This window comes from Melanerpes formicivorus, unplaced genomic scaffold, assembly GCF_026170545.1.
Source record: "Melanerpes formicivorus ecotype bairdi unplaced genomic scaffold, bMelFor1.0.p_v2 SCAF_22, whole genome shotgun sequence".
NCBI lineage: Eukaryota > Metazoa > Chordata > Aves > Piciformes > Picidae > Melanerpes > Melanerpes formicivorus.
Genome location: NW_027142374.1, coordinates 705,361 through 811,048, shown reverse-complemented (window position 1 = coordinate 811,048; position 105,688 = coordinate 705,361). Strand labels below are relative to the sequence as shown.

The following is a 105,688-nucleotide window of genomic DNA, read 5'->3' as shown; positions in this document are numbered from 1 at the left end:
ATTATGGAATAGGTCAGGCTGGGTGCAATCACACAGCACTTACAGGATGGCCAAGGGATCAGGCCCAGCCAACATGGATTTAGGAAGGGCAGGACCTGCCTTACCAACCTGATCTCCTTCCATGCCCAGGTGACTGCCTGGTGGATGTGGAGCAGGCTGTGGATGTGGTCTACCTGGACTTCAGCAAGGCCTTTGACACCATCCCCCACAGCAAACTGCTGGCTAAGCTGTCAGCCCCTGGCTTGGACAGCAGCTCTCTGAGCTGGGTTAGGAACTGGCTGGAGGCTGAGCCCAGAGAGTGGTGGTGAATGGTGCCACAGCCAGCTGGCAGCCAGGCACCAGTGGTGTGCCCCAGGGATCAGTGCTGGGCCCCATCCTGTTCAATATCTTTATTGATGATCTGGAGGAGGGGATTGAGTCCATGATCAGTAAGTTTGCAGGTCACACCAAGCTGGGGGCAGGAGTTATCTGTTGGAGGGTAGGAGAGCTCTGCAGAGGGACCTTGCCAGGCTGGACAGATGGGCAGAGGCCAAGGGATGAGATTGAACACATCTAAGTGCCAGTTCTACACTTTGGCCACAACCACCCCAGGCAGTGCTACAGGCTGGTGTCGGTGGCTGGAGAGCAGCCAGGCAGAAAGGGACCTGGGATTACTGGTTGTCAGCAGCTGAACATGAGCCTGCAGTGTGCCCAGGCAGCTAGGAGGGCCAATGGCATCCTGGCCTGCATCAGGAACAGTGTGGCCAGCAGGAGCAGGGAGGTCATTCTGCCCTGTGCTCAGCACTGGTTAGGCCACACCTTGAGTCCTGTGTCCAGTTCTGGACTCCTCAGTTTAGGAAAGATGTTGAGATGCTGGAAGGTGTCCAGAGAAGGGCAACAAAGCTGGGGAGGGGTCTGGAGCACAGCCCTGTGAGGAGAGGCTGAGGGAGCTGGGGTTGCTTAGCCTGGAGAAGAGGAGGCTCAGGGGAGACCTTCTTGCTCTCTACAACTACCTGAAGGGAGGTTGTAGCCAGGTAGGGTTGGTCTCTTCTCCCAGGCACCCAGCACCAGAACAAGAAGACACAGTCTCAAGCTGTGCCAGGGGAGGTTTAGGCTGGATGTTAGGAAGAAATTGGTCACAGAAAGAGAGATTGGCCATTGGAATGTGCTGCCCAGGGAGGTGGTGGAGTCACCATCACTGGAGGCGTTTAGGAAGAGACTGGATGGGTGCTTGGTGCCATGGCTCAGTTGATCAGATGGTGTTGGGTGATAGGTTTGACTTGATGATCTCAGAGTTCTTTTCCAACCTGGTTAATTCTATTCTAGTCTAGTCAGTCCAGTCTATTCTATTCTATTCTATTCTATTCTATTCTATTCTATTCTATTCTATTCTATTCTAATTCTATTCTATTCTGTTCTATTCTATTCTATTCTATTCTATTCTATTCTATTCTATTCTATTCTATTCTATTCTATTCTATTCTATTCTATTCTATTCTATTCTATTCTACTCTATTCCATTCCATTCCATTCCATTCCATTCCATTCCATTCCGTTCTCAGCACAAGTTGTTTCTCAGCTCTGCTAGGGATGATTGCAAAGGGTCTGAACCACCACGTGAGGGCATCTCCTCTCTAACCATGCCACAGGCTGATCTAATACCCAACATCCTAAATCCATTTCTGGCCAACATTTTCCTGGGATCGTTTGGAAGAGGACACTTAGGGCTGGGAGCAGGAGAACCACCTGCGACGAAGGAGCACCACGAAACAAAGAGAAGCAGAAAATGAAGGCAGATCACATCCAGGCTCCCTGGGGAGATTTGGGTAAAAAGGAATTTTGCCTTACTCTGGATGTGCAAAGAGGTTGGGTTTTTTTTTGCCAAGAGGTTGCTATGGTGACTTTGTAGCTCTCCCAAGCCTCCTCGTACTGTAATTACAGCTCGAAGCCTGTGAGCTGGGAATCTTTGGTTCTTTGGAGGAAGAATGTGGGTGGCTGACTCTTCAGGATGTTTCTCAGCCAGCCCTGGTTTTTTTTCCTGCTTAAACAAAACAAAGAAGATTCATTAACAGCTGGTCACAGTTTCAGTGAAACCTCCTGGCCTCACTGGCTGCCATCCTCCCAAGACTTTCTTGAGTAATGTGTAATTAAAAGGCTCTCCCTTCAGAGCACCTCAGCCCTGTGTTATGCATCAGTGAAGGTTATTTAGAGGATGGTTAGCTCCCAGCTGAACTGAGCTGGGCCTTTCCATCAGCAAGTTTGCAGATGACACCAAGTTGGAAGCAGATGTTGATCTGTTAGAGGGCAGAAGGGCTCTGTAGAGGGACCTTGCCAGGCTGGACAGATGGGCAGAGTCCAATGGGATGGCATTCAACAAGTCCAAGTGCCAGGTGCTGCACTTTGGTCACAACAACCCCATGCAGAGCTACAGGCTGGGGTCAGAGTGGCTGAGAGCTGCCAAACAGAGAGGGACCTGGGGGTACTGATTGACAGCTGACTGAACATGAGCCAGCAGTGTGCCCAGGTGGCCAAGAAGGCCAATGGCATCCTGGCCTGCATTAGGAATAGTGTGGCCAGCAGGAGCAGGGAAGTCATTCTGCCCTGTGCTCAGCACTGGTTAGGCCACACCTTGAGTCCTGTGTCCAATTCTGGGCTCCTCAGTTTAAGAAGGACATTGAGACTCTTGAACGTGTCCAGAGAAGGGCAACAAAGCTGGGGAGAGGCCTTGAGCACAGCCGTGTGAGGAGAGGCTGAGGGAGCTGGGGTTGCTTAGCCTGGAGAAGAGGAGGCTCAGGGGAGACCTTCTTGCTCTCTCCAACTCCCTGAAGGGAGGTTGTAGCCAGGTGGGGGTTGGTCTCTTCTCCCAGGCAAGCAGCACCAGAACAAGAGGACACAGTCTCAAGCTGTGCCAGGGGAAGTTGAGGCTGGAGATGAGGAGAAAGCTCTTCCCAGAGAGAGTTGTTAGCCATTGGAATGTGCTGCCCAGGGAGGTGGTGGAGTCCCCATCCCTGGAGGTGTTCAAGAGGGGATTGGATGTGGCACTTGGTGCCATGGTTTAGTCATGAGGTGTTGGGTGATAGGTTGGATTTGATGATCTTTGAGGTCTCTTCCAACCTTGGTGATTCTGTGATTCTGTGATTTGGTCCCTAACCTAAAACATGCAGAATGAGAGGAGGAGTTTTGCATCTCCTTGGCTTTTCTTTCCTTCAGTTGCCACTGACTGAGTGCTGAGAGCCCAGAGGCTGGGGAAATATTCTCCACATCTTCCAGCCTATGAATTAACCCAGCTCTGTATAGCTCCCCCAGGACAACACACCAGTAGAAAAGAGTGAAAACCCAAAATCCATGTCATAGAATTGTTTAGGTTGGGAAAGACCTCTAAGATCGTCAGCTCCACCTGTCAACCCAACACCACCGTGGCCACTACACCATGGCCCAAAGTGGCTTGTCCACATGTTTCATGAACACCTCCAAGGATGGGGACTCCACCACCTCCCTGGGCAGCCTGTGCCAGTCCCTGACCACTCTTGCAGCAAAGACATTTTTCCTAATCTCCAACTTGACCCTCCCCTGGCACAATTTCCTCTTGTTCTATCACCTGAGATTAGAGAGACCAACCCCCACCTCAGCCCAACCTCCTTTCAGGGCATTGCAGAGAGCAATGAGGTCTCCCCTCAGCCCCCTCCCTCTTTCTCCTAATGTCCAGTCTGCCCTGCTCTGGTATCAAACCATTGCCCCTTGTCCTACCACCACAGTCCTTTATGGATAGTCCCTCTCCAGCTCTCCTGTGCACTCCATTTGTTCACTCCTAGCAGCTCTCCATCTGCTTTAGCAGCCTTTAATCTTTCTTTCCCCTCCACGACTGCAAAAGGCACAGCTGTAAGAACTGCACCTGAACATCTGTTTTGCAGTTATCCTTGGGCTTGCTCCACCTCTCAAATCCTCCCATGTCCCCCAGCATAAGGCGTCTCCACCTGGCACCCAGGCACTGAGCTCAAGGCTATTCCTCTCCCCCCCACCCCCATCCAAACACCTTTGCAGACACTTGTGTCAGGGGCATGGCCACAGCACATTGCATCTCTTCTGAGGATCCTGATGGCTCCCTGTCAGCTGGAGTGGCCAGAAATATTGCACTACCCCCAAGGATCATGCCTCCCCAACCTTTCTGACAGCAAACTAAGTGGAGAAGCTCCTGTGCACCCCAGGAATGTCTCTGCAGCACCTAGCAGGTGGTTCATCGATCCAGCCTGGCACTTCTGTTGCAACCACAACCCCATAATTGCTGGGATGGAAAAGTGCTGCTTCCATTGCAGCACATCTCCCTTCCACTCACTGGCTTAATGGTCCCAGAGTGATGGAGACAAATTGCACTGTCAATCTCCTAACTGCTTTTATTGGCAGTGTCACCCTCTTAGTCCTCTGGAATTATGGATTATGAAAATTGCCTCGAAGGTAATTTGATGTAATGAGCCTTTGGAACAAGAGCTTTATGGCTTGAGTGGTTCCTACCTTGTCAGACTCACACTGTGGGAGGTTTAAGTAAGGAAAGAGGAGAGAAGGAAAGCTGAAGCAGAGCTGAGTGGCCGTGGTGGAAGTTCAAAAGACTGAGAGAGAGAGATTTGCAGCAAAACTTGCAGGAAATGAAAAGGCACAGCCAGATTCTAAGAGGACCTGTTTAAGCCTGGCTTGTCTCCACAACATGGTAGGGTTAAAGGCACCTGGCTTCCTCTGAAAGCAGCAGCTCAGCTGCACTGCCCTGCACAAGCTGATTCATCACACTTCTGTCTGGAGCACAGGACACGGCAGAAGTCACAAGCACATCCAAAAGAGTGAGGTGAGTCCCTAGCAAGGGCACTGATTAAATCCCCTCACCTCAGTCACTTCAGATTCTGTCAGTGTGGAGTGCTTGATAGCATTTAGCTGCCCTTGATGAATCACAGAATCATAGAATGGTCTGGGGTGGAAGGGACCTCCAGAGCTCATCTAGTCCAATCCCCTTTGCAGTTAGGAGGGGCATCCCCAACTACATCAGGCTGCCCAGAGCCCTCTCAAACCTCACCTGCAATATCTCCAGGGATGGGACCCCAACCACCTCTTTGGGCAAGCTGTTCAGTGTTCCACTCCCCCCACAGTGAAGAACCTGCTCCTAACACCCAACCTAAGCCTGCTCTTTTCTAATTTGAAGCCATTCCCCTTCCCTGTCACTACAGGCCTTTGTAAACAGCCAGCTTTGCTTTAGGTGCTTCCCCCACATAGAACCATAGAATCAATAAGGTTGGAAGAGACCTCAGAGATCATCAGGTCCAACCTATCACCCAACACCTCATGACTAGACCATGGCACCAAGTGCCACGTCCAATCCCCTCTTGAACACCTCCAGGGATGGGGACTCCACCACCTCCCTGGGCAGCACATTCCAATGACTAACAACTCTCTCTGGGAAGAACTTTCTCCTCACCTCCAGCCTAAACCTCCCCTGGCACAGCCTGAGACTGTGTCCTCTTGTTCTGGTGCTGATTGCCTGGGAGAAGAGCCCAACCCCCACCTGGCTACAACCTCCCTTCAGGGAGTTGGAGAGAGCAAGAAGGTCTCCCTTGAGCCTCCTCTTCTCCAGGCTAAGCAGCCCCAGCTCCCTCAGCCTCTCCTCACAGGGCTGTGCTCCAGACCGCTCCCCAGCCTTGTTGCCCTTCTCTGGACACCTTCAAGAGTCTCAATGTCCTTCTTAAACTGAGGGGCCCAGAACTGGACACAGAAGCAATAGTGCTGAGGCTTGCATTGTGCTCAGGTGGGATGAGCAGGCTGTCCCCAGGAGGAGGAGGAGATTGCTCATAGACGTAGAGAGAGATTGGCCTGGAGGGTGGATTGATGGACACAGGGCTTTGGACTTGGTGAGATGGAGGCCTTTTCCAACCGAACCAATTCTCTGCCCCCACGGCTGGCTGCTGCTTTGCTCAGCGCAGAGTCAGAGCTGAACCCTGGCGGGCAGGTGGATGCATGCAGATGTTTGCAGAGCCGGGGCTGACTCGGCACCACTGGGTGTCACTGTTGCCCTACACAGGATCTGCTGATGCTCCTCTCCCTGGGCACACAGCAGGTGGCTCTCGCAAAGAAAAATGCTGTCGCTGGAGCAAGAGGGAAAGCAGCAGCGAAAGAAAAAGCTATTAAAAGATAAATAAATAAATAAGAGAGCTGCTTGGTTTTGTTTTTCAAAAGCAGCACGAAAGAGAAGGGAATTGCAAGAAACAGGGAGTGGGTTCTGCTCAGGGTTCATTGCTGTCCCCCAAAGGTGATGGTGCAAGCTCAGCCCCCGGGGCTTGCAGCAGGGCGAGCTCAGAGCCCAGCCAGCCGCTCACCCACAGCCCTGCTGAAGGAAGCCTGTGCCAAGCTGACACGTGGTGGAACCAGACCCGGATTGTGGCCCTGTCAGCTCCACCTTCCTGCTGAGTGTGTGAGCCTGGGAGGCTGGAAAGGCTGCTGAGCACAGCTCACCCTGCGCTGTAATCCATCTGCAGAACAGGAGGGCTGCTCTGCAGCACCACTTAGTCCTCTGCCTCTCCTTCAGCTCCTTCTTAAACATGCTCCTGTCCAGATCCTGGGCACAGCTACAGTGCAGGAACTACACCAGAAAACCCAACAGCACAGGAACACTGACCAGGGGTTAGCAGTACACTGCTCTTCTTCCACAAGCCAGAAACATCTTCTGGAAGAAAAGCAGGAACCTTTTGAGGCCACACCTTGAATACTGGCTTCAGTTTTGGGGCCCTCAATACAAGATGGATATTGAGGTGCCAGAGCATGTCCAGAGAAGGGCAAGGAAGCTGGGGAAGGGTCTGGAGAACAGGGCTGGAGAGGAGCAGCTGAGGGAGCTGGGGGTGTTTACTGTGAAGAGGAGGTTGAGGGGAGACCTCATGGCTCTCTACAGCTCCCTGAAAGGAGGTTGGGGTAAGGTGGGGCTTGGTCTCCTCTCTCTAGTATCAGGTGACAGAATGTGAGGAAATGGCCTGAAATTGAGCCAGGGGAGGTTTAGGCTGGGAAAATGTCTTTGCTGCAAGAGTGGTCAGGGATTGGCACAGGCTGCCCAGGGAGGTGTTGGAGTCCCCATCCCTGGAGGTGTTCAAGAAGCCTGTGGGCATGGTGCATTGGGACATGGCTTAATGGCCGTGGTGGTGTTAGGTCCACAGTTGGACTCAGTGACCTTGGAGATCTTCCCCAACCCAAATGATCCAATTATTCTGTGATTCTCTAAGCTGAGCTCAGACATTTCTTAGAGTTAAAACTAATTAAAATGAATTTTTAGCAGTGAGACAGAGTCCCTCTTGCACAAAATTACAAACCAGAGGTTTGCCTCCCTGCCTTTAAGCTGTGCCAGGTTAACACTTCAAACCCTTCCTTCCTGGGTAAAAATCTGAGTGACATTCATGCCAATATCATCTAAGCTGAAGACCACTGGCCAGGCAGGAGTTCAGAAAGATGGGGACCTGCATAACAGTGTGTGGAAGGAGCTTCCTTCAAGTTACTAAGGCCTGATTCTTCCCTTTGACTGCTGCATGCCTGGTGGATGTGGCTTCAGGAAAAATGATCCCCTGCTCTGAATTTTGCATTGGTCTATTTGCATTGGAAACAAGTCCTGGAGAACCTTCCTGGCTGTTTCTTTCCCCTCTGCAACAGGACTTCCCTTCCTGCTCTCCTCAGGGTCTGCTCCATCAGCTGTGCAGAAGGACATGTCTGGTCAGTGCTATTTCCAAACAGGGTTCCTGATGGGATTCCTAAATTCTCTTACATGTGCAGCTTCCTTCCTTGCATGCAGGTGGAGGAAATCCCTGAGGACAAGTTTCTTCATGCATCCACCTACACTTAGAAGTTACCTCAAAGCTGGAAACTTACTGTCCATAACTCAAGGATTTCTGCATGGTTCTGGTGCCCCCAGCACAGGAAGGACATGGGGCTGTGGGAACTGGTCCCCAGGAAGCCACAAAGATGAGCAGAGGGTAGGAGAACCTCCCCACCGGGGACAGGCTGGGGCAGTTGGGGCTGTTCAGGCTGGAGAAGAGAATCACAGAATCACCAAGGTTGGAAGAGACCTCAAAGATCATCAAGTCCAACCTGTCACCCAACACCTCCTGACTAAACCATGGCACCAAGTGCCACATCCAATCCCCTCTTGAACACCTCCAGGGATGGTGACTCCACCACCTCCCTGGGCAGCACATTCCAATGGCTAACAACTTTCTCAGTGAAGAACTTTCTCCTCACACATTGAGCCTAAACTTCCCCTGGCACAGCTTGATACTGTGTCCTCTTGTTCTGGTGCTGCTTGCCTGGGAGAAGAGACCTCATGGCTACAACCCTCATGGCTACAACCTCCCTTCGGGGAGTTGTAGAGAGCAATGAGGTCTCCCCTGAGCCTCCTCTTCTCCAGGTTAGAATAAACCTTTATTAGAATAAACCAAACCAGGTTGGAAGAGACCTTCAAGATCATCGTGTCCAACCCATCAACCAATCCAACCCACCCAAACAGCTAACCCATGGCACCAAGCACCCTGTCAAGTCTCCTTCTGAACACCTTCAATGACGGCGACTCCACCACCTCCCCGGGCAACCCATTCCATAGCGCAGTCACTCTTTCTGTATAGAACTTCTTCCTAACATCCAACCTGAACCTCCCCTGGCACAGCTTGAGACTGTGTCCTCTTGTTCTGGTACTGGGTGCCTGGGAGAAGAGACCATCATCAGCCTGTCTACAACCTCCCTTCAGGTAGTTGTAGAGAGTGATAAGGTCACCCCTAAGTCTCCTCTTCTCCAGGCTAAGCAGCCCCAGCTCCCTCAGCCTCTCCTCATAGGGCTGTGCTCCAGACCCCTCCCCAGCCTTGTTGCCCTTCTCTGGGCACATTCAAATGTCTCAATGTCCTTAAACTGAGGAGCCCAGAACTGGACACAGGACTCAAGGAGTGGCCTGACCAGTGCTGAGCACAGGGCACAATGACTTCCCTGCCCCTGCTGGCCACACTGTTCTTGATGCATGCCAGGATGCCATTGGCCTTCTTGGGCCACTTGGGCACACTGCTGGCTCATGTTCAGGTGGCTGTCTATCAGCACCCCCAGGTCCCTTTCTGTTTGGCAGCTCTCCAGCCACTCCAACCCCAGCAGCCTTCCAGTACCTGAAGGGGGCTCCAGGAGAGCTGGGGAGGGACTTTTTATAAGGGCTTTTAGTGACAGGATGAGGGCAATGGCTTTGAGCTGGAAGAGGGGAGACTGAGACTGGAGATGAGGAAGAAAGTCTTGGGAGTGAGGGTGGGGAGACACTGGCACAGTTTGCCCAGGGAGGCTGTGGATGTCCCCTCCCTGGAGGTGTTCAAGGCCAGGTTGGATGAGCCCTTGAGCAATCTGGGCTAGTGGAAGGTGTCCCTGTCCATGGCAGGGGGGTGTGGAACTGAATGATCTTTAAGGTCCCTTCCAACTCAAACCATTCTGTGATTCTATGCTGCTGATGCTTCTCAGAAGCACAAAAGCTGCAGTCACTCTGAGAGCCACCAACAACTGGGCAGTTCAGCTGTGATAACAGACCAAATATTTCAGACAGTCAGCTGGGGCTGCAAGCAGACAAAGCAACAGGAAGCAGTCATGCTCCACAACAGCCCACAGGCACGGGGCTGCAGATGTGGAAGAGAGCAGCACATCAAGGCAGGATTTGCTCTGCAGCCACTGCATCCAGCTGGGGATTTGGAGCTGCCTGAACTATGTGAACTATTCTGCTGGGAAAGTACAGATGACACAGCAGCTCCAAGAGATCAAGTGTCATAGCCAAGATCTTTTTTTCCACAGCCTGAATTCAGTGTGTCACAGCAATGCTGCTGCTCTCATGCCCTGGGGCTGGGGAATTTCTTAAAGTGATAATCACCTCTCCACTGGGCATGAACCAAACCCCTGTTAAAGCTTCCTGGTGAAACACAACAGGGTGGGAATCATACAGAACACTGAATTAACCAGGTTGGAAAAGACCTCAGACATCATCAAGTCCAACCTATCACCCAACACCATCTAATCAACTAAACCATGGCACCAAGTTCCTCATCCAGGCTCTTTTTAAACACCTCCAGTGATGATGACTCCACCACCTCCCTGGGCAGCACATCCCAATGGCCAATCTCTCTTTCTGTGACCAATTTCTTCCTAACATCCAGCCTAAACCTCCCCTGGCACAGCTTGAGACTGTGTCCTCTTGTTCTGGTGCTGGGTGCCTGGGAGAAGAGACCAACCCTACCTGGCTACAACCTCCCTTCAGGTAGTTGTAGAGAGCAAGAAGGTCTCCCCTGAGCCTCCTCTTCTCCAGGCTAAGCAAGCCCAGCTCCCTCAGCCTCTCCTCACAGGGCTATGTTCCAAACCCCTCACCAATTTCTTGCCCTTTGCTGGACACCTTCCAGCATCTCAACATCCTTCCTAAACTGAGGGGCCCAGACCTGGACACAGGTGTTCAAGAGGGGATTGGATGTGGCACTTGGTGCCATGGTTTAGTAGTCATGAGGTGTTGGGTGACAGGTTGGACTTGATGATCTTTGAGGTCTTTTCCAACCATATTGATTCTATGATTCTGTGATCTCACAGAATCAGTCACCAGTGTGGCACTCTGCCAGGAGAACCCAGTGGCTCTCCATTTCACAAGCTCAAAATATTAGTTCCTCCAGGAAGGACTGCAAATGGTCTTTAAAGAGAGAAAAGGAAGATGGGACTCTGCTGTAGGATGGGTGGATGGGTAAGGCCAGAGTGGTTGAGTGTTCTCCCTCATCACCACAAAGGGGTGGTCAACAGAAGGGCTGAGGTCCTGGCTGTCAGAGAGCTTCCTCCTCTGCCTTCAAGATCCAGATCACAGCCACAACAGTGTCCACATCACCAGGGTTTGCTGAGGGTTGAAATAGGTTTGCCCTGTGGCTTCAGTGTGCACTTGCAGCCCAGAAAGCTAGTCACATCCCGGGCTGCAGCAAGAGAAGCAGAGCCAGCAGGGCAAGGGAGGGGATTCTCCCCCTCTGCTCCACTCTACTGAGACCCTACCTGGAGCACTGTGTCCAGTCCTGGAGCCCCTAGTACAGGAAGGATCTGGAGGTGCTGGAAGGTGTCCAGAGAAGAGCCACGAGGATGAGCAGAGGGCTGGAGCTGCTCTGCTATGAGGACAGACTGAGGGAGTTGGGGTTGTGCAGTCTGGAGAAGAGAAGGCTCCCAGGAGACCTTCTTGTGGGCTTTCAGTATCTGCAGGGGGCTCCAAGAAAGTTGGGGAGGGACTTTTGAGGGTGTCAGGGAGTGCTACATCTGGGGGGAGTGGAGCAAAACTAGAAATGGGTAGATTGAGATTGGGTGTTAGGAAGAAGTTGCTCCCCAGGAGGGTGGTGAGAGCCTGGCACAGGTTGCCCAGGGAGGTGGTGGAAGCCTCCTGCCTGGAGGTGTTTGCAGCCAGGCTGGATGTGGCTGTGAGCAACCTACTGTAGTGTGAGGTGTCCCTGGCCATGGCAGGGGGGTTGGGACTGGCTGATCCTTGAGGTCCCTTCCAACCCTGACAATTCTATGACTCTATGATTATGACTCCTGCAGAGACGGTGGCTGATCCCTGCTTTATCTTGGCTGGTACAGGGCAAACCTCAGGCAATTCAGTGGTTCCACCCAGATGTGTTTGTTCTAAGTGCTGCATCCTCACATCATCTGCACTCTGCTCAGAAAATTTAGCTTGGGAAATCCAGCAGGCACCCCTTTAACTCTTTGGCTTCCTCTGCATGCAGGCAGCTGCCTTTTCTTCGCAACTGCCTGACTCATTTCCTCCCCGAGCAATCCTCTGGGCTCACTCTGCAGCACTTCCTCTTCACATTTTCTACATCTTCTGATATTTTTCCTTTTTTAGCTGAGGCAGGCTGTTAAAAATAGCAGCAGGCTCACACTGTGTGTTTGTAAAATCAATACTACCAGATCTTTTCAAGACCTTTCCCAGAACCATTCTGTTTTCACTTGCATAAATATACTGTGAAGTCTTGGGGCAAAAGAAAAGGTGCATCTGAGGGGTCCTAAACCACCCCCACCCACCCCTAAACCATAGAATCATAGAATTGCCTGGTGGAAAAGACCTTAAGATCACAGAATCACAGAACCACCAAGGCTGGAAGAGACCTCAAAGATCATCAAGTCCAACCTGTCACCGTAGACCTCATGACTAGACCATGGCACCAAGTGCCACATCCAATCCCCTCTTGAACACCTCCAGGGATGGTGACTCCACCACCTCCCTGGGCAGCACATTCCAATGGCTAACAACTCTCTCTGGGAAGAATTTTCTCCTCACCTCCAGCCTAAAACTCCCCTGGTGCAGCTTGAGACTCCCCTGGCGCAGCTTGATTGACAGCCACCTAAACATGATCCATCAGTGTGCCCAGGTGGCCAAGAAGGCCAATGGCATCCTGGCCTGCATCAGGAACAGTGTGGCCAGCAGGAGCAGGGAAGTTACTGTGCCCCTGTACTCTGCATTGGTTAGGCCACACCTTGAGTCCTGTGTCCAGTTCTGGGCTCCTCAGTTTAAAAAGGACATTGAGACTCTTGAACATGTCCAGAGAAGGGCAACAAGGCTGGGGAGGGGTCTGGAGCACAGCCCTGTGAGGAGAGGCTGAGGGAGCTGGGGTTGCTTAGCCTGGAGAAGAGGAGGCTCAGAGGAGACCTCATTGCCCTCTACAACTACCTGAAGGGAGGTTGTAGCCAGGAAGGGGTTGGTCTCTTCTCCCAGGCAGCCAGCACCAGAACAAGAGGTCACAGTCTCAAGCTGCGCCAGGGGAAGTTTAGGCTGGAGGTGAGGAGAAAGTTCTTCACCAAGAGAGTCATTAGTCATTGGAATGTGTGGGAGGTGGTGGAGTCCCCATCCCTGGAGGTGTTCAAGAGGGGATTGGATGTGGCACTTGGTGCCATGGTCTAGTCATGAGGTCTGTGGTGACAGGTTGGACTCGATGATCCTCGAGATTTCTTCCAACCTTGGCACTACTGTGAGACTGTGAGACTGTGAGACTGTGAGACTGCGTGTCTGAAACCCCTGGAGCTCAGGGGATGCTTAAATCTAAACCTTGATCTGAACTCTGCTGAAGGGCAGCTCAGAACATTACACATTCAAAAAACATGTAGACTTGGCACTTTGGGTGGCCATGGTGGTGTTGGCTGACAGTTGGACTTGATGATCTCCAGCCTTAATGATTCCTGGTGGACAGCAAGTCCTGCATGGGACAGCAATGTGCCCTTGTGGCCAAGAGAGCCAATGGTGTCCTGGGGTACATCAAGGAAAGTGTGTCCAGCAGGTCTAGGGAGGTTCTTCTCCCCCTCTACTCTGCCCTGCTGAGGCCACACCTGCAATGCTGTGCCCAGTTTTGGGCTCCCCAGTTCAAGAGAGACAGAGAGCTGCTGGAGAGAGTCCAACAGAGAGCCATGAGGATGATTATGGGACTTGAGCCTCTGCCCTGTGAAGAGAGACCACGAGCCCTGGGGCTGTTTAGTCTGGAGAAGAGAAGGCTGAGAGGGGATCTGATCAATGTCTATCAATATCTGAGGGGTGGGTGTCAAGTAGAGGGGGCCAAGCTCTTTTGGGTGGTACACAATAATGATAAACTACAGGTTCAGGCTTGAACATAGAAGGTTTCAGCTCAACATGGGGAGAAACTTCTTTACAGTGAGGTTGAAAGAACCTTGGAGCAGGCTGCCCAGAGAGGTTGTGGAGTGTCCTTCTCTGGAGACTTTCAAGCCCCACCTGGATGCATTCCTGGATGCAAGACTACCCTAAGTGATGTTGCTCTGGCAGGGGGATTGAACTGGATGGTCTCTGGAGGCCCCTTCCAACCTCTAATGCACTGTGACACTGTGATTCCATGATTCTCTGACTGCTCTGGGCATCTTGGAGATGGAGCTAGCTTTTAATTGTGCACTCCCAGCTCACTTGTAATTGAATTGTGCTTTATTGTCTCTGCATGAGAAGGGCTGATAATTGAAAGGGAGGGAACCTTCCCTGAGTCAGAAGCATGTTCAGCTGATTTATAGCAGGTAATGACCAGAGCTGCACTGGAATGGTCCCATTGGGAAGAGAGGCTGAGAGGAAAGTGTAGATATTTACAATACCAAGCCTTGTTTCCTTGAACACAGAAGAGGAAAACCAAGCAGGGCTTCTCCTATTCACTGTTTCCAAATCAGGGTCACTAGGATGACCTACACCCAAGGCAGTCTATCCTCCTGTTATTTCAGGAGCCCATTAGATGATTCCTTTTCTCACTGACACAGAAAGCAGCCAGTTTGCCTCATAGGCTCCATCCTTTACCTTTGGCAAGTAGAAGCTCTGACATGCAACCCACTGCTTTGGCTGGGGAGCCAAATAGAAACATTCACCCTCAGCTGTCAACACAGAAATAGGAGGTAATTTGTCTTTCCCTTCAGTTTCCAAGAGCACAGTGGAAACTGAACCAGCAGCTTTAACCAAGGCTGAAGTTGAGGCACCCTCCACCACACATGAGGCATCCATAATTCCCATTTCATTCTGCTCTGCCACAGCCTGCTGGAGAGAATCACAGAGTGATAGAGTTGTTAGGGTCAGAAGGGACCTCAAGGATCAGCCAGTTCCAAGCCCCCTGCCATGGCCAGGGACACCTCACACTACAGCAGGTTGCTCACAGCCACAGCCAGCCTGGCTGCAAACACCTCCAGGCAGGAGGCTTCCACCACCTCCCTGGGCAACCTGTGCCAGGCTCTCACCACCCTCATGGGGAACAACTTCTTCCTAACATCCAATCTCAATCTACCCATTTCTAGTTTTGCTCCATCCCCCCCAGTCCTATCACTGCCTGACACCCTCAAAAGTCCCTCCCCAGCTCTCTTGGAGCCCCCTTCAGATACTGGAAGGCCACAATTAGGTCTCCTCTGAGCCTTCTCTTCTCCAGACTGAACAGCCCCAACTCCCTCAGTCTGTCCTCATAGCAGAGCAGCTCCAGCCCTCTGCTCATCCTCATGGCCCTTCTCTGGACACCTTCCAGCACCTCTAGATCCTTCCTGTACTAGGGGCTCCAGAACTGGACACAGTGCTCCAGGTGTGGACTCAGTAGAGTGGAGCAGAGAGGGAGAATCCCCTCCCTGGCCCTGCTGGCTCTGCTTCTCTTGCTGCAGCCCGGGATGTGACTGGCTTTCTGGGCTGCAAGTGCACACTGCTGGCTCCTGTTCCATATCAGATGCTTGCACAACATCCTTCTGTGCTGTATCCTACATTTAGTCTCTCCATCCAGGCATGCACCACATTTCATTTCTGGTGTTAAACCCTGCAGTGTGCTCAAGTGAATGGTTTCTTAAGGGCTGAGATGCATCAAAAGCTTGCAAGGAAAACGGTCCCATGAAAGCAGGGTGAAACCTGAATGCAGAGTACAGCTTTGGGCTTGTGCCATTCTCTCTGGAAAGAGCAGCAAAAGCAGCAAAGAGGCACGAGCAGTTCTCTCTTTATTTCTGCAGGTGGCACCAAGCATTTAGTTCTGAGGCAGATTTGTTCTAAAGCTATTTTGGGACAGCTGAAAGATGCTCTCTGTGCTATCCTCCCAGCCCTTCCCATATCACAGCCTGTGCTAGAATGACACACAGACAAAGCAGAGCATCATTTCAGTTTTTCAGAGGCCTCTGTTTGTGGTTGGTGGGGCTTTTTTCCCCCCTTATTTTTAGATCCTTATTCCTCTGCTCCACTCCCCTGGGCTGATCTCCACAAGAAGTGCTCCCTGAGTGATGAACACCACAGCCATGCACAGCTGGGATGATTCAGTCAGCCATAGAACCATAGAATCATAGAATCAATGAAGTTGGAAAAGACCTTCAAGATCATCAAGTCCAGCCTATCACCCAACACCATCTAATCAACTAAACCATGGCACCAAGTGCCTCATCCAGGCTCTTTTTAAACACTTCCAGTGATGGTGACTCCAACACTTCCCTGGGCAGCACATTCCAATGGCCAATCTCTCTTTCTGGGACCAATTTCTTTCTAGCATCCAGCCTAAACCTCCCCTGGCACAGCTTGAGTCTGTGTCCTCTTGTTCTGGTGCTGGGTGCCTGGGAGAAGAGACCATCCCCCACCTGGCTACAGCCACCCTTCAGAGGCAAGGAATGATGACTCTGTGCAGCCTTCCACACAACATAAGGCACCCAGAGGCAGGGCAATCACATTTATAAGGGCATTCAGAGGCAGGAGTGTTGTGCTGCACTGTGCAGAACTTCTTGCCTGGAAGCACCCTGCCCATCTGCAGACCCTCAGGGGCTGCACTGCTCATGGCCTCTCTCCAGCCCTGCAGTCCATGTACCAGGCCCAGCTGGTCAGTGGTTCACCCATCAATCCTTGCTGTCTCTGCAACCGTCGTGGGAGCTGAGGTGTGAGGCATAGATAGCCCCAGCCAAGGGGGAGAGTGGACAGATGCCAGTGGCATGAGTGAGTGTGGGGTTACAGCTGAGGCAAGCCAGGGAGGGGTATCACTAACCAAGCTCCCAGCCCTGCAGTGCTCCCCATGCCTCACACCACCCACCCAGCCTTGCCTGCAGGAAGCTGTGCCCTCAGACCCCCTCCCACAGGGTCACTCTTCTGCCCATTTAATCCCACAGAGGTACCGAGGGGCAGGTACCACAAGGCCTAGGGCACCCTTTCCTTTGAGCGGTGAGGTCTGTGCAGACAGGTGCTGACACCACAGCATCCTACTCCATGCCTAACCTGCATGCCCATCCTGATCTGGTGAACCAGGGAAAGATCTGGGGTTAGAAGTGGACCCTTACCAAGAAATAAACCCCAACTACCCTTATGCCTAACCCCTTGTCCTCACTGCAGAGCTTCAGTGCCACAGCTCTCAGGTTTGCCGGCTGTAAGCTCCCCCGCAGCTAGGCTGGGTGCTTTGAGTTTTGGAGGCTGTGCTGGGGATTGTCAGCCTTTGCCAGTTCCCTTTTTGGGTGCTCTTTCCCACAGCTGGCCTGGCTGGGTGCATTGTGTCGGAATCAGATTGCATTTCACTGCAGCCTTTTGGAGCTGTTACTCTATCCCCAGGCTAACATATCTCCCATACTCACGTGCAAAGCAGAGAGAGAGAGAGAGCTCCGTGGCCCAAGCCACTAAGTGACAAGCCTGGGGAAGGGACTGGAGGGAAAGTCTGATGAGGAGAGGCTGAGGGAGCTGGGGGTGTTTAGCCTGGAGAGGAGGAGGCTCAAGGGGGACCTTATCACACTACAACCACCTGAAAAGAAGTTGTAGTAAGGTGGGGGTCAGGCTCTTCTCCCAGGCAATTGTGACAAGCCCAGAGGGCATGGCCTGAAGCTGCACCTGGGGAGGGTTAGGCTGGATGTTAGGAAGCAATTCCTCATGGAAAGAGAGAGACTGGAAAGTGCTGCCCAGGGAGGTGGTAGAGTGGCCATCCCTGGAGGTGTTTAAGGCAAGACTGGATGTGACACTCAGTGCCATGGCCTGGTCAGTGTGGTGGTGTTAGGTCATAGGCTGGACTTGGTGATCTCAGAGGTCTATTCCAGCCTCCACAATACTGTGATTATGACTTGTTAATGTAGCAGTGCATTTTATTCACCACTAGCAGTGGCAGTTGAAGAGCAGCATGAGGAAGTCACGTTTTCCATGTGCCAAAAAAAAGGAACATCCATAGCCCTGCACAGTCATGCTCAGAGCATCCATGAGCTCCAGGGAGGGATGGTGAAGGAAATCACTGGAAATGGAGGATCACAGAATCACTAAGGTTGGAAGAGACCTCTAGGATCAAGTCCAACCTTCTACCCAACACTTCCATAAGCACTAGATGCTTTATTAGAATAGAATAAACTTTATTAGAATAAACCAAACCAGGTTGGAAGAGAGCTTCAAGATCATCGTGTCCAACCCATCAACATATCCAACCCACCCAAACAGCTAACCCATGGCACCAAGCACCCCATCAAGTCTCCTCCTGAACACCTCCAATGACGGCGACTCCACCACCTCCCCGGGCAACCCATTCCAAAGGGCAATCACTCTCTCTGTGTAGAACTTCTTCCTAACATCCAACCTGAACTTCCCCTGGCGCAGCCTGAGACTGTGTCCTCTTGTTCTGGTGCTGGCTGCCTGGGAGAAGAGACCATCATCTGCCTGTCTACAACCTCCCTTCAGGTAGTTGTAGAGAGTGATAAGGTCACCCCTGAGTCTCCTCTTCTCCAGGCTAAACAACCCCAGCTCCCTCAGTCTTTCCTCATAGGGCTTGTGTTCCAAACCCCTCACCAACTTCGTTGCCCTTCTCTGGACACTCTCCAGCAAGTCAACCTCCTTCCTAAACTGAGGGGCCCAGAACTGGACACAGTACTCGAGGTGTGGCCTAACCAGTGCAGTGTACAGGGGCAGAATGACCTCCCTGCTCCTGCTGGCCACACTGTTCTTGATGCAGGCCAGGATGCCATTGGCCCTCTTGGCTGCCTGGGCACACTGCAGGCTCATGTTCAGCCTACCATCGACCAGTACCCCCAGGTCCCTCTCTGCCTGGCTGCTCTCCAGCCACTCTAGCCTCCTCCTGATGCTACTCATCAAAACACTCTGCTGTTTACTGGATGAGAGGAAATGGCCTCAAGTTGCACCAGGAGAGGTTTAGGTTGGAAATCAGGAAAACTGTCTTTACTAGAAGAATGGTCAGGCATGGGAACAGGCTTCCCAGGGAGGTGGTGGAGTCCCCATCCCTGGAGGTGTTCAAAAACTATGTAGACATGGCACTTAGGGACATGGGTTAGTGGGCACGGTGCTGTTGGGTTGATGGTTGGACTTGATGATCTTGGAATCACTAAGGTTGGAAAAGATCTCTGTGATTCTACCTAGATTATAACTGAGAGCTGCTTGGACTGTGCTTCATTTTCTTAGCTGGGCTACCCATATAGTCAGGGTAGAGAGGCTGTAAATTTAGCACAGATGAAGATTTTCCTCCATTTCCTTGTGTCATGGTCTAGTAGTCATGAGGTCTTGGGTGACAGGTTGGACTTGATGATCTTTGAGGTCTTTTCCAACCTTGTGGATTCAATGATTCTATGATTAAGACCCAAAATCCCAGATTCTTGCTTCACTGAGGTGGCATTTCTGGCCTGCAGCTGGCTGTGCTTCTGTGCACTGAAGCATGTACTTGCTACAATACCTTACAGAAACATTATAATGCTTAAAAGGTGTCTTAGAACTTCAAAACCACAAACTAATTGAGGTTCCTGGCATCACCTTGAAGCAGATAAGGAACTTCCACTGACAAGCAGAGTAGCAGCCAACACTTACTACCCTGAGGTGTAGACTGCAGCAGTTCTTTTCCCAGGTGTGGAACAGCACAACAACTGAGTTGGCTCCCTGGGCAGTAATGACTGGCAAATGTCAGTACTGAAATGGAAACCCCCCACCCACATCAACCCTTCCACCCACACCCCAGCAAAAGTTGCTCAGCTAAAGCTCAGCCATCACAGGGCTTCCACTAGGGAGAGTGGGATGGAGGCATCCTCAGCAAGTGTGTGATGGCACCAGGCTGTGTGGTCTGGCTGACAGGCTGGAGGTGGGGGATGCAATCCAGAGGCACCCAGGCAAGCTGCAGAGGTGAGCCCATGCCCAGTTCAACAAGGCTAAGTGCGAGGTTCTACACCTGGCTTGGGGAAATTCCAACCACAAATATAGCCTGGGTGAGGAGTGGCTGGATAACAGTCTGGAGGAGAAGGACTTGGGGGTGTCAGGTGGTGACAAACTCCCCAGGAGCCAGCAATGGCTGCTGGCAGCCCAGCAGGCAGCTGTGTGCTGAGCTGCAGCCAGAGCAGGGAGAGCAGCAGCACAGGGAGGGGATTCTGCCCCTCTGCTCTGCTCTGTGAGACTCCACCTAGAGAGCTGCCTACAGTTCTGGGGCCTCCAGCACAAGAAGGACTGCTGCTGGAATGGGTCCAGAGGAGGCCACAAAGATGATCAGAGGGCTGCAGAACCTCCCCCATGGGGACAGGCTGAGGCAGTTGGGGCTGTTCAGCCTGGAGAAGAGAAGGCTCTGGGCAGACCTTATAGCAGCCTTCCAGTACCTGAAGGGGCTCCAAGGAGAGCTGGAGAGGGACTTTTTATAAGGGCTTATAGTGACAGGATGAGGGACAACAGCTTGGGCTGGAAGCAGGGAGATTGAGACTGGAGATTAAGAAGAAATTCTTGAGAGTGAGGGTGGTGAGGCTCTGGCACAGGTTGCCCAGGGAGGTGGTGGATGTTCCCTCCCTGGAGGTGTTCAAGGGCAGCTTGGACAAGACCTTGAGCAACCTGGGCTGGTGTGAGGTGTCCCTGCCCGTGGCAGGGGGGTTAGAACTCTATGATCTCTAAGGTCCCTTCCAACCCAACCCATTCTGTGATTCTAACTTCCTTTGACATGAGTTCTGCAGCCCCAACTCCTCTTTCAGTCAGTGGGGTGCAAGCTGGCTGAAAGTCTTGCCCCTGGGAATCCCCTGAGGAAAGACAAGGCTGCAGACCTAGTAGGCTTAGCAGGTTGTCATACTAAGAAGAAGAACCAGCACTGCTGGTGGAAAGTGAGCACCTCATCCTCAGACCTACTGAGGCACTCGGTGCTGCTTTCCTTTTCATTTTCTACAGCAGAGCAAGCTCCACAGGGCCTCAGTGTGAGCTGCCTGCTTTGATTCAGTGTTAAATCACCCTGCAATTAGGAATCACAGGTGTCAAAGCAGGAAGACAAAGGATCACATTCAGGGCTTTCCAAACTTCCCTCCCTTTTTCTTCTTCGCTGGATGAACCATGCAACCTCAACACTGCACTTGCAGCTGAGTTAGTACAGATATGGGGAGTATCAGACTGGGTTGGTGGCAATTCATACTGGGCCACTTACCACAGAATTTCAAACCACTTTGAGCTCACTGCCATTGACCTGAGCCAGAAACCTTCACACAGGAAAGCAGAAGTTGTGGCAAACCAACGAGGAGAAAGCCTATTAGCAATTCTATGACCTGTGCTACCAGCACTCAGACTGAAAGCCACCAACTCCCAGAAGACAAGAGCCGCAGAGGTTTCTGTTTCTGGTAAGAAGGTTGGAGAGCACCAAACCCAAAGGGTTCACCTTGAAAAGCTCCCCAGAGAATATGCTTAGTGCTTCACTGACTCTGTTTCACTGGGTGTTCAGGCGGCTGGTGTGCAGGGCTTGCTGGGCATGGCTATGGGAAGGAGTTACAGTGAGTGGTCTGGAGGGTTCTTCTGGAGTTGGCATCCTTTATGAGCTACAAAATGGATCTAAAGGATTCCTACAGGTTATGCCTACATCCCATTTATTTCAGAAATATCTGTCTTGGATATCTAGCTTGGAGAGGAGGAGCCTGAGAGGTGACCTCATTCATGTTGACACTAGAATCAGCCAGGTTGGAAAAGACCTCAGAGATCATCAAGTCCAACCTATTACCTAATACCTAACACCTCCTGACAGCTAAACCATGGCTCCAAGTACCACATCCAAGCCTTTTTTGAACACCTCCAGGGATGGGGACTCCACCACCTTCCTGGGCAGCACATTCCAATGGCCAATTACTCTCTCTGGGAAGAACTTCCTCCTCACCTCCAGTCTAAACTTCCCCTGGCACAGCTTGATACTGTGTCCTCTTGTTCTGGTGCTGCTTGCCTGGGAGAAGAGACCAACCCCCTCCTGGCTACAACCTCCCTTCAGGTAGTTGTAGAGAGCCAGAAGGTCTCCCCTGAGCCTCCTCTTCTCCAGGCTAAGCAACCCCAGCTCCCCCTCATAGGGCTGTGCTCAAGGCCTCTCCCCAGCCTCGTTGCCCTTCTCTGGACACCTTCAAGTGTCTTAATGTCCTTCTTAAACTGAGGGGCCCAGAACTGGACACAGGACTCAAGGTGTGGACTGGAAGACTTTCCAAAACTGACATGAAATCATAAAAAAGTGGTTTTTAAAAAGGTCAAGCCAAAGGAATTGTGGAATGGCTAAATTCTCCCTCCTTCAATGAGAAAAGGCTCAAGGAGAAACATCTGGTCTTTCTCTCCATGCTCCATGCTACTATTCTGATCTTTTCAAGAGTAATCCAAATGAGAAGGCATGAAACCTGCTTATGACAGATGCTGGTGATTTGTACTGGCTGTCCCTGCCAGGCAATCCACAGTTTCCAGAGTAAATGGCACTGTGTGAACCTGTGCCCAACAGCTTCACAAAACCACTCTACCAGGCAGAGAAAGAATAGAAAATAATAGAATAGAATAGAATAGAATAGAATAGAATAGAATAGAATAGAATAGAATAGAATAGAATAGAATAGAATAGAATAGAATGGAATAGGAATAGGAATAGGAATAGGAATAGGAATAGGAATAGGAATAGGAATAGGAATAGGAATAGGAATAGGAATAGGAATAGGAATAGGAATAGAATTAACCAGGCTGGAAGAGACCTTGGAGATCACCGAGTCCAACCTATCATCCAACACCACCTAATCAACTATACCATGCAACCAAGCACCCTATCAAGTCTCCTTCTAAACACCTCCAATGATGGCAACTCCACCACCTCCCTGGGCAGCACATTCCAATGGGAAATCACTCTGTGTAGAATTTCTTCCTAACATCCAATCTGAACCTCCCCTGGCTCATCTTGAGACTGCATCCTCTTGTTCTGGTGCTGGTTGCCTGGGAGAAGAGACCAACCCCTGCCTGTCTACAACCTCCCTTCAGGTAGTTGCAGAGAGCAAGAAGGTCTCCCCTGAGCCTCCTCTTCTCCAGGCTAAGCAACCCCAGCTCCCTCAGCCTCTCCTCATAGGGCTGTGCTCAAGGCCTCTCCCCAGCCTCATTGCCCTTCTCTGGACACATTCAAGAGTCTCAATGTCCTTCTTAAACTGAGGGGCCCAGAACTGAACACAGTACTCAAAGTGTGGCCTAACCAGTGCAGTGTACAGGGACAGAATGACCTCCCTGCTCCTGCTGACCACACTATTCCTGATACTGGCCATAGTAGGGCTGATGCTTGGGTTTTATGCTCTGAGTTCCAAATCTAGCCACTTTTCATTCCTTCCAGAGGCTGAGGTCCTCGGTAGCACAGCTCTCTGGGTTAGTGCTCACCAAGAGCTGTCTAAACAGCCCCATGTTGACATTTGGGTTAAACTCAGGGTGTAAAAAGAGAGTTCTGTTCACGTAAAATGAGCAGAAGTCTGATGAGAGTCGACCCCTGCATCCCTCAGTATGTGTCCCTGGATGTGTGGGTGCAGGGAGGCAGAGGAAATATGTGAGAGAAGTCATAAAAGCTCCTAGATAATGCCCCCAAAGTATTTCTAAGCCATTGCACAAGGAACAATATACAGAGAGTGAAATTCCAACACAAGGCAGCCATTCTACGTGGCCAGAAGAATACTCATGTGGAACACGCTTACAAAGAGGCTTCTTTAGGCAAAACAAACAAACAAACACTGCAGCCATTTATCTCCTTGCCCTCTTTCTGTGCTGGAACACAGGAGCTTCACAGTGTGCAGTTTCAAACTGCGGCAGGGGCCTCCCGCCGTCCCTGCCGAGTTCATCTGCAGAATCCCACTTCAGTTCCTTCAGCTGAGTCAGGAGCAGAGGGCCCATTTCATGGGAGGACAAGGTAGGGTCTATGGCAAAGCAGCCTGTGAGGCCAAGGTCTTTCCAAGCCCTGCAACAGGCCAGTGGGAATTGCCAAAGCAGCGATCTCCAGGCCAAGACAGGAAGGAACCCCGCAGACTTCAGTCACAACTCTATGGCCAAAGCCTCTTCTCTAAATATTTGCCTTTCAAAAAGGAACTGCTCTGTGTTTGCCCAAGCACCATTCCAGTTAGAAATTGGTCTTTAAAAACTCATTATGGCATCCAAGAGCCAAATAGTGCTGAGGTTTAGTTGATTAGATGGTGCTGGGTGATAGGTTGGACTCCATGATCTCAGAGGTCTTTTCCAACTTGGTTAATTCTGCATTCTGCATTCTGCAATCTGCAATCTGCATTCTGCTTTCTGCATTCTGTCTTCTGCATTCTGTATTCTGTATTCTCCATTCTGTATTCTGCATTCTGCATTCTGCACTCGGTGCCATGGTCTAGTCATGAGGTCTGTGGTGACAGGTTGGACTCGATGATCCTCGAGATCTCTTCCGACCTTAGTGATACTGTGATACTGTGACTCTTGAAGGTGTCCAGAGAAGGGCAACAAAGCTAGGGAGGGGTCTGGAGCACAGCCCTGTGAGGAGAGGCTGAGGGAGCTGGGGTTGTTTAGCCTGGAGAAGAGAAGGCTCAGGGGAGATCTTATTGCTCTCTACAACTACCTGAAGGGAGGTTGTAGCCAGGTGGGGGTTGGTCTCTTCTCCCAGGCAAGCAGCACCAGAACAGGAGAACACAGTCTGTATTCTGTATTCTCCATTCTGCATTCTGCATGCTGTATTCTGCATTCTGTAACAGGACCCATGTAGCTCTTATCCCATATGGAACTTGGTATGGGTGGACTCATTACATCATAGAATCTTTTAGGTTGGAAAAGACTTTCAAGATCATCAAGTCCTATGAGAGGCAGTTTCAGCAGCAGAATTAACAGACTGCAACTCCCTCAGAAGAAATGGAACCACAGCTTCTACAGACTGTGAATGCCACCAGAACCTATCTGTGCCAGACATGCATGCAGAACCACAGAAGTCATTGTGCCCCTGAACTCAGCACTGGTTAGGCCACACCCTGAGTACTGTGTCCAGTTCTGGGCCACTCAATTTAAGAAGGACATTGAGACTCTTGAATGTGTCCAGAGAAGGGCAATGAGGCTGGGGAGAGGCCTCGAGCACAGCCCTGTGAGGAGAGGCTGAGGGAGCTGGGGTTGCTTAGCCTGGAGAAGAGGAGGCTCAGGGGTGACCTGATTGCCCTCTACAACTACCTGAAAGGTGGTTGTAGCCACGAAGGGGTTGGTCTCTTCTCCCAGGCAAGCAGCACCAGAACAAGAGGACACAGTCTCAAGCTGTGCCAGGGGACATTTAGGCTTGAGGTGAGGAGAAAGTTCTTCCCAGAGAGAGTAATTGGCCATTGGAATGTGCTGCCCAGGGAGGGGATTGGATGTGGCACTTGGTGCCATGGTTCAGTAGTCATGAGGTCTTGGGTAACAGATTGGACTTGATGATCTTTGAGGTCTTTTCCAACCTTGTTGATTCTATGATTCTATTCTATGATTCTACTCTCAACACCCCTTGGAACACCACAGTATTCATAAAAAGCCACTGCTGGAATCTATTATCTCAGCAGCACATGGTGATGATGAGATCAAATTGTTTAGCACTTAGAAGTGATAAAGGATTACCATATCAGTGTTCAGCTTGCTGCAATTGTATTACTTAGTGCTATTGATAGGAAGCACATCAAAATTCTGGATCTTTTCAAATGAGTCACTTAATAATTACCAGACAGTGCTGGAGGCAAAGGGAAATGCTGGAATCTGCACAGCCAGCACAGTGTTTGTGCAATGACTCAGCCTGATGGAGTTTGCACCTCAAGAAAACTGACTGAGCTGATTCACCTTCGTCTTCTCTTTGGGTACATTTCCCTGCTCCAAATTGTGGTGGGTGTGAAATTCCCCCTCAACATTAGATTTTCCAGCCCAGCTCAGTTGGAAGCAAATGGAAGCTGTATTTACAAGCAAAACCACACTCTAAAATGGGGTGCCATGAACATGTACAAAGTACACAGGATTGACAATATTGACAGGGACTTACAATTAGTATCACAGTATCACAGTATAACTAAGATTGGAAGAGACCTCGAGGATCATCGAGTCCAACCTATCAACACAGACCCCATGACTAGACCATGGCACCAAGTGCCACATCCAATCCCCTCTTGAACACCTCCAGGGATGGGGACTCCACCACCTCCCTGGGCAGCACATTCCAATGCTGAACAACTCGCTCGGTGAAGAACTTTCTCCTCACCTCGAGTCTAAACCTCCCCTGGCGCAGTTTGTTACTGTGTCCTCTTGTTCTGGTGCTGGTTGCCTGGGAGAAGAGACCAACCCCTTCCTGGCTACAACCACCCTTCAGGTAGTTGTAGACAGCAATGAGGTCACCCCTGAGCCTCCTCTTCTCCAGGCTAAACAATCCCAGCTCCCTCAGCCTCTCCTCATAGGGCTTGTGCTCAAGGCCTCTCCTCAGCCTTGTTGCTCTTCTCTGGACACCTTCAAGTGTTTCAATGTCCTTCTTAAACTGAGGGGCCCAGAACTGGACACAGTAATTGATAAACAGCACAAGAAAACCCCTGGGTCAAGTACCTGGGGAAGCTACTAGCTTCTCCTTCCCTGCCTCCCCCTTTCCCCCTGTACAAAAGGGAGAAGAGAAAGGAGCAGAGGGACGTTAGACTTAGCCAAAACAATGCAGCCAAGGTCAAGCAGAAGCAAGTTAGTATCTCTCCCAAAGCAAAGAAGCAAGAAGAGGAAAAGGGTTGTTTGGGTCCAACTAGTTTTAGTCCCTTATCTCTGCTTAGAATTCCTTAGCCTTTGGGTTTTTTAGAACTCTGTTCAGTCCCATGGACTGTTCAGAACTAGCATTATTTTCCTTTTACACCCAACAGTGATTCATTTGCATTTCACTGCTTTTCTGCTCAAGATCTGTGAAAACTGCTCTCTACAACTGCCTGAAGGGTGGTTGTAGCCAGGAAGGGGTTGGTTTCTTCTCCCAGGCAACCAGCACCAGAACAAGAGGACACATTCTCAAGCTGTGCCAGGGGAGGCTTAGGCTGGAGGTGTGGAGAAAGTTCTTCCCAGAGAGAGTTGTTAGCCATTGGAACATGCTGCCCAGGGAGATAGTGGAGTCCCCATCCCTGGAGGGGTTCAAGAGGGGATTGGATGTGGCACTTGGTGTCATGGTTTAGTAGTCACAAGGTGTTGGGTGACAGGCTGGACTTGATGATCTCTGAGGACTCTTCCAACCTTATTGATTCTATGATTGTATGATTTTTAAAGGCACAGCCTAAAGCTACCACACAAATCAGGAGCAGGACAGGGGAAAATCAGGTCAGAAAACTCTTTTGAGCTGCTTGTGGTGGGCTACACCCATCCTGGAAAAAAAACAGGGGGGGAGGGCTTGTGAGAATTTTTTTTGCCCTCCCTGGAGGGTGTTTTCTCTCCTGGGAAACTGACTTGGTCTGTTCCACTTCCTCCCCTCCCTCCCCCTGCCTTGTCCACCAGGGGTATAAGAGGGAGGACATTGCAGCCATTGCCCTCTCTCTTCCTTCTGCTTCACGGGGATGAAAGAGTTGCTGCTGGCTTGCTGCTGGCTTGCTGCTCGCCTGCCACGTGGTCCTCCCTCTGCTTCCACCCTTTGCAAAGGACTGGTTCTCTAGCTCATATTTTTCTTTTGCTTTTCCCATCCATCCTTGTTTCTTACCCTTGTGAACCCTGCCTGTCTCTGTTACACAAATATATACATATATATTGTTTAAAGAACAATTCTTTGCCTCTCTCCTTCCCAGCTGAAGCCAAATTATTTCTTGGTGGATTTGCTCCCCTCCCTTTTTTTTTTGTCTCTCTATTGGGGAAGAGGAGGTGAGGAAATGGGGGAGGGATTCTCAGCCTTGCCCCCCTCTGAGCTTTTAAGCCCCAGTTAAGGCTCAAACCACCACACTGATGTACAGATCCTGCACCAAATTCCGTACCAGATCTGGGCTCTTTGGGGCAGAAAGTTGCCTGCTGCTGTCTCTTTTAGCTGCTATGCCTGCAGCCTCCCAGACACTGTGGCAGTAGAAATAACTAGCCAGTGATGACAGCAATAGGTGTTTACACATGCAGTGGGCACTTGAGCACAGAGCACCTCAGTTGAGGTGAACAGATGCAGCTTTTACACACAGTTTATACAGTCACTGCCACCAAATGGCCCAGGAGCTTAGCTTTTATTACTTACCATTATTTGTTTACTACCTTCAGTGTGCTCCACCTACCAGACACAAATAACTACAGTAGCTGTCAACCCTACTTGAGCCCTCTTACCTCAGCAGGGCAGGCTGGCTGCTGGGACCACTCTATTCTGTGCTGGTATCCTGAGCATGGACTGGCACATGGCTGAGATTCACAGAATGGTTTGGGTTGGAAGGGACCTTAAAGATCATTCAGTTCCAACATGTCCCTGCCATGAGCAAGGACACCTCCACTAGCCCAGGTTGCTCAAGGCCTCATCCAACCCGGCCTTGAACACCTCCAGGGAGGGAACATCCACACCTCCTGGGCAATCTGGTTCCAACATCTCACCACCATCACTGCGAAGAATTTCTCCCTAATCTCCAGTCTCAATCTCCCCTCTTCCAGTTCAAATCCATTGCCTCTCATCCTATCACTACAAGCACTTATAAAAAGTCCCTCCCCAGCTCTTCTGTAGCTCCCTTCAGGTACTGGAAGGCTGCTCTAAAGTCTCCTTGGAGCCTTCTCTTCTCCAGGCTGAACAGCCCCAACACTCTCAGCCTGTCCCCACAGGGGAGGTTCTGCAGCCCTCTGATCATCCCTGTGGCCTTCTCTGGACCTTATCCAGCAGCTCCAGGTCCTTCTTGTGTTGGGGGCACCAGAACTAGACTCAGTGTTGCAGGTGGGGTTTGAGCAGAGAATAGAGGGGCAGAATCCCCTCCCTGTGCTGCTGCTCTCCCTGCTCTGGATGCAGCTCAGCACTCAGCTGCCTGCTGGGCTGCCAGTGACCATTGCTGGCTCCTGGGGAGTTTGTCACCAGCTGACACCCCCAAGGCCTTCTCCTGCAGACTGCTCCCCAGCCACTCCTCACCCAGGCTATATTTGTGCTTGTCCATGGAGCTGAACATGGAAGACTATTCAAACAAGTTGCACCAGCAGCTGGAACAAGAGACAGGCAGGAGCACAGCTCCTGAAATCATGCAGTAATCTTTGAGAAACTGAATCAAGGCATGGACACTGAAATATGAATGTGATTTTACAGTGTGTTGAGCATTGGTGGTTCCTGCTCAGAAATGAAACATTTAGGCTGAATCAGATACAAAGGGCTGTAACTACTGTAAGCAATAGAGTAGGAGATGGTTAAACCCAAGGCAGACTGCTCCAAACTGTGACCATATTTCTTTACGCTGTCTGTAATGGGGGCAAATCCTAAATGGGTTTCCACAAGTAGGCTCTAAAGTGTATTGCAGTGCCTGGAGCAAATGGCCCATTTGTGGTTGGACTCAATGATCCTGAAGGTCTTTTCCAATCCATATGATTTCATGACAGTAGACCTCAGAGAGAGCTTCTGCTTGATGGAAAGCCATAGAATAAATTAGTGGATACATAAAGACTGAAAAGACAAGAGATAGTGAGAAGAGGCTTTCATAGTCCCATGCCTGACCCCAGTAAGAATGACAGTTGGGGTGGCAATGTGCATGCTAAGACAACACATAGGTGTGACTCCATGAACTGAGAGATGGGTTGGAGAGGAAAGGGGTGGTCTCCCTTTCCACATGTATTGTGCATCCTGGCCTGGATCAGCAATGGTGTGGCCAGCAGGACCAAGGAAATGATCATATCCCTGTATTCAGCACTGGTGAGGCCACATCTTGAGTCCTGGGTTCAGTTTGGGACCCCTCCCTCCAAGAAGGACACTGAGGGGCTGAAGTGTGTTCAGAGGAGGGCAAGGAAGCTGGGGAAGGGTCTGGAGAACAGGGCTGGGGAGGAGCAGCTGAGGGAATTGGGGTTGTTCAGTGTGGAGATGATGAGGGGAGACCTCATTGCTCTCTACAAATCGCTGAAAGGAGGTTGGTGTGAGGTGGGAGTTGGTCTCTTCTCCCTAGTATCAGGTGATAGAATGAGGGGAAATGGCTGAAACTGCACCAGGGGAGGGTTAGGTTGGGTATTACAAAAAACTTCTTCACTGCAAGAGCAGTCAGGGATTGGCACAGGCTGCCCAGGGAGGTGGTGGAGTCCCCATCAGTGGAGGTGGTCAAAAACACGTGGCCATGGCACTGGGGGACATGGTTTAATGGCCATGGTGGTGTTGGATTGATGGTTGGACTTGATGACCTTAGAGGTCTTTTTCAACCAAAGCAGTTCTGTGATTCTCTGAACACACTGGACCAAGGACAAACTAAGGGTTTGATTTACTGTGTAATAACCTTACAGCTAAGGGATTATTCACCCAGATAAATACAAGCCAGCTCGAGCCAGGACTGAGAAATGAGGTCTTTAGAGAAGAGATGCATTAGTAACACAGACTGTTGCAGGTTCTTGTCCCAGCAGGAGAGTAATAAACAAGAATGAGCAGTTAAAGCCCAACTGGAAACAAAAGGCTGGATGGCTGCAGTAATCTTTATGCCACCAATTCTCTTTCCATCAGCCAGGGCACTTACCTTCACCACAGGAAACCCACCATAATCTCTCACAATATATGCCTTGCACTTTCAGATTTAGAGCATTTGGAAAGGCTTCTTCCTGATGTTTCAAAGTCTTGTGCACAGACAGAAGGGTCCAGATACATCTCATTCCTCCAGGCTCTTCTTTGAGCTCTTACTCACTCAAATACTCTGACAGAGATGAAGTTGAATATGCAGCAATGTTTTGCTATTAGAGACTTCAGTGAGCAAAGCAATTAGGATCTACAGAATCACAGAAAACCTGGGGCTGTTTGTTTTTGCTGAAGTGAAAGATACAAACTGTTAGATCTGAGTGCAGTCTAAGACCACTCAGGCACAAGATTTAATACTGGGTAACACTGGACACTGTGGGAGACAGCATAAGAAGTACATTAATGTGTGGGTGCTATGGGCTTGGGGCAGAGTAGCTGAAAGGCTGCCCAGCAGAAAAAGACCTGTGGGTGCTGGTTGGCAGCTGGCTCAGGATGAACTACTGTGTGCCAAGTTGGCCAAGAAGGCCAACAGCATCCTGGTCTGGATCGGGAACAGTGTGCCCTGCAGGACCAGAGAAGTGACTGTCCCCCTGTACTCGGCACTGGTGAGGACACATCTTGAATACTAATTTCAGATTGGGGCCTTTCACTCCAAGAAGGACATTGAGGGGCTGGAGTGTGTCCAGAGAAGTGCAGCAAAGCTGGGAAAGGGTCAGGAGAACAGGGCTGGTGAGGAGCAGCTGAGGGAGCTGGGGGTGTTTTGTGTGGAGAAGAGATGAGGGGAGACCTCATTGCTTTCTACAGTTCCCTGAAAGGAGGCTGGAGTGAGGTGGGGGTTGAGCTCTTCTCCCTAGCATCAAATGATAGAACCACAGGAAATGGCCTGAAATGTGCCAGGGGAGGATTAGGTTGGAGATTACCAAAAAAATTCTTCACTGCAAGAGTGGCCAGGAACTGGAACAGGCTGCCCAGGGAGGTGGTGGAGTCCCCATCCCTGGAGGTGTTCAAGAAACCTGTGGCCATGGCACTGGGGAACAGAGTTTAATGACCATAGTGGTGTTAGGATAACAGTTGGACTCAAAGATCTTAGAGGTCCTTTCCAACCAAAACTGTTCTAGGAATTCTATTCTTCCTCTAACACCCTTCCCAGATCTACCAATGGCTGAAGTCTTTTCTGAGCTGACTTTCTGCATCTGGAGGGCTGAACCCAGAGAGTGATGGTGAATGGTGCCACATCCAGCTGGCAGCCAGGCACCAGTGGCATCCCCCAGGGGTCAGTGCTGGGCGCTGTGCTCTTTAATATCTTCATTGATGATCTGCATGAGGGGGTCGAGTCAGTCATCAGCAAGTTTGCAGATGACACCAAGTTAGGAGCAGATGTTGGTCAGTTAGAGGGCAGAAGGGCTCTGGAGAGGGACCTCGACCGACTGGACAGATGGGCAGAGTCCAACAGGATGGCATTCAACAAGTCCAAGTGCCAGGGGCTGCACTTTGGCCACAACAACCCCATGCAGTGCTACAGGCTGGGGGCAGAGTGGCTGAGAGCTGCCAGACAGAAAGGGACCTGGGGGTGCTGATTGACAGCTGCCTGAACATGAGCCAGCAGTGTGCCCAGGTGGCCAAGAAGGCCAATGGCATCCTGGCCTGTATTAGGAATAGTGTGGCCAGCAGGAGCAGGGAAGTCATTGTGCCCCTGTACACTGCACTGGTTAGGCCACACCTTGAGTCCTGTGACCAGTTCTGGGCCCCTCAGTTTAAGAAGGACATTGCGACTCTTGAACGTGTCCAGAGAAGGGCAACAAGGCTGGGGAGAGGCCTTGAGCACAGCCCTGTGAGGAGAGGCTGAGGGAGCTGGGGTTGCTTAGCCTGGAGAAGAGGAGGCTCAGGGGAGACCTCATTGCTGTCTCCAACTTCCTGAAAGGTGGTTGTAGCCAGGAAGGGGTTGGTCTCCTCTCTCTAGCACCCAGCACCAGAACAAGAGGACACAGTCTCAAGCTGTGCCAGGGGAAGTTTAGGCTGGAGGTGAGGAGAAAGTTCTTCCCTGAGAGAGTTGTTAGCCATTGGAATGTGCTGCCCAGGGAGGTGGTGGAGTCACCATCCCTGGAGGTGTTCAAGAGGGGATTGGATGTGGCACTTGGTGCCATGGTCTAGTCATGAGGTCTGTGGTGCCAGGTTGGACTGGATGATCTTTGAGGTCTCTTCCAACCTTTGTGATACTGTGAGACTGTGATCTGGGTCACTGTATATGCAAGCTTCTACTTGACTAATTTAAGCTCCTACTATTTTGACCAATTTTGGTATTTCTTAAACTGAAACAGACAGTCTAACACCTCCCCCCTGAAGTTTCATACTGCACACAGTGCCAGGCCTCTATTGATTTTCATCTCACAGTGCTCCCATCAGTGATTTGGCCTGAAACACTTTTGAAAGATGTGTCAGAGCCTATCACATGAAACCCAAAAGGACAGGAGAAATGGCTGTAAATTACTCACTTTTCCACAGGGACCATGGGAAGAGAAAAACAACCCAAAGGGCAGTCTTTAGAGGATGAAATCAGCTACTGCAATCAAATCTGCAAATGCTGCAAAAAAAAACTGAAAGATGATTGCAAGTGCTGCTGAAGGTCACAGTTTTAATGAAGTCCCACTAATAACGCCTGAGCAGTAATTACAGGGCTGACCTGAAGATCTGGGAAACAAAGTTAAGCAGGCAACAAGATGGAGGTTACAGCTCCTGATGCATTAGCTCAAAGATTCCTAAATTGCTCAGCAGAGGAAAAGAGAAGAGCTTTTCCACACTGGGGCAGATTTTCTCAGCTCAGTTGCTGTGTGCCTGAAGATCAAAGATATGCATATGGAGCAGTAGGGAGAGCAGGAAAGGATAAGGCTCCACTTCAAGAGTCCTTTTATCTCTCATGGATTTGTGTGTGCTTGGCCTTTTCAGTTTAGGTTGGCAACCTCCCCTGTCCCACCATAAATATCCTGAGTGTGCTGCACTGGGGTTTATTTCCCTTCCGGTAATGCATCCCTTCTACTCGGAAGCTTTGCATGTGTAGGATATCAGATGGATTAAATTGCAAGCACTGGGGCTACTCCTAGATGGAATCATAGAGTGTTAGAGGCTGGAAGGGACCTCCAGAGATCGTGTCCAACCTCCCTGCCAAAGCAGGATCACCAAGGGCAGTCTGCACAGGAATGCATCCAGCTGGGTTTTGAAAGTCTCCAGAGAAGGAGACTCCACAACCTCTCTGGGCAGCCAGCTCCAAGGCTCTGTCACCCTCACTGTAAAGAAGTTTCTCCTCACATTGAGGCAAAATTTTCTATGTTCAAGTTAGTATCTGCTGTTCCTGAGAAGAGATTGGCCCCATCCACTTGACACCCACCCCTCAGATATTGACAGACATTGTGCCTGTTGGAATGGAAGGAATAGAAAATACTCCCTCATTTGAAAACTCATTTTATCTCACCACTCCATGTGTCAGAGTTCCCTCCAGAACCTACAGAGTTCTCCCTACAGAGGCTCCTGTAATTTCATTCCTGACTGGCCTGACCAGTTCACCCTCATGTCCTCTCCTACAAAAGCAGGAACGCATGAAACGCAGGACTCGACTCCCAGCCCTGCTGCAAGCCCTTGAGTGCTCAGTTCTGCAGTGGGTGCAACTCAGCTGGGAGATTTGTGTCTGCTGCTTCCTTTAGTATCCACTCAACTGACATTTCCAGATGACCAATAAGCATGGGATGTTCTTCACCTTTAGACCATGGGCCACTCCAGCCCAGCAAACTGTCTGCAGCACCAAGCAGCATCAGCAGCTGAAACGCTCCTGAGCTCATCGAGCTCTGTGTGTTTCACAGCTTCAGGCCAACACTGCATTTGCCACAGCAAGATAACTCTGATGGTCTTCAACTCTCATCCATCCAAGCTGAGACTAAACCTTGGTGCATCATCTCAAAATTCAGCCTGCTTCCCTTTTGCTTGAGTCTCTTGGTTTAAAAGGTGAGTCGAGGATCACTTTCGGAACTCCCATTGTTGGAAAAGTGAGTTTATAGATGTACGGAGTGTTTGTAATTAGAAGAAACTTCTTCATTGAAAGGGCTCTCAAAGGCTGGACCAGGCTCCCCAGTGAAGTGTTTCAAAGAGGCTGAGAGGTGGTGCCGAGGGATCTGGTTCAGCAGCAGCCTTGGCAGAGTTAGGGAATGGTTGGATCTTAAAGGTCGTTTCCAAACTGAAGCCATTCTGTGATCCCACAATAATTGCCTACTACCCCACGTGTGACCTGGAGGTGTCTCAAGCTGCATCAGGGGAAGTTTAGGCTGGATGTTAGGAAGAAGTTCTTCATAGAGTGATTTGCCATTGGAATGGGCTGCCCAGGGAGGTGGTGGAGTCACCATCACTGGAGGTGTTTAGGAAGAGACTGGATGGGGTGCTTAGTGCCATGGTTGAGTTGATCAGACGGTGTTGGGTGATAGGTTGGACTTGATGATCTCCAAATCTTTTCCAACCTATTCTATTCTATTCTATTCTATTCTATTCTATTCTATTCTATTCTATTCTATTCTACTTGCCTATCAGGAGGAGATTCATCATCTTAGTGGTTGTCCATCATCATCATCTTAGTGATTCCCCATCTTGATGGACATTTGCAGTTGTTGTAGGGCCAAAATTTACAATCACAGCATCACAGAATTGTTAGAGTTGTAACAGTTTTTTACCTCTACGATCAGAGAATCAAACCATCAACCCAACACCACCATGGCCATTAAACCACCTCCCAAAGTGTCACGTCCACATGTTTCTCGAACACCTCCAGGCACAGATACTCCACTACCTCCCTGGGCAGCCTGTGCCAATGCCTGACCACTCATGCCTTACGTCTATGCACCTCTGTGGGGTAGTTGGAGAGCCGGCACTGCACGCCCTGCCAGCCCGGTGACGCCTGGGGCACTGGGTGCCCCTCGAGGGCCAGTGCCACGGGGGCCCGCGACGGCTCCCGCGGCGCGGCCGTTCATAACCGCTTCGATGCTCCCTACCCGCCGCCGCACCGGGCGGGATGGAGCAAGGCGGAGAAAGAGCTTTTCCCACCACCGCAGCCTGAGGCCTCCAACGTCGCCGGAGTAGGGGCGGGGGTTAGCCCCGGGTCTTCGAGGCAAGCCCCGCCCGGCCGTCGCCAGCGCCCTGCCCGGCCCAGTCCCCGGCCCCATCCGAGCGGCGGCCGCAAGGGGCCGGCGCCGGGCGGGTTGCGCGGCGCGGCGCTGCCCTGCCCTCCCCCGCGGCGGCGCTGGCGGGCGCTGTGGAGCCTGCGCACTGCGCTCCCGCGTCCCCTTTCTGCCCGGCCGGCAGTCGCGCGTCCCGGCGCTGAAGATGGCGGAGGGCGGCGGCGGCGCGGCCCCCCCCGTCCTGCTCTTCCTCCTCTTCCTCCTTGAAGGGGCTGCGGGAGCAGATGGGTGAGAGCGGGCAGCGCGGCCCCAGGCCGGGAGGGGAACGAAAGGAAAGGAAAGGGGTGGGAGGGGGCGTCGGTCCCGGCGGGGCGGTCTGGGGGACCCCCCGGCGCACCAGCGGCCCAAGGGCACGGCCCGCGGAGGTAGGGCCGGGTGCCCCCCGCTCGCCTTCCGCTCCGCAGTACGCCCGGCCTCCTCTGCGGGGGAAGGGGGCTCCGGTAGCGGGAGCCGGGGCCGCCGCAGGCCGCCGGGCTTTGTGTCCGGCTGGCGGCGGGCTGAGGGAGAGGTGCGGCTCCCGCCGGCCGGGCGCTCCGGCCCCTCTCCTCTCCCCGCTCCCCGGCCCGGCCGGGACCGCGCGGCTGCAGAGCCTCCTCTCCCTGTCCTGAGGCGTTAATTGCTGACTTGGGACCTCTGGCGGGCCGTAGGCAGCGGCGGAAGCGGCTGCGGGACCGCTTCGTGACACCAGCCGCCCATTTTTCCACCGCCTCTGACGCTCTGAACTTCTCGGCTCCTCGAAGCGGCTCTATGGTTCAGGCTGGCAGCTCCTGCAGATGGTTTGTCCCAGCGCTGACTGCTCCCAGCCCCGAGTGCAGGAAGGGACAGTCTGTGGCACGGATACCTAATCACAGATTGGATAATGCCTTGGGTTTTTTTTTTTGGGGGGGTTTAATTTTTCACTTCTTTACACTGATGTCTGAAGAGGGCTAAAGAAACCCTGCTGTGTTTCTTTCCCTTGGGTGTGTTTATGTATCTCCTCATCCTTAAGGTCCTTAATAGTGTCATACTCTGAGACGAGTGTCGTGCATGCCTGATGATTGTTCCAAGCATAATTTCGTGGCACATCTCCACAGATTAGCTTTGTGGGTGAGCCAGTAGTAAATATAAACAAGGAAAGAGAATTGTGGTTTGATCTAAATTAACTTGGACCATCTACAAATACTGCTGTGGCAGCCTCTGGCTTGGTTGTTTTCGATATGCCCGTGTACTTGCATGAAGAAGAGTGCTGGCAAAAAGTGCCTCGATGCACAAGCCTCATCTGGCAGTCTGTCTTCAGTGGGTTGTGTGTCAGAAATACCTTTTTATTACTTTTTTATTTCCCTTTCAAGCTTAAGGCCATCTAGTGCTCCAGGAGGATAACCATCTGCCTAAAGATAGCACTCCTCACCTGCACAGACCGTGTCTACCTGATCCTTATCCTCCCTGCTGCAGCTGCTGGATTTTGTATATTGGGGGCATTTGTAGTGTGGCTTCTAAGTTTTGTTTTCTCAGGGCAGGCACCTGCATTTGCTGGCAGCCTTCATGACCTGGGCTTAATCCCAAAACCAGAGGTGAAGTGTTGCTTAAACCAGGCAGCTCCATCTCCCTTTAGGTACACACTTGGTCTAATATGTACATCATGTTAAAGCAAAACCCATAATCCCTCACTAGATCCTGGAAGGGCTAGACCTTTATTTATTTATTTTCTTCTTTGCCCTGGGGGAGCAGAAGTCACTGAACGAGAATCTAAGCTTCAGTTTACATAGAAGGCATTTCTAGCAGTTCGGTGCTAGAAGGTGGACTCGTTGCTGGTGTGAATTGAAGCAGAGCTCTCTGGGAGCGTGCAGGCTGCTTGCTGCTCTGCTCTTCTTGTCAGCAGCGCTCCCTCAGCTCTCTGGGGAAAGCAAGAGATGTTTAGAAATCGCCCTTGCAGTCCAGTGGCTAACAGTGGAATTTGCAAGATAATTGCTGCTGTGTTTGCTGCTGTTTGGAGAGGCTGTGAGCAGCAACTCGGTCTGATACTGCAGCTGTTTGGATAAGGTGTAGGGGCAAAAAAGGGAAAAGCAGGAGAAACCTTGTTGAGTCCCCTGCTCCTGTTCTGCAAGGTCGGAAAGGGACATCATTTCCTGCCTTTATAAGCTCAGCTGGCTGTGTGGGAAGCTGCTTAGTTCCAGAGGGCTTGCTTAGCTAAAATATTTGCACCCAGTTTCTGCTAGTGAGTGGGCAGTTGTGTAGCTGGCTGTCTCCAGCTGGAAAACCAGAGCTCTGTACAAAACAAATGCAGTGCCATGCACCTTGACTCATTTGCCAGTAAACTTCTGCTTGGGAATCACACAATTAAAGGCAACAAATGAGCAGCATCTTGCTGGGAAACCATGGCTCTTTCTGGCAGTCTGGCTAAGAGCTGTATGCATAGTTTGTGCAGAGGGTCCCTTTGTGGGTCATTGCGACAAGATTGCTGGGTTCTTGTTCCCTGCCTGCCCTCTCTGTCACCAGCCTCTTAGTACTGGTTTGGTCTGTGGCTGGTGGGTGCTTTTAGGCATTGAAAGTGTAGAATCTGGTGCCACTTCTGTACCAATGTGGTAAGTTTAAAGAGGTGTTTTTTTGCCAGCTCAAGTCAGTATTGAGGTAAGGAAAAGGTGATTTTCTCTGAGTATCAACTGTAATTAAGATTCTGCAGGCCAAATCACGCCTGCTGTGTCAGTTCTGCTGTTCCTTTGCAATAACTTTCTTCCCTGACTGACTTGTCCAATCTTACTTCCTTCAGGGGGGATGACAGAAAGCAGAATTCATGACTGCAACTGGAAGCCAGTTAACATTTCTATCAGTGATGCATGAAGATCACTTAAAATGAGAAATGAGTTGTTGTCTTACACTGGGAAACAGCAGGGCATAAGTGGCAGTTGCTTACTTCATTCTGTGATCCGTGCTTGCTGCTGTCACCCTTCAGGGATGAAGAGGAATTTTTGCCCCTATTCTAATGCTATAAGCAGTGCTGAGCTTCTTAAGATTTGAGAAGAGGGCAATAGTCAGTTGCTTGTGGTTTACCCAGTAAAGTGAGGTTGTTCCTGAGTGGTATGGGTGATCAGGATAAAAAATACATGTAATTTAAGATGTTGGAGCCCACATTTATTTATTCATTGCTTTCACTGAAGTACTGAAATCTTCTCTCCTGTCTTTTGTAATATCAATGGTAGAGAACCTGGATATGCTTTTGCCAGAGCTTGACTGTGCTGTTGCTAGGCTTTCCATTAGAGCATTGAATCACTGTTGTGGAGGTTGTCCAAACAGTATATTAAAATGCTATATGGATTATTTCCTTCCTTTCCAAGACCTAAGTGGTCTTTTGGGAATCCTGTCTCAGGACATGGGACAGAAGTCACAGAATCACCAAGGTTGGAAGAGACCTCAAAGATCATCAAATCCAACCTGTCACCACAGACCTCATGACTAAACCATGGCACCAAGTGCCACATCCAATCCCCTCTTGAACACCTCCAGGGATGGGGACTCCACCACCTCCCTGGGCAGCACATTCCACTGGCTAACAACTCTCTCTGGGAAGAACTTTCTCCTCACCTCCAGCCTAAACTTCCCCTGGCACAGCTTGAGACTGTGTCCTGTTGTTCTAGTGTCCTCTTGTTCTAGTGTTGGTTGCCTGGGAGAAGAGACCAATCCCCTCCTGGCTACAACCTCCCTTCAGGGAGTTGGAGAGAGCAAGAAGGTCTCCCCTGAGCCTCCTCTTCTCCAGGCTAAGCAACCCCAGCTCCCTCAGCGTCTCCTCACAGGGCTGTGAGGAGACACAGCCCCTCCCCAGCTTTATTGCCCTTCTCTGGACACATTTGGGTGTCTCAATATCCTTCTTAAACTGAGGGGCCCAGAACTGGACAGTGAATTGCATTTTCCAACAAATGTGGCTGCAAGCATAGTTCCTGTGAGCTGTATGCTCAAGCCAGTTTGGTTAGAAGTTGTCTAACAGCTTCATTCCATCCAATGATTTTATATTTTCCCCCCTGTGTAAGTGACACTGTTGGAGCCTGGAGCACAGTCCTTGGTAGGTTCTTTACCACATGTGTGTACAGAGGACTCAAGGTGATGAAAGTTCTCCACAGAGAGAGGTGTTCACCATTGGAATGTGCTGCCCGGGGAGGTGGTGAAGTCCCCACCTCTGGAGGTGTGCAAGAGGGGATTGGAAGTGGCACTTGGTGGCATGATTTAGTAGTCATGAGGTGTTGGATGACAGGTTGGACTTGATGATCTTTGAGGTCTTTTCCAACCTTATTGATTCTATGATTCTGTGGTTCTGGAAAGAAGGCTGGATGGCAGCCAGTAGTGAAACTGCTTTGCTGAAGTAGTCAGAGATGTGTGCAGATTTGGCTGCTCTCTAGGTAATGGTTAGGGAAAACAGAACTATAGAACACAAGTTCATACCAGCACCCGTGGAAGTACCAGAGAACTCCTTGGTCATGATGGCAGAGTCCCACAACAGGAGCTAATGAGTGCAGTTTAGAGATGGTTACCTAGGCTCCAGAATCATAGAATCAATAAGGTTGGAAAAGACCTCAAAGATCATCAAGTCCAGCCTTTCACCTGTCACATAAAGATGACTTATCCTTTGCATCAGAGCTCCTTGCTGGAAGAGAGAAAGAATTATCTTTTGAATGTGGATCCTTTAAAGCCTTTTGAGTTTTAGAGAGTGGTTGTGAGTGGATGTGTCTGGGAAGCTGCAAGAGAAGGAAACTCTTCTTTTGCCAGGTTTCTGTGAGTAAAAGCATCGTCAGCATTCATTTGTTGGTCTTCCTTGAATGACTTGGACGTACTTCTGTGTAGCAAAGGTGGCCCAGTGACTGGGGCATTCAAGTGACATTCAGTAGGTCTGGCCTCAGTTTCTTGTTCTGGCTAATTCCTAATAACTTTGGAGTGGACCTTTAAGCTTTTTCGGTGCCTCTTCAACCAGATGGAAGTAGAATAGAATAGAATAGACCAGGGTGGAAGAGACCTTGGAGATCATCACGTCCAATCTATTATCCAACCCACCTAATCAACTAAACCATGGCACTAAGCACCCCATCAAGTCTCCTCCTCTCTTGAACACCTCCAGTGATGGTGACTCCACCACCTCCCCAGGCAGCCCATTCCAGTGGGCAATCACTCTCTCTGTGTAGAGTTTCTTCCTCACCTCCAGCCTAAACCTCCACTGGTACAGCTTGAGACTGTGTCCTCTTGTTCTGGTGCTGCTTGCCTGGGAGAAGAGACCAACCCCCACCTGGCTACAATCTCCCTTCAGGTAGTTGTAGAGAGCAAGAAGGTCTCCCCTGAGCCTCCTCCTCTCCAGGCTAGGCAACCCCAGCTCCCTCAGCCTCTCCTCAGAGGGCTGTGCTCCAAACCCCTCACCAACTTTGTTGCCCTTCTCTGGACACCTTCCAGCAACTCAGCCTCCTTCTTAAACTGAGTGGCCCAGAACTGGACACAGGACTCAAGGTGTGACCTAACCAGTGCAGTGTACAGGGGCAGAATGACCTCCCTGCTCCTGCTGGCCACACTCTTCCTGATGCAGGCCAGGATGCCATTGGCCCTCTTGGCTGCCTGGGCACACTGCAGGCTCATGTTCAGCCTACCATCATCTAGTACCCCCAGGTCCCTCTCTGCCTGGCTGCTCTCAGCCACTCTGACCCCAGCCTGTAGCACTGCATGGGGTTGCTGTGGCCAATGTGCAGAACCCGGCACTTGGATGTGTTCAATCTCATACTGTAGCATGCCAAGTAATCAGTAGTTGCACTGCTTTACAGAGTGCCAAGGCAAGGAACTGCACAGAATTTGAATCTCACACAGATCCCAGCAGTGAGGGAGAGCATTCCTAAGTCAGGCTGAGACCTTAATGTAACTGTAATGGCCGTGAGCTCTAACTTCATTTTCTTCTTGTTTGTGGCAATGCAGCAGTGCTGAGTAGGGATAAGCACACAGTATCACCAAGGTTGGAAGAGACCTCAAAGATCATCAAGTCCAACCTGTCACCACAGACCTCATGACTAGACTATGGCACCAAGTGCCACATCCAATCCCGTCTTGAACACCTCCAGGGGTGGGGACTCTACCACCTCCCTGGGCAGCCTGTTCCAATGGCTAACAACTCTCTCTGGGAAGAACTTTGTTAGGTATTAGGTGCTTAGCATTTTGAAGATTACTTCCAATTGGAAGTGGTTTATTAAAAAGATTTTATTTTAACTTCAAACTTGAAATTTTTGAGATTTCTCTATATGCATTGTGGTGGTTTGAGCCTTCGCTGGGAGTTGAAAGCCCAGTGGGGGGAAGGGGGTTTGCCCATTCCATGCATTCAAAAAGGATCCCCCTCCTTGCTGTAAAGCAGGACACCCCAGCTATCAAAACCATGTGCATGCACAGCATAGCTGAAGAAAAAAATCCGTGTAGGGAATGGAACATTTTGTGTATCTTTATTTCATGTTGCAGTTGCAGAAGATGAATTGAAGCATGGAACCCAAATTGAGATGGAAGCATTAAAATAATGGCTTGCAAGGATCATAACTCTAATGGTGAGAGCCCAGAGATACTGTGGCTTGTGCTGTCCCCTAGCTAGCCTGAAATTATGACTAGGGTTAAGGACTGCTGCTTCTTTTTATCCTTGTGTTTTCCAACACAAGCAAGCAGGCAGGAACAGTTAAAGCACTTCTATGCTATTAATAGTTCTCAGCTCTTAAAAGTGATCAGAGAGTTAAGAAGGAAAGCACCGGGTTTTATGGTGAGGGAAATGGAAGATAAATGGATTTGTCATAAGCATGGAGGTGTCAAATGCTGCTGGCTGCCTTTTGAACTTGATGAAATCATTGGAGATGCTTGCAGTCCTGTTGTGAAGGGCTTCCTGGGCAAATGAAATCCTGCACGTGCAATTCTGATGCCTTGTGTGAATATGACTCACCGGCTTCCTTGTGATACCGGCAGGCTCCTGGTTCCTGCTCAGTCACAAGTAAATTAGCAGCATTTAGCTTCCAGTCATGCTGCTTACAAGCAGGTGATTCTCAGTATGCTTTCCTGGCCAATATTAAAACTGCTCTACATGCTGGTGATGACCTTCTCTGGGGTGTGGGATTCGTGGAGGAAAAACCAAACGTCGCTCAAAGTGGGTTTTGTTTGACAGGGAAGCCTCAGCTGCCCTGCGTAGTGCCTCAGCCATCCACCCCTAGAGCCCTTGGCTGTTCATAAATGGACACAAGTGTTTGCTGGCCTGGTTGCTTGACATTTGTTTTCTTCTACATGATTTTTATTTTCTCCTCTGTTCAGACCTTTCTGGATACAGGATCCACAGCTGAAGCTGCTTTTGAAGCAGACAGTTATCATCAACCCTTTTCAGAACACCTCTGCCTTTCCTCATAGGCTTTATTTGCCATCATGATTCACAGGGAACTTCTACAACCCTGTTTTATGAGTACTTAACTGGCTCTTAACTTACAGACACCCTCTGCTATTTAAATGCACTGACCTGAATCTTGGAAGGGAGCAAAGATGCTGTGAATAGCCTTCTGTGGGCAAATGTTTTAATGCTTCCAAGTGTTCAAATTCCTCTCCCAAGGCAGAGAGAGGTTGGCTACAGGAATATAGAAATCCTGTAGTGAACTTGATATTTAAAAGAGCAGAACACATTTACTCATTTGAGAGTTTATCATCTGCTTAGATTGGCCAAGAGTCTTGATGAAAAGAGCATATTTTTACAGCAGGGGTGATCAGTGGCAGATCTGTAAGTTGTGTTCTTGATGTTAAAGACCAAGAATGGCTGTTGCCAGCCCAGCTCAGCAGGGTCACCTTAGTCACTTTCAGGTTTCTCTGAAAGGCTTTCTGCCACTAGGTAATGCATTAAGATAAAACACAGCCTCTTTGCTGGTCTCTCTTGCCCCTTTTATTTTTCTTACACCCATTTGTTACTTTTCCTTTGCCCATTCTTTGAGACAGGGACTGATTTCAAGAGGGGATTGGACGTGGCACTTGGTGCCATGGTCTAGTCATGGGTCTGTGGTGACAGGTTGGACTCGATGATCCTCGAGGTCTCTTCCAACCTTAGTTACACTGTGATCTACTGTGATTGGTGCTGGTTTTGCTGCAGTATTTCCTGACTTGTAGTGGAATGCCTCAGAGCTTTAATTTCTTTTTTTTAATGAGTTTGGTTAAGCATAGAGTTTTCTGGAAGCTGGCAGTTTAATTCCTTTCACATTTTGCACCACTGTGCTCTGCTTTAGCTGTTGGCTGCATGAGACGTGCTGCAGGCCTGTCAGTGTCTTACAGCACTATTCTGGTGCCCAGTGGTATTAAGTGATTTGCTTTGAGCCTGGAGGCTGGGCTCTTGGGTATAAATGCCAGTACAGCCTTCTTCCTCTGAAGCAGAGGTTTGAATGAGTTCTAAAGTTGCCATAAGTAATTCATCAAGTGTAAAGGGCAAAAGCAGTAGTGTGCACTGCTGTGGTGTAAAGGAGCTATTATCCTTCCATCTAAAGAAGGCTCCAAATGGTGTTTTCACAGGGTTTGTCTGTTAGTTGTGACTTGCAGTTCTAGGCTGTGTCGGTTGCTGGCATTGTTTGGGCTGAGTGTGTTAAACAATAGCCAGCCTGCAAATGAGAGGACAAAAGCATTTACAGGAACATGGCTTCCAGCAAGCCAAAGACACCAGGCTGCTCAGGAAAAGGGGGAAGTGTTGGATGGAAGTTAGCTGATCTCCAGTGTTGAGGATAGTGCAATACTAAAAGAAAAAGAAAGTACAATGGGTAAAACAGATGTGAAAGAGGAGGAGAGAGCAGAAATTTGTCTTAAAGTGGCTGTGCAAGGGGCTGGACAAGTGTCAATTTAAGGCAGGCTCCAGAGTTAGGAGAAAAGCAGAAGTAGCTCATTTGAGTCTGTCTAGCTTCAGCAGAAACTAAACTGCTCAGAGTAGCTTAGAAGTGGAACTGCTGTGACATCTCCTAAGCCAGTCCACTCTGAGGAGCAAAATAGGTTAAAGCTTGCTTTTGTCCAGTGCACTCCAGGAGCCTGAGGCATCAAGAAGTATTATTAAAGACAGTGTTCTGTACAGCAGAGTGAGTACTGATAACCTTTTTAGGCCTTCTGTAGCTGGTAAACCTGTCTGCAAGTCTGTCAGGTTTGGAGTGTTTGATCTGTACACACCTATATGCAAGCATTTGAGTCACACAACTGCTAAATTTCACAGTCTAAGGGCATATTTGTTACATCAACTGCTCTCATTTTAGTCCAGTGTATTAGGATACTTTGGAATTTCCATCATGCAGAACCAGGCAAACACTGATTCCTGTTACACCTGGGAAGGTTCACAAGGGACACTTAGTCACAGTTTCTTGCCATCAGCATTGCAGTCAGTGTCTAATGTAGCTTTAAAATACATCACTCAAGGTGGATGAAAGCAGTTTCTGGTTGTTTTGCAGTTGGCAAGAAAGGGTTTGTAGTTGCCAACCCCCAGAAACTTCAGAAATCCTCTCTTTACATCTAAAATGCAGCTTTGATGTACTCTGGGGGAGAATTCCACAGAGTACAAATACCTTCGTGCCTTGCTCTTTCACTGAGGAAAATAATGAGCACTCCAGCCTTTCCAAAGCCCTGGCTTGGCTTCCCTGTGGCTGTGTCTTACTTACTGTGCCTCTAGACAGCAAAGACAAGACAGCAGTGCAGGGCTGTTTGCTGAAGAACAGAGTTGGGATTGTAAGGCTTTTACATCCTTTATGCTGGAAGCATCAGCTCTGAAGAGAGGTCATTGTGCAGATAAGCTCAGTAAGCACAATGCAATGAACAGATTAATACCTAATGCCAGGTAGAACAGGGAAGTGATCTGAGCTGCATTAAAGCTTGCAGAGAGTTGGGAAGGTGTGAGTGGGAGAACAGAGGAATGATCTGAGCTGCATTAAAGCTTCCAGAGAGTTGGGAAAGTATGAGTTGGAGAACAGAGAAATGATCTGAGCTGCATTAAAGCTTGCAGAGAGTTGGGAAAGTATGAGTTGGAGAACAGAGAAATGATCTGAGTTGCATTAAAGCTTGCAGAGAGTTGGGAAGGTGTGAGTGGGAGAACAGAGAAATGATCTGAGCTGCATTAAAGCTTGCAGAGAGTTGGGAAGGTGTGAGTGGGAGAACAGAGAAATTATCTGAGTTGCATTAAAGCTTGCAGAGAGTTGGGAAAGTATGAGTTGGAGAACAGAGAAATGATCTGAGTTGCATTAAAGCTTGCAGAGAGTTGGGAAGGTGTGAGTGGGAGAACAGAGAAATGATCTGAGCTGCATTAAAGCTTGCAGAGAGTTGGGAAGGTGTGAGTGGGAGAAGTGTCCCCTTTGAAGAGCCCCTTTGTAGAAGTCATGTTACCATATCAAGAGACATGGTGAAGGATTTTGTTCTTTAAAGAAGAAGATGCCAAGGGGCTTGTGCAGAATGCAAAGCTTTTTCACTGTTCTTTGGGAAGGTGAGGAAGAGCTGTGGGGAAGAAGAGTATGGCAAAGGGGAAAGTGCAGGCAGCAGAAAGCAGGCACATCAGTGAGAGTATCTGCTGTGGTTCAGTTTCATTCTTTCAGGTGGTGAATAACAACATACCTTGCTAATACAGGATCCCAAATTGTGAAGCCAAATGTCTTTTTTCCAGAGAAGGGTGGCTTGAGCCTGTCAGCTCTGTGCTTCTTACCAACTGTTTGATGGCTTCTGCAAGAGTTGGGTCCTCCTTAAGCATTCTGCTGGCAGTTGCTTTTCCCATTAAGTAGAGAGAAGCAAAGCTGCTGGCTGGAGCAGTGTGAGCAAGGTTAGAATAAGGGAATGGAAGTGACAGCAGGGATCAGTAAGACTTGGTAGGAGACAGATTTGCAGCAGCTATGACTTGCATGTGGATCAAGGGTGGTAGGTGCCTGGTGTGGCTGTCAGACAATGGGGAAGCACCTCTGAGTGCGGAAAGTTGGTTCTTTTGGAGCTGGCTGCCAGTTCTTTTAAAGAGAAATTTTCATTCCTTGGTCTGTGCTTGTATTCAAACTTGATTTAGACAGGTCCTTCCCCTCAGGAAAAATGTGCAGAGATGAGCTCACAAATCAGCTAGCAACCTTCCTGGTGCCTCTGTGATCATGCCTGAGGCTGGATGAATACAGTACCACATCTTGGAGGTTGTTTCAGCCCTGTCTTTGTAGGTTTCCTGGTAAGAAATGGGTGGGATTTTGTTAATTATGTAAATTCATACTTCCTTTTTAATGTTTGCAGCTCTTAGTCAGAGCATGGATGTGTAAGATGTAAAAGCCAGGCATTACTGCAAGTATGGCTCACATACTTGTGGAGCTGCTAATTCATATCCTACAAAGGAATGCTTTTGTCAGGAGCTTTCCAGCGGGGTTTGAGACTTGTGATGAGCTGAAGAAATCCTCCTAAACTGCCTTGAGCATTGGGAAGAAAGTCAGGTTGTTGTACAGAATTAGCTGCAGAAATGGGCTTAGGGAGAGGAAAGCACATGAAGGTAATGAAATAGGTATCCTATGCAGGGAACAAATACAGAACAAAAGTGTGCAAATACAGTCTGGGACAAAGATAAGCAACAGGAAGCTCCTCCGGCCTGCTGAAGCTGAGAGGCGGCGTGCACAGCTTTCTGGAGATCTGTGTGCTTCCCATCTGCTGACTGCCCAGACTAACCATCTGCCTTCCAGCTGGTCTGTCAGAAGGTGCCTACTGGGAGGCTCATGTGTTTGGTTGTGGAGCCTGTCAGGCCTTGCAGCCCAGTGATGGGACATGAGGATCAACAGGGAAAGACAGTGAGGAGAGGGAAAGCAGGGGAAAGAGGAATGCATCCAGAGAGGGCTCATCAGAAACTGTTATCCACCTGTTTGTGTGAGGGTGCAGCCTTCTTCTGCTGTCCTTTAACCAATGCTATAAAGCCAATACCTGATTTTTAAAGCATCTAGCATAGGATCTTGCTAGGCTAGGATCCATTTGTCTTACCCTGTGCTAATTAACGAGGGGAAATCAGCTTAAAAAGCAGCGTGCAGAGATCTCAAACTTGGAGGGTGACTTCCCTTGAAAGCATGTACAGAAAATGATTTAAAGGATAAGGAGCTGAAGAGTGTTTCTGGAAAGGATTACAATCTGCTAGACAAAGAGTAACTGCCTGTAGTGGAGCAAGATAAAACTGACATCTTGCAGATTTGACACAGGTTGTTGTAAAATCAGAGCTGCTTCGCTGGGGAGTTCACTTTTGGGTTATGGCAGCTTGCTGGCTTCCTGGTAAACTTGGGTGAAAATACTTCGTGTTCATAACCATGGTTAACCTGCAGGAGACCTGCCAGCTTTGGTTTCAAAGGCTCAGTCTTGGATTGGTTTTTATTTATTTGCTGAGTTAATAAATCAGAAGAACCAGAAGGATAAGAATTGCCTCACTGCTCTCTCCAGCTGTCTGTAAGGAGGTCAGAGTGAGGTGGGGGGTTGTCTCTTCTCCCTAGTATGAAGTGAGAGGCAAGAGGAGATGGCCTCACGTTGCACCAAGGGAGGTTTAGGTTGGATACTAGGAAAAATGTCTTTGCTGCAGGAGTGGTCAGGGATTGGAACGTGCTGCTCTGGGAGGTGGTGGAGTCCCCATCCCTGCAGGTGTTCAGGAAACCTGTGGACGTGGCACTTTGGGCCATGGTTGAGTGGCCATGATGGTGTTGGGTTGAAGATTGGACTTGATGATCTTAGAGGTCTTTTCCAAATGAGATGATTCTACAATTGCTGCAAAAGTCAGCACATTCTGCTCTCCTTTCTGGTCTGGCACTGGAAGGGAAGAGTGCATGGGGCAGCCTCTGGCCAAGTCACAGATAGTGGCAGAGGCGATGGAATGGAAGCCCTGAACCTCACTAAGGTAAAGGGATGGAGCCAGTTCAGTCCCTAATGAGGTTTATTAAGAACAGCAACTGTATTGGTCCTTTGGCAGCCTTGGCTAGGGCCAAGGGTATTAACTCAGTGCAAGGACTGAAATAGAACTTAAGTTTTATTTTTAGCACTGGTCTCTTCAGGGCATGCTGGAAACCTGACCAGCAAAGGGAAGTACCATCCTGCTCCCTGGGAGCCCAGCACCACCGTACCCACACAGCTGGAAGGGGAAACTGGGAGAGTTGGCTTTGTCTGGCACCTTCCTGGAGCTTCCCTTGGCTTGGGTTATCCACAGTACAGACACATTGATGGAGGTGCAGAGGGAAAAGTGCTTCCCAGATCACCTCACAATTTGATGTTCCCAGTCACCCTGTTTTATTATGTATGAATGCAAATATTATTGGCCACATGTGTAGCTCGTACTTTGATTAAGTTTAGCTTTGAGTATTTAAAGGCAGACTGCTGTAAAATAAGCACACCCATTCTGCTGCTCACAAATTATAGCTGTGAAAGCCTTCAGTGTGCCTACTGTGGGAGGGGAAGCTCCAAATAGAAAGGAGATTTAATTTGCCTCTGAGGGAATTTGTCTTGCTGAACATGTCGATGAAGACAGCCCTCAGTGATCCCAGCACAGGGCACAGGTTATAGTGAAAGGGTTGACTAGTTTCCCATTCCAGGGTATACTGATTAATTCCTTACTTTACAGAGGTGGTTTTTGGGGAGAATTCATTCCAGTGAAGTTTTGCTCTGTGGCAGACTGCTGCCTGGGGGTACTGGTCGATGGTAGGCTGAACGTGAGCCTGCAGTGTGCCCAGGCAGCCAAGAGGGCCAATGGCATCCTGGCCTGTATCAGGAAGAGTGTGGCCCGCAGGAGCGGGGAGGTCATTCTGCCCCTGTACACTGCACTGGTTAGGCCACACCTCGAGTCCTGTGTCCAGTTCTGGGCTCCTCAGTTTAAGAAGGAGGTTGACTTGCTGGAAGGTGTCCAGAGAAGGGCAACAAAGCTGGGGAGGGGTTTGGAACACAGCCCTGTGAGGAGAGGCTGAGGGAACTGGGGTTACTTAGCCTGGAGAAGGGGAGACTCAGGGGTGACCTTCTTGCTGTCTACAACTACCTGAAGGGAAGTTGTAGACAGGCAGATGTTGGTCTCTTCTCCCAGGCAGCCAGCACCAGAACAAGAGGACACAGTCTCAAGCTGTGCCAGGGGAGGTTTAGGCTGGATGTTAGGAAGAAGTTCTACACAGAGAGAGTGGTTGCCCATTGGAATGGGCTGCCTGGGGAGGTGGTGGAGTTACCATCACTGCAGGTGTTCAGGAGGAGACTTGATGGGGTGCTTGGTGCCATGGGTTAGCTGTTTGGGTGGGTTGGATTGGTTGATGGGTTGGACACGATCTTGAAGGTCTCTTCCAACCTGGTCTATTCTATTCTATTCATTTTCTTTTACTGTAGTAGCATTTGGATTTGGGAAATCAGTTTCCCCTTGCAAATGTACCGTGCAGTTGACAAGGGCTGCTAAACCTGTCTGTTGACCTGAGACTTGGTGAAATTGAGCTCCCACATCTTCGGGGGTGCATCTGATGTGGTGGCTGTTCCCCTGTCAATAACCCCTTTGTTCAGATCCCTTGGTGCAGTCCTTGCCCTTAGTTAAATGGATGGCTTCGATGTAACACGGGGGTGCACCCCCAGAGCCCTGAAATCTGCTGCTGCCAATTTGTAAGCAGGAGGGTTCTGTGCAAACAAAAAAACAAAGCAGTGAGCAGTGAATATAAATATTTGAATTGGCATTAAAAAAACAATCCTTTGGCTAAGTATTTCTGGACTTTTTTTTCCCACCTCTGTGTCCTTTCAGGCTGAACTGTTTGCTGTAACCCACTTTCCCCCCCTTCTGTAGCACCTCCCAAGTAATTCTTTGCAACCCTTAATTAGTGAAGATGAACTGACTAATTGCTTTCCAGCTATGACTTTTTAATGAGTGCTTTCTAATCATGAGCATTCTTCAAGTGTTTGTTTGTTTTTAAATGAATAAAGCCATAATCCCCTGGCATGATTGTCTTGCTCAGCAAGATAGCTATTAATAAACTGCTTCTGCAAGTAAAAATAAGGTGAACATTGTGCCTGTCTGAGTTGCAGCTTGCTGTTTACTGTCACTCTGTTGCAGAAATTGGGGTGTTTGAACTTTGAGAGTTGAGGCAAAATGCCAGTGTTGGTCTTAACTAAGCCTGGTGTAGGGCAAAATTACTCTGGTGGGCTCATTTCTGAGTTGGCTCAGTCTGCCTCTCCTCCTGCCTCTTCTCCCTTTTGCTGGTGGAGGCTGGAGGAAAGATGCAGCTGGGCTTCTGTATTTCACTTAAATAGTGTTTGAAGAAGATTCTATTGCATAGTATCATAGTATCAGTCAGGGTTGGAAGGGACCACAAGGATCATCTAGTTCCAAACCCCCTGCCATGGCCAGTGGCACCCCACACTAGATCAGGCTGGCCAGAGCCTCAGCCAGCCTGGGCTTAAACACCTCCAGGGACAGGGCCTCAACCACCTCCCTGGACAGCCCATTCCAGGGCTTCACCACTCTCATGGGGAAGAACTTCCTCCTCACCTCCAGCCTGACTCTCCCCACCTCCAGCTTCATTCCATTCCCCCTAGTCCTGTCACTACCTGAGATCCTGAGCAGTCCCTCCCCAGCCTTCTTGTAGCCCCCTTCAGATCCTGGAAGGCCACAATGAGGTCACCTTGGAGCCTTCTCTTCTCCAGACTGAACAGCCCCAACTCCTTCAGTCTGTCCTCATAGCAGAGGTGCTTCAGCCCTCTGCTCATCCTCCTGGCCCTTCTCTGGACACCTTCCAGCACCTCCAGATCCCTCTTGTAATAGGGGCTCCAGAACTGGAGGCAGTACTCCAGGTGGGGTCTCAGCAGAGCTGAGCAGAGGGGGAGGATCACCTCCCTTGCCCTGCTGGCCACACTTCTCCTGATGCAGCCCAGGATCTGATTGGCTTTCTGGGCTGCAAGTGCACACTGAGAGCTCATGTTGAACTTCTCCACCAGCATCAGTCTTTGTGATCCACAAAGGCATCGCACAGTATCAGTGCCCTGCACCAGGGGAAGTTTAGGCTCGAGGTGAGGAGAAGGTTTTTCACCATTGGGATGTGCTGCCCAGGGGGGTGGTGGAGTCACCACCCCTGAAGGTGTTCAAAAGGGGATTGGATGTGGCACTTGGTGCCAGGTTTTAGTCATGAGGTCTGTGGTGACAGGTTGGACTTGATGATCCTTGAGGTCTCTTCCAACCTTGGTGATTCTGTGATGTTTGCTCTCAGAAGAACCTGTAGTGGATTGGTTTTCCTCAGGCTGTTTTCACATCTGATGGTTTTGAGGCCAGTTTTGCTGTTCTGCACTTAGTGAATTTGGAGGATGGATTCCCATCTGTGTGGCATGCAGCAGTGTAGAAAATCAGCTTCTTGACTGACTTTTGGTCTGCAGAGTAAGCCCCTTTGGAGCTTGCCCATCAGAGAGTGAGCCCCTTTGGAGCTGTTCTCTTTACCAGTTGGTCATCTTACCATGCCAGTGGGTATCTGGTCTCTGATTTGTTAGAAAAGCTCCTCAGAGATGCATGGGATGGAACTGAGGAAGACTTTTCTTTGGTGCTGCAATGAAGAATTAATTCAAGATGTGGCAACAGCTGGGGGTGACAATTTAGAGTTGCTGAATAAGTATTGTAATGGGCATTTATCACTGGCATCGCATGGGATTAAACACTTTGAGGTGATTGTTCTTGGGCACAGCCTTGGGGAGGGTTATTACCATAACACAACTAGTTGTCATGGCAATGCATGGAGAAGAGGGAGACTCTTCCTTCCTCCTTTGCATTCTGCACTCCTCTGTTGAAGGGAAGCCTGAGACCATTGACAAAGCTGTGGCCTTTTTTTCAAGTGTGGCACCAAATTGTACTCTTCCTGCCTGAAAGCAGGGCACAGTTGGGTGTTGCTTCTGTGGATTGCTTTCTCTGTGGGAGACAGGCATCTGCTTTCTCATGTCTGCTTGACTGCACGGTGTGCTCTCTTGCTTTGCTGCAAGATCCAGGTTGATCTCCCCCATATCTGCCAGCCAAGGTGAGAACAAGGTGTCACTTGTGTGAGGACACTCCTGATCAAAGCTGTGCAGGGAAATGGGGTAATGCTGTCCTACAGGTTACCCAGCCTGATTTCCCTGGAGCACTTCACACCCTAAAGGGTGATTAGTTAAAGTGAAAGCTGATACCAGAGTAAAGAACATCTGTGCAATGCCATACAGTACATTTACTCTCTCTGACTTCTTAATGGCTTCTGTTGTTTAGCATCATGAGTGTTGCTAGCATTTCATTTCTGTGTGAGTGGGGAGTCCTAGCCCAGCAGTTCACTGTGCTCACCTTGGTGAAACCTGAGTCAAGGTGAAGGAGTCTCTGCACAAATACTCAAATTGCCATTCTGGAGGCTAATCTATGATCAAAATGTCCTTTTAAAGATCCAGCTGTGTAAGTACACTGCAAGCAGCCCCCAAGAGTTTGGTTTATTCAGCAAATTCACTTTGTTTCATGTAATGAAATAATGAAATGTCTTCTTAAGCCTTTCCCTGCTTCGGTTTCACCTGAGTATGGCTCTTGCCAGTGCTGAGTGACTGCTGCCTGTATGTGCTCAGCCTGAAAATACATGTGTGGTAGCAAAGAGGTTTTACTATGAGGTGTAAGTCAGACTGATCACTTTGATAGATACTCCTTTTCTTCACAGGAAAGCTATTTCATAGATTTGTGAGTTCCAACTCTGTAGTCCATTTGCAACACAGACTGGTTTGGGTTGGAGAAGACCTTGAAGATAAGCCAGTTCCATCCCCCCTGCAGTGGGCAGGGACACCTTTCCCAACCAAGTTACTCAAGGTCCCATCCAGCCTGGCCTTGAACAACTGCAGGCTTGGAGCCTCCAGGACTTCTCTGGGCAATCTTTTCCAGTGCCTCAGCACCCTCGTGGGGAATTCTTCCTAATGTCTAATCTAAATCCAGCTTCTTCCATCTTGAGATTGAACACATCCAAGTGCCGGATTCTGCACATTGGCCACAGCAACCCCAGGCAGTGCTACAGGCTGGGGTCAGAGTGGCTGGAGAGCAGCCAGGCAGAGAGGGACCTGGGGGTGCTGGTTGATGGTAGGCTGAACATGAGCCTGCAGTGTGCCCAGGCAGCCAGGAGGGCCAATGGCATCCTGGCCTGCATCAGGAACAGTGTGGCCAGCAGGAGCAGGGAGGTCATTCTGCCCCTGTACACTGCACTGGTTAGGCCACACCTCGAGTCCTGTGTCCAGTTCTGGGCTCCTCAGTTTAGGAAGGAGGTTGAGTTGCTGGAAGGTGTCCAGAGAAGGGCAACAAAGTTGGTGAGGGGCTTGGAACACAGCCCTGTGAGGAGAGGCTGAGGGAGCTGGGGTTGCTTAGCCTGGAGAAGAGGAGACTCAGGGGTGACCTTATTGCTCTCTACAGCTACCTGAAGGGAGGTTGTAGCCAGGTGGGGGTTGGTCTCTTCTCCCAGGCAACCAGCACCAGAACAAGAGGACACAGTCTCAGGCTGCGCCAGGGGAGGTTTAGGCTGGAGGTCAGGAGGAAGTTTTACACAGAGAGAGTGATTGCCCACTGGAATGGGCTGCCTGGGGAGGTGGTGGAGTCGCCATCATTGGAGGTGTTCAGGAGGAGACTTGATAGGTTGCTTGGTGCCATGGTTTATTTGATTAGATGGTGTTGGATGATAGGTTGGACGTGATGATCTTGAAGGTCTCTTCCAACCTGGTCTGGTCTGGTCTGGTCTGGTCTGGTCTATTCTATTCTATTCGCTGCTGCTCCTCATCCTGTCTCTTCATGCCTGGGTCAAAAGTCCCTTTCTTGAGCTCTCCTTTAGTCCCCCTCAAATAATGGGAGGGTGCTCTAAGGTATCTCTGGAGCCTTCTCTTTTGCAGGCTGAACAAACCCAACTCTCTCAACCTGCAAATATCATTTTGTGAGTGTGTTTCTCACACAGAAAAGCTCTGCCATGTCTGAAGTCTCAGTCAGTGTTGGTTTTTTTCAGTCATTCTTACAAGTTGAGTAGTCCCAAGTTAGTTGTTTGATAAAAGGCTTTGCAACCTCAGATAGAATGTCATGTGTTTCTTTTCTGAGTTTGGGTTGCAGAGTTTTTGTTGATATGGAACCCTTCTTCCTCACAGTTGCTGCAGCCCAAGCCATAGCAGAAGAAAGAAGAATCCAAAGTGGCATTAGCCCTCATGCAGTCCAGACCTCAATAAACATAAAGACAGCAACTAAACCAGGTATAATTATTGATCCTTGTTTTCAATGAAGTACTGGGCTCACCAGGGAGAGTTAATAGGGAATGAATGAAACATCTTTTAAATCAAAGTTTGCTCCTCTTTGTTCATGGAGCATAAAGACCTGGTAGATGGTTCATAGGTTTGTTGCAGGTCTGCTTTTAATGACAGACTGTTGCTCCTAAGTCTCTCAGAGTTCAGTTGGTAAAGTTGTTCTAACTTCTCAGTGAGGCCTAACAACAAAGACACATTTTTGGTGCTCTGGTCAGGTTACCAGGTCATTGCTTGCTGAAATTCAGGTTTTTATAGCTGCAAGGACTTAAACAGTCTTGGTTCTGCTTAGCCTGCAAACTGGCTCTGCTGCTGCACTTTGGGTTTGTCATAATGGGTGAGCTATCTGTTCTCAGACTGAGTTCTCCCAGGTTGTTGTAATTCTTGATCAGAGGAGTTAATACATAGAAGAGTGAGGAGCAGAACTGAATATGCAATAAGGGTCTGTTCTCACACATGTGACTTCTGCTCAGGCTTGCATTTGACTCCAGGCCTTGGCCCTTTTAATCCTGTGTTTGCTTTTTGCTGCACCTGTTAAAAATAGGGGATTGGTTGCTGGGAGGGAATGGAAAGGGGGTGGGGGGAAAGGAAGGGATTCAGCTTCCTGTCTGGTAATGTGTATCTCTCAACAAGCTGCATTTGATTTTAAAGACTTTTGGCTTTGAATGTTCACAATAACTCACACTGATGGATCTCCACTTTTCCTTCTGACAGTGATAGATGGCTCCACTCTGAGAACAGAAGAAAGACAAAGGCTGGCCAGGGAGCGTAGAGAAGAGAGAGAAAAGCAACATGGTATTTTTGATTCTCTCTTTAAATAGCATTTCCTAACCTGGTTGTGAGAAAGGAATACCTCACTCCTTGCTCCTTGCTGACAAGAGGATGTCTGCTCTTGGCCTTGTATCACAGACCACCTGTGAACCTAAATGGAGGAGTATTAAAGAAAACTTGCCAGAAGGTTTGAGCTTGTTGAAGCTCCTTGGCACATCTGACCTTCCATTTCTTAGGGACCACCAAGCAAATTAAGCCAACTACTCATTGAAAGCCTTAGCAAAAAACACTCCTGAGAGTAAAACTTTCATGCTTAGAGTTGTTGCCTGTCTCCTTGAAGGCTGAAGTTTGGGGAATGCTGATTCAGAGAAAACCAGAAAAGGTTTAGCTAGCTGAATGGCTTTTCTTCTGTGAACACTGCTTCCCTTGTTTCCTAGCACTCTGACATGGGTCCTGACATGAAGTGTCAGCACTATACACTTTATCTCAGCAAGGAATCTGAGGCCTAGAGAAGAACATAGAACTCTTGCCCAGCTTTATGCTGTGATGTGAATCAGTGCATGTATGTGCAGCAGCAGGTGAAAGGGTAACAGTATGCCCTGCAGTCCTGCTGCTTGGTCTCCCAGATTGTGAGGAGTGGTGTCTCTCTGGCCTGTGTGTTTGTTTCTTAACATAAGAGAGCAAAGACACAGCAGCAGGAAGGATTCTGTCACCCTAACAGAAAGAGAGAATAGGACTAGGACACAGATCAGAAATATTTTAAGGGCCTTGTGTGTAGATGCCACAAAGGAGGGCTATGAAGATGACTGGAGGGGGGCTGGAGCCACCTCTCCTGAGAGGACAGGCTGGAGTTGTTCAGCCTGAAGAGAAGGCTCCAGGGAGACCTAACAGCAGCCTTCCAGTACCTGAACACTGCAGAGGGACTGTTTCCAAAGGCCTGCAGTGATAGGATGAGGGCCAAGGGTTTGAAATTAGAGAAGAGCAGATTTAGATTGGATGTTAAGAACAAATTCTGCAGCATGAGGGTGGTGTGACACTGGAACAGGTTGCCCAGGGAGGTAGTTGAGGTCCCATCCCTGGAGATATTGAAGGTAAGACTCAAAATGGCTTTGAGCAGCCTGGTCCCTGCAGGGGAGATAGGACTAGGTGACCTTTGGAAGTCCCTTCTGACCCAAACCATTGTAGGCTTCCGTACATCATCCAGAACAGCTGATGGTTGGTGAAATGCTCAGTTGGATGGGATTCACTTTCTAGAGCACACCATGCTCTGTGCTGCCTGTGAGTTGTTGCTGTAATTATCTGGCCTCTCAGCTCATTTTGTCTGCCTAGCCATGGAAAATGATTACCACTGTGGATTCAACCACCTGCTTTTGGTCACAGGACCTGAAGCTTCCTGTTAAACTGCACACAGCTTTTCCTAGGTGGAAGCTGTGGGGAGTAGTGACCTAACTATTTTGAACTCAGATGGAGTAACTGTGAGCTTTTCACAGCTTATTACTTGGTGCTTTAAACATTTTCATGAAATCTTGTTCTAAAAATAAACCAATCATAGAATTGTCAGGGTTGGAAGGGACCTCAAGGCTCAGCCAGTTCCAACCCCCCTGCCATGGCCAGGGACACCTCACACTACAGCAGGTTGCTCACAGCCACATCCAGCCTGGCCTTAAAAAACCTCCAGGGATGAGGCTTCTACCTGTTCCCTGGGCAACCTGTGCCAGTGTCTTCATGGGGAAGAACTTCCTAACATCCAATCTGAATCTACCCACTTCTAGTTTCTTTGCAATAAAAAATCACAACATGGAAAATTCTGCCTTCTGACAACTCAGCTTGCCATTGTGATGGCAAGCAAAGTATGTGCTTAACACAGGGTGTGTGCATATCCTGACATGCCTGTCTAGACAGTAAAAGTCTAATGGCAGGAAAGGTTCTAATTGCAGCCTAACCTGGGGCAGAATGAAAGACTCCTCTGTCATCATGTGCAATGTCATCCAGCTCTGCAAGCTACTCCTGCTGTAGGTTTTAACATCAAGTAGTGATGGTTTCCTTTCTAGTCTCTCACCTGTGACTTGTGTTTTAATGGCAACAAATAGTTTTACCTTCCTCATTTGCTTCACAATTTACAGCTGCCAAAGAGACCCAGATCCTGGAAAAGGAGAGAAAAGCAAAACTCCAGTATGAAAAACAGCTAGAAGAAAGGCAGAGGAAGCTGAAAGAACAGAAGCAGAAAGAGGAGCAACGGAGGGCAGCAGTAGAAGAAAAGAGAAAACAGAAAATAGAGGAGGAAAAGGTACCACATGTCAGAGTTCTGTAGTTTGAAAGAAACTCTTATGTTGCTTTCCTACATTACCATGCTTCCTATTACAGGAGGGATCTGGAGGTGCTGGAAGGTGTCCAGAGAAGGGCCACGGGCCACGAGGATGAGCAGAGGGCTGGAGCTGCTCTGCTGTGAGGACAGACTGAGGGAGTTGGGGTTGTGCAGTCTGGAGAAGAGATGGCTCCGAGGAGACCTTGTGGCCTTCCAGTATCTGCAGGGGGCTCCAAGAAAGCTGGGGAGGGACTTTTGAGGGTGTCAGGGAGTGATGGGACTGGGGGGGAATGGAACAAAACTAGAAATGGGTATGTTCAGATTGGGTGTTAGGAAGAAGTTGTTCCCATGAGGGTGGTGAGAGGCTGGCACAGGTTGCCCAGGGAGGTGGTGGAAGCCTCCTGCCTGGAAGTTTTGAAGGCCAGGCTGTCTGTGGCTGTGAGCAACCTGCTGTAGTGTGAGGTGTCCCTGCCCATGGCAGGGGGGTTGGAACTGGATGGTCCTGAGGTCCCTTCCAACTCTATAACAATTCCATGATTCTATGCTCTGAAATGGTGTGAAATAGAAAGTTACAGAAATGGTGAATCTATTAGAACATAAATATTGTCCATATCTGTACAGTGGCCTATGTAGACAAGTCCTCCTTCCCTGTCCCAGATCTGGCCTTAGCTATAGCTGAGGCACTAAGGGCTTCAGGAGCTGTGGCTGCTCTTTGGCCACTGGTTATTTTTCACATGAGCAGAAACATCACCCCACACTTCTAGATTCCTTTCAGTGCACTTTGTAGATCCTTTCTAAGTCAACATGGGTGACAGGTCTTAGACTTACCTTAAATCTGTGTCTGTCTTCCTGGGAGCCCCCTGTGGCCTAAGAGGCTCACATTCTCTCAGTTCTTCTAAATGACAGTTTGCCATCCTGTGATAAGCTGTTACAAAATTGTTACCATTTGCTGCTTTGAGCTGTGTTGAGTGTTCTTGCTCCACTCTTGGGCCTTGCATTGGGTGATGTTGGTCTTGGAGTGTTTGCTGCAGATTGATAAAGTAGAGACAAATACATGGAGTTAGGCCATCCTTTCTGAAGACTGTGTCTTCTAGGGCCTATGAAGGGTCATGCAAGTTTGCAAAGCGTTCATTGCCAAGATATCAGCAGTAAAGATGTGACAGAGAGGTGTGCTTTGATGCTGTGAATCATTAACAGAATCACCAAGGTTGGAAGAGACCTCAAAGGTCACCAAGTCCTACCTGTCACCACAGACCTCAGGACTAAACCATGGCACCAAGTGCCACATCCCATTGAGGAAGAGCTCGTAAACCTGGCTGGCTCTTCCCTTGGAGCCCAGCCATGGTTACATTGTTGTAGCAATACCTCTTTTTTACCCCTTTTGAGTGTCAGTATTGTATGCTAGTGTTTGGCTATCTATAGAATAGAATTATCCAGGTTGGAATAGACCTTTGAGATCATTGAGTCCAACCTATCACCCAGCACCATCTGATCAACTAAACCATGGCACCAAGTGCCTCATCCAGTCTCTTCCTAAACACCTCCAGTGATGGTGACTCCACCCCCTCCCTGGGCAGCACATCCCAATGGCCAGTCTCTCTTTCTATAGTCAGCTTCTGGGTGTGTTCAGATTGATATTCCATTGGAACTTCATGGGATAGTTTGCATTGCTGGAGGACAACCAGAAATGTTTGGGTGGGCCTTGACTGCTGTTCAGTGCAGTATCATCTCTTTAAGCAAAAAGCCATCCCTTACACTCCCAAGAGGTGTTAACTCTAAGCCTACAGCACATTTCTTCATGTACTTTTGAGGATGGTGGCTGTGTTTTAAGTGGCTACCAGGGTGAATAATTGAGGAATAGAATAGACCAGACCAGGTTGGAGGAGACCTTCAAGATCATTATGTCCAACCTATCATCCAACACCACCTAATAGTTTAATAGTTTCATTCAGGGTTGGAAGGGACCACAAGGATCATCTAGTTCCAACCCCCCTGCCATGGGCAGGGACACCCCACACTAGATCAGGCTGGACAGAGCCTCATCCAGCCTGCTCTTAAACACTAAACCATGCAACCAAGCACCCTATCACATCTCCTCTTGAACACCTCCAGTGATGGAAGACAAGACCTGGCCCAGGAGTGTTTGATTTGTGTTAGCCTTGTCTTTTATTTGGTCCCTGGAGGAAGATGACCTTGTGCATAGAGAGTTCTACATGAAGAATCTGGCAGGTGGGAAAACAGTGTGCACTTGATGTGTAAACCTTGCTTTCAACCAGGAGGTGAAAACAGCTCTTGACTGGTGCAGTAAAAAAGATTCACTTTCAAAGAAGCTAACTATCTTAGTTTGACAATATTTGCCAGCAAAATACCACCTACAGTCGTAGTAGATAGAAGGGTAGAGAAAAACACAAAGTCTCCAACTTTCTTCTTTGGTACTTCAGCCAAGTCTCACTTAATCAACTTCCTTAGATGAAAAAGAAGCAGCAGCAAATACTGTGGGGAAGAAAAATGGTTGTCTGCCTCACAGAGTCTTGAAGGCAAATAGCCATGGCTAGGATTAAGTTACCTGCCTTCTCCTAGTTCTTCTGCACAGCTGTGCAGCTTCCTGTGTTGATGTCTTGAGCTAATATCTTGAGCTCAAGATATTTTTTGTTGTTGTTTGTAAAGTGAAGCCTATGTCTCAACTGTGACTTTGAAGAATTACCTCACTGCAGCACCTTCTGAAATACCATCTACAGATTACATAATGTCTGGGTGCTCTGGCACCTTAGGTAAACTCTAGTTCAGGTTTCTTTAACAGAGGGGGAGCTCAGCCTTAGAATTCTAGCACAGACTCCTAATTTTATCTTTTGTCACTGCATGGAATCCTTCCTCCCTTCCTTCCAAGTTTACTTTGTCTGTTGTATGTTGTGACTTTCTTAGTTTGTGTTGTGAGAGGGTGTTGAAAGAAGGTGAAAGCCTTGTGCTCTCAAGGGAGAGACATGTTTGGATAACGAGTCCCCTTGGTATCTTTCTGCAGCCTACCAGCAGTAAACACTGCTTCAAAAGATCACTTGGGGTATGACTGTTCTAGAAGAGAAATCTGTGGTTGACACATGACCTGGCTGGGAAGAAGCAGTCTAGCAAGGTTGCAGTTCATCTTTATGCACAGGAGCTAAAGTTCTCCCCCACTCCTGTTAGCAGTTGCTAGTCCTAGAGATGGCTCCTGTTAGCAGTTGCTAGTCCTGGAGATGGCTTCTTTCAGTCTTCTTTGCTGTGGTCTGGAGTTGGTCTTTCCTGGAGTTGCATTCATGTCTTGCTATTTCTGCTTTCATCACACCTCTGTTGATGGCAGTATCTTGGCTCAGTGCTTGCACAGCCCCCTGAAAATACAAACAACCTTAGACTCCATCTTTTATAATGACGAATTGTTACCACCTTGTAGAAGGAGCTTCAGAATATCAATCATTTAGAGGTTAAGCAGTTCCTTTTGCTCAGTCTGGGGTTCAACCCTGTTTAGAGAGTAAGTAGTGTTGTTTACTGCATAGGGAATCTGGTGGCTATTTTAAGCAAAGAGTAGAAAAGATTATCTGTGCTTTAGCTCAACCTAAGAATGTTTGCAGTGCTTGAAACCATTCCTTGCCCATAACATTCGTGGTGTGATAGCTTTTGCAACAAAAGCCTGTTGTCAGACAGGGTAGGTGAAGCAGATTTAAACTGATACTGGGGTGGGGAATCTCTGCTTTGTGTTCTGTCATGGCTGTGCTGTACAGTTGAAAGCTTCATGGAGGTGTTGTTTGCTAGGAGCGATACGAAGCTGTTATGCATCGCACCTTGGAACGGAACCAGCGACTGGAGACGCGACAGAAGAGGTGGTCGTGGGGAGGCTCTGTAACTCCAGATTCTGAGAGCAAACCTGGTGAGTAGCACAGCTAAAGTCCCAGAATGCTGGGTGTCAGCACTGGCAGGTGCAGTGCTATCCATAGGGACCTGGGCATCCTTTCCCAGCTTGGGTCTTCCAACCAGATTTGTGGGTAGCTCCTGGGGAGAGAATCGTATCTATGCTTGCCCTGAAATGCTGCTCAGACTTAGAGCTGGTTTTTTGCTGTGGTAAGAGCTAGAGAAGAAGCCACATGGGCAATACAACACCTGGCATCATTGCATTGCCAGTCTGAAACCATCAGAGAAGGGGAACTGCAACATAGAGTAAAATAAATCTTGAGTCCTTCAAACACAATACATTTAACAGTGTGCTGAGACTGATAAACAACAAAAACCCCCAGCTGTGCTCTGTTCCTCTCCTCTATTACATCTACAGTGTTTACCCTTACAGTTGCAGAATTCCAACTAATATTTGAACAACCACTAATGGCTAAGGAGCTGCAGTGGGCAGTCTCTGAGCTCCTCAGGGAATAGGTTCTGTTCTAGATTAGATGACGCATTTAACACGTTTTAATTTGAGCTCAGGCTGTTTCCTGTTGCACACTGTTAACTGTTTCTGCTTGTAACCATTCTGAGATCAGCCCAGCAAAATCAGGATTGCAGTGGAAAGGATGTTTTCATGCACTGCCATAACTGAAAGACCCAACCTCTGAGTAACATAAGTTACTGCCCAGGAATAAAATAACATAGCAATAAAGCTGCAGTTCAGGCAATCTTCTGGGTAGGTGGAACTGCATGGAGCGTGTTTGAGTAGTGTCTTCTCCTGTTAGCTTGTGAGTTGACTTTAAAGTGTTTATTTATGACATGTTTGAAAGTGCTGTGATAGAAATGATCATGGTGATGATAGCCAGCTTCCCCATTTTATACTGTTTTGGTTAACTTGCATTGTTTCCTCTTTGACCTTGTGACTTAGCTTACAAACCTTCTTCTTCTACAGAACAACAGACTGCTGATGAAGGTGGAACTGATGGTATTGATGTCTGAAGTGTTCCTTGTTTTCTGTTGTTTCACACTCACTACTAACCTTTTAAACTTGAGTTGTTCTTTCTGTGGAACTAAGGAGAGCCATCTTCTTCAAAGGTCTTTTCCTGGCTCTTGGCCAGCTGTCCAGCAAATAGGCTCCCTAAGTAGCAAGCAGCCCCCCTGTGTTTTTTAACTATCCCTCCCAGCTAATTGAACCACAGCTTAAGTCTTGGCATCCTGAGGGAATTTTGCAGGGCAGGGATATGTGCACTTGGGTTTCTTTTTAAGGTGAGTGGATGCAGCACAGGGAGAGCAGAAGAGAAAAATCTCAGTGACATGTATTTGAATATAAATCAGTTCAGTATTCAAAGCCTTTTTGTAAGGGCAATTCTGAATCCTTTCATTGTTCCCCAGTTTGCAGCAAATGCATGGTAGGGCTGGGGATGCTGTTCTTTTTGCTTTGTTTTACCAGCAATTGAGGTAACATTTGCAACACCAAATGGTAGCTTCTTGACACTCTGGAAGGGAATGGCTTCTTTGTGCAGTTTGATACTTCTGCCATGAAGGATTTGTGAACAATCAGATCTGTCCAACCAGCACCAGAACAAGAGGACACAGTCTCAAGCTGCACCAGGGGAGGTTCAGACTGGATGTTAGGAAGACATTCTACACAGAGAGAGCAATTGGAATGTGCTTCCCAGGGAGGTGGTGCAGTCACCATCATTGGAGGTGTTTAGGAGGAGACTTGATAGGGTGCTTGGTTGCATGGTTTAGTTGATTAGGTGGTGTTGGATGATGGGTTGGATGTGATGATCTTGAAGGTCTCTTCCAACCTGGTCTGGTCTATTCTCTTCTACTCTCTTCTCTTCCCTCCTCTTCTACTCTCTTCTCTTCCCTCCTCTTCTACTCTCTTCTCTTCCCTCCTCTTCTACTCTCTTCTCTTCCCTCCTCTTCTACTCTCTTCTCTTCCCTCCTCTTCTACTCTCTTCTCTTCCCTCCTCTTCTACTCTCTTCTCTTCCCTCCTCTTCTACTCTCTTCTCTTCCCTCCTCTTCTACTCTCTTCTCTTCCCTCCTCTTCTACTCTCTTCTCTTCCCTCCTCTTCTACTCTCTTCTCTTCCCTCCTCTTCTACTCTCTTCTCTTCCCTCCTCTTCTACTCTCTTCTCTTCCCTCCTCTTCTACTCTCTTCTCTTCCCTCCTCTTCTACTCTCTTCTCTTCCCTCCTCTTCTACTCTCTTCTCTTCCCTCCTCTTCTACTCTCTTCTCTTCCCTCCTCTTCTACTCTCTTCTCTTCCCTCCTCTTCTACTCTCTTCTCTTCCCTCCTCTTCTACTCTCTTCTCTTCCCTCCTCTTCTACTCTCTTCTCTTCCCTCCTCTTCTACTCTCTTCTCTTCCCTCCTCTTCTACTCTCTTCTCTTCTAACCCAAATGTAATGTATTAAATATGTTTTCATTAGATTTCTGGCACTTCCCAGTACACAGGCTGAGCCCATTCATGGAAATGCTTTGGTTCAGTGATACACATGTTTAATAAGCAAAATTACTTCTTGAAGATGACAGCTCTCAACTGAGGCTCAGCTAAACCTGAATTCTGAACAATCTGTGCCTGCTCCCAGCATTACTAATTCAGTACAGCTGCCTCCAAATGCTGACAGCACGAGACTTGAAAATGCAACGAAAGTCTGGCTGAGGATGATTTAACTACTGTAGCTGATTCTGGCAACACTAGAAGCATGTGTGTTGCATTTAACCTCTCTCTGCACAGCACAAATCCCTGATGTTCTCCCAAATTAGCCACTTTGGATTGTTTTACCTGTTCAACACATCTGCCTTGGATACCTTTAGAAATCCAAGTACTCTATTCCTCGTTCCCAAATGCCATTTAACCTTGAAACTAGGAAATCACATTTTGCCTTACTTGTTTGGGAAAGCACTGGCTTGATTGTTATTTGTTTTCCTCCTCCATTCTACCTTGCATAATTTTAAAGCTAAACTTTTCAACAGACAAAAAATAACATTCTTTTCTTCTTTCCTGATTTATGGGAGGAAATAAGTCTTGACTGACTTGTGGCTGTGGAGGATGATCTTCAGTGCCACTCAAGCACATGAAAAATAAAGTGCCTTCCAAGAAACATGCTGCTGTTGTAATAATCGTGGAATGGCTTAGGTTGGAAGGGACCTCAGAGATGGAATAGAATAGAATAAACCAGGTTGGAAAAGACCTTGGAGATCATTAAGTCCAACCTATCACCCAACAACATTTAATCAACTAAACCATGGCACCAAGCACCCCATCCAGTCTCTTCCTAAACATCTCCAGTGATGGGGACTCCACCACCTCCCTGGGCAGCACATTCCAATGGCCAATCTCTCTTTCTGTGAAGAGCTTCTTCCCAACATCCAGCCTAAACCTCCCCTGGCATAGCTTGAGGTCTCTTCCAACCTTAGTGATACTGATACTGATTTATCAATTCAAAATGTGTCCTCTTGTTCTGGTGCTGCTTGCCTGGGAGAAGAGACCAACCCCCACCTGGCTACAGCCTCACTTCAGATCATCTATTCCAACCCCCCCTGCATGAGCAGGGATACCTTTCAACCAGACTTAGTTGCCCAAGGCCTCATTCATCCTGGCCTTAAACACCTCCAGTGAAGAGCCATCCACAGCATCCCTGGGCAGCACATTCCAGAGTCTCAGCACCCTCATACTGAAGAACTTCTTCCCAAGACCCAGTCTAACCCTATTCTCCCTCAGCTTAAAACCATTCCCCCTTGTCCTGTTGCCAGACAGCCTTGTGAAATGTAGTAATAGGTGCTTAAGTATCATAAATTAGAGGAGAAGCAGCTAAGTTCAACCAAGTAGATCAAATTTGGATACCTGACCTTTTGGATAGGAAATGGACCTGGGGGTCCTGGTAGATAAAAGGATGATCATGAACCAGCAATATGCCCTTGTGGCCAAGAAGGCCAATGGTATCTTGGAGTGTATTAGAAGGGGTGTGGTTGGTAGGTTGAAAGAGGTTCTCCTCCCCCTCCTCTACTCTGCCCTGGTGAGGCCATATCTGGAATATTGTGTCCAGTTCTGGGCCCTTCAGTTCAAGAAGGACCTCAGGGAACTGCTTGAAAGAGTCCAGTGCACAGCCACAAAGATCATTAAGGGGATGGAACATCTTCCTTCTGGGGAAAGGATGAGGGAGCTGGGTAGCTCTAGCTTGGAGAAGAAGAGACTAAGGGGTGAGCTCATTAATGGTGATAAAGAGGTTCAGGGCAGTGTCAGGAGGATGGAGCCAGGCTCTGCTTGGTGATGTCCAGCGACAGGACAAGGGGCAGTGGGTGCAAGCTGGAGCAGAGGAGGTTCCATGGGAACAGAAAGGAAAACCTTTTCCCTGTGAGGGAGACGGAACACTGGAACAGCCTGCCCAGAGAGGTTATGGAGTCTCCTCTGGAGGCATTCAAAACCCACCTGGAGTTCTGAAATTAAAAAATCAGTGAAAGCTCCAGAGTCAAATATTCCATTCTTGGCATTGCTGTCTGTTCTGAGATGAAACATGCAGGATGTGGGCCTACAAGAAGTGGTGTCAGGGCTGTGTCATAAAGCATCCTTGTAAAGGAGGTTTGCTTAGGACTGCAAAGCAAAACTAGATGTTCAGGTGCCTCTGTAGTGAAGCTGTGCTATTAGAATAGAAATTGGGCTGCCAGAGTCTCTCCTTCCTAAATAAAGAACTTCCTTGTCCTAGTAGAAGTTTGGAAGGAAGCGAGAGAGAGTCTTATTTTGCATAGCCTAATTTTACCCAACCTCAGACAGGCAGTGCTGCAGCACCCTCTCTCAGTGAAACTCTGGGAGAAGCTCTGCTTGAGAGCTGCTCTCTCAACAGCACTTTCTTAAGATCCTGTGTTCCCCAGCTCCTTTCCCACTTACAAGCCTTGCTCCATGGCAGTTGTGTGTTTACTTTGGCTTTGCTGCTGCAGTTTGCTTTCCCTCTTCTGTTAAAAGAAGCACAGATGCTTGGTATCTCACTAGATGATCTTTAAGGTCCCTTCCAACCCAAACCATTATGCACTGCAGTATGCTTCTTGCATTTCAAATCCCTTGAGGTAGGGATGGTAATTTTCCTTCCAGAATACAAAAGCTATTTGAGTTACTTCTTTAAAAGATACTCTGTGAATGCCTCCATGACCAGATGCACTTGCTGAAGAATATCCTGTCTGTCTTTTAAAGCTATGTTTTCCCCCAAGTGAATTATCCAAAGCCTTAAAGTTTGCAGTAACTGTCCTGTAAGATAGGAGAAAAGTTCATAGTGTCAGTCAGGGTTGGAAGGGACCACAAGGAGCATCTAGTTCCAACCCCCCTGCCATGGGCAGGGACACCCCACACTAGATCAGGCTGGCCAGAGCCTCAGCCAGCCTGGGCTTAAACACCTCCAGGGACAGGGCCTCGACCACCTCCCTGGACAACCCATTCCAGGGCTTCACCACTCTCATGGGGAAGAACTTCCTCCCCACTTCCAGCCTGAATTTCCCCACCCCCAGCTTCATTCCATTCCCCCTAGTCCTATCACTACCTGAGATCCTGAGCAGTCCCTCCCCAGCCTTCTTGTAGCCCCCTTCAGATACTGGAAGGCCACAATGAGGTCACCTCAGAGCCTTCTCTTCTCCAGACTGAACAGCCCCAACTCCTTCAGTCTGTCCTCACAGGAGAGGTGCTCCAGCCCTCTAATCATCCCCCTGGCCCTTCTCTGGACACCTTCCATCACCTCCAGATCCCTCTTGTAATAGGGGCTCCAGAACTGGAGGCAGTACTCCAGGTGTGGTCTCAGCAGAGCTGAGCAGAGGGGGAGGATCACCTCCCTTGCCCTGCTGGCCACACTTCTCCTGATGCAGCCCAGGATCTGATTGGCTTTCTGGTCTGCAAGTGCACACTGAGAGCTACTGTTGAGCTTCTCCTCCCCCAGTACCCCCAAATCTCTCTCCTCAGGGCTGCTTTCCAGCTAGTCCCTGCCCAGCCTGTATTTGTGCCTGGGATTGCCTCCACCCAGATGCAGGACCCTGCACTTGGTGTTGTTGAACCTCCTGAGTTTGGCTTGTGCCCACCTCTCCAGCCTGTCCAGGTCCCTCTGGATGGCCTCCCTTCCCTCCAGCTGTCTGCTGCACCGCACAGCTTGGTGTCATCAGCAACCCTGCTGAGGGTGCACTCAATGCCACTGTCCCTGGCACCCACAAAGATGTTGACCAAGCCTGGTCCCAGGACTGATCCCTGAGGGACTGCGCTTGTCCCTGGCCTCCACTGGGCCATGGACCCATGGACAGCCACTCTTTGGGTGTGGCCATCAAGCTGAGGCCATCTGAGCATTTGTATGCAAATGTATTGTCAAAAAGCCATTGACTTCTTCAGGTTTTAGCCGAATAGTGCAAACTAAACTCCTCTGGAAAAAGAAACCTGAAATACCTGTATGAATACCCCTCAGTAATTACATCTTCTCTGTCAAGGCATCAGTTGAGATTAGCTCCTGCCCTCACCACTGCTCTCTGAGGAGCAGAGACTTTCAGTGCCTGAAGGGGGCTACAAGAAAGCTGGGGACGGACTTTTGACAAGGGCTCGTAGTGATAGGATGAGAGGCAATGGTGTGAAACTGGAAGAGGGGAGATTGAGACTGGAGATTAGGAAGAAATTCTTGAGAGTGAGGGTGGTGAGACACTGGAACAGGCTGCTCAGGGAGGTTGTGGATGTCCTCTCTCTGGAGGTGTGCAAGGCCAGTTTGGACAAGGGCCTTGAGCAACCTGGGCTGGTGGAAGGTGTCCCGTGGCAGGGGGATGGGAACTGCATGGTCTGTGAACCCAAACAATTCTATGATTCTGTGATTATATTTTTGTTTGGAGGGTTGGTTTGGGGAGTTTTGGGGCTTGTTTGATTGTTTTCTGAACAATCATCTTTATGCCCTGTGCTTTCTTGAGCCTTCTAGTGCAAATTTCATCCCTTGTCTCTTTACTGAACGCCTCCAGAACTTGCTCATTTGCTGGGGAAGAATTACTTTGCTCAGCATGTTTTGTTTTCCTCAAGCCAAGAATTCTTGTCCCCTGAGCCTCACTACATCACTGACTCAATCTCTGAATTTGTGCAAGTGCTGAAGTCCCAGTCTGAACCAAGATGGGGTGCTTGGTGCCATGGGTTAGTTGATCAGATGGTGTTGGGTGATAGGTTGGACTCGATGATCTCAGAGGTCCCTTCCAACCTGGTTTATTCTATTCTAAAAGGAATTTGTATGAAGCACCTCCATGATGTTTGGAGGCCTTAGGCTCACATAATTGAGGTCAGGCAGGAGCTTTTTAAGAGCAGACACTAGAGGGTAGTCTTCACCTTCCAAAACACCCAACTGCACGAACGAATGAGCTTCCTGATGTTGGTGTATGGAACCTCTCAGCTGTTTTAGTTAGCCCAGTGCTCAGGCTTTGTTCATAAAATGACTCCCTTTTGTTTCTGTTATGATGTTGGGACAGCATCTGCTAAGCTCAGGTCTTAATTTCTTCACTGGGGATTCTCCTGTCTCCCTCTCACCCTGTGGGATGTGCTGGAGCAGGTCAAGGAAATTGGAGAGGGGCTTTGAGAGCAGGTCTTAGGAGGAAAGGCTTATGAGGGATCTGTGATTGTTTAGCCTGAAAAAGAGGAGGCGTAGAAGAAACTTCCTTGCTCTCTACAGCTACTTGAAAGGAGGGGGAGTGAGGCCTATTTTGGTCTCTTCTCTTAAGGAACTAACAACAGGACACAAGGAAGTGACATCAAGCTGCACCAGGGGAGATTTAGGTTGGATAATAGGAACAATTTCTTTCCTGCAAGAGTGGCACAGGCTGCCCAGGAGATGGTGGAGTCACCATCCCTGGAGGTGTTCTGAAAATGTGTAAATAGAATAGACTAGACTAGACTAGACCAGACCAGACCAGGTTGGAAGAGACCTTCAAGATGGTGGAGTCACCATCCCTGGAGGTGTTCTGAAAATGTGTGAATAGACTAGACTAGACTAGACTAGACCAGACCAGACCAGACCAGGCCAGGTTGGAAGAGACCTTCAAGATCATCATGCCCAACCTGTCAACCAATCCAACCCACCTAAACAACTAACCCATGGCACCAAACACCCCATCAAGTCTCCTCCTGAGCACCTCCAGTGAGGGTGACACCACCACCTCTCTGGGCAGCACATCCCAATGGGCAATCACTCTCTCTGTGTAGAACTTCCTCCTAACCTCCAGCCTAAACCTCCCCTGGTGCAGCCTGAGACTGTGTCCTCTTGTTCTGGTGCTGGGTGCCTGGGAGAAGAGACCAACCCCCACCTGGCTACAACCTCCCTTAAGGTAGTTGTAGAGAGCAAGAAGGTCTCCCCTGAGTCTCTTCTTCTCCAGGCTAAGCAACCCCAGCTCCCTCAGCCTCTCCTCATAGGGCTTGTGTTCCAAACCCCTCACCAACTTTGTTGCCCTTCTCTGGACGTGTGGCACCTCAGGACATGCTTTAGTAGGTCTTTTCCAATCTTAGTGATTCTATGACTTTGGAGCTTCAGTTCCAGATGCTGGTTTTCTCTTGACATGGTTTTTGCAGGAGGCCCCTAGCTCAGGAAGCCTGGGGTTGAGTTCACGAGTCAAAAGTACAATGGCAGGGCTGTCCCTAGGGATCCTTAGGTCCTGGCTCTTGCTGTAACGTGCTGGCTATAGGGAAAAGATGCTGCCTGTGTGGTGAGCAGTGCTGCTTTTTCCTTTGGTACTTATGCACTAATGAGTCCATGTCCATCATCCTTGCTGTCCAACATGCCAGCAAAATGGATGCTTTGTGTTTGATGTATAGACGTTCTTGTGTTTATCGTTCCTAGTCTGCACTACTTTGTGTGCATTGCTGATGGAAGTGTCCCTAGAAAGAGGTAGATGCTTTCACACTCTGCAGCAGTGTTCCTCCTGAAAGTCTATTATTTGACATTAAAAAAAGCAGGTATTTATCTGGCTTGTAGGAAACCTGAGATGTTGCCAAGTGAGACGTGATTATTTGTTTCTAATGTGTGTATGCACGCCTCTGTGTGTACACACAGGGGGGCAAAAAAAGACTTAATGCCTCTTGTGGCAATTCTAGTTCAGGAGAGCTGCAAAATTGATAGGACACATGAGCTTAAGGACTGGCTGAAGGGGAAAAAAGAAGGAAATGTCAAGAGGATAAGTTGTACACTTCTAAAATACCCACAAGCAACTCTCAGGAAGTCATCAGAAACGGGAAGGCTGTCTTCCTGTTCCTCAGGACTTGCTTTTCTTCCTCCAAAAGCATTTGTTTTGTTTTGTTCAGCTAATTGGTGATTGAAAAACCTGCTTGCACAGACAGAAATGATGAAATGCATGCCTGATTTTTCAAGCCTTAGTGTTTGTTGCCTGCCCTCCGTGACCAGTCCGGTCACAGCACACACCCCCTCAGTACACCTTGGTCTTCAAGCCCATGTAACAATCACTTAGATGCACACAAAACTTTGGCATTGCTCCACTGCAAAAAAACCACCAACTCAGTGCCTTTTCTCTGCACCTTACAGCTGGTGTTAATTGTACCAAGTCTGTTCAAAGAGGCGAGGGGGAAAACCCAACCCAAATCGTTCCACTTTCTCCTTCTCATTAAGCAAAAGTGCAAATAGCTTTCAGGATGTAACACTTCCAAAGCCAGCTCACAGCAGTGTGTGAAAGGTGCTTGCTCAAGTGTAAAGATGGATTCTAAAGTAAGCAACTCTGTCCCCAGGCAGCAAGAGGTCCACCTCCACAGCAAACCTGAAGCAGACCGACGCTGTCATGACCAAGCGGTTGTCGTCCTCTGCGGCGCTTCTCAACGCTTCCGAGCGAAGTAAGTCTCCGTGGCTACTGCTTCCCTGTTGGCTGGGGAGCGGGGAGCCGAGAGGGGCAGTGCTCCTCCTCTTCCTCCCTCACTGTGTGACTCTCTTGATGTGTTGATCTGAGATGTGTTTCGTGCAATTTGTCGATCCAGCTTGACTGGTGAGGGCTTTGAGCCGGTTGCTGTGACCTCTGTTAGAGGAGAACAACGACGGTAAACGCCTCTGGTTTGTTACCTCTGATCCCTCCAGTTGCCCTACTCCAGTCAAATCTTGGGGAATGATTGCTCCACAAATCACATCATCTTGAGGGGGTTTGCATGCCTTAAATCACACCTGATAAATTTGGCAAACTAGAAATGGTACAGAAAATTATAAGAGCTTTGCCGTGTTGGGGTAGAGAGCTTCAGTCATTTGATTGCCTGTGGGAAGGGGAAAATCAGCTTAGTTGTGACATCTTTCTGTTGCATCAGTCCTGTACTCTGTAGACACACACTGGAATAGTAGAGTTCTGCTTTAACCAAATGAGAGAAGGGTGCATGAAAAATTCTTGACATTTGGGAGGAGATTGTTTGATTTTTTTGATTTGGAGTTCTGGCATGGTTGTAGCCTTAGCCTGCAGCTCTGCCACTATTTCCTAGCCCCACAAAGTAGAATAGAATAGAATAAACCAGGTTGGAAGAGACCTACAAGATCCTCGTGTCCAACCCATCAACCAGTCCAACCCACCTAAACAACTAACCCATGGCACCAAGCACCCCATCAAGTCTCCTCCTGAACACCTCCAATGATGGTGACTCCACCACCTCCCCAGGCAGCCCATTCCAATGGGCAATCACTCTCTCTGTGTAGAACTTCTTCCTAACATCCAACCTAAACCTCCCCTGGCACAGCCTGAGACTGTGTCCTCTTGTTCTGGTGCTGCTTGCCTGGGAGAAGAGACCAACCTCAGCCTGTCTACAACCTCCCTTCAGGTAGTTGTAGACAGCAAGAAGGTCACCCCTGAGTCTCCTCTTCTCCAGGCTAAGCAACCCCAGCTACCTCAGCCTCTCCTCACAGGGCTGTGTTCCAAACCCCTCATCAACTTTGTTGCCCTTCTCTGGACTCATTCCAGCAAGTCAACCTCCTTCCTAAACTGAGGGGCCCAGAACTGGACACAGGACTCGAGATGTGTCCTGACCAGGGGCAGAATGACCTCCCTGCTCCTGCTGGCCACACTGTTCCTGATGCAGGCCAGGATGCCATTGGCCCTCTTGGCTGCCTGGGCACACTGCAGGCTCATGTTCAGCCTGCCATCAACCAGTACCCCCAGGTCCCTCTCTGCCTGGCTGCTCTCCAGCCACTCAGACTCCAGTCTGTAGCACTGCATGAGGTTGCTGTGGCCAATGTGCAGAACCTGGCACTTGGATGTGTTCAATCTCCTGCCCTTGGACTCTGCCCATCTGTCCAGCCTTTCCAGGTCCCTCTGCAGAGCCTCTCTACCCTCCAGCAGATCAACTCCTGCCCCAGCTTGGTGTCGTCTTGCTACTGACGCTCAGATATCTCCAACTGTTAGTGCACTCCTCTGCTTGCAAGCATTCTGAGCTTGCTTAATGTGCCATTGACTACCAAGGAATAGAAATGGCCTGGAAGGCAATTATTTTAATATTATTTTAATTATCTTCAATTATCTTTTCATTATCTTGAGTTTTACCAATTTCTGTGGCTTCAGGTCCCTTTTTAAACTGCAGCTGCAAGGCAGATGAAGCTCCAGACTGCAGTGTGTCATGTTTAAATTGTGCTCCACACAAGTAGTCTTAACAAGGATGTAGAGAGTGACATAGATCTCTGTTTTTAACACTCTCCAGTAAATCTGTTCATGTGAGTTTCCTCTCTGCCCCATCCAATACATTCTGTCAATGATGGCTATTTGCCTTCTCCAAGTGAAAATTGTTTGCATGAGTACATATGATGAAGAACTTGATGAAGAAGTTCTTCACTGTGAGAGTGGTGAAGCCCTGGAATGGGTTGTCCAGGGAGGTGGTTGAGGCCCCATCCCTGGAGGTGTTTTAGCCCAGGCTGGATGAGACTCTGGCCAGGCTGATCTAGTGTGGGGTGTCCCTGCCCATGGCAGGGCGGTTGGAACTAGATGATCCTTGTGGTCTCTTCCAACCCTGACTGATTCTATGATGCTATATCAGCTTGTTTCAACCTGACATTTCCCTGTGGGGCATCTGCTCAGTGTCTCATAGGAGCCTGCCTGTACCCCAGATGTGTTGCTCTGGGTTTTTATCCCAAATGATTAAAAAAGCAACTAATGAGCTAAGAGCTGTTTAATATGAGCACAACTTCAGCTATGTGTGTGCTCCAGTGGTTTTTGTCAGTCTGGAGCCTTCAATCAAATGAGCCATGCTAGAAGATTCCCTGACCTGGACACAACTAAAAGTGATTTTTGTGTGTTCATGTTGGAAGGGGATGCAGCAGAAAAACTTGTACTCATACACTGCATGCCTAGTAGGGAGTCAGTGAAGATATCTACAGTGGCATAGCTGCAAGGGGCTCTGAGTCACTGGAGACTGCTTGTGATTTTAAATGATAATATATAATGTGTCTGCAGGCTTCAGCTCTGAGTCAGAAACGGGGTTGTAAAGTCTAAATTAAGTACACAGGAAGGCACTAATTATCAGCTAATTGGGATTGCTCTCAAACTCACTGTCATCCCTCAAAATCCTTTAAGATTCCTTGTTCACTTTGGAGGAAAAAAATGCCAAGTGGCCTAAACCAGAAGAAATGTGGACATGGCTACAGCTGAGCCACATGGTCAGGATGTAGAGGTGGACTGACTGGTTTGGGTCAGCACAGCAAGTTGGAGTGATTCTGTGCTCTTTGTTTGGCACTCAAGGAGAACTTGGCTCTTTGGTAAAAGATGGTTCAATTCAGACAACACAAAATCAAGCCACAGAATTCACCAGATGGCTTCTGCCATGCTCTTGTGGCCTGGGAAGGTGGAGGAGCAGAATGCAGATGTGAGAAGGAGATGCTTGGCCCTGGATCAGTGGAGTGTTCTGTCCGCTGTGTTCAGTGTGAGTCCTGAGCTCGCTCTTACTCATACAGATTGTGAGCTGTGGCCTTTAAAACGAATTCTCTTTCCTCAAAGGGTGTTTTACTTACCTAAAAGGAGTACCAGGGTGGCCTCAGTAGGTCAGCCAAGACATCTACTGAGACTGGCACCCTGCTGCTCTGATCAGTAGCTTACAGGAATATAAGAAATAATGCTTCCTATAGAGTAATTCTTCCCTGAGCCAGCTTTCCTGCTTCTGAAGGATTCATGCTATAAAGTGACTTAATTCTTCTGTATCTCAGGGAAGTGGGGCAGGTGTTGGAGGGGACTGTAGGCTTTTCAGTGTGATTAATCCATGCACTTTCACTTCTAGGTACCACAAAGAGGAGTGCCTCATTAAACAGGCTGAATAACAAAGTTCCTCTACATTCGCAGCAGCCAGCACTCAAAGGTTCACAGGTGGAACAGAAAGGTGCTAGAAGCCAGTTTGTTTGGAGACTTGGGAGGCAGTGCATGGGATATTTCAGGCTGACTTTAAAACACACCCCAGTTTCATGATTAAGTGTTTTCACTCATGCTTTCCTTGAGAGCACTGTGGCATAAATGTTTATTCTATTCTATTACAGACCTTGCAGCGCCAGCTGTTAGGTAACTGTCTGTAAACCAGCCTTGTTCCATCTGAAAAGTGGAAGGGTGGGGAGAAGAGTAGGCAAACCATTTACCTCTTGAGAAAACAGTGGTTTGTGATGATAGATTGGGGGGGTGGGGTTAGCAAAAGCAAAGCATGGGAAGGGCAGCTTAGAAGATCATCTATATGAATATCTCGTTACAAATAATCTTCCTTACGCTTGGTCTCTAGGAGGAGCAGAAAAGAAGAGGAGCACATCTTTGAGTAGAATGAGTAGTAAACCCCAGTCCTCTCCAGACCTAGAAAAAGTGAAAAAGGAAGAAAAAACAGGTGGTTGTTTCATAAAGCTGAGTATTTCTCTTCAAAGCTGTTCAGAGTCAAGTTTGGATAGGCTTAATGTCACTACTTTCCTTGGTTCTTAAATTTTTAGGCCTCTTTAATGGCCTTTGAGGAATCCAGTGCTGAAGCTGAAATTGTAAATGGTAAAGATTCAATTTCTCCCTTTGGACAAAAAGCCAATCCTTTAAGAAGGACTTTCAAGTGGCCCTGTAAGTAGATAGCAAAATGTCTCTCTGCTTAAGAGAGACTTACTTGAAAGCTTGTAGGTTTACATGTAAGACAGAGTAAAAATGTCAGTGGTGTATGTTCACTTCTTACTTAAATCTTCTCTTTGCTTTTTGAACTCTCTCTCTTTACTCAGTTTGAAAGCAACTTCTCTGTTCCTTCTGCTGGCCTAAACTTTGTGCATGCAAATGAAGGAGGAAACCTGTTCTTACTTGAGTCTCTTTTGGTCTGTGTATTCCCCACTAGGAGACAAATCCCCTCCTTTTCTAGGAACTCTTCCTAAACCTGAAGACCAGCAACTTTTCTAACATCTTTTTTTTTTCCACTTTAACAGCTTTCAAACTTTCCTTTTTAGCAGCTTTTGCCAGCAGTGGAAATGATACTCTGCTCTTTTTGTATGGGAGGGTGATGGATGCTGTCCTTGTGAATGTATGTGCAAATGATGGCTGATGATCACCGGTGGCCTTGTAGAATGGCCTTACCTGCAGTCTAAACAGCACAGCTCTGAAGAGCTGGGTCAAAATCAGTTCACATTTTGACCAACTTCAGCTTTCATCTCTGTTGTATGCATGCCAGCCTTTGCACATTAAAATGATCAGTGTTAAGCAAGCCAAGGACAAGAAGTGCAGCATAAGAGATTGCAGCGTTTAACCCTTCTGTGCTTTTAGTTGGAATTTGACTTCTGCATTCCTTGACCTCTGCATTTTCCTTCCAAAAGTGTTACAGTTTGCCATAATGCTCACAGACTGCCTTTGCTTTGTACTGCTTGTCTTTTTTCTCATGTTATGATTTCATGTTGGATCCTTTGTTGGTTTGTTCTCACCATTCAGCTCGTCGCTCCCAGCTCAGTCCCCTGGACAGTAGCGTAATCAGTCGCCTCCTCGCCCCCACACAGGCCTCTTTAGCTAGGAGTAAAAGTGCTGCTGCATTGTCGGCTGATGGACAAGATCCCTCAGGTAACAGGAGGGCAGCAAAGCCTGAAAGTTTTCTGCAGTTGCTCTTCAAGCAAGAACTTACCTGATAGTTGCTAACTGTGCTGCACCGAAGCGTGAAGCGGCCAGCCAATAGCTGGCTGTATTTAATACAACTTACCCCCAGTCCTTTCTTTGGTCAGCAGTAACCAATTCATGTGCTCTGTTGCATGTTTGTTTACAAAACCATAGAAGAATTACTGGCTTTTAAACTCCAGTGCCAGTTTACTTGCTCTGCAGAGAACCAGATGCTGCCATTTTGTTTTGGGGTTTGTTTGTGTTTTGACTGAGGGAGAACTGGGCCTTGGGAGCACCCTCCAATGAATCAGAAGTACTGGTCAGAGAGGGGTGTTAGGAAATGAAAGGGGCAGAAACCCAAACAAACCATTTCAAAGGAGGCTGAAAGGAATTAAGTGCAAAGCCTGAATTTCTTGAGGAGGAGACACTCCTGTAGGAACATAGCAGAGGGATTTCCTTAAGCACAGGGAGCCTTGAGCTGGCTTCACTAAGGCTGACTATAGACGTAGAGGCATACCAGGAGGAGAGGATACTGTAGAGTAACCCTGGCTGGCTCAAGCAATTTCATATTGGTCCAGACTGAGCTGATAAGCCCAGAGTGTGGCTCAGCTTAATACTTGTGCAGGACTCTGCATCATGGGCCAACCCTGACTGCATCCTGCACTTACAATTGTTACCAGTTAGCAGAATGCCCCAGTAAATGCATAGCTGGAACCAATGTGGAGTCCTTTCTCCTCTCTTGCCCTCCCAGTTTTGCTTGTTTCCTCTTTAGTCCATTGCTCCATTTTTATTTTTGATCTTATGCCACTTACCTTGGTCCTTGTTGGTAATGGTGACCTTTCCACACTGCTCCCCTTGTGTAATGCTCAGGTTTGACTTTGTTGGGTTTCCAGTTGTTGGTCATATTTGTTTTTTGCACACCTATCCCTTTGCCACTTTTATTTGGCCATGAATATTCCAGTTCATGTCATGTGGGGAAATACCATCTTTTTCCAGCATGTGACTTATTCACTACTGCTGAAGTAAAGAGAACTACATTTTGATCAGTTTGCCTTCAAGGTGCTTTCTGCATTCCAGCAGAAGCCTGCCTGTGCTTTAGCAGAAACTGCACAATCAGAATGCAGTTCTCCTTGCACAAATGCTGTGAGTATAAAAATAAAATGTATTTTCCACAAACTTACAAAATTCTAAGTGCTGGCATCTGTCACAGTTTGGTCAGACTGTTAAAAAAAAAGCCAGCATCCACTTGAAGGTGTCCAGAGAAGGGCAATGAGGCTGGGGAGAGGCCTCGAGCACAGCCCTGTGAGGAGAGGCTGAGGGAGCTGGGGTGGTTTAGCCTGGAGAAGAGGAGGCTCAGGGGAGACCTTCTTGCTCTCTACAAGTACCTGAAGGGAGGTTGTAGCCAGGTGGGGGTTGGTCTCTTCTCCCAGGCAATCAAAGAATCACAGAATCACCAAGGTTGGAAAAGACCTCAAAGATCATCAAGTCCAACCTGTCACCCAACACCTCATGACTACTAAATCATGGCACCAAGTGCCACATCCAATCCCCTCTTGAACACCTCCAGGGATGGGGACTCCACCACCTCCCTGGGCAGCACATTCCAATGGCTAACGACATTCAGTGAAGAACTTTCTCCTCACCTTGAGCCTAAACTTCCCCTGGCACAACTTGAGACACTGTCCTCTTGTTCTGGCGCTTGTTGCTTGAGAGAAGAGACCCAACTCACTCCCTCAGTCAGCACCAGAACAAGAGGATACAGTCTCAAATTGCACCAGGGGAGGTTTAGGCTGGAGGTGAGGAGAAAGTTCTTCCCAGAAAGAGTAATTGGCCACTGGAATGTGCTGCCCAGGGAGGTGGTGGAGTCCCCATCCCTGGAGGTGTTCAAGAGGGGATTGGATGTGGCACTTGGTGCCATGCTTTAGTAGTCATGAGGTCCTGGGTGACAGGTTTGACTTGATGATCTCTGAGGTCTTTTCCAACCTTATTGGTTCTATGATCAAAGAGTCATAGAATAGTTTGGGTTGGAAGGGATCTCTAAAGGTCATCTAGTCCAACCCCTTCTTCAGTGAGCAGAGACATCCTCATTTAGATCAGGTTGTCCAGAGCCCTGCTCAGCACCAAGTTTCAGAAGCAGAATGTTAGATCTGTGTATGCTTCTGTGCATCCATGTGCCTGTGATGGTCTTAGTGAGTAAAGGAATTGTAAACCACAGTTTCTGTCCCTATCTTATACATGAGGAGACTGACACTTCCAGTAGGGAAGGTACTTTGGTTTGAGAGTTCCTGGATTATAGAATGGTTTGGGTTGGAAGGGACCTTAAAGACCATCTGGTTCCAACCCCTCTGCCATGGGCAGGGACACCTCCCACCAGCCCAGATTGCTCAAGGCCTCGTCCAACCAGGCCTCAAACACCTCCAGGGAGGGGGCAACCACCCTGGGCAATTTGTTCCAGTATCACACCTTCATCACTGCAAAGAATTTCTTCCTAGTCTAAATTTGCCCTCCTCAAGATTCAATCCCTTCCCTCTCGTCCTTTTTCTCTTCACAGGTTTGGTTCTTTTTATACCACCTGTTTGGGTTTGTTAATGTGGATAAAAGGCACATAATACAGGGTCCAGGGAGGGGAAAGTGGAATACAGTAATGTTGCACAAATTCTTTCACAAGAACAATTTGTAAAGGAATGCCCAGAGTCCTTGGAAAAGATTTCCTCCTTGAGAATTGGAGGGAGCTCACTTAAAATGTTGAACTTGGAATAGAGAACTTGTAGAGAAAGAGGCTAAGCCGCTGGAACTGAACTAGTTGTGATTAGATGCAGCTCGATCACAATTGAAGCAGTGCCTGATGTGTTGTTTGGAAAAGCATTTTATTTTTATCTGCTCCAGACTGCTGCTTTCAAAATGGTTTCATTCCTGGTGCTGTTGCTTCCAAAGTACTAATCATGTGGTGATGGTGTCTTGTGCCCGTGACCCACCGCTACGTGCACTGCCTGCCGTGTTCCTCTGTATGGTTTCTAACACGCATAATCTTTCTCTCTCTCTCTCCCTCTTTTTCTCCTGTTCTTATACTGTGCACTTGCTTCTTGTTGTCTCTTGTCAAATTCCTAACTTTTATAGCATCTCACCTCTGTCCTCGTTCAGCTTCAGCCAGTTCCATCAGTTCCCCAGCCCCAGCTCCTAAAGTGCCCGTGCGCAGTCGTAGCATCGACAGGTTGAAGTCCTCTCTGTCTTCATCTGATGCAAGCTCACCAGATTCAACTCAGGTGTGTTGAACATCCTCAGGAATTAGGTTTGTATCAGTGGGGTTGGGGGAAGAGGTTGGAACAGCTCAGGATGGGGTTCTTCTTCAATGGTTTGCTTGCTTATTGGTTTGAGGTCCTCTCTATCTCCACTCAGGTGTGTTGAACATCCTCAGGAATTAGGTTTGTATCACTGGGGTTGGGGGAGAGGTTGGAACAGCTGAGGATGGGGCTCTTCTTCAATGGTTTGCTTGCTTATTGGTTTGATTGAAGTCCTCTCTATCTTCATCTGATGCAAGCTCACCAGATTCAACTCAGGTGTGTTGAAGATCCTCAGGAATTAGGTTTCTATCAATAGGGTGGGGGGAAAGGTTGGAACAGCTCAGGATGGGGTTCTTCTTCAATGGTTTGCTTGCTTATTGGTTTGAGGTCCTCTCTATCTCCACTCAGGTGTGTTGAACATCCTCAGGAATTAGGTTTGTATCAGTGGGGTTGGGGGAAGAGGTTGGAACAGCTGAGGATGGGGCTCTCCTTCAATGGTTTGCTTGCTTATTGTTTTGATTGAAGTCCTCTCTATCTTCATCTGATGCAAGCTCACCAGATTCAACTCAGGTGTGTTGAAGATCCTCAGAAGTTAGGTTTGTATCAATGGGGTTGGGAGAGAGGTTGGAACAGCTCAGGATGGGGTTCTTCTTCAGTGGTTTGCTTGCTTATTGGAATGGTTAGTAGCATCAGTTTGCTTCAGAAAGGCAGTCTTGAAATCAAACTGGGATATTTGGTCCTTCATCTCTCTGGTATCTTGGTTGCCACAGTTTCAGTTAGGTAAGGTAGTGACTGGGTTTGTGTTTTGCAATATAAAGCAACTGTCAAGTACATCTTGTTGAGATGTACTGGCCTGGTTCAGGAATAGCGTGGCCAGCAGGAGCAGGGAGGTCATTCTGCCTCTGTACTCTGCACTGGTTAGGCCACACCTTGAGTCCTGTGTCCAGTTCTGCGCCACTCAGTTTAGGAGAGATGTTGAGATGCTGGAAGGTGTCCAGAGAAGGGCAACAAAGCTGGGGAGGGGTTTGGAGCACAGCCCTGTGAGGAGAGGCTAAGGGAGCTGAGGTTGCTTAGCCTGGAGAAGAGGAGGCTCAGGGGAGACCTTTCTCTCTACAACTACCTGAAGGGAGGTTGTAGCCAGGTGGGGGGGTTGGTCTCTTCTCTCAAGCAAGCAGCACCAGAACAAGAGGACACAGTCTCAAGCTGTGCAGGGGGAAGTTTAAGCTGGATGTTAGGAAGAAGTTCTTCATAGAAAGAGAGATTGGCCATTGGGATGTGCTGCCCAGGGAGGTGGTGGAGTCACCATCACTGGAGGTGTTTAGGAAGAGACTGGATGGGTGCTTGGTGCCATGGTTTAGTTGATCAGATGGTGTTGGGTGATGGGTTGGACTCAATGATCTCAAAGGTCCTTTCCAGCCTGGTTAATTCTGTATTCTGAGAAGGCCTGCATTTGTTGTGCTAACAGCTCTCCTGTCTGTGAAGGGTTCTAGAGTAAGCATTGTTTGCTTTTATGTGTCTTCATAGAAATCAGAAGCTGAAAAGCCATCCCCAGGGTCTGGCTATAGGCGCCCTCCCTCACCATCTGTGTCTGCCCATAGAAGATCCCCATCTCCTGCTAACGTGGTGAAGCGTCCTCCCTCACCATCTACACTTAGGTATGTGTCCAGTGTCCACCTTAAAAACCTGCTACTGAGGAGGAGATGAAGGCTGCTGCCTGCCTCATACAGCTGCACTCTTAGCATTTGGATGACCCATGCTGTGCCATGTTTATATACATCTAAGGACTTTTGATCTGAGTTTGCTTTTCCGTGGTAGGGATGCAGCCCTTGAACCTTTGTCTCGTTTGTGCAGCTCTTTGTATTATATAAACAGTCTATATTTATCCACAAACACACAAATATTTATACCCTGGTTTTCTGTACAGCCTGTGAACTGCCCAGGGAGGTGGTGGGGGCAGCATCCATGCAGGTGTTTAAGAAAAAACTGGATGAGGCACTTGGTGCCATGGACTAGTTGATTAAATGGGGTTGGGTGATCAGTTGGGCTTGATGGATCTTGGAGGACTCTTCCAACATGGTTGATTCTGGGATTCTAAAACCAACAGGGAGCATGCAAACTTCCAGACTGGATCTTTGTAGGAAATTCCTTGGAGTTTGTAGGAAGTTCCTTGAATCCTGTGTCCAGTTCTGGGCCCCTCAGTTTAAGAAGGACATTGAGACACTTGAATGTGTCCAGAGAAGGGCAACGAGGCTGGGGAGAGGCCTCAAACACAGCCCTGTGAGGCTGAGGGAGCTGGGATTGTTTAGCCTGGAGAAGAGGAGGCTCAGAGGACACCTTCTTGCTGTCTACAACTACCTAAAGGGTGGTTGTAGCCAGGAGGGGGTTGGTCTCTCCTCCTAAGCAAGCAGCACCAGAACAAGAGGACACAGTCTCAAGCTGTGCCAGGGGAAGTTTAGGCTCAAGGTGAGGAGAAAGTTCTTCCCAGAGAGAGTTGTTAGCCAGTGGAATGTGCTGCCCTGGGAGGTGGTGGAGTCCCCATCCCTGGAGGTGTTCAAGAAGGGATTGGATGTGGCACTTGGTGCCATGGTCTAGTCATGAGGTCTGTGGTGACAGGTTGGACTTGATGATCTTTGAGGTCTCTTCCAACCTTGGTGATTCTGTGGCTAGAATCACAGGATTCATCCTTGATGTAAATGGAAGTCTGGGCTAGAAGACCTATTTTGATGTTAGCCAACAAGTAGTGAGTGCTGTGTGCCCAGGGTGTTTTTGGATTCTTGTAGTGGATATTCATGAAGAATCACAGAATGTTAGGGATTGGAAGAGCCCTCAAAAACTCATCCAGTCCAACCCCCATGCCAGAGCAGGATCACCTAAGGCAGGTCCCACAGCAACACATCCAGGAGGGTTTCAAAGGTCTCCAGAGAAGGAGACTCCACAGCCCCTCTGTGCAGCCTGTTCCAGTGTTCTGTCACCCTTGTCATGTGTAATGTCAGCTATCCAAAGCAGGCTGCTGTCCTAGTTGCATGTTTTGAGATTTTTTTTCAGTGCTAGCCCTGAAATATGTTCTTGATTTCAACAGGCAAAAGACTCGCCCCCCTTCACCGAGCGTGGCCAAACAAAGGCCACCCTCTCCTACGCCAGTCTCTAAACCAGCACCCATCCAACGGCCACCTCTCACACCAGGTGTTCTAAACATTACCAAAAAGAAAACTGAAGTAGAGAGCAAACCAAAGGATAAGAGCACAGAAGGAACAGGGCAAGAACAAGGTGCTTCACCGGCCTTGGGCAGGGATGCTGTAGCAGCTAGCCCAAAGACCAAAGAAGGTGAGTGTTTCTCGATGACTGCTGAACTCTTCCTCAAGACATCTACAGTGTGTGCTGGGACTGGTGAAATCATTCCTTCAGGAGGCAGGCCACTGGAGAGTAGGGTGTTTTAGGGCAGAAGCTGTTCATTGCTGAAAATTCATGCAGTAATTTTACATGGTAGGACTTTGGGGGTATGGATTTTAGTGCAGCAGGTGGTTCAGTGGACTTGGAGATTTAAGTCCAGAGCTTCCACTGACATTGGAAAAATCCTATTTGCCTTTTGGATTTCAGGCACACTAGCTGAGAAATCTGCTAGCTTAGGTTGGCAGAGTCAGTAGTTAAACTATGCAAAAGTCTTTCAGTGCAGTTGGTAGTTGTTATAATTGCTCATGCAAGGGACCTGCTTGGAGGAAGAAGTCAGCACTTGGTGCAGCCCAGCCAGAGACAGCTTTCACCAAGCTGGAAAACTTGCCTCAGTGTCACAGTGAATGTGTAATCCCGGCTGCCTCAGGAAAAAGTGGCCAGTTCACAGGTCACACTGAGCAATCAGCTTGGCAGATAAAGAGAGCCATACACCAGATGAACAGTTAGTGTCCCAGTCCTCTGCCCCTGCCCCTCTGACCAGAAGAACACCATCTACCATCTCCAGAAAAGAATCTGGGAGAGCCTTCCAATGGGATCTAGCAGGCACTTCTCTGTGGAGAAGGACTTAGGGGACACTTAACAGGAAAAGAAGGGATCTCTGGAGTTTAAACTGCAGCCAGTGGGCAGTACTGAGGGCAAAAATCCTTCAGACACAAGGTAAGTGGGAGCCACGCTCGCTGCATGTTACTGCATGGACAGTTCCTCTTGTGCATTCCTCAGCTGCTGCCATCGTCTGTGATTTCTGAGGCTCTTCCTGTCACTGCTCAGATCTGGATGTTCAATAGTGTTAGCTGGCTGAAGAACTCATGTCCAGAGTTCTTTGATCATCTGTTCCTGTAGAAAGCAGCCTGGATGTCATAGTCAAATGTGGATGTTTGTGTGAAGTTGCACATCCATCTTCAGTGTGGCGTCATTCGTCTCTGCAGTCAGAGCGTCCATCCCTTGATGTCCCTGCAGTAGTGTGATAAATGTCTTTGCATGCCTCAGAGGGGGCATAATCAGTTGTAACCAGTGTTGAAAGAGAGGTTGACACCTCTAACAGCTTGTCCTGTTTCTCTGTCTTCCAGTTGTTCTGGAACAAGAGCACCTGTCCTTGTTCCTTGGTGCCCCATCTGTCTCCTCTCCACACTGGCTTCTGGAACTGTACTAACACAGTTTATCTATTTTACCTTACTGCTCATGTCCAAGCTAATTGTCTTTGGAGTGGGTCATCATGGCTGGGAGTGAAACTCTTTGGCAAGATAAGGAAAGAGTGGCCACATTCTCCACCCTCGAGATGCTTTCCTTTGTCTCTGGGAGTGTTGTGGTACACTGCAGTGGTGCTAAGTGAGGCAAAATCCTTGTTCTTAAAGTTGCCCTCAGTTGTCAAGGCAATTTTGCACATCTATTCCCCCTGTGGGTTGGTGCAGTACCATACTCCAGACAGCTTCTGAAGTCAGAGCACATCAGTCAATGGCATGTGGCAAATCAGTCTCTGGGTCTTCTAGGTTCAACCTAATCTCAGCTTTGTGTCCTTGTATCTTCATACCCATCTCTTCTCCTTCAAACTCAGTTTGGTTGCCTGTTGCTGACAAACAGCAATCAAGCTTTGTCTTGGTTTTGGGGTGTGGTTTTTTTTGTGTCTTCTGCTAAAATACACTGTTCTGCAGTAAAACACTTTCTATTTTTCAGTGACTTGGAGCAGTTGTCATTTCTGGCAGCAGCCTTTGGCAGCTTCTGTGAGAGTTAAAAGGCTTGTTTCAACTTAAAGCATAAGAAGTGCTCCTTCACGAGCTCTCACCTTATGCATGATGATAGGTAATAAACTATCATGGAGCCTCCATTTTTTTTTCTTTCTGTCTTTTTATTTGGGTAGTGAAGGCTTTGCCATGTGATTCCCAGATTGATTGTAAATAAATGACTTGCCTTGAAATGTGTTGGAACCATCCCTCCACCCAGCTGATGCCACAGCACAAGCAGGTTTGTGTTCTTGCTGTCAAACTGGGAAACAACAGTCCAGTAAGGAACTGACACAAGCTGCTCCTCAGATAGCAAATCTGCAATATTCTTCTCTGTCTGTGGGAAGAAAACCTGAACAGATCAATGAGAGAAAAGGAGGAGGTTCAGCTTCCACCTCTTCACAAGTTGCAGATCTTCTGCATCCTTCTTGCTCAATTGGCAACTAAATATTGCTGAAGAGGAGCTGCCTAGAGGCAGTCTGTATTCTTAATGGCTGCAAGTATCTTGATAGTGCCTCTTTGCTCTTAAACCACAGGCTGGACTTGGTAAGGCCAACACTCAGACCTGTAGATGCTTTTTACAGTTCTAAGAAGATTTCTCTTGCCTGTTTCCCTCTTTCTCCTTCCATCACAAAAAGGGCCTTTGAGTGAAAACAGTTCTTGGCAGGAATGACAGATGGGAGTCCAGAAAGAAGATGGAGCTGAGTAGAAAACACTGGAAGAACCTTCTTAAGGCATGTTAGCAATCATGTTGGGAAACCCCCATGGAAATAGACTGCACAAGGGGTGAAAAATCAGTGCAACAACGTGGCTTTGTGTGATTCAGTCAGTGGATTGGCATTGCCTGCAATCCAGTAACTTCCAAAAGGAAAATTCAATGGGAAGATTCCTCCCCCTAGGCATGAGATCTCTTGACCCTCTCTTGGTTTCATGCCCAATCCATATCTGTGTTGTGAATGGTTACAACTAATTGTCTCCTATTACCTTCTGTACCAGATACTTAACCATGTTTCAAGCTATCATTACCATGCTGCAGCCTTAGCACCTAAAAGCCTAAGACCTCTGGGGTTCCTCCTGCTGAGGATTAAATTGGCTTCTTTAGGATGAATTTTCAAAGGAGGAAATAGTTTACCCCTGATGTCAAATGTCAGCCAATTTTGATAGAAGAGATTCCAGTAGGGTTAAAATGGGACTGCTCTGTGGGTTGCTGTGCCAGTGCATAACAGAATAGAATAAACCAGGTTGGAAGAGATCTTCAAGATCATTGAGTCCAAGATACTATCCAACACCACCTAATCAACTAAACCATGGCACCAAGCACCCTATCAAGTCTCCTCCTAAACACCTCCAGTGATAGTGACTCCACCACCTTCCTGGGCAGCACATTCCAATGGCCAATCTCTCTTGCTGGGAAGAATTTCTTCCTCACCTCCAGCCTAAACCTCCCCTGGCACAGCTTGAGACTGTGTCCTCTTGTTCTGGTGCTGGTTGCCTGGCAGAAGAGACCAACCCCCACCTGGCTACAACCTCCCTTCAGGTAGCTGTAGAGAGCAAGAAGATTTCCCCTGAGCCTCCTCTTCTCCAGGCTAAGTAACCCCAGCTCCTTCAGCCTCTCCTCACAGGGCTGTGCTCCGGACCCCTCCCCAGCTTTGTTGCCCTTCTCTGGACACCTTCCAGCAACTCAACATCTTTCCTAAGCTGAGGAGCCCAGAACTGGACACAGTACTCGAGGTGTGGCCTAACCAGTGCAGTGTACAGGGGCAGAATGACCTCCCTGCTCCTGCTGGCCACACTCTTCCTGATGCAGGCCAGGATGCCATTGGCCCTCTTGGCTGCCTGGGCACACTGCAGGCTCATGTTCAGCCTACCATCAACCAGTACCCCCAGGTCCCTCTCTGCCTGGCTGCTCTCCAGCCACTGACCCCAGCCTGTAGCACTGCATGGGGTTGCTGTGGCACGATAGCTTCTGCTGGAAAGAGTGACTGGTCTCAACTGGTGAGACATTCAAGTGGCAGAAGACAAGAGAGGCATTTTGGTTTCTTCGTGCTTGTATAGTGGCAACAGTAAGTGAAACCTCCTGCCTTTTCTTTTAAGTAATAAAAAAGCCAAGTTGCCAGATGTAGGGAGAAGAGCACTTAATACCTGCAGGTCTCAAGTAGGCAGATCCTCTAATGGTTCTCTGAACTGCAAAGGACTGATCTTCCCTACTCAGGGATGAGGAAGAGGAGAGCCCCTGTTGGCTGAGTTCAGATTTGGAAGTGGTGTGGCCTGTTGATGTTTTTACCAACATGTCTGCATTTTTGCCCAAAGCAGACACAGTCTGTGGCCTGGGGAGGTAGTGTTTTACTTCTTCAGTCTTGGATATATCTTAAATTTTACAAACTTTCCCTTTGACTGCACTCTGTGTGTTTCTGGAATGCTTTTCCTAGGAGTGCAAGAACCACTTTTCTGCACAGAACAGTGCCATGGTTCAGTTGCTCTGGTTGTAGTCTGGGTAATTACAGCTGCAGGTAGTGATTATGTGTCCATGGAGCTTAAGCAGCTTTACAGCTATTAAAGTTCTTAAATGCTGGTGTTGTCTTCTGAATGATTTGTCTTTAGGTTAGAAGCAGAGTACCTGATGAAAAACTGATGCCATTGTGTATTAAAATTGCTGTGGCCTCAAGGCTCTGTAATTGCTGAGCAGACAACTCTGTGTTGAGTTGTGAAACACTAAAGAAGAAGAAAGGCCAAGTCCTTGCCTCCATTGTGCTGCTGTTAGTTGAGTGACACCAAAAGCTGCATCTTCACCCAGCTCTTTAGTCCCATTCAAACAGTAATGTTTCTAGGCAGCTGGATTAACTGGTTAAAAATCAGAGCTCTTTCAGTACCTATTGAGAGAAACTGAATGACAGGGGTGGGAGTTTTCCTAATATTCATTTATAATGTATAGTAAATATATATATATATTTATATATAAATAAAAGATTGATCATGTGTGACTTCTAATATAGATTCATAGAATGGTTTGGCTTGGAAGAGACCTGAAAGATCATCCAGTTCCAACCCCCCTGCCATGGGCAGGGACACCTTCCACTTCACCAGGTTGCTCAAGGCCTCATCCAACCTGGCCTTGAACAGGCTAAGGGAGCTGGGGGTGTTTAGCCTGGAGAAGAGGAGGCTCAGGGGAGACCTCATTGCTCTCTGCAACTACCTGAAGGGAGGTTGCAGCCAGGAGGGGGTTGGTCTCTTCTGCCAGGCAACCAGCACCAGAACAAGAGGACACAGTCTCAAGCTGTGCCAGGGGAGGTTTATGCTGGAGATGAGGAGAAAGTTCTTCCCAGCAAGAGATACTGACCGTTGGAATGTGCTACCCAGGAAGGTGGTGGAGTCCCCATCCCTGGAGGTGTTCAAGAGGGGACTGGATGTGGCACTTGGTGCCATGGTTTAGTTAGTCAGGAGGTGTTGGGTGATAGGTTGGACTTGATGATCTCTGAGGTCTTTTCCAACCTTACTGATTCTATGATCTCTAGGGAGGGGGCATCCACAACCTCCCTGGGCAACTTGTTGCAGTGTTTCACCAGCCTCACTGTAAAGAATTTCTTATTACTATCTCCAGTATCTCTGATCATAATCTCCAGTATCTCTGACCATTACCTCCACTATCTCTGATCATAACACCAGGCAGGACATGAGTACACCCCTAAACTCTGGGACTGCACAAGTATCTGCTGACCTGGTGTTCAAAGCTCTTTAGATCACCATGAAAACTGGATATTGATTTGTTGCTAAAGCCCAGCATTCCTGAAGTGACTGGCATGTGCCTGCAGGGCCAGATAACACAATGATTATTTGCACCCTCAAATAATGTGTAGATTTAAAGACATGAATGTCAGTGCTATGAAGCAAGAGAAATGGAAATGAATGTTCCATCTGCAGAGCCAGGGGAGGTTTTTAGAAGGAATTGTATGTGTTTCCTAAAGCTGGATCTTTTCAGTGTTCTTTAAAGTGGTTTAAGTGTTAGAGAAATAAAGGTGTCTTTGGAGAAATATGTTTTTAACTACTGCAGTGTTACAGGATGTTAAGGCTTGGAAGAGATCTTGGGAGGTCATCAAGTCCAACCCCCTCTGTCAGAGCAGAACCGTAGAATCCAGCACAGGTCACACAGGAACACATCCAGACAGGGCTTGAAAGTCTCCAGAGAAGGAGGCTCCACAACCCCTCTGGGCAGCCTGTTCCAGTGCTCTGGGACTCTCATAGTGAAGAAGTTCCTCCTCATGTTGAGGTGGAACCTCCTGTGCTGTAGGTTGCTCATTGTCCTATCCCAGGGTGCAGCTGAGCAGAGCCTGTCCCCTCCCTCCTGACCCCCAGCCCTCAGATACTTATAGACATTTATTAAATCCCCTTTCACTCTTCTCCAGACTAAACAGCCCCAGGGCTCTTAGCCTCTCCTCAAGGGGCAGTGCTCCAGTCCCTCAGTCATCCTGGTAGCCCTCTCTTGAACTCCAGCAGATCCCTGTCCCTCTTGAACTGGGGAGCCCAGAGCTGAACACAGTACTCAAGATGAGCTCTCACCAGGGCAGAGTAGAGGGGGAGGAGAACCTCCCTGGATCTGCTGGCCACACTCCTCTGAATGCCCCCAGGATCCCATTGGCCCTCTTGGTAGTTGGAGACTGTCTTTTCAAGTGTATCATCTGGAATGTGGCTGGATGAGTGCAGTTGAAATGAGTTGGAATTTCAGTGTCTGAGCTGTTGTGGCTCTGCATCTCCTTAGGGCTCCCTGTCGGCTCTTGGGAGCCTTCCGAGGCAGGGTGTGCTCGTTCAGCTGGCTAGCAGAAAAACCTCATCTCACAGTGATGATAATGTCTGCCTTATTTTATTGGGCCTCTTTGACAGCATTTTCTTTTAACCTTTGCAGAATCAAGTAGCAAAACTGTAGCAGGGACCACCACAGCTGAAGAAGCTGCTAAAATCCTAGCAGAGAAACGACGTCTAGCACGGGAGCAGAGAGAGCGGGAAGACCAAGAAAGGATTCAGAGACAGGAAGAGGAAAGGTAAGGATGCAGGAGAAGGGAAGGATGCTTTCAGTGGTGGGCTCTGGTTGGAGTGGACACTTGAACTGTGTGCCATACAATCACACAATGGTACAGGTTGGAAGGGACCTCCACAGGTCATTAAGTCCAACCCCACAGCCAGAGCAGCATCACCTAGGACAGGTCACACAGGAACACATCCAGGAGGGTCTTGAAAGTCTCCAGAGAAAGAGACTCCACAACCTCTCTGGGCAGCCTGCTCCAGGGCTCCAGGACCCTCACAGTGAAGAAGTTTCTCCTCATATTGAGGTGGAGCTTCCTGTGTTCCAGTTTGTATCCATTGCCCCTTGTCCTATCACATGACCCCACTGAAAAGACCCTGTCCCCTTCTTCCTGTCACCCACCCTTCAGGTATTTGTAAACATGGACCAGATCCCCTCTCAGCCTTCTGAACAGCCTCAGGTCTCCAATCAGACATGTTCCAGTCCCTTCATTGTCCTCAGTGCCTCGACCGGACTCTCTCCAGTAGTTCCCTGTCCCTCTTGAACTGGGGAGCCCAGAACTGGATGCAATATACCAGGTGTGGCCACACCAGGGCAGAGTAGAGGAGGAGGAGAACCTTCCTTGAGCTGCTGGCCACGCTCTTCTTAATGCCCCCCAGGATACCACTGGCCTTATTGACCACCAGGGCATGTTGCTGACTAGTGAACACTTCCAAATCATCACTTAAATGTCCTGTAAATCTTAGTACAGCTCCTGAAGCAGAAGCTCAATGACTTGGATCCCCTCCTGCTGTCCTGGGCTGAATGACTTAGACCCCTTCCTACTGTCCTGGGCTGAATGACTTGCACCCCCTTCTGCTGTCCTGGGCTGGATGACTTAGACCAGCTCTTGCTGTCCTGGGCTGAATGACTTAGACCAGCTCTTGCTGTCCTGGGCTGAATGACTTAGACCCCCTCCTGCTGTCCTTGGCTGGATGACTTAGACCAGCTCTTGCTGTCCTGGGCTGGATGACTTAGACCAGCTCTTGCTGTCCTGGGCTGAATGACTTAGACCCCTTCCTGCTGTCCTGGGCTGAATGACTTAGACCAGCTCTTGCTGTCCTGGGCTGAATGACTTAGACCCCCTCCTGCTGTCCTGGGCTGGATGACTTAGACCAGCTCTTGCTGTCCTGGGCTGGATGACTTAGACCAGCTCTTGCTGTCCTGGGCTGAATGACTTAGACCAGCTCTTGCTGTCCTGGGCTGGATGACTTAGACCCCCTCCTGCTGTCCTGGGCTGGATGACTTAGACCCCCTCCTGCTGTCCTGGGCTGGATGACTTAGACCAGCTCTTGCTGTCCTGGGCTGGATGACTTAGACCAGCTCCTGCTGTCCTGGGCTGGATGACTTAGACCCCCTCCTGCTGTCCTAGTCTGTCTCATGTGCATGCACAGTAGCAAAGAAAGATGCTTCCAGTTGGTAACCTGTGTCTTGGACTCCCTAGAATCAGAGAAGAAGGGATGGCCAAGAGAGCCCTTGAGGAGAAGGCCCGGCAGGAGGAGGAGCTGCGCAGGCAGGAGGAGGAGCGGAAGCTGGCTTACGAAGAGCAGCAGAGACAGGCTGAGGAGGAGAGGACCCGCAGAGAGCAGGAGGAGCAGGAAAAGCTGGCAGAGCTTCAACACCAGGTCTGCTCTCTGTAGGCTCCAGCTGTGTTCCTTGGGCAAACTGCTGACTTGGGGTTTTTTTGGCAGGGGGGTGTCCTTGGTTTGCCTTCACAGAACGGTGGGGACACTTTTGGCCAATCTGCCAGGAGTGATGTAAAGCAGAGCTCATCCTGTCTGAGAGGGCTTTAAGACTGTCCTGAAGTCCTTCCTTTGTCCTAGTCTGTGTTTGGTTTTGAGGTGGTTTTTTCACCATTTGATAAATGCAAGTATGGGGCAGAAGCAGACTTTTTTAGCTGTATCTGGGATGCTCTTTAACATGCATCACATATTTGCCCTGAGCCCACGTTGGCAGCCTCCTGCTGTGGAGGATGGGGATGTGCTCTGTCTGGGAAGTGGCTTGCTCTGGTTCCTTCAAAAAAATGATGGCTTCTCTTTCCAAGTTTGCTCCTCTCATTCATAGAATCAATAAGGTTGGAAAAGACCTCAGAGATCATCAAGTCCAACCTGTCACCCAACACCTCCTGACAACTAAACCATGGCTTCAGGTGCCACATCCAATCCCCTCTTGAACACCTCCAGAGATGGGGACTCCACCACCTTCCTGGGCAGCACATTCCAATGGCCAATCTCTCTTGCTGGGAAGAACTTCTTCCTAACATCCAGCCTAAACCTCCCCTGGCAGAGCTTTAGACTGTGTCCTCTTGTTCTGGTGCTGCTTGCCTGGGAGAAGAGACCAACCCCCAACCTGGAAACAACCTCCCTTCAGGGAGTTGTAGAGAGCAAGAAGGTCTCCCCTGAGCCTCCTCTTCTCCAGGCTAAGCAACCCCAGCTCCCTCAGCCTCTCCTCACAGGGCTGTGTTCCAGGCCCCTCCCAGCCTCATTGCCCTTCTCTGGACACCTTCAAGAGTCTCAATGTCCTTCTTAAACTGAGGAGCCCAGAACTGGACACAGGACTCAAGCTGTGGCCTAACCAGTGCTGAGCACAGGGCACAATGACTTCCCTGCTCCTGCTGGCCATACTGTTCCTCATGCAGGCCAGGATGCCTTTGGCCTTCTTGGCCCCCTGGGCACAACTTCTCATGGGCACAACTTCTTGTGGCCTCAAGCTGCCCAGGGAGGTGGTGGAGTCACCACCCCTGGAGGAAGTGTGGCACAGAGAATGGATGGTGAGATGGCATCAAGAGAAGCACAGCCAGCAGGGCCAGGGAGGGGATTCTGCCCCTCTGCTCCACTCTGCTGAGCCCACACCTAGAGCACTGTGTCCAGTTCTGGAGCCCCTAGTACAGGAAGGATCTGGAGGAGCTGCAAGGTGTCCAGGGAAGGGCCACAAGGATGAGCAGAGGGCTGGAGCTGCTCTGCTGTGAGGACAGACTGAGAGAGTTGGGGTTGTTCAGTCTGGGGAAGAGAAGGCTCCAAGGAGACCTTCTTGTGGCCTTCCAATATCTGCAGGGGGCTCCAAGAAAGCTGGGGAGGGACTTTTGAGGGTGTCAGGGAGTGATAGGACTGGGGGGGATGGAGCAATACTATAAGTGGGTAGATTGAGATTGGATGTGAGGAAGAAGTTGTTGCCCTTGAGGGTGGTGAGAGACTGGCACAGGTTGCCCTGGAGGTGGTGGAAGCCTCCTGCCTGGAGGTGTTTGCAGCCAGGCTGGATGTGGCTGTGAGCAACCTGCTGTAGTGTGAGGTGTCCCTGCCCATGGCAGGGGGGTTGGGACTGATCCTTGAGGTCCCTTCCAACCCTAACAATTCTATGATTCAGAATTGAATGGCTGTCTTGTTACTTTCTAAATTACCCTTCCTAGGCAAATCTTCAACCTGAAGTCTAGTTTGAGTCCTGGGTAGCTCAGCAACATCCAGAGCATTTGCATAATCACCATCCAGCCTTGCACATCATTTCTCTTTTCAGATCAGTTTCTGAATGTCACAGCAATACATATTTCATGTGAGTGGCTGGCTAATTGGCATTTATCTGCAGTGTGTGGTCATATTCAGTAGTGATTGTCTGATGTCCCTGTCTCTGTTGAACCAGAATCTCCCTGCTTTTGACTCTGAGGAATGAGTTGTGCACTTGGTGCTCTCTTCTGTTTTGTTTTGACATTCAGAGAGAAGAAGCTGAAGCAAAAGCTCAAGAGGAGGCAGAAAGGCAGAGGCTGGAAAGGGAGAGAATTATGCAGCAAAATATGCAGGAAAGGCTTGAGAGAAAAAAGGTATGCAGAGAACTTCCTCAGCCTAAGGTAGTGCTGGAGGAGTTAAAGTGAGCAGGCAAATAGTCTCTGATGCACTGGCATAGCAGTGTGTCCTTCAAAAAAGAGGCAGCTCTGCTCTGGGGGCTTGTGAGAACAGAGGGAAAACAGGCAAAATGGTGTGAAATGAATGGGAGAATATCTTGGGATGGCTGAAAATGGAAAGCAGAGTGCTGAAACACAAAGCTCTGGGTCTCACTGCAAATCTTTTCCCTCCTTTAACAGAGGATTGAAGAAATAATGAAGAGGACACGGAAATCGGATCAACACGAATCCAAGGTGCTTGTTCAGGTCTTTGTGATGACAGGATGGACTCATCCCAGTGAGGCTTTGCCTGCTGTCCTGTCTTCCTCTGTTACCCTTAAACTGGCTTCCACGGGGTGGGCAGGGTTCTGCTGCACCAGGCTAATTCTCAGCAGCTTCCCGATGCACATGTTCTGCTTTGCTTGTTCTGGAGCACAGCCCTGTGAGGAGAGGCTGAGGGAGCTGGGGTTGCTTAGCCTGGAGAAGAGGAGGCTCAGGGGAGACCTTCTTGCTCTCTACAGCTCCCTGAAGGGAGGTTGTAGCCAGGTGGGGGTTGGTCTCTTCTCCCAGACAACCAGAACAAGAGGACACAGTCTCAAGCTGTGCCAGGGGAGGTTTAGGTTGGATGTTAGGAAGAAATTCTTCATAGAGAGCTTGGCCATTGGAATGTGCTGCCCAGGGAGGTGATGGAGTCACCATCCCTGGAGGTGTTTAGGAAGAGCCTGGATGGGGCACTTGGTGTCATGGTTTAGTTGATTAGATGGTGTTGGGTGATAGGTTGGATTCAAGGATCTTGAAGGTCTTTTCCAACCTGGTTAATTCTATTCTATAGAATTGTTTTGGTTGGATAAAACCTCCAAGGTTATCAACCTCCAAGGGTATCAAGTCCAACCATCAACCCAACACCACCATGGCCATTGAACCATGTCCTGAAGTAGCATGGCCACAGGTTTCTTGAACACCTGCAGGGATAGGGACTCCACCACCTCCTTGGGCAGCCTGTGCCAATCCCTGAGCACTCTTGCAGCAGAGGCATCTTTCCTAAGATCCAACCTAAACCTCCCTTGGTGCAACTTGAGGTCATTTCCTTATTTCATCACCCTAGGGAAGACAGACCAACCCCCACCTGGCTCCAACCTCCTCTCAGGTAGCTATAGAGAGCAATGAGGTCTCCCCTCAGCCTCCTCTTCTCCACACTAAGCAACCTCAGTTCCCTCAGCTGCTCCTCTTAAGACCTGTTCTTCAAGTCTCTCTTCACCTTTCAGCTTGGAGCAAATCTTAGTTGCCCCTTTGGATTGCTGTAGCAAACCAGAGAGAGATCTCTGTTAATGTGGTGACCTGAGGTTTGTGGTAAATGATGCAAGTTATATTGAAGAGTAGATGTTCTTCTCTGAACATGCAGAGACCCCTGTCTTCATGTAGCTGAAAGGCAATAATTATGTGGAGGAATGAGGGGAAAAACATCTCAGGAATAGTTGATAGGTAGGAGATGGAAGTGGGTCACACTCAGCAGTGTGCCTTTGTGGCCAAGAAGGCCAATGGCATCCTGGGGGCATTCAGAGGAGTGTGGCCAGCAGATCCAGGGAGGTTCTCCTCCCATTCTACTCTGCCCTGGTGAGACCTCACCTGGAATATTGCATCCAGTTCTGGGCTCCCCAGTTCAGCAGGGACAGATATTTACTTGATAGAGTCCAACAGAGAGCTACAAAAATGATTAAGGGCCTTATGAGGAGAGGCTGAGAGCCCTGGGGCTGTTCAGTCTGGAGAAGAGAAGACTGAGAGGGGATTTAATAAATGTCTATAAATATCCGAGGGCTGGGGGTCAGGAGGGAGGGGACAGGCTCTGCTCAGTTGCACCCTGTGATAGGACAAGGGGCAGTGAATATAAACTCCAGCATAGGAGGTTTCACCTCCATATGAGAAAGAACTTCTTTACTATGAGTGTCTCAGAGCCCTGGAGCAGGCTGCCCAGAGAGGCTGTGGAGTCTCCATCTCTGGAGCCTTTCCAGCCCCATCTGGATGTGTTCCTGTGTGACCTGTGCTGGATGCTATGGTCCTGCTCTGGCAGGGGGGGATCTCTGGAGGTCCCTTCCAACCCCTGACATCCTGTGATTCCCTCACAGCTCTGGCTCAGCAGCTCATGTGTTTCTGGGTGAGCTGATTGTCTGTTAGCCTTTGGACTAACCTGGCCTTACTGCTGGGTACAGAGGAGTCCTGTGTAGGAGCTGGGACTGTGACATGCTAGAGGGGAGCTGAGTTACTGTGAGTAACACTCTGGCAATTCAGTTGCAGAATGAAGGGAAGGCTGCCTCTGAGGCCATGGAGGGAGAGGATATTGAAGAGGAGGACGAGCTGAGTCTCGAGAAGACTGAGCAGCCAGGTAAGGAAACTTGGTGAGGTGTAAGTGGCAGTTGGTGTCTAGGGAGCTTTGAGCATCATTAAAAAGGTCACTGGCAGCGTGATGGTGAGACACGAGTCCCAGCAATGCCAGGAGGCTCTCTGCTTGAACAGAGATTTAGATCATTGCCTGTTCTCTACCCCAGGAAACAGTCAAAATGACTAAATGCAACAATGAATTGAGAGTGAAATGCAGGCAGGAAGTTTTCATTTTACAAGTGTGTTTTCAAAGATGGAGAACAAATACCATGTTGTTAGCTTGTCTGGAGAGAGATGAGTCTGCTGAAGCCAAGTCCCTCAAGTTTTGGCTAGGGAAGGTCATTTGGGCACTTTTCCTTCCTTTAGACCAGCCATTCTCTTTCTGAAGCTCTTCTTCTTAATTCATCTTTATGTTTTCTCCCTCACTTTCAGGAAAGCTAAATGGTGTTGACTTACCCCAGGAAGTCAAGGAGGAGGAGGAGAGTGGTTTAGAAACTGCACACAGCTTGATCTCTGCAGAAGCTGAGGAACAAGATGTGTCAGAGCTGAAGGCCACTGAAGTGTTTATGAATGGGGGTGACTTGAAAAGTGTTGCTGAATTACAGGATTCCAGGTGAGTCTCTGTCACTGGCTGCTTTACTGCCAGAGCAGTCAGCACAAGAAATCTCTCCCTCTCTCACTCTCTCTCTCGCGCTCTCTCTCTCTCTCTCTCTCTCTCTCTCTCTCTCTCTCTCTCTCTCTCTCTCTCTCTCTCTCTGTTTAAATTGAAGCAATGCTCAAAAGCACTAAATCTAAACTCTTCACCCTGCCAGCTCTGTGGTGTTTCTCTGGCTTGCTGCAGGCATGGGGGGGGGTGTGCTGTCAGTGTAGTGCTTCACACAGAGGCAGTTAATCCAGGATGATTGCTTGTTTAGATGGCACTGTGTTCACAGCACTGCCTCTGCTAGGAAGGGAGGAACAGAACCAGCAATGTACCAGGGTTAAACATAACTGCACTGGCCTTGAAATCAGTGCTCTTGAAGTGGGCAGCAGTCCTTCTCATCAACAAAAAAAGTCAAACAAGAGGGAGAAGAGACTACTCTAGAAGAATCAGAATATATCTGGTTGGAAGATCATCCAGTCCAGCCCCTGAAGGTTCAACACTAAACCATGTCCAAGGTGCCATGTCCACTTGTTTCTTGAACGCCCCCCAGGGATGGTGACTCCACCACTGCCCTGGGCAGATCATTCCAGTGTTGGAGAACCCCTTCAGTGAAGAAATATTTACTAATACCCAGCCTGAACCTCCCCTGGCAGAGCTTGTAACCATCTCCTATAGTCCTGTCACTTGCCACCAATGAGAAGAGGCTGGCCCCTTCCTCACTCCAGCCTCCCTGCAGGGAGTTGCAGAGAGCAAGGAGGTCTCCCCTCTGCCTCCTCTTCTCCAGACTGAACAACCCCAGCTCCCTCAGATGCTCCTCTTAGGCCAGCTGCTCCAGGCCCTTCACCAGCCTCATTGCCCTTCTCTGGACATGCTCCAGAACCTCAGGCTCCTGCCTACAGGGGCCCAGCACTGAACCCAGCCCTTCAGCTGTGGCCTCACCAGTGCTGAGCAGAGGGGGATGATGTCCCTGCTGGCCACTGAGTTTCTAATCCAAGCTAGGATGCCATTGGCTTTCTTGGCCACCTCGGCACACTGCTGACTCATGTTCAGTTGACTACCAACCAGAACCCCCAGGCCCCTCTCCAGGTTACATCTTGGCAACCACATATCTCCAAGTCTGTAGCTTACCTTTGGCTTGTTGTGAGCCAAGTGCAGGACCTGGCACTTGGCCTCATCAAACCTCACACCAACAGAAAGCTCTAGAACAGTTCCAGTTGCACTGCAGCAGTAGATGCAGCACAAAAGCTTCCCCTAATGGGAAGGTTTGGGTTGGCTTTTTTAGTGTTTCACATTCTAACTTTTAGAACATAAAGCATTCCCATCTACTATGGGAAAATCTCTCCTCCCCTGCTCATCCCCTCTCCCCTCCCCTCCTCATCCCCTCTCCCCTCCCCTCCTCATCCCCTCTCCCCTCCCCTCCTCATCCCCTCTCCCCTCCCCTCCTCATCCCCTCTCCCCTCCCCTCCTCATCCCCTCTGCCCTCCCCTCCTCATCCCCTCTCCCCTCCCCTCCTCATCCCCTCTGCCCTCCCCTCCTCATCCCCTCTCCCCTCCCCTCCTCATCCCCTCTCCCCTCCCCTCCTCATCCCCTCTCCTCTCCCCTCCCCTCCTCATCCCCTCTCCTCTCCCCTCCCCTCCTCATCCCCTCTCCCCTCCCCTCCTCATCCCCTCTCCCCTCCCCTCCTCATCCCCTCTCTCCTCCCCTCCTCATCCCCTCTCCCCTCCCCTCCTCATCCCCTCTCCCCTCCCCTCCTCATCCCCTCTCCCCCTCCCCTCCTCATCCCCTCTCCCCTCCCCTCCTCATCCCCTCTCCCCTCCCCTCCTCATCCCCTCTCCCCCTCCCCTCCTCATCCCCTCTCCCCCTCCCCTCCTCATCCCCTCTCCCCCTCCCCTCCTCATCCCCTCTCCCCCTCCCCTCCTCATCCCCTCTCCCCCTCCCCTCCTCATCCCCTCTCCCCTCCCCTCCTCATCCCCTTTCTCCTCCCCTCCTCATCCCCTTTCTCCTCCCCTCCTCATCCCCTTTCTCCTCCCCTCCTCATCCCCTTTCTCCTCCCCTCCTCATCCCCTCTCCCCTCCCCTCCTCATCCCCTCTCCCCTCCCCTCCTCATCCCCTCTCCCCTCCCCTCCTCATCCCCTCTCCCCTCCCCATCCCCTCTCCCCTCCCCTCCTCATCCCCTCTCCCCTCCCCTCCTCATCCCCTCTCCCCTCCTCATCCCCTCTCCCCTCCCCTCCTCATCCCCTCTCCCCTCCCCTCCTCATCCCCTCTCCCCTCCCCTCCTCATCCCCTCTCCCCTCCCCTCCTCATCCCCTTTCTCCTCCCCTCCTCATCCCCTTTCTCCTCCCCTCCTCATCCCCTCTCCCCTCCCCTCCTCATCCCCTCTCCCCTCCCCTCCTCATCCCCTCTCCCCTCCCCTCCTCATCCCCTCTCCCCTCCCCTCCTCATCCCCTCTCCCCTCCCCTCCTCATCCCCTCTCCCCTCCCCTCCTCATCCCGTCTCCCCCTCCCCTCCTCGTCCCCTCTCCCCTCCCCTCCTCGTCCCCTCTCCCCTCCCCTCCTCGTCCCCTCTCCCCTCCCCTCCTCATCCCCTCTCCCCTCCCCTCCTCATCCCCTCTCCTGTTCATCCCCTCCCCTGCTCATCTAAATGCTAATGATGTTCAAATGACATTGTGAACTCTTTTTCCTTCAAGTGATGATAAATTCATCTCCCTTCAGTGATGGAACATAAGGACTTCTTTGTGATTTTCTTCAGAATGAGTGAAAATTGATCTCAGTGATCTGGGTTTAGGTTTTAAATACTGCCAGGCTTCTGAAGCTCAGTTTGGTGTTTAATAAACTTAACTGGAGATTAAAAAAAGGGGAAAAGGAAGACTACTTAAATAGGATTTTAATCACAGCATGGTAGGGGTTGCAAAGGACCTTGAAAGGTCACCCAATCCAACCCCCCCTGCCAGAGCAGGATCACCTAGGGCAGGTCACACAGGAACACATCCAGGTAGAGTTGTCTCCAGAGAAGGAGACTCCCCAACCCCTCTGTGTAGCCTGCTCCAGGGCTCTGTCACCCTTGCAGTGGAAAAGTTTTCCTTATGTTCCCCTGGACCTCCTGTGCTCCAGCCTGCACCCATTGCCCCTTGTTCTGTCTTTGGATGTTAAGGGTTGGAAGGGACCTCAAAAGACCATCCAGTCCAAAACCCCCTGCTAGGGCAGGATCCCCCAGAGAGGTCATGCAGGAACACATCCAGGTGGGTTTTGAATATCTCCAGACAAGTAGAAGTCACCCCTCAGGCTCCTCTTCTCCAAGCTCAAGAGCCCCAGCTCCCTCAGCCTTTTCTCAGCAGGGAGATGTTCCCCTCCCTTCAGCATCTTTGTGGCTCTCTGCTGGACTCATTCAGGCAGTTCCCTGAGGCCCTTCTTGAACTGAGGGGCCCAGAACTGAACACAGTGGTGCAGGGCATTAAAGTTGTTGCTTTCTTAGCTCAAATGTCTGGAAGCAGAGCTAACCTAAGGGGCTGTGTGTGTGTGAGTTGCCTCCTGGATGGGAGGTCCTGCATGGCAGCTGGAGCAGCTCATCTGGGCAGGTCCTTGCAAAGTATGCAGACTGCTAATTGGCTGGGCCAGTTAAACATACAGAAACTGCCATGCAAGTAGCCATTCTTTTCCTTTTCCTTTTTCCCTAGCCATCCTGCAACAGAAGCAGTGGTTGATGAGCCAGGGAAGCTGGGGGTTAATGAAGCTGGTCACACAATGGGACTCATTCCGAATCTGAATGGCAAATCTGGCTCCTGGACTTTGGAGGAGTTCATTGACGGAGTACATTCCAGGTCAGCTAAGCTGAGCTCAGACAGCATCTCTGCTGGGGACTGTAAACACAACTTGAATGATGCTGCTACTGCCTTACCTTCTAGTCCCAAATTGGCTTTTGAGGAGGATGGTGCAGTGAATTCCTTGACCAAACCTATAGATGCTTCATCAGGTAATCCGAGCTGATTTCCCTCTCTTGTCTCTTCCTCTGCCTAGGTAATTAACTTCCTTGCATTTTACTCTTCCTTGCCTTAACTTCAGCTTCTTCTTTTTGAGGCACTTTTTCCAATGTGTTGACTGGAGGGAAAGCTCTTTCTTTTAGTGCTTGTAACTTGCATTCTGTCAAAAGGAGTCGCCAACTGATGCCTTTTTAGGGACTTGCTTTAGACAGCAGCCTAGGCCCAACATTAAGGCTCTTCCAAAGACCCAGCTGAGCCCCTGTGAAGCCCCTGTGCCAGCACACAAGCCCAGCTGTTGCATTCTTAGGCTTTTCCTATGCTGTCTTAAATGGCACATGTTACATTTGAAGATACTGGCAGTTCAGAAGGTATCTGATGTAACTCTGCAGATAAGACCTTTCCACTCCTAGGCATGTCTTGTAGCTTTCCCTTGCTGGCCTGCCTGGTCTTACAAGGTCTCCTCAGGCTCTGGCAAGGTATTACCTGCCTTTTGTACTTACTGTAGAGTAGGTCTTTCACTCCACTGAGAGGAGGGGGTAAGACCAACCTTAAACTCCCCAGACAGTTGTGTTGCATTCTGAGAGGAGTAATAAAGCTGCACATACAATGCTCTGAATTTCCCAAAAGATAAAGCAGGGCTGCATCTGAAGCCACAGGAACTTGAGAGGCCAAGCCCTGATGCAGTACAAGCACAGGAGGTCAGAGAGGCTTCAGGAAGCTAGAGTCAGACTAAACTTCTCTGGCCTTGGAGCTGAACCCCACGCAGCAGATCCCTTTCCAGGAGAGAAATGGGGGTGTGAGCAGTTGAAATGAGCGGTAGTGGGGGAAAAAAAAGCCAAGACACGTTGTCCACATTTTCCTCCAGTGATGTGTAGCACTTTTGTTTTAATTAAAGTGTAGCCCTTTCCTAGCCTGAACTGTTTCCGAGTCTCCTCTGTCACTCTGCGTCTCGTCCACTTCAGCCCTACCGAGCCTTCCCTTGGGGCCACAGCTAACCACGGGCCACGGGAAGAGATGGATTTCATGGGCTGCAGCTGCTTTTTCTGCTCAAAACCATTCACTTTTTAGTGAAGGAAGTCTTGCCTTTTTAATTCAGAGCCTGAATTATGTCTAGGATAGAGATTGATGTCCATGGCTTTGGAAACTAACGTTCTTGTGTCGATGAAAAACCCCAAAGCTGCTGTGCCTCCCCTTTGGCCTGTGAGCAAGCAGGTGGTTGTGTGCTGACTTGCTGCATGTAGACTCTTGACAGTGTGGCATAGACAGAGTTATGACTTGTTCAATGTTTTCTTCTCTTTGCTCTCTGGACAGAACTGTGAACACTAGAGACCTGGAAATAATCTGATTGCACTTCAGTAACCCAAGTGTTTTAGCGAGTACCAGAAGGCCTTGTTTTGAAAAGCTGCTTGTTTACCTTTGCCCATCTTCAAGTTTGCAAACAAACAAACAAACAAAAACCACCCAAACGTTGTAATTTGCACCTTGAAACATTTCAGGGACACTCTTGTGCTGATGTTCTCTCTCTTCCCTTTGTTCAGCTAACTGGTAGGTGAGATTTCCTCCTTCAGCTCTCACTCCTTTCCACTTCTACAGCCTTTGCAGGAGCCTGTTTGAGTCTGGGGTTGTTTGGTTTGGGGGTGGGGGGGTGGTTTATTGTCATATCAGTATCACAGCAAAGTGCCACACTGGCCTGGTTTTTACATATTCCTAAGGTGGCACTTGGAATAGAAGACTCCTTCAGAGGGTGTTAAAGCTGAGCTCCCTTTGTAACACCCCCAAAACTTGTTGGTTCCTGTGCTGTCACAAACCACAAAATGAAGACTCTTCAATTTTGAGGAGGGGGAGAAAACTTTCTGGCAAAGTATTGGCAGGTTCAAAAGCCAGTGTTGTGCCCCCACTACTGTTCTAGTCTGTTGGCAGCCATCAAACCACCTCGCAGCAGATGCACTAACCCGTGACCCAGGTGTTGAGTCCCTTGTTTTGTCTGTTTGTCTTGCAGTTTAACATGTCATGCTTTTAAAAGTGTTGCCCTCTTGAGTTGCTTATTTATCTACACTTAATGGAAGTATTATTTTATTGTGTACATAACAGTATTAGACCTCTGGAGTCATGTTTTGTTCGTGTTCATGAGTCTCTGTGTTCCTGTTCTAGCTTTGTAACAGTGGCTGTAAGCTGCATATACATATATATATATATAAATACATATATTCCCCTTCCCCTAAAGCCTGCATTCAGCAGTCTATTTAACCCAGATCTGCCTGCTTTTTACAGCATGAAGAGGTTAACTAAGCATCTTCTCAGAACTGCTACTAAAAGGCAGAATGCAGCCTTGGTTCTTCTTAGGTCTCCTGCAACAGGTGTAGTGGATAAGTGATCTCTCTCTCTCTCTCTCTTTTAAAGACTAGCTGTCTCAAATCCTGCTCTAAAACCATTGGCTTGATCAATCCAAACCAGCATCACCCAAGGGGCAGGTGTGTTTTTCAGTGGTGAAATGCCAATGGTTATGCTGGCACTAAATGTGCCCTCCCCTCCAGCAGGGCAGTTAGGGTAGGAAGCCCTCAGCAGTCTTACTCTTGCTGTTTGCTGCTCAGAACACGGTTAGAGCTGTTTTAGGCCTTAGAGCAGTGCCTTAGGTAAAAGGAGAAATGTATTTTTGTATGATAGCAGTTTCGTGCTGGCAGAGACAATCATTCTAACACAACAGAAAGATGCTGATATTGTGATGATTTTTTTTTCTCCTCTGTGCTGATATTATTTTGTTGAATGGTCTGTTACCAGCTCTGTGTAAATATGTGCTCCCTGTTAAATAAACTTTGCAGTTGAACAGCGCTTTCTTTCTGTAATGCTGACCGTTTCCCTTACTAGGAGGCTTCTGCCCTTTGCCGTGCTGACCTGCCTGGAGATGCACCCTGCTGCTGCCCCCCACTGCTCCGTGCTGCAGAGCCCCAAAACTAGGAAGAAGGGTTGGGAAGGAGGCAGCGGTGGTGGGGCCAGGACGGTGGCAGTGCTGGTGCTGTGCTTGGGATGGTGGCAGTGGTGGTGGAGTGGCAGGGAAGGCGGCATTGGTGTGCTTGGGACGGCAGTGGAGGAGCAGCTAGGAAGGTGACAGTGGTGTGCTTGGGATGGCAGTGGTGGAGCGGCTGGGACGGTGGCAGTGGTGGTGGAGCGGCTGGGACGGTGGCAGTGGTGTGCTTGGGATGGCAGTGGTGAAGCAGCTGGGACGGTGGCAGTGGTGGTGGAGCAGCTGGGAAGGTGGCAGTGGTGTGCTTGGGATGGCAGTGGTGAAGCAGCTGGGACGGTGGCAGTGGTGGTGGAGTGGCTGGGACAGTGGCATTGGTGTGCTTGGGATGGCAGTGGTGTGCTTGGGATGGCAGTGGTGAAGCAGCTGGGACGGTGGCAGTGGTGGTGGAGTGGCTGGGACAGTGGCATTGGTGTGCTTGGGATGGCAGTGGAGGAATGGCTGGGAAGGTGGCATTGGTGGAGTGGCATGGAAGGTGGCATTGGCGTGCTTGGGATGGCAATGGTGGAGCAGCTGGGACGGTGGCAGTGGTGGAGGTGTGGCTGGGAAGGTGGCATTGGTAGAGTGGCTGGGACAGTGGCAGCAGTGGTGTGGCTGGGACGGTGGCAGTGGTGGAGCAGCTGGGACGGTGGCAGTGGTGGAGGTGTGGCTGGGAAGGTGGCATTGGTAGAGTGGCCAGGACAGTGGCAGTGGTGGAGTGGCTGGGAAATTGCTATTGGTACTAACACCTCCAGACCAGGCTCTCTGTGTGTGTGTTTGTGCTGCTGGTGTCTTCATAGCTGCTGAATTCTGTAACTTGCTTCTCCCTGGAAGCCTTTGCCTTTTGCTGTAGCACCAGCATCGTTATGGACAGCAGCTCAAGAGAGGTGCTTCTGTCCTACTCTGGTCTTGCAGTGTCCAGCTCTGAGACCCTCACACAGGAAGGCCATGGACCTGATGGAGCAGGTCCAGAAGGTGGTTACAGAAATGACCAGAGGGCTGCAGCATCTCTCCTGTGAGGGCAGACTGAGAAAGCTGGGGCTGTTCATCCTAGAGAAGAGAAGGCTCCAGGGAGACCTCTGAGCAGCCTTTCTGTACCTGAAAGGGGCTACAGGAGAGCTGGGGAGGCACTTTTTACAAGGGCTTGTAGCAATAGGCTGAGAGGCAGTGGCTTTGAGCTGAAAGGGGGGAGATTGAGACTGGATGTAAGGAAGCCATTCTTACCAGTGAAGGTGGTGAGACGCTGGAACAGGTGCACAGCACTGTGGTGGAGGCCCCATCCCTGGAGCCATTCAAGGTAAGGCTTGAAGCAGCTCTGAGCAACCTGATCTAGTTGGATGTGTCCCTGCTGACCGCAGAGGGGACTGGACTAGATGAACTTCTGAGGGTCCCTTCCAACCTGCTGCATTTTGTGATCCTGTGATTTATGCTCCCAGTGGAGTGGTGACCATGGGGAAGACAGCAAGATGCTGCTGCCTTCTTTTTCCTGCAAGGCTGCTTCGTTTCTGGCTGGTGCTTGTGAACAAAAGGGAACGAGGGGAGCAGCAGCTAGCTGCTAAATCTCTCTCT

At 49.2% G+C, this 105,688-nt stretch overlaps 1 protein-coding gene across 9 annotated transcripts; it reads left to right on the top strand.

Annotated features, from left to right (window-relative positions):
- Positions 1 to 35,616: 35,616 nt before the first annotated feature.
- Positions 35,617 to 103,950, top strand: MAP7D3 (MAP7 domain containing 3). Of its 9 annotated transcripts, XM_068151769.1 has the most exons (21): positions 35,617 to 35,752; positions 54,584 to 54,685; positions 55,448 to 55,528; positions 57,628 to 57,791; positions 61,593 to 61,707; positions 62,668 to 62,700; positions 71,445 to 71,546; positions 74,946 to 75,044; positions 75,432 to 75,530; positions 76,595 to 76,720; positions 79,871 to 80,016; positions 81,559 to 81,689; positions 83,114 to 83,358; positions 90,100 to 90,235; positions 91,700 to 91,880; positions 93,962 to 94,066; positions 94,328 to 94,381; positions 96,413 to 96,506; positions 96,935 to 97,115; positions 100,819 to 101,114; positions 102,433 to 103,950. In XM_068151769.1, the coding sequence occupies exons 1-21, from the start codon at positions 35,749 to 35,751 to the stop codon at positions 102,438 to 102,440; spliced, it is 2,502 nt and encodes an 833-aa protein (XP_068007870.1). In that variant the 5' UTR covers positions 35,617 to 35,748; the 3' UTR covers positions 102,441 to 103,950. The 9 variants fall into 9 exon arrangements, with proteins under 9 accessions (XP_068007870.1, XP_068007871.1, XP_068007873.1 ...); XM_068151770.1 differs by having other exon boundaries at positions 62,668 to 62,688; positions 100,819 to 103,950; XM_068151772.1 differs by having other exon boundaries at positions 79,895 to 80,016; positions 100,819 to 103,950.
- Positions 103,951 to 105,688: the final 1,738 nt, after the last annotated feature.

Coding starts and splice junctions, on each gene's coding strand:
- MAP7D3 (XM_068151768.1), top strand. Junction 62,701..71,444: donor TGATGAAGGTGGAACTGATG/GTATTGATGTCT, acceptor CTCTGTCCCCAG/GCAGCAAGAGGTCCACCTCC. Junction 90,236..91,699: donor CAGAGACAGGAAGAGGAAAG/GTAAGGATGCAG, acceptor TGGACTCCCTAG/AATCAGAGAAGAAGGGATGG.